The sequence below is a fragment of the Dasypus novemcinctus genome, chromosome 28 (genome assembly GCF_030445035.2).
Source record: "Dasypus novemcinctus isolate mDasNov1 chromosome 28, mDasNov1.1.hap2, whole genome shotgun sequence".
Lineage (NCBI taxonomy): Eukaryota > Metazoa > Chordata > Mammalia > Cingulata > Dasypodidae > Dasypus > Dasypus novemcinctus.
Genome location: NC_080700.1, coordinates 15584418 through 15728596, shown reverse-complemented (window position 1 = coordinate 15728596; position 144179 = coordinate 15584418). Strand labels below are relative to the sequence as shown.

Below are 144179 nucleotides of genomic sequence, written 5' to 3'. Positions count from 1 at the left end.
CTGAAGTGGACAAAAGAAGATGCAGCAAATAGACACAGAGAACAGACAACCAGGGTGGGGGAAAAAGGGGAGAGAAATAAATAAATAAATCTTAAAAAAAAGTGGTGAAAATAAAACATGATGGATAAAACTCAAATAGTCAGGAATAAACTTAACCAATGATGTAAAGCACTTGTATTCAGAAAACTGCAACTCAATGTTAAAACACATAAAAAAAAAAAAGCCCTAAATAACTGGAAGAACATTCTATGCTTATGAATTGGAAGACTAAATATCATTAAGATGTCAATTCTACTCAGACTGGTATACAGATTTAATGATTTAATGCACTCCTGATAAAAATTCCACCAGCATTAAAGAACAAATTGAAAACATGATCATTAAATTTATTTGGAAGGGTAAGGAGTTCTAAATAGCCAGAAACATCATAAAATGGAAAAGTGAATCCTCATGTCCAGACTTTAAATCATAATACCTGTCTATAGTGGTAAAAACAGCATGGTACTCCCTAAAGACAGACACAACAGACAAATGGAACCAAATTTATGGTTCAGAAACATACCCTTACAGGTACAGTCAAGTGATTTTTGACTAGCCTGTCAAACTCACACAGCTCGGGCAGAACAATCCATTCAACAAATGATGCTGAGAGAATTGGACATTCATAGCTGAAAGAAGGAAAGAGAAACCCTATCTCACACCTTATCCAAAAATTAACTCAAAATGGATCAAAAAACTAAAAATAAAAGCAAGAACCATAAAAGTTCTAGAAGAAATTATTGGAAAATATCTTCAAGACCTGGTGGTATGTGGTGGATTCTTAAAGGAGATAAGAGAAGGACTGAGTGGGCTACTGATGTTTCATGTATATAGAAGTTTTAATTAGCTTTACTGTAAAAGTGTGAAAATGGATAGAGTGGATGGTAAACACAGGGAGTAACAGCTAGTTTATAAATGCAGATGTGACTGAAAATGGTAGTCTAGTTATGTAAATGCCAGTTGACAGAATGGTTGAGAATAATCTAGAAACTGGATAGCACAGTAAACCAAGAGGTGGGTGAGAATTGTGACTGATGGTACCGATGCAAGTGTCCTTTGTGAGCTAGAACAAATGTATATCACTACTGTAGGGTATTGGGAGTGTGAAGAAGCATGGAAAAATACAGCTGTAGTGACCTATGGGCTGTGGTTAGTAGTAATAATATAATATTCTTGCATCTATGCAAAAAATGTACTGTGTTGATACTGAGGCAGTATGGAAAAAGTGAGCCAAATTATGCTATGGACATGGCAATAATCAGATGATATTATTTTATCTGTAGGAAATGACACACCACATTGTGGTGTGTTGATGGAGGGGTGCTGTTTGGGAATTCTGTACATGTGCATGGTTGTTTTATAAGTTTATAACTTCTGTCATAAAAAATATTTTTAAAATATTTAAAAAATAATAATAGGGTGCGTTGGGGGAAAAACACACCAAATGTAAGATAAGAACTATCATTAGTAGTAAGATTTTGACAGTGTTCTTTCATAGTTTGTGACAAACATCTCATAACAATGCAATATGTTGGTGGAGGGTTTATGTATGGGACCCCTCTATGATGTTATGCATGTTTGCTTTGTAAGTTCACAACCTTTACTATACACTTAATTGTTTATGTATGTTCATATATAAATGATATAACAATAATCAGATTGGTTAGGGGAAAAATACTTTGTTTAGTAGTAATATTTTGACAATGCTCTTTAACCATTAGTTAAAAAGGTTTCAAAACAATATAAATTGTTGGTGGTAGGATGAGATGTTATATATGTTTGATGTTATATGCTTGTTTTGTAAGTTCGCAACTATTATACATTTATTGTTTATGCATGTTTATGTATGAGTGATATGTTTCAATAAAAAAAGTAAAAAAAATGGCATTGTTGGGATGTATGAAAAAATACAATAAAGATTGTAAGCTTTAAAAAAAAAGCCCAGGACCAGATGGCTTCAAAAGTGAATATTACCAATTATTTTTTAAAGATCTAATACCAATCTTGCCCAAAATCTTCCAAAAAATAGAACAGGCAGAAATGCTACCAAACTCATTTTATCCAGCCAAAACCACCCTAATACCAAAGCCTGATAAAGATAACATAAAAAAAGAAAATTATAGACCAAGTTTTCTAAAGAATAGAGATGCAAAAAATCCTCAACAAAATACTTGCTAATCAAATTCAACAGCACATTGCAAGAATTTACATCATGATCAAGTGGCTTTTATCTGAGGTGTGTGAGGGTGGTTTGACATAAGGAAATAAATCATTGTAATACATCACATTACTAAATTGAGGAATAAAGATGACATGATCATCTTGATTGCTGTGGAAAAGGCATTTGACAAAATCCAACATGCTTTCTTGATAAAAAAAACTCCCTAAAAGATAGGAATGGATGGAAATTTTCTGAACATGATAGAGTGAATGTCTGAAAAATCCACAGCTAACAATGTACTCAATGAAGACAGACAGAAACTGTTCCTGCTGATGGGGAACAAAAGAAGGATGCCCAGTTTCACCAATGCTATTCAGAATGGTACCAGAAACTCTAGATAGAGCAATTAGGCAAGAAATGGAAATAAAAGGTATTCAAATAGGAAGTAAAGAAGTAAAACTTTCACTATTTGCTAATGACATGTTCCCATATTGGAAAATAATGAAAAATCCACAAGAAAGCCACTAGAAATAATAGATGAGTTCAGCAAATTGTCAGGATACAAGATTAATGTGCAAAAATAAATTTCATTTCTCTACACTTGCAATGAGAAATCTGAGGAAGGAGTCAGGAAAAAATCCTATTTAAATAGAGATTAAGTAGTCAAATATTTAAGAATAAACTTAACCAGGGACATAAAAGTCTTCTAGTCAGAAAACTACAAAACATTGCCTAAAGAAAACAAAGAAGACCAAAATAAATGGAAGGATATTCCATGTACATGGATTGAAAGACTAAATATCATAAAGATATCAATTCACACAATCCCATTAAAACTTCCAACAGTCCTTTTTTGTTTGTTTTACAGAATTGGAATAGCCAAAGGCTAACTATCAAAGTTATTTGGAATGGTAATATATTCCAATTACCAAAAATACCTTTTAAAAAAAAACTGGGAAGCGGACTTGGCCCAGTGGTTAGGGCATCCGTCTACCACATGGGAGGTCTGCAGTTCAAACCCAGGGCCTCCTTGACCCATGTGCAGCTGGCCCATGCACAGTGCTGATGCATGCAAGGAGTGCCATGCCACGCAGGGGTGTCCCCCATGTAGGCGAGACCCACGCATAAGGAGTGTGCCCCCGAAGGAGAGCCACCCAGTGCAAAAGAAAGTGCAGCCTGCCTAAGAATGGCACTGCCCACATGGAGAGCTGACACAAGATGATGCAACAAAAAGAAACACAGAATCCCGTGCCGCTGACAACAACAAAAGCAGACAAAGACGAAGACACAGCAAATAGACACAGAGAACAGACAACGAGTGTGGGGGGGAGAGAAATAAATAAAATAAATAAATCTTTAAAAAATAAAAAATAAAAAAAGAACAAAGCTGACAGATTCTCACTTACTGAATTTAAAGCATAAATTAAAGTCATATAAATTGCTGTGATAAAAAAAAACAGCATGGTACAGGCATAAAGATAGATATGTAGACCAATGGAATAGAATTAAGTGTTCAGAAACAGATCCTCAAATTTATGGAGAAGTGAATTTTGGCAAGGATGTCAATCCCACCCAGCTGGGCCAGAGCAGTCCATTCAACAAATTGTGCTGGAGAACTGGATATCCACATTCTAAAGAAAGAAGTAAGACCCATATTTCACACCTTATACAAAAATTAACTCAAAATAATTGAAGACTTAAATATAAAACCTACAACCATGAAACTCCTAGGAGAAAATAAAGGGAAATATCTTCAGGATCTTGGCTTAGGTGGTAGTTTCTTAAAACTTACACCCAAAGCATGAGCAAGGGAAGAAAAAATAAAGGCACAGGACCTCCTCATGCTTAAATACTTTTGTGCTTCAAAAGACTTTGCCAAGAAAGTGAAAAGAGAACCTACTCAATGGGAGAAAATATTTGGTAACTACATATCTGATAAGGGTTTGATATCCATGTTATATAAAGAGATCATACAAGCCAATTTAAAAATGGGCAAAAACTTTAGATATTTCTCCAAAGAGAAAATACAAATGACCAAAAATTACATGAAAAAATGTAAAACATGATTAGCTATTAGGGAAATGCAGATCAAAACTCACACCTATATAATGAGAATTATTACAAAAACAGAAAACTACAAGTGCTGGAGGGTATGTAGAGAAAGAGGAACACTCCTTTACAGTTGGTGGGAATGTAGAATGATGCTGCCTTTGTGGAAGACATTTAGCAGTTCCTCAACAAACTAAAAATAGAACTGCCTTATGATCTGGTAATCCTATTACTAGGAATATATTCAGAAAAACTGAAAGCAAGGAAGCAAACTGACATTTGCTTCATAGCAGTATTATTTGCAATTCCTAAAAGATGGAAACAACCCAAGTGTCCATTAAATCATAAATGGATAAGCAAAATGTGGTGTTCACATACAATGGAATACTTTTCAAGTGTAAGAAAAATGAAATAGGCATGCATATGACAGCATGGATGAACCTTGAGGACATTATGTTGATTGAAATAATTCAGACACAAAAGAATAAATATTGTTTGTTCTCACTAATATGAACTAAAATGATGAGTAAACTCATGGAGCGTAGGTTACTAGGAAATTGAATGTACATTAAGAATGAGAGCTGATGCTTAACATACATATAATTTTTAATATTTTATTCTAAGTGTGTGGAAATGAATAGAGTTGATGGTAATACATTATAGTGAGTATAACTAACATTGCTGATTTATAAATTGAATGTGGCTGAAAGAAGTAGTCAGTGGATGTAATATTTCAATTGAAAGGAAGCTAGAGAATAATGTAGGGACTGTATTACAGTGATTTCAATGGTAGATGAAGATTCTGGTTAACAGTATAAGAATGTTCTTTTTTACAAAGTATTAAAAATACATTGATACATGGAAAAATTATAACTAATGTAACTATTTGATGATATCTAAGAGCAATATTTCTGCAGCAATGGCAAAGGAGATATTATATCAATTCTAAGGGACAAAAATATGGGGGTATAGGTGAGTATGAGATTTTTCCTTTTTGAGTAATGAAAACATTCTAAAATTGTATGAGGTGATGGCAGCACGATTCTTTGATGAATATGAGAACCACTGAGAGTACACTTTGAATGGATTGTGTAAAGCATATGACAGTATAACACAATTAATCCTGTGAAAGAAAAATGCACTATGGTTAACTGAAAAAATATGAGAACATTCTCATTAACCATAATAAGTATGCAATACTATCACAGGGTGTAAGTAACCAGTTGGGTTAAGACTTTGGTTGTAGCTAGCAGTAATGTTTTGACTTGTTCTTTCATTGTTTGTTACAACTGTTTCATGACAATGCAAGGTGTTGTTGGTGGGGAAATATATGGGAGTGCTGTAGCATAATATGCATGTTTGTTTTGTAAGTTTACAAATTTTACTATACACTTATTGTTTATGGGTGTTCATGTATGAATGATAAACTTCAATTTTAAAAGCTAAAAAATGTGAATTTTAAGGACTAAAAAGGAATTCTGAAGCAGAGGAAGTACAAAATCATGTTTTACACATGACACTGTACTCTGAACCTTTGGTTTGTAAAGAAAATAAAAAGTATATCCACATGGTACTGCCACATATTCAGTAAGTTCTAAAAAATATATCTAGATTCACTACCTGTGGGTATGTGAAGGAAAGGATTTAAGGAAATAATGCTTGTGTGTGTTCATAAGTAGATAAAACTGCTTTAGAAAGCCATTTGATAAAATATTAGCAAGCTAAGACTATTTTAGTTTGTAGTAACCAAAAAAATCTTATACTCAGGTCTGAAAGCAACAAACATTTCCCACTTAAGTCACATGTCAATTTTGTGTTGGCTGTGGCTTTTATGCCCACTTTATGCACAAATTCTCTACCCACGTGTGATCCACATTCTATGCCTAAGATTTTGGAACAGACTGCATAAGGAATGTTACTGGTTCTTATGGAAGAATGAAAAGACATTATAAAGAATTTCTCATATGTTCTTATATGTAAATCCACACTCATTAACTCGTTTATTTGATCATATTCTATTGGTCAAAAAAGTCACCTGACCTTGTTTGATTTTAATGAACTAGGACTCTATTCTCCTCATGTAAAAAGATACAGCATGTAAGGCCATGACAGAAGGTACAGGAATATTTTGGATAATAATGAAAATGAGGCTTTATTTATTAAACTGCATAGAAATGTGCTATGACCCAGCATTTCCTGCCAGGATAGTGATTGTCTGTAAGATGGAAGGTGAGAGAAACTTTAAACCTCTAATATTGTGGGGTGCATATATTAAGACTATTTTAATAACACTTACTGAAATCTAAAAGTGATTTTGCAAATAGAAAATTTTCCTTACCCAAGTAACAATATTAGCTAGATTACCCTGAAGAGTATTGATTAAACTTATATAGAAGCTTCATTGAAAAAAGGGATCAAATACCCATTGATATTTATTCATTTCCTTGAGGTTACTGTAAAAAACTTCCAGTATGATTGAGTCTGATTTCTGAAATATATTGATTTGAATTTCATCATTATTGTTTTCCTAAAAAGTATAAATTTCCCTCAATTCATAAAGCAATCACACACACAAAAACTATCATTTACCTTCACCGCTTCAGTGGATAACTAGATTGTAAGGCAAAGATTTCACTGGATATTTATTCCTCCTGAAGTCATAACTCTATTAAATTAATAGTATTTAATTTTTAATTAATATATGGCATCCTGCAAAGAATTGTTTCCATTCAGCATTATCTCTTCTTTTATGAATAAAGAATATCCACCAAAAAAATCCATATCATAAGTTCAACTATTTTAATGTGCTTTCCTTGAAGTATATCAAGTCAAGAAAAAATATTTTTTCAATTTAAATAATGATTTCACCAATACTTAATTTTTATAAAATTCTTTTGAATTATGTGGTGTGAGCTAAGAAAAAAGAAATCAGTGCAACAGAATAAAGGGCACAGTTACAAATTCATTCATTTAGTAACACAAAATATGACAGAGGTAATATGTGGCAGTATCCTTTCAGCTAAAGGTGCTTGGACACTTGGGGATTCACAAGGGATAAAAATAAATTTCATTCTTACGTTCACTATGAACAAATGGTATAGAATAATGACTATATATAAAAATCAAAACTATAAGATTTTGAACTAAAATTACAGCACTGAAGAAATTCATATGCAAATTGTAATTAACTGAAAAATTAAAAACCAATATTTGACCAGCACCTACTAAACTAAAAATAAACTAATGAGTGCAGGCAACATTCAAGAATCGATTATAAAAGGTGAAGAAATTTAAAAAAAAAAGAGGTTTGGCACAGACTAGACTTACCAAAAGTGGATGGAATGGATCCTCCTACATGGGAAGTGACCAAAAATCTTGGGTTGCATTCAACATGCCAAATTTTATGCTTCGAAAGGAATTCTTAGAAAGGGAGACAATTTGTAGTTGTTCTGAAATTTTTCATTAATGACTACCAATGTGGAAAGAACCAAAATTTGGGAGGGGTTAAGAAGCACCAAAGAAATCTTGGAAATGAAGACTCAAACACAGAAGTCTACTTACATCTCCAGAATACCAACATAATTATAAAATTCAGCCAGCAAATTTGGAGAGTGGAGCTAAGAAGTCAAACATTTGAAAGCCGAAATCACCTTTTACATTTTGAAAGACTTCTTTAATGTCTGGATTAATAGAACAGGGTTGGATTCTAAATATTTTTTGTCTTTCAAATTTTGCAACATGATTTTCTGGTTGAAAGATATGAAAGGAAATGTGTATTCACAGGAAAGAATGTTTACAAAAATTTAGTTACAAAAGGAAAGGAGAAAAAAGAAAAAAAAAGAAAGGAGTATTTCAATAGCACTTTCAGATAAATATCTTTATTCTTTCATGATTCTACAACAAAATTCAGCAAATTTTTTAAAGACTTGCAATTTGTAATCTATAACCATATTAATGAATTTTTCATACTCTGTTAATTTAGGCATTTGAGTGACTCCTTCACATATCCCTGCTTTCATACACAAAGTTTCTCCTGGAAAATTTGGTTCACAAAGCTCTGCATATCATTCAAATTTGTTATAATTCAAATATATAAAATTCATATATATTATATAGTTATGTAATTACACAATACTAAAATAATTCAAATTTATTAATATCACCATGAATCCTATCAGAAAAGTCTTTAAGGTTTGGGAAAATTTTTTTTAATTGTCCTTTTCTTTTTTAAGATAAGTAGATCACACAAAATATTACATTATAACATTGCATTTGGTGAATACACCCTGAAGCACTATACCACCACATGGACCATATTTAACATTGGGGTTCACACTCTCCCCCAGTCCATCCAGTGGGTAATGGCAAGATATACAATGTCCTGCATCTGTTCTCGCAATGTCATTCAGGACAACTCCAAGTCCTGAAAATGCCCCATATCACACCTCTTCCTCCCTCTCCCTGCCCTCAGCCACTCCCGCGGCCACCATCTCCACATCAATGATACAATTTCTTCCATTGCTAGTCACAACAGTTCTATAGTAGAATAACAGCAAGTCCACTCCAATCCCTAATATATTCCTCCATCCTGTGGACCCTGGGATGGCGATGTCCATTCCATCTGTAAATTGAGAGGGTGGCTTAGAGCCCTCTTGACGGATGGTTGCTTGCAATTGTAGACACTCTAGGTTTCCTGGTGTGGTCATTGACCATTCTCACCTCCCTGTCAGGTGACCTGGGTAAGTCCAACAATCTGGAGAGTAGGTGTTGTAACTCTGCTAAGTCTCAGGGCCCAGTTGGCACATGGACAGTAGTTTTGGGAAACTTTCATCCTTATGTGGAGGTCACAAGGTCTCTAAAATCCTAATTCATGTGAATCTCAATTTCTTACATTATTAAATAATTTTGTTAGGATTTTTTAATGATTCTTTTTTCTTTAGAGAAATTGTGTGTTTATAGAACAAACGCATAAAATACAGGATTCCCATATACCACCCTAGTATTAATGCCTTGTATTAGTGTAGAACATTTGTTGCAATTGATGGTAGTACATTTTTGTAATCGTACTCTTAACTAAAGTCCATGGTTTATGGTAGGGTTCACTGTGTAGTGTAGTTCCTTGGATATATATTTTTAATTTTTATTCTGTTAACATACATAAAATCTACCATTTCCTTTTTTAATCAAAATCAAATATATATTTCAGTGCTGGTAATTGCTTCCACAAGGTTGTGATATTGTCACCACCATTCATTGCCAAAACATTTTCATCATTCCAAATAGGTCCCTTGTGCATTTTAAGCCTTAACTTCACATTCCCTATCCAAACCTCACCACCTAATAACCTATATTCTAGATTCTGTCTCTATAAGTTGCTTATTCTAATTATTTCAAAGCAACAAAATCATACAATATTTGTCCTTTTGTGCCTGGTTTATTTCACTGAACTTGTCTTCCAGGTTCATCCCTGTTGCCATGTGTATCAGGACTTCATTCTTTCTTGCAGCTGAATAATATTACTTTGTGATATTATACACACACACAAAGTAATATTATACACACACACACACCACATTTTGTTTAAGCATTCACCAGTTTATATACACTGAGGTTTCTTCAGTCTTTTGGAAATCATGAATAATCTGCTATGAACACCAATGAGCAAATATCCAAATATTTTCTCCCATTGTGTAGGTTGTCATTTTATTTTTATGGTAAAGTCCTTTGAGGCACAGAGTTTTAATTTTTATGAAATCCCATTTAATCTACTTTTTCCTTTTGTTGCTTGTGCTCTAGATATAAAGCCCAAGAAACCATTGTCTAACATAATGTTCTGAAGGTTCTTCCATACATTTTCTTCTTAGAGGAGTTTACTAGTTCTGGCTCTTTTTTAAAATTCTCCATCCATTTTGAGTCCTTAATCTTATGAAGTCTGAGACAGGGATCCTTCTTTATTCTGTAAATGAAAATGCAGTTTTCCTAGCAGCATCTGTTGAACATACATTTCTATACCGATTGAGTGGTTTTTGCCCCATTGTCAAAAATCAGTCAGCCATAAAATCGAGGTTAGATTTCTAATGTCTCAATTCCATTCCTTTGGTCTATATGTCTGTCCTCTGCCAGTATCATACTGGTTTGCTTACTGAGTTTTGTAATAACATTATTTTTACTATTATTATTATTTTAAATTAGAAAAGCTGCAGTCTTATAAAACAATCATGCATAATATACAAGACTCCCATACATCACCACACGACCAGAACCTTTCTTGTTGTGGAACATTTGTTACAAATCATGAAAGAACATTATCCAAATGATGGATAAATAGCAAATATTATTATCTATAGTGTATAGATTATATTTGAAGTATTTTTTCCATAAGTCACCCTACTTTTAGCACCATGTATTGGACATTTGTTATAATTCATGAGAGAACATTCTCACATTTGTCCTGTAAACCACAGTCCATCAACCATCAACCAGAGAACCAGGGTTCTCTGTGTTATACAGCCCCATACCATGAATAATCCATCGAAAGTGTACAGCCACTGGCTCTCAATTACATCATAGGCTTGTGCTGTCATTTCTAGAATGCTTTCATCACTCCAAAAATAAAAATGCCATATACCAATTTACTCCTTTATTGTTAACCCATAATACTGGTACAGTACATTCTTTACCCCTAAAGCAAGAATATTAAAATATTTCCATAACCTGTAGTCCATAAATTATATTAGTTGTATTTTCCCATGCATCACCATATTTTAACGTCTTGTAAGAATGACCTGTATTTGTTCCAGTTCACAAAAGAATATTATTGTATTTGTACTATTAACCACACTCATCATCCACCGCTGAGTACATTATAAGGTCCTAGGTTATACTATAGCTTTCTTTCTTTTATTTTTTTGCTTCCCTTTATTTTATTTTGCCTTTTTAAAAAAAGATACATAGATCACAAAAAATGTTACATTAAGAATACATTAAAAAAATATAAGAGGATCCCATATATCCCACTCCCCACCTCCCCTTCTACTCCCACATCAACAACCTCTTTCATCATTATGGCACATTCATTGCATTTGGGGACTATATTTTGAAGCACTGCTGCAGAGCATGGATAATAGTTTATATTGTACTTCACACTGTTCCCCAGTCCATTCAGAGGGTTATGGCAGAGTATATAATGTCCAGCATCTGTCCCTGTAATATCATTTAGGAAATTCCAAGTTCCAAAAATGCCCCCAAATCACACCTCTTCTTCCCTCTCTCTGCCCTAAGCAATCCCATGGCCTCTGTCTCCACATCAATGGTACAATTTATTCCATTGCTAGAGTCACAATATTTCTATAGTAGAATACCAGTAAGTCCACTCTAATCCATATTTTATTCCTCCATCCTGTGGAACCTGGGTTGGTGATGTCCACTCCACTTCTAAATTGAGAGGGGGCTTAGATCCCGACCGATGGACGTAATTCTCCTACTTGCAGTTGTAGGCACTCTCAGTTCCCTGGTGTGGTGATTGACCATCTTCACCTCCCTGTTAGCTGACCTGGAGAGCAGGTTTTGCAACTCTGCTGAGGCTCAGGGCCCAGCTGGAACACAGCCAGTTTAGAGATTCAAGTCTCCTAAATACACACTAACCCCAGCACCAACCACAGGTTCACTAAAAGTGAAGAGGCATGAGTAGAAAGGTCACATCTAAGTCCAACTCCATCACATGCAGGAGCACAAATTCCAAAGTAGGGTCCACGGATAAAGCACTGAACTCTAATGTCATCTGCCATGACTGTAGAACCTGTGCATCTCTATAGCCCTCAGGAGCACCAATACCTGGGGTTGTACCTACTTTGGCTGTCTCTGGGATCCTGCTGAGACTTGCAGAGGCATGAGCCCTTGATGACCTCTCTACTCATTCTGAAGCCTCTTAGCCATATAACTTCATTTGTCTTTACCACCTCTCCCTTTTATTCAAGGTTTTTTTCTAGTTGTATCACCGTTTGGTGATTAGTAATAATCCCTTGATGCCAGGGAGGCTCATACCTTGGAGTCATATCACATGCTGGGGGAAAGGTAATGCATTTACAGGCTGAGTTTGGCTTAGAGAGTGGTCGCATTTGAGCAACATGGAGGCTCTCAAGAGGTAACCCTGCAGCTCTAGGCCTAGTTGAAATTTCAAGCACACAGGCTCCTAAGCATAATCATCAGTATCAAGTGCTCACAATTGGATCATCCTCCTTCACTGATCTTTGCTATTGCACTTGGGGGATTGTTGCTGTTCCATTGGGGAATGTGACAGAGCTCTCCTGCCTAGGAACTCAGCACTCCCTCAGTTGTTGTTTGTAACTCTAACTACTATGAAAATACCCAATGGACATCCAAACATTTTTATATATTCTATATTCATGCTCTGGAAAACTTCCTCCCAACCATGTGTCCCCCATCAGTGTTCCTCCCATGCCATACTTGAACCCCTCTGTGATCCAAAACTTCTTCAAAAGTGAAGCCTAATATATTTATTATTGTAAATGGTATTTGTTTCTTGATTTTCTCCTCAGATTGCTCATTACAGGTGTTCAGAAATGCCAATGATTTTTGCACATTGATCTTATAACCTACAACTTTACTGAGCAAATTTATAAATTCTAGAAGCTTTGTTGTAGACTTCTCAGGGCTTTCTATGTATGGGATTGTGTCATCTGCAAATAGTGAAATTTTAACTTCTTCCTTTCAAATTTGAATGCCTTTTATATCTGGTTCCTGCCTCAGTACTCAAGCAAGTACTTCTAGCACAATGTTAAATAAGAGGGGTGATAGTGGGCATCCTTGTCTTGTTTCTGATCTTAGAAGAAGGATTTTAGGATTTCACTATGGTAAATGATGTTAGCTGTGGGTTTTTCATATATACCCTTTATCATGTTCAGAAAGTTTCCTTCTATTCTGATCTTTTGCAGTGTTTTTAATCAGGAAAGTGTCCTGTATTTTGTCAAATGCTTTTTCTGCATCTATAAACATGATCATGTGATTTTTTCCCTTTGATCTGTTAATGTGGTGTATTCCATTGATTGATTTTCTTATGTTAAACCATCCCTGCATACCAGGGATGAAATCCAATTGGCCTTGGTGTAGAATTCATTTGATGTGCTGTTGAATATGATTAGCAAGTATTTTGTTGAGGATTTTAGCATCTAGGTTCATTAGAGAGATTGGTCTGTAATTTTCCTTTCTTGTTTTGTCTTTATTTGGTTTTGGTATTAGGGTAATGTTAGTATCCCATTATTACTTACACAATGTTCCTTCTATTTCAATTTTTTGAAAGAGTTTAAGCAAGAATGGTGTTAGTTCTTTCCAGAACATTCAATAGAATTCACCTGTGAAGCCACTTGCCTAGGGGTCTTCTTGCTGGGAGGTTTTTAATGACTGATTCAATCCCTTTACTTGTGACTGGTTTGTTGAGATCATCAATTTCTACTTTAGTCAATGTCAGCTGCTTATATCTTTCTAGGAATTTGTCCATTTCCTCTAAATTGTCCTTCTCATTGCCATACACTTTTTCAAAGTATCTCTTACGATAGTCTTTATTTCTTTGGGTTAGTGGTGCTATCCCCTTTCTGATTTCTTATTTTGTGTATTTGCATCTTCTCTCTTTTTCTTTGTAAATCTAGCTAAAGGTTTGTCAATTTTATTGATCTTCTCATAGAACCAGCTCTTTATTATGTTTATTTTTTCTAGCACTTTCTTATTTTCTATTTCATTTAGTTCTGCTCTGATCTTTGTTATGTCTTTTTTACTTCTTACTTTAAGGTTAGTTTGTTGCTTTTTTACTAATTCCTCCAGGTATGCAGTTAGGTCTTCAATTTTAGCTCTTTCTTCTTTTTTGATGTATGAATGTATGGCTATGAATTTCTCTCTCAGTACAGCTTTTGCTGCACCCTGTAAGTTATGACAGGATGTGACATATATGACATATGTTGTGTTGTTATTTTCATTAGTTTTGAGGCAGTTACTGATTTCTTTTGAGAGTTCCTCCTTGACCCACTCTTTGTCTAAGAGTGTGTTGCTTAACTTCTACATCTTGGTGCCTAATCTGGGTCTCTAGTCCCTCAGATTTCCAGCTTCAAACAACTGCTATCAGAGAAGTTATTTCGTATGATTTCAATCTTTCTGAATTCATTGAGACTTTCTCTATGGCCTAGTATGTGGTCTATCTTGGAGAATGATCCATGTACTCTTGAGAAGAATGTATATCCTGCTCTATTTGAGTGTAATAGTCTGTCTACATCTATTAGGTCCAGCTCCTGTAATATATTGTTCAAAGTCTTTGTTTCCTTATTGATTCTCTGTTGAGATGTTCTGTCCAATGGCGATATTGCTGTATTAAAGTTCCCCCACTATGATTATAGAAGCATCTATTCCTTGACTTAGTTTTTCCAGTGTTTGCCTCATGTATTTGGAGGAACCCTGGGTGGGAGCAAAAATGTTTACAGTTGCTCTTTATTCTTGAACAATTACCCCCTTTTGCTAATATGTAGTTTCCATCTTTGTCTCTCACAACAGTTTTGCATTTAAAGTCTATTTTGTCTGAAATTAATAGAACTACTCCTGTCCTTTTTTGGTTATTGTTTGCTTGTAAGACGGTTTTCCAGCTGTTCACTTTCAACCTCCTTGAATCTCTGGGTCTAAGCTTATAGATGGATTATATTTCCTTATCCATTCTTCCAATCTGTGTCTCTTGGCAGGTGAGTTTAATCCATTGACATTCAGTGTTATTACTTTCAAGGAATTTCTTATATGAGCCATATTTTCTTTGGATTTGTGTTGTCATATGTTGTTTTTTTTCTTTTTGTCTTTTCAGTTGTACTTACACTCCCCTCCAACTCTGTCTCTCCTGTTTTTTGTTTTTTTTTTTCTCTCTTTCCTCCTGCAGAACTCCCTTTAATATTTCTTGAAGGGCAGGTTTCTTGTTGGTGTGCCCTCATAGTTTCTGTTTATATGTGGAGATTTTGAACTCTCCATCATTTTTGAATGCTAGCTTTGCTGGATAGAGTATTCTTGGTTTGAAATTATTTCCTTTTAGTACCTTGACTATGTCATACCACTGCTTTCTTGCCTCCATGGTTTCAGGTGAGAAATGAGCACTTCATCTTATGGAGCCTCCTTTGTATGTGATGGTTCTCTTTTCTCTTGTTGCTTTTAGTATTTTCTCTTTGTCTTGTGCATTGGATAATTCGACAAGTATATGTCTTGGGGTATGTCTTGGGGTAGGCCTGTTGGGATTTATGCTGTTTGGGGTGTGTTGTGCTTCCTGGACATGTACATGCATGTCCCTCAATTGGTTTGGGAAGTTTTCGGCCCTTATTTCCTCCAACACCCCTTTTGTCCCCTTTCCCTTTTCTTCTTCTGGGATGCCTATAATGTGTATGTTTGCATGTTTTGTGTTCTCATTCAGGTCCCTAAGTCCCTGCTGGATATTTTCTCTTTTTATCCATCAATTCTACAATCTGATTTCAGATGTACTGTCTTCCACATCATTAATTCTTTCCTCTGTCTCTTCAAATCATCCATCTCCCTCAGTAAGTATGGAAAGTTTTCAGCCATTATTTCAATGAACACCCTTTTCCCTACTCTTCTCCTTCTGGGATGCCTATAATGCATATGTTTGTGCACTTTGTGTTATCATTCAGGTCCCTAAGTCCCTGCTGGATTTTTTCTATATTTTTATCCATCAATTCTACTATCTGTTTGATTTCAGATATACTGTCTTCCACATCACTAATTCTTTCCTCTGTCTCTTCAAATCTGCTGTTATTTGCTAAGAGTGTATTTTTGATTTCTTGGATTGTGCTGTTCATCACAATCATATCCATTATCTTTTTGTGTTATGTTTACAATTTCTTCTATATGTCCTCCATGTGTTTTCTTAATAAACGCAATATCTTTCTTGACTTCATTAAATTGTTCCATGATATTTGTTTGGAGAGCTTTGATTAGTGGTTTGAGGTTCTGCTCCTCTTCCTCGTTTTTAATTTGTTCATTGTAGTGGGTCAATGGGTTTTCCTGATTATTGGTATGGTTTGTAATTTTTTGTTGCTGTTTGGCTATCATTTTATCTCAGTGGGTTTGTTCAGTTTATTAACTTCTCTGTCAAGTCTCAGGACTTTTTTAGGTGCTGTTTTTGTGTGTATGTTAAGTTTTGTCTTTGACTCTTTGTTCTTCTTATTCTATTTCCTTGTTGTCTAAGTTTCCTTTAAGGAAAATATTAGGGCCAGGGAAAGCTAAATAGTAAGAAAAGAAAAAGTATAATAGTAGTATTAATAGTAAATATTAGCAGAAGAACCATGTGAGAAATAAGAGAATGAATATTAAACACATGTAGGCTGTATAGACATATAACAATAAAAAAGTGAGATGTAAACTGAGTATGGAGAAGAATATAGTATGAATTAAAAGGCCAGTGTGTTCAGAAGAGAAGGAAGGAGAAAAGAAAGGAAAACAAAATAGTGAATAAAAGATAGAAAATAGAATAGAGGTGTTAGAAATAAAAAGTTAGAAAAATTGGGGGCTAAACAAAGATGGAATGTAAGAGCAACAACAGAAGATGGCAGATAGAAAGATGTAAAGGAAAGGGGATAGCATTGGTAGCCAAAATCAGTCCACAGAGAAAAGAGGAAATCGAAGATGAAGAAGCACAGCAAATAAGAAACACTGCCTACAGCACCTAATAGAAAAAAAGAAAAAAGGTGGTTGGGGGATAAAGAGGAAGGAAAGACAAGAAAACAAACAAACAAAAACCAGACAAGGCATCAAACAAGGATCCTCTTGCAACTGAATAAACTGCTTGGGAATCTATCCTCCCCCCTTTTTACCTTCCTCACTTCCCTCTCAGGGCAGCAGGAAGCCCATGTGAGACCTCTCCTCTGAGGTTCAAATGGGACCCTAGTGAACCAACTCACCACAGAAAATAATGACTCTTAGTCTCTTTGAGAGCGAGCACTCAGATCCTTGCCAGGATCCCTAAATATGCTATTGGAAGTCTACCAAGCACATCCTACTGTCCCCCTCCTTTAGGTGTTTTGCACAGGACTAGTTAAATGCCTGACTCCACCTTTTCCCAGACGAGTTTTCCCTATCCCAGGGCATTTACATAAATCAGGCTGTCTCAGGAGATTCACCTCTCCTCTCTTTCAAGCCTCTCTGCAAGCCAGCTGGCATGCTCATGCAAGCTCAAAAAAAAGGGGGAAGGACCAGATAATTAAACCTCAACTCCTCAGGGCCCTCTGCACCCCTCACAAGAACCCTCCCACTCGCAGAGTTTGTCTGTGACCAGTGGGCTAGGGGAATGCTGGGGTTCAGGGAGTTCTAGGTTCAGGGTATGTGGGCTTTGGGAATGTGGGCTCAGAGAATGTAGGTCTGGGGAGCACAGGGTATGGGGAGTGTGGAGTTCAGGGAATATGGGGTTCAGGTAATGTGGGTTTGGAGATTGCAGGTTTGGGGAACAACGAGCTCAGGAATGCCACTGTACAACCAGCAGTGTTCAGGGAATGCTGTGGCTAGCGGCCCTAGGGGAAGGATTTAGCCTTCTCACAGTTTTCAGCTCAAGCGCTGGAAACCCATAGTTTTACCTTGAGCAAGCACTCCTTTTGTCACACTCTCCAGATCGATGTCCAGAAACTTCCTACTTTGTGGCTCCCAAAACAGCTCACTCAGGCAGGATTCTGTCCCCACTAAGCCAGTTTTTTTTTTTTTTTTTGCAGGAGAGATGGTGAGGGTGCACTCACTCAGATGCCATCTTGCCCCACCTCCTATAGCTTTCTTTCAATTGGCATTTATGTCCCTACCCCACCCTTTCACTCACAATTATATTTATAAAACATGAGTATTAGTTATACTCACCATAATGTGTTAACGTCCACTCTATCCATTTGAAAACCTTAAAAATAACCTTATTAAATATTCTACATATATTAAACATCCGTTCCCCTTCTCTACCTTCATTCTATCTCTCAGAAACCTATATTCTAGATTTTAACTCCATGAGTTTACTCATTGTAATTGGTTCATAATTCTAATACTATACAATATTTGTCTTTCTGTTTCTGGCTTATTTTACTCACCATAGAGTCCTCTATTTTCATCAGCGTCATCATTTCCTTCATGATTTCATGTTATCTTACAGCTGAATAGTTTTCCATCTTATGTACATATCACATTTTGTTTATCCATTCATTGATTGATGAGCACTGGTTTTATATACCTTTTAGCAATTGTGAATAATGCTGCTTTGAACACTGGTGTGCAAATGTCAATTCACATCCTTGTTTTCAGTTCATCTGAATTAATTCCTAGTAGTCGGATTGCTCAATCAAATAGCAGTTCTTTGTCAGATCACACAACAGTTCTACATTTAGCTTCCTGAGGAACCACCAAACTGGATTCCATAAAGGCTTCATCATTTTACATCCCCACTAACAGTGAAGAAGTGTTCCTCTTTCTCCACATCTCCTACAGCTCTTGTATTTTTCTCTTGTTGTTTTTTTCAGACATGAGACCAATTTACTCGGAGAATTCACATTTCAGATTGGGAAAGTATATCCAGGGGCAAAGAGTTTAGGATAATCATTTCATGGAGGCAATCGCATTTGCTAGAGTTATATGGTCATAGGTTAGTATCTGAATAAAAGAAAGCAAAACTCCTTTAAATGATTTAACAGGGGTGGTGGGAGATAATCATAATTGAAATTTCATAGAATAAACAAAGGAAACAATCAGCTTACATAAGTAAGGCCTGAAATGTGTTAGTGCTAGTAGTAAACTTTTAGTCAATTTAACTCAATGTACATTTAGCATCTTATTTGTGTAAGACACTGGACTAGGTGCTGGGGTTGAGATGGAAATACAAAATTACAATAAAATACAAAATCTACAAGATGCAATCCCTGTCCTTATAAGTGAGGTACAAACTACTGCTCCAATAACAGGGAGGAGGGTTTACTTCCAGGTAAAGGTTAAAATTGGGAACTGCTTACATGTGCGCACCATGCTGTGGGCCAAAGTCCAACCACCCTGTGCACTGTCAGTTACCTATGGGGTGCAGAGACAGGTCAGACCTTGTGGGAGCCTTGGATCTGATGCTAAAAGGAATGGGAAATCTTTGGAGGGTTTTAAACCTGAAGGTGACAAAGTCTGCTTTTCACAGAATTTCAAGCCCTTCCTGGTATGGACTGGGAAATGAAGCCAAGGTGGTCATGATTTTCTCAAGATCATACTACCAGAACTCAGCCCTGTTTCAAGTTGTTTCCTGCTGCTTCCACCCCATCTTGTACTTCTTTCTTCTCTTCATTTGTGCATTGGCTAGATGTGAGACCATGCCTCAAGTTTACTAGTAATTTTCTCCCATCCACCTGATGCCATTGCTGGGAAGCGTAAGCTAGATTTCATCCCTGGTGTAGCAGGGGAAACTTGGGAGGCCCTGAGAGACATATAGACATGTCCAGAGTCACAGAACTGGTAGGAGGAGGAAGGTTGTGTATCCACTTGTCTCCTCAGGTAGTTCTTGATGCTCCTTGCCCTAGCAGGGCAGCCTGGAGGGCTGTGTTTGGGAAATTCTGTACAGATGGGAATTGTCATGGGAAAGGAGGGCAGGGGGTAGGCATTCAGCAGCCCAGAGGGGACACTGAGGAGTTGTTGTCCACGGAGGGGTCACAGGAAGTGGATGCAGGTTACCTCATTTCCTTGGAGATAGAACACAACAGAAGTTTGAACTCTGGTAACCAGGGACCCACATTCTAGAGTCTGCTCTTAACAGCTCACTCAGGCATAGATGCTCAAGGAAAGGTGTTTTCTTCTTGCTGTCTACCTGATTCCCATGGCATTGGCCAAAGGAAACCCCACAGCAAGAACTTTATCCAATGCTGCAGGCATTGGCTCAACCCTCACCTTCAAAGATTCTGGCCATTTACCAAAAGGAAACCAAAGGTGATGCAGGGGCCCCATGGAAAGGGGATGCAGGCCAGGCTAATCCTGTGATTCTTCCTGGGCAGCCTCAGCACCTCCCACTCCCAGTACGGATGTATGAAAGGGAGACCTGAGTGTGGACTGAGGCTGGGCAGAGAGAGGTGATTGGGGATGAACACCTGGTAGACTCATCACATTTACATCCAGTTCATGGCTGGCAGTATTAGAAGGGGAGGGCTGGAGTTGGTGCCATCTACCCAGACATTGATCCTGAGCTGCAGAACTGTCATTTCCCTCCTGGGAAGAGATGTATACAGATAGGGTCCCTGCATTATCAGGGAGTAGAACTTCATGTAGGGTTATTCCTCTGGATGACTACCAGCCTGGGCCCTGAAACCTTGCGGCACTGCTGATGACCCTGTCTTTGCAGCACTCCAACCATGAGACCAGCTCAGAGCAGGATGACAGTGTCATCACCACCACCTCCCTGACCAGGGCACCTGCACACATGGCCACCAACAGAGGCCAGAACAGCCCTGAGGTGAGATGGGAGGTGAGGGTTCTCCACACACAGGTCCAAGACAGCCAGGGGACTCCAGAACTGTCCCTATCCTGGGAGAATCTCTAGGCTCCCTACCAGGGATTCCCCTTGTTGGAACTCAGTCCCATTCCCTGAGGAATCTGGAACTCCACCCCAACCCCAACACCCAGCCCCACTCATGACCAGGTGCATTATGTGTTAGAATATCAGAAATGAGGCTTTTATAATGATTCATCTGCATGTTAAACCATGACAGTCTTTGTTTTTTATCCTGCCTTGGTGGTTTGATCTACCTGCCTCTAGGTGCTCCCATCCTCAGGTGTCCCATATGCATTCAGATAGACTGTCTCTCAACACCTTCTCTATCCTTATGCATCCTCATGTTTCCTAGGTTGTTTTCATCCAAAAAGGGTGAGAAGATTATACTGTACTTCATATTTCTCTGGAACTTGCAAACTCATATAGTTCAATACATGACTCTTGTAGGCCAGGTGACAGGGCTACAACATGATTTAAAGGTGAGTCAGGAACCTCAAATGTCCAGCTTCACTGTCCTTGGAACTAGATAGGACTTCTTCCTCTTGCCATTTCAACAGGGCTGCAGGGAAAGTCATGTGATCATGAATACTCTAATGTTTCCAGTTCTCCCAGTATGGACTCCCAGGAGTGGGATGACTTGTTTGAACATTAGACATATTTAATGATTGAATGGCTGGGGCCAGATTCCATGAAACAATTCAGACATCCAAGAGCAGGCAATGAAATGCTTGCTTCTCTTCAATCCAGTGACCTTGGTTGTAAAAGTCTGAAAATTTGCCCATCTGGTGTCAGCAAGGCACAATCATATATGCAATTGCCCCTTTAGAAGGTGATCTACACTTGAATATTTTCAAGACCATTTGGAATTTCTCTTCCATGTGGTATCAGCTCATTTCCTTGGACAATCCTGGGTCTTCCTCCCTCTTGGAATCTCCAGGAATTTAGCCTTTACAGAATTTGGTAGCACCTTAGCCTCAGGTCCTCAAAACTCCCTTTAATTTGAAAGTGAGGAGTGAAGGTTTTTGAGGTCTTTGGATCAAATGCATGAACACAGGATGGGTCTCCCTATGTCCTGTCACCAACTTAGAGGGACCTGGAGTACCTGGACACATGCAACATCCTGGGGAACAGTCAAGCTTTCTTCCCCACCCAACAAACAAGTATACAAAGGGTCAGCAGGTGAGCACAGCACCACTTCCACAACCTTGACTCTGCCAATCTTCCCCATGGAACTTTGGAGGTCAATTAATTTCTCAGCACCTCAGGTGGATCCTTAGAAGAGTACAGGGCTAGAGGACACACAGCAAAGTGTTACTGAGTGGACTGAATGGGATGAGACAGGGAAAGTGCTGACCAAGGCCAGGCCATGAATGATCAGCTATCATAGGGGCTGGGGATGGACAGAGTTATTTTCCATTCACCTATAGAAAAGCCACTGACTAAGCCCTCAGTTACCGCGGGGCAAGACACAGATGAATTTTCCTATTGTAAAGGAGATTGAAGATTCCATTCTGGAGGTCCTCAACCAAGGTCTAGTCAAAAGGCATTGAGGAGGCTGGAGAAGCAGATGGGGTGAAACCTGATACCTGGGAGTGTGATGATTGGGCTCAATCAACAAATAAAGAGTGGGTGACTGTGTAATTGCAAAATTTAGTAGTTGAAGCAATGAAGGAGCAAAAATGCCTGCCTCTTGGACTTCCATTCCACGGTAATTCAGATAAAAACAATTAACTCACAAGCATAGTGAGAACACAGCATATTAGATGTGATGCACTATGCCTCTCTCTAGGTATGGGCAAATCCGCTAGGACTATGAAGACCAAGAAAGATTCTTGGACATAAGAAAATTGTGAGTAGGCACTATGTCAAGAACAAGGGCACCAAATGACACAGTTGCCAAAGAAATCTGTGGCAGGGAAGTAGTTGGAAAGTTCTTGTCAGATCCCTGTGTCCCGTAAATTTTGTGCTTCCCATCTTAGATTAATTTCTCACCAACTGCTCCATCCTGCAACTGAAATCCATGGTCACAGGATAATACATGTGTTGAGCCTACTGCTACCCACTCCCCATGGATGCCCAAATAAGGGTGATGAGCAGTAGGCAAGATGGGGTCAGGCAGTGCCCATGCCAACAAAAAAACTGTATGAGGGGATGAGAAAATCACAGACCCTCAAAGAATATGGCAGTTCTTGGTATTTTGACCTCAGGCTGAACAAGAGTTAGGACCTGGAAGATGAGTTAGGAGGTCCCCAGTCTGCAGGTACATAAGAGCATCTAATTTTTAAAAAAGAGTGTAATGAGCTAGGCAGTCTCGGCCTTTCAACGCTTTTCTGCAACCCAGATTCTTATGGAGGGAGGAGGGAAGACAGACAGAGGTGTATCAAGGTTCCTGATATATGTAAGAATTGATCAAATGTTGGATAGGAGACTTCTTTGATTGACAGTCCTCAGTACTCAGCTAGGGGACAGTCAGCCACTGCCAGGTCTGAGAGCTTGGGGAGTATGTTCAGGGCCTGGGATGGGCACTGGCATGCACAGGAGCCCTTTGCAAATGCACACATGATTACCGTCAGAGGGAAAGTAGGTTGAAAGGGAAGGCCTCTCTGATCTACTGTCTACAATCCTCTCACAGTACTATTGGCTCTATTCACAGAAATTGGGTGTATCACCCCAGTGGGGACTTGATCCAGCCCCACGGCTGTCTTATACAAAAGGACTTGGTGGTGCCCATGGCAATGAATATTATGGGATTGTCATTTAAATGGAGGTCCACTCCTGCAATTGCCCAGCATGAGTTTCATCAACCAAAGGAATCCAGCCAGGGCATGAGGATTTTTGGGACTGAGTACCTGTGAGCCTGGGCAGACTGCATGGGTTGAAGAATCCAGGCAGGATCTCCAGGGCTGGGGCTGTCCATAAGTAAGAGGAAACTCAGAAGGGGCATCGCTTGGACCACTACACAGGAAAGCTTCCTGGTTTGGGTGTGGTGAGTTTGGTTTTTTTCATCTGAAAGGTTTGGGGATATTTTCTGCCTTTCCTAAGGCACCTAGAAAGGCTGTCATGGTGGTGATGTTTCCTCCTCTTCAAGTCCCAGTGTCAACTCCATGGCCAACTTCATTGCCAGCACTCTCTCATGCTCCAAACACAGCAATAGGCATAGCAATCCCTATAGAGCTGGAGTGCCCTCTGGCTTTTGCACCACCTTTAGCCTAAGAGCCCATTTCATGGGTATTTTTAGGGTTCATCCTCCATCTCATGTTCCATGTTCCATCTGGGGACAAGAAGGAAATGTGCTGGGAGCAGACTGTGTTCAGTGTCACCAGGCAAGAGGAGCTAGAACATCAGCTGCTGCCTGTCCACCTGGGCAAGGAGTTCCTTGTCTCCCATTCATTTGCAAACAAGGATCCTAACTTCATGCACATTCAAATGGTCCTGATCCAGCTCCTCACCAGATGAGCACCCTGCCCCATCCACATCCCTGACTCAGTCCACACACATTTTTTGTGAGATTGATTCTGTCATTTCCCTTCTCTGAACTCTCATGGCTCATCAAGCAGTAAGAGTGAGATCACACACATCACAGGTTCATTCTCAGGACCAAAGCAGACAACCTGTGGCAAATGTTGACCCAGGTGTGATGGGCTGATAGAGGTGCAGGAGCTGATCAGATTCTTTTCTTTCCCCTGGTTAGATGCCTGTGTCACAGCCTTGATGGACCTTCTTGCTAGGGACAGGCTTATTTCCCAGTTGCAAGGAATGCTGCAGAACCCATCCTGGAGCTTCCCATCTCAGTTCCTCTAATGACAGGGTTCTCTGGTCTTTCAGAGTATTGCTCCAACCACATTGTGATATGTGGAAAGGTCATGATGGAGCTCAATTCACAAACACATATTGGCTGCCTATTTGTGTAGGAATATTGCAAAGTTGGTCTTATTGGGAGGAATGAAACAGAAAGAAACACTGCCTCTTGAGCTTCCACTCCACTAGGGAGTCAGACATCTACACTTGATGTCATGTGCATGGGGGTCAACTGTAAGTTGGTCTGATGCATTCATGGCTTTCTCTAGGTATGGGCAAGTCCTTCTGGTGTGTCAAGGAGATGAAAGAATTCTGGACCAAACAAAACTGTGAGTAAACTGGGGGCTCCAATTTCCACAGCTGCATTGGAAATCTGTGGTGTGGGTAATGGTGAGAAGTGCAGGTCAGATCCCTGTGTCACCCAGATCTGATGTTTCCCATCTTGGTTTGATTTTTCCCCACCAACACCATCCTGCAAATGGGATCCATGGTCCTAGGCAAGTAGATATTTTGTGTAAACTGCTACCCTGTCTGCTTGAATGCTCAATTAAGTGTGCTGCGCTTTAGGCAATTGGTGTCATGTTGTGCCCATACCACCATAAAAGCAAAATGAAAGGCATGATGTATTCATAGGCATGGGTTCAGGGACTGGGGATGGGCAGGGGCATGCACAAGAGTCCTCTGCAAACACACAGATGGATACCTTCAGAAGGGAAAAAGAATTGAAATGGAAGGCCTTTCTGATCTGCTGTCTACTCTCCTCTCACAGTGCCACCAGTTCTATGTTCAGAACCTGGGGGCACCATCCCGGTGGGAACTTTTTCCAGAGCAGATGACCTGGTGTCATCAATACATAAGAAAATTATGGGATTTTCTTGTCAATGGAGGTCCCATCCTGCTCATGCCCATCTTGAGTTTCAGCAGTCAAAGGCATCCATGCCAGAAGGTGAGGAATTCTGGGAGTGGGTGCCTGTGAGACTGAGCAGAGGGCATGGGTGGAGAATCCAGGCAGGATCTCCAGGGCTGGAGTTGTCCAAGAGTAAGAGAAACCTCAGAAGGGACATTGGATGGTCCACCACCTAGGGAAGTTTCTTTGTTTCAGTGTGGTAGGTTTGGGTTTTGCATCTAAAAGTCTTGGGGATAATTCCTGTCTTTGAAATGACATCTAGAAACTATCAAACTGATGAACGCTCCTCCTCTTCCAGCTCTAGTGCCACCTCCATCACCTGCCTCCATCTTAACAACATCTACTGCTCCATCACCAGCACATGAAGATCTGGAGTCCCTTCCAACTACTGAATCAGGATGAGCTCTGGAATTGGAACAAAGTTCTTGGTGCATTATTGGGAGTCTAGACCTGAGTGTGCATTTGATATTCACTCCCGAGATGGTGGCAAAAATACCACCAGGGCCAGGTATGGAACTGGATACACCATTCCCAGCTCCAGAATTGCTGCTCCCTGGAGAGTTCTCTGAGGAGCTGGAGACAGACCAAGTGGAAGATGAAGCTTTAGACCTAATTCTTCAATTTGACCCAGCCCAAGAGCAGGAGCCTTCCTTGGCCCCTCCAGAGGCCATTTTTTTCTTTGTGTAATATTTTTCTTCATCTATATTTTTCATGTTTATACTTATTTTTTTTCACTTTAAGTATATTTAAAATTTATTTATTTGCTATTATCCTGTTTTGTGCATATCAGTATCTTAGGTATATTTATCATTGAGCAACCGTTGTCAGTGTCTGGTTGAGAACCTGTCCTCACCCCTAAATGGACCCTCACCCTGCTGCACATTCACTCTCCATTCTCACCTCATTTGCATGCTGAGAACCACTAATCTGCTTCTTCCTCTTTGTATCCCCATGCCCTGGGCCCTGTTTTCAGCATGTGGAGACTCTTAGGGCCTGGCCCAAATTTGAGCTCAGTCAGGTAGCATTTATAATTTTTTGAGTTCAGGACAGTGCAGCTCAAGGAGGTTAAGAGATCATCTGGAATGCCAGGGAACAGGGATTGGAATCCAAACCAGGCCTCACAGCAGAAGTGTTGTCTTGTTCACCTCTTTCTTGCTAGGACCCTCCCATCATCTTCTCCCTGTGAAGTGTGCAATCCCACACACCTTTTCCAGTTCTGCCTGTCTGTCCAGGAGGAGATTATAGCCTTGTTGACAATATGTTCATAATCAAGCTGGTGGCATAAGTCATCCCTGTAACATCCTGAAAATTATCCACATGATCTTTCCATGCCTAGTAGGGAAGGTGGGCATCAAGGAACATGTGGGAACAGGTAGATGGAAGTCTTGGTCCTGCTAAGGATATCTGGGGTGAGAGCCCAATTTGGTCAGGTGCTCACTGGGGTTTCCCATCCCAGAGAATGCCCCTGGAGGGAGGTTGTTGGGAGAGCATGGAATGCTCCAGGGAATACCGCAGGACTCCCAAAGAAACTTGGATTCTTATGTCTGAGCAAAAAAAGCCATCATCAGAAGGTAGAACACAGGCTGGCTATGGAAAGAGACACATAGAGCTGTAAGTGGGCAAGAGGGGATTGGTGGAGAGAGCTTCTGGTGATCTACAGAGTAGAGGAAGCACCTGAACTCATCAAATCAAGCATCAGGCCCATTGCCTGGAATATGCACTCAGTAGTCAGGTTAATAGGGAAGGAAGGTTCAGCTCCAGGAACAGGAGAAAGGACCAGGTCAAGGACAAAGTACATAGGCCAGGGAGGGTCCCATGGCCATATCAAGTGAGAGCTAAGCCCCATGAGTGCCCATGGAGAAGGACTCCTCAGAGAGAGGGTGGGGGCCAAAGGACAATAAACGTGTACCCTGAGATCTCTACAGGGTCCAAGCGAAGTCTTAGTGCATTTATGCACTGCTATCAGACATCAAAGTACGTTCAAACATCACAATGTTCTTGCTGACTGATGGAAGCCTCAGGGTAAGATGGCCTACTACACTTTCCTCAACATTGGCATCTCATCAGGAAGTGATAATAGCTGAGGAACATGGGGTAGGAGATAGTGGTCCTGATACAATACACACCATCGATATTTAATCCTATCCTGCCTTAAAGCTCAGCGTGTAAAGGAGTCCCAAGGGCTGGGTCCCTAGAGTGTGTTAATGAATAAGCAGACTGGACATGGGCCAGAAGCACAAAAATCTATTGTTGCTTCCACAGCAATGGTTTTGATTATAGAGGACTTCAAATGAGTAGCAATTTAAATAAATTTTTAACTTACAATAGTAATTCTGAGAAGTGCTCTTTCTCAGGTAGCAAGCAATCACCCCTACTGCCTCTTTACTATCCCCCAGTGTCTGTCTAAAGGACAGGAATTTAATGGTCTTGAGCCGCCATCTGACCAATGGTCACATGAGGTTTTGCTCCCCAAGGTTAGAGCCTCTTTCTTGGATGAGCTCTGAGCATCAATGCAGGATGTGACCCCAGGGCCTCCTAGGCAGCTTCCACACAGTTGGCAAGACCAGCCTTCCCCAGGGTAGGGCGATGAGGGGTTGGTCATCTCTCCATAAATAGGGGGTCTTTGGCAGATCCTGGCAGTGTCCCTGAGTTCAGGAGATGGAGCTGGGAGCCCAAGGACAAGGATATGACTAGAGTTTATAGGGCAGCATGCTCAAGGGAAGAAGCTGGAGGCAGTTCAGAGAGCTAGGCAGGGTTAGAGAAAGTCAGAAAAAGAGAGAAAGCAAGCTACAGAGCTGTGCAGGGGTCTCCAGTGGGTTTCAGCTGAGCATGGGGCATGCACAGAGCTACACAAGCCTCTCCAGACTAAGGACAAAGTCAACAGAAAAGAACAGGCAGAAAAATGCTCAATGCTCATTGCTCATAAAGGACAGGGAATAGTTCATGTTCCCACCAGTCAGGGTGGGAAAATATAATTCAGGTGGAATCAGGTAGAGCACTCAGAGGCTTGCTTCACTTGAGGATTCATTGGTGTAAAATAAATATTGTAAAACATATCAATAATTCTACAGCACTTTAAAACAAGTAGAATAAGCAAATTCAGCAAAATGTCAGATTATAATATTAGCATGCAAAAATCAGTGGACTTTCAAAAAACAAAAATGAACTACCTGAAATTGAAATTAAGAAAACATTCATTATATTAGCATCCAAAAGAAAAAAATACTTAGGAATAAATATTAAAAAGAAAGTGAAAGACATGTACTCTGATAAATACAAAACACTAATATAAGAAATTTAAAATGACTAAACTAAATGGAAAAAAACCCTGGGTTCATGGATAGAAAGATCAAATATTGTTAAGATGTCAATGATACCCCAAAAGAAGTATACATGGTGCAAAACCCTTTGAAATTCAGCAGCATTTTTCCAATAATGCAAAAACTTATTCTTAAAACATATGGAAATCAAATAGTCCAGAAAAGTCAAAACAATTTTGAACTAGAACAAAATGGAGAACGACACTTCTTCATTTCAAAATTGACTACAAGTCACAGTCAACAAAAGAATGTGGTTATGGCCTAGTGATAGACATATAAACCCAGGGAAAAGAATAGAGCATCCAGAAATTAATCCACACATTCAGTGTTGCTGATTATGGACAAGGGAACCAAGTGTACAAAATGGGAAAACAATTCTCCCTTTAACAAATGGTGTTAGGGAAAACCAGATGTCCACATGCCTCTACCTACACTGTAAACAAGTATGATCTCAAAATGTTTCAAGGACCTAAACTTCAGTGCTAATTTATGAATTCACTTGAAGAAAATATAGGGAAATCTTTCATGACCTTGGATTTGGCATGATTTCATAAAAATGACTCCCAAAGCATGATCACCAAAAAGAAAAAATAGATAAGATGGAGTTTGTCAGAATTAAAAACAATTTTTAAATTCAAAGGACATTATCAGGAAATTGAAAAGACATTGTATAGAATGGGAGAAATTAATCTGATAAGGGATTTTATCAAGAATATATAAATAGCACTTTCATCTATACAAGAAAAAATTCAAAAATACAATTTAAAATGGAAAAAAAGACTTAAATAGACATTTCTCCAATGAAGATTTTAATGAAGCAAGTAAATAGTGAAATCCCACTCAAAGCCACTGTGAGGCATCACTTCACTCTCACTAGTATGGCTTTTATATGTCCTCACAGAAACAATTTCACCAGTGCTTGCATGAACAAATGATTGGGCACCAATATCTGTTTATGTGACTCTTGTCCCTAATCCTGGCTTATTAAGAGTTACTGTTTATAATTGAAAGATCAAGTAATAATTAATTAGAAGAAGCTTGAAATAGCAACACAAGTGCCAAAAATCAGAAGCCTGCATATACTTATCATTAAGTATGTTGATGTTATACTAGGACACACTTGAAAACCGTGTAAGGCTAGAAAAAAGAAAGAAATTTGTAAACTAGACAATACCCAGAGCCCACACAGAACTGGAATGTGTCTGAGTTTTGACAAGTCAGATTTGCAAGTGTGCACTGAATAACCACACATTCAGGAGAGGCCTCCCAAGTGTCATGTCTGAATTTTAGGATTAAACTAACATACAGTAAAAGCTACTATACAGCTAAAAATTAGCAAAGCTTAAAACTAAGTCTCAAGAGCACCTAGGTCATCCTCAAGAAAGTTAATTGAAAGATAGTACTAAGTACAATACGGTTTAAAGGAAGACAATAAACTCTCAGCTTTTGACAGCATAACATTGTCAGTGTCCATATCCACTTAAACATTATTAGACATATGAAGAATGTAAAAATCTATTAACTATAACCAAGATAAAAAGTTGTGAATAGAAAAATCATAAAAAGATAAAGATGATGAATTTAGCAAAGACTTTTAAAGAGATATTGTAAATACACTCAATGGATTAAAAGAAAAGATGACAAAATGAGTGCAGAAATTGAAGAGATAAAAAATAGAAAGAAATTGAACTTTAACAACTTTGTATCTGAAATAAAAATGTACTGGCTTGGGGAAATGTCAGATTAGATACTAAACAAGAGGGATTAGTAATTGAAAATAGAGCAATAGAAACTATTCTAACTGAAGAAACTATGATTCTAGAGGTGACTCTCAGACTTTGAAACCTAATGGAGTATGCCCTGCAGGTTTTCAGAACTATTTGAGAACGGTGACCCTGTTTCCCTTCCAATTTCTCCCTATGGTAATGGGAACTTTTATTCGATGGCTGCCCCTCTTTATATAATGGAGACAGTTAACTTATTTTTTAAGTATCACAGTTCCACAATCAGAGGAGAGTTTTTGCTCCAGAAAGACTACAAGCCTATAACTGATTTTGATGAGATTTTTCTGTAAAACTGTTACTAAGGTGATTTAAGGCTTTTGAAATACTGTGGTGGAATGAATGCATTTTGCAAGTGGAAAGAACATGCATTTCTGAGGTCCAGAGAGTGGAGTATGACAATTTGAACTTTTGCAGACCTTAGAAAATCAGGTCCTAAGGCTAATCCATTCCTCTGCATGGAAACATATTGTAGGTGGGATCTTTTGAAGAAATGTATTCAGTTAAGGGCTGTATTAGTCAGCCAAAGGGGTGCTGGTGCAAAATACCAGAAATCTCTTGGTTTTTATAAAGGTTTTTTTTTTTTTGTTTTTTTTTTTTTTTTTTGAGGTAGGAGTTACAGTTCTTTTGGATATGGCTATCCAGTTCTCCCAGCACCAATAATTGAACAGACTGTTCTGGCTCAGCTGGGAGGGCTTGAGAGCCTTGTCAAAAATCACTTGACCTTATACATGAGAGTCTATTTCTGAGTACTCAATTCAGTTCCATTGGTCAATGTGTCTGTCTTTTTGTCAGTACATCTGTTTGTTTGTTTTATAACCACTGTAGCTAAGTAATATGCTTTAAATACTGGAAGAGAGAGTTCTCCAACTTCGTACTTTTTAAGTATGTTTTTGGTTAATTGGGACCCTTTAACTTCCTAAAAAAATTTTGATGAATGGCTTTTCAGTTTTTACCGAAATAGGCTGTTGTGATCTTTATTGGAATTGCACTGAATCTGTAAATCATTTGGATAGAATTGATATCTTAAAAATATTTAATCTTTCTGTCCATGAACATGGAATGTCCTTTCATTTATTCAAGTCTTCTTCAATTTCTGTTAGCAATGTTTTGTAGGTTTCTGAATACTGATACTTTATGTATTTGGATAAGTTTATTCCTAAATATTTGTTTCTTTTAGTCACTATTTTTGTTTTTGGCTTTTATAAGGGATATTTATTTGGGATAAAATCTTAAAATTACAAGGCTCTAAAGAGTCCAACTCAATGTTGCTTTCTCACCAAAGTCTGTTGCTACATGTTGAAGGAAGATGGTGCCTGATTTCTGTCTGGCCTCTTCTTCCTTCTTCTTCTTAAGGCTCCATGGTTCCAGCTTCTTCTGATCACACTTGTAAGCTGACATAGGGTTCATTTCCTTCCAGGCTTTATCAGTGGCTCTGTTCTGTTCTCTTCAGCAGCAACCTATCAGGGTATTGGCTTATCTCTCTTCCTGAGGCTATAGCTGTTTGAGCCTTCTTTCTTTCACATTGCAGGGCTAAAATGAACAAACTCCCCTCTGCCATGTATGTTCTTCTGTCTGTCTCCTTCAGTGAGTGTCATGTATATAGGTCAAAGGATGGAGACTCAAGCCAAGTTACACCTTACTGACATAGCCCAATCAGAAGCCCTAAATTGATTTTCTCAAGTAAATTTAATCAGAGAGGGAAGTGGACTTGGCCCAATGGATAAGGCATCCAACTACCACATGGGAGGTCTGTGGTTCAAACCTCGGGCCTCCTTGACCCAAGTGGAGCTGGTCCATATGCAGTGCTGATTTGCTCAAGGAGTGCTGTGTCATGCAGGGGTGTCCCCCATGTAGGGCAGCCCCACACGCAAGGAGTGTGTCCTGTAAGTAGAGCCGCCCAGCGCCAAAGAAAGAGCAGTTTGCCCAAGAATGGCACCGCACACATGGAGAGTCGACAGAACAAGATGATGCAACAAAAAGAAACAGATTCCCGGTGCCACTGATAGGGATAGAAGTGATCACAGAAGAACAAACAGTGAATGGACACAGCAGTTAACTGGGGCAAGGGGAAGGGGAGAGAAATTTAAAAAAATTTTAATCAGAGACCCCCTCACTGAATTAATACAATCAAAGGGCATTATTCAAAGGGCATTATTCCCAGAGGAACAGACCAGTTTACAAATATTATCTTTCCAATTTATGGGATTCATAAATAATATCAATCTACCAAACTGATGATTCTCAAATTTGTATGTACCATCCAGTCTCCTTTCTTGAGATACTGGCTCATCTAACAAACTTTGCACAGCTCACTTTGATAGACCTAATAGGTGTCTTGGTCTTCATAGGTCCAAAAACAGATTCTTGATTCTCATTTCCAACATCAGTACTCACAAAGCTCAATAGATGGCAACTATTCTTTTAGTTACTTAGACTAAACAACTCAACACCACATATCCAAGCCATCATCAAAGAATTTCTTTTAAAGATTTCTTCCAGAATCTAACAACTCAATGTCTTGTCCATCTCTAGACCATTAAGCCAGGTCTAACCCACTATTATATTTCACTTAGACTGTTGTAATAGCATCACAATGATCTCCTTGATGATAAAAGTTCTTCCATTGGCAGAATCATGATAGCTCTATAGTACAATAACAGTAAGTCTACTCTAGTCCATCGTTCATTCCCCATATCTGAGGATTCTGGGATGGTGATGCCCTCTCCACCTCTAATTGAGTGGGGGCTTAAATCCTGTATTTTTCAGCCAAAGATGAGTTGGTGCAAAACACCAGAAATTTGTTGTCTTTTATAAAGGATATTTATTTGGGGTAGAAGCTTACAATTACCAGGCCATAAAGCAAAAGTTACTTCCCTCACCAAAGTCTATTATGACCTGTTATAGCAAGATGGCTGTCAACATCTGCAAAGGATCAGGCCTCCTCTATTTTTTTAAAGCTATTTTTTACTATACTTCTTTATTTTTAAAAGAAACTTAGATTACATAAATTTTATGCAAAATATATAGGGGATTCCCATATGCCCTGCTCCCTAGCCCTCCTACATTTTCCCACATCAACAACATTATTCATTAGTGTGGTACATTTCCCTAATTGATGAACACATCTTGGAGCATTGCCACTTAGCATGGATTATAGCTTAAAGTGTCGTTCACACTCTCTCCCACACATTTTTAGAAGTTATTACAAGATACACAGTGGGCTGCATCTGTCAGTGTAAAGTCATTCAGGATAATTGCCAAGTCCTGAAAATGCCCTCAAGTTACACCTATTATTCCCTCCCATTCCCCTCAGAACCTCCAGGGGCCACGGCCTCCAAATCCATGATAAAAGTTCTTCCATTGCTAGGATCTTAAGTTTACAGCCAAAAAACTGTAAATGTATTCTAATATTCCCCTATCCTGAGTATTTTGGGATGGTGATGCCCACTCTACCTCGAAATGAGAGAAGACTTAGATCTCCATGAGGCAGATGGATGGGAGTTTCTAGCTTGCAGTTCAGACTCTCTCTGTTCCTTGAGATGTTCAGTATAAATCATTCTCCTTATTAGTTGTCCTGCTGAGTCCAATGAACAGGAGAATAGGTGTTGCAAATCTGTTGGGATTTAGGGACCAACTGGCACATGGACACCCCAATATTTAAGTCTCTTGGGCATACACCTATCAACTTTAGTACTAAGTATAGGTTCAAACAGAGGGGAGAAGAGCCATATGTAGGGAAAACACCTGAGTTCAACTTTATCACACTGGAGAGCATAAATTCCAAAGTAGGATGCCAAAATTGTGAGGTATCTGCCCTGCCTATTGTGTCTGGAGGTCTCCAGAGCTCTCAGGTGCCCTGCTATTTTGAGGTGATATTTACTTTGGCAGTGATGAGCTCCTGATCAGATTTGCATAAGCATAACCTCTGAAATGACACTCAACTTACTTTGAAGTCTCTTAGCCATATAAACTCATTCATGTTTACCATTTACCCCTTTTGGTCAAGGTCTTCTTCCAGTTGCATTGTTAGTTGGTGCTTGGTAATAATCCCTCAGTGCCAGGGTGGTTCATCCATAGGAGTCAAGTCCCATGCTGTGGGAAATATAATGCATATAAATGGTGATTTTGGCTTACAGAGAGGACACATTTGATCAACAAGGAGTCTCTCAGGTGGTAACATTGATGCACCCTATAATACTATGCTAAGTTTCAATTTCAAAATAAAGGTACATAAGTACAGTCATCACAATCAAGGTCACAACAATGGTCCATCTTCTTTCACTAGTCACTGCATGTGTACTCAGGGGATTCTTGCTGTCACATTAGAGAATGTGGCAGAGCACTCCAGGATGGGAATTTGATATTCTTTGGTTATTGTGTTAATCTCCACCCATTGGGTCAATGCCCCATGCATCCCTCATGTCTGACACCCCATGCCAATGATCCTCCCATGCCACAGTTGTAATGCTTCTGTGATCCAAAACTTTTTGTATGTACCATCGTACATTTATTACAATTGATGTACAAATATTGAAATATTACTACTACCATCAATGACTTATATTTGACCTTTCTGCAACTTATAACTTCTTTGAAGACAAAATGAAAAAGACACTGGGGAAATAAATGGAAGAAAATGTCACCATACATATGGGACAACAAATCTTACAATGATAAAAGGCAAAATGTCAAAAAAGTAACAATTTTTCTATAGTTTCTATTACCCCAAGGTGTTTCTTAAGTAAGAAAACCTTTTTTTTGTATTTTATTTCTTATTTTTAAAACTGTAATTATTATTTCATTTTCTTATCAATTGTATTTGGTTATTTTATTGGCTTCATTTTTGAAGAAGTTTTGGGTTACAGAAGGGTTACAACTGTGGCATGGGAGGATCATTGGTACAGGGTATTAGCAATAGGAGATACACGAGAGAAAGTTCACTTAGGCATAACTATAAGGCATATAAATATGTTCAAATGTTCATGGGGCATTGTCCCGGTGAGTAGATATTCAAACAATAAATGAAGGAATATTAAATTCCTATCCTGGGGAGCTCTGCCACATTCTCTAATGGACCAAAAATCCCCCAACTACAGGGGCAATGACTAGTGAAGGAAGGAAGGTCCATTGACAGGCTCTTGATATTGATGACTGTGCTTATGAACCTTTACTCTTGAAATAGAAACAGCCTACTATTATAGGATGCCTAAGAGTTATCTCCTGGGAGCCTCCTTGTTGCTCAAATGTGACCTCACTCTAAGCCAAACTCAGCATTTGAATATATTGACTTCCCCCTAGCATGGGACATGTCCCCCAAGGTTGAGCCTCCCTGGCACCAAGGGATTACTATCAAGCACCAACTAGCAATGCAATGCAACTGGAAAGAAAACTTGACCAAAAGGGGGGAAAGGTAAAGATAAATGTGTTTATATGGCTAAGAGACTTCAAAGCAAATCAGGAGGTCAATCCAGATGTTATGCTTATGCACATCTCAGCAGGATAACATTGACTGCCAAAGTAGGTAGTGACCCAAATAGCAGGACTCCTGAGGGTTCTGGAAACATCCAGACACTATAGTCATGACAGACAACTCAGGAGTTTGGTGCCTTACCAGTGAGCAATACTTGAGAATTTATTAAATTTAAATTTATTCCTAGGTATTTGATTCTTCTAGTTGCTATTGTAAATGGGGTTTTCTTCTTGATTTCTTCTCTAGAAGGCTTCAGAGAGAACATGGCCTTACCTACAACTTGATTATGAATGTCTAGCTTCCAGAACTGGGAGAAAATAAATTTCAATTGTTTTAAGTTACCCTCCTTTTTTCTTTTTCTTTTATTCTTTTTTTTTTCTTTTCTGCAGCCCTAGGAACTAGTAAATCCAGCCAAACTTTTAAGTGTAAGAATAGAGAAAAGATGACATATGCGGTCTCAAAAATATTTAGATTCCAAAAACTATTTCTCAGGTGTTAGAGAAAAATGGTGCTCACTGGGACACAGAGACAGATATGATGCTGGCAGGAAGTTTATTGAGAAGCTCTCCCAATGGAGGGGGTCTGAAGAATAGACATCAGCCCCCTGCTGGTATGGCAGGGGTCTGAAGAGAGACTTCAGCCCGTTTGTGGAAGGTGGTGGATATGACTTTATACAGTACATCAATAGCTGAGGAAACATTAGTCTGTGGGGAGGGTGTTAGTCCTCAAGTATAACCTGTGGTTAGTAAGGGGTTGTAAAAGTGAATTATTCTCATGTAGTGGGCTAGGAAGTAGAGTATTCTTGGAACGTGGGGGGTCTGTTGGTCTGGAAGGGATGAGGGTCTTTATCTGCTCCATTCCCACTGTGATATGGCTCATCCTTGGGGGAAATACACTGCCCTCCACACAGAGGCATCTTGCTCAGTCGATCAGAATAAGCCTTATGATCTGTTAATCATTGCAGACCTTGTAAGGGGAAGCCTCTAACATTCCTCTTTGACTATATATATATGATGAAGGATTTAAATAATGGGAATACTGAGCAGAATGGAAGGATGAGGGGATTCAGGACGTTGACTCAGTCTGGCTACTTCCTGCTGTCATGGGGTGGCAAATCCTGTCCAGTGGGTTCTGACTCTGGTTCTGAAGAGGTTATTGGTGTTGATGTAGCAAAAAGATGCCATTCACATATTCCTGAATTGTTGGTTGTACTGTTCACGTATGAATCAAAAAAGAAGCTATAAGAGACAAAAATCAAAAAGAAGTCGCATACTATCAGTAATGGTATTAAAACGAGTAAAAGGATTGGTTTTAAGGGTGAGGAAAGTAAGAGAGAAATGAGGATAGCCATGATGGATTTCTGTAACTGTTGTTTTGGGCCCTGGGAATGATTTCCATGTTTTCCTTTCAAGACTAAGATTTTTTCTACCTGCCCGGTTTGATTAATATAAAACAACAAGCTTCATTTATGATTGCACAGGTGCTTAGTACATCCTGTTGGATTAGGGACAGGGGTGGGGATTTGTGTTAATTGTCCTGTATGACATTGCAGTGATGGATATGGGCCATTACATATTTTGTCAAAACCTATAAAATTAAATGTAAACTATAATGTTAACTCTAGTCCGTGGTTAGTAGCAATGCTTCAATATGTGTTCATCAATTGTAACAAATGTACCACACTAGTGAAAGATGCTGTCAGGGGGGGAAAGTATGTGTGGAAGATGGGATATATGGAATCTCCTATATTTTTTATGTAAGATTTATGTAATATAAAGCTTCTTTAAAAATAAAAAAATAAAAAATAATTATGTATATTAAATCACATTGCTTTTATTATTAGTGCTATTTTCCGGTCAAAGTAAAATAAGTTTTTGCATAATTAAATAAAATGAATTCATTAAAAAAAGAATGATGGTAACAGTCCATTTTTTGTAAATGTCCTTTAAAGTTTTGGGGAAGTTTCTTCTATACCTTGCTCATTGAGAGTTCTTATCATAAAAGTATATTGGATTTAAAGGAGTTTTTTTTTCCTTTTCTATTGAAATGATCATGCAGTATTTCATTTACTCTATTGATATAATATTTGTTTAAGATATACAATTATTTTTATATGTTACTGGATTTATCTATCTAGTATTTTGTTGAGGTTATTGTCCCCATATTCCAAAAAGATATTTATATCACAATTTGGAGTGGGTCATGATTAGTTCATCTCTGAATGACAGGTGGAATATAAGTATGAATTTATATTCACCTTGAATTTTCTTTGTGGGTAATTGTCTAGAGATTTTTCTTTTCATCTCCAGAATTTCCATTTGATTCTTTTTAAAATGCCTATTTCTTTATTGATATTAACTATTTGGTACAATGTTACTAGTATATCTTCCTTTGCTTCTTTTATCAAGCTTTCTTCTTGTGAAAACATTTGTAATGACTACTTGAAATATTTTATTAAATGACATATGACCGTTCTCATAAGCAGTTTCTGTCATATGCATTTTTCCAGTGTATGAGTTATGTAGTTATGCATCTTCGCATGACACATTGATAATTTGTGTCATGCACAAGTTATTGTAGCTCATAATTTCTCATTGGAAACTGCACAGTCTGAGTAATATCATTTAGCAAGTCTAGGTACTGCTAGCCTGCCCTGCAGAGCTTGTTTCATGACTCCTTAGTTGTTCAGTGACTGGCTGAAAGAATTCAGTGAAGTATTCCTTCAACATGGTGTTAAGTCTCTGGTAGTTTCCTCAGGGAGGCGCACATTTGGTTATTCCTGCAGTCATCCTGGCCTGAGAGCTTACTGGTAGTCCACTCTTCAAATCTCCCATGGCCACACCTCACTGGTTTACATAATTACTAGTTGGTAAATTGCTCTAGTTGTTACAACTATACCGTGAAATCTGAATATTTCTATATACAATCTAATAAAACTTTGAGCCCTTCAGATAGTCAGGAGGTCAATGTTTGTTTTTTTCTAACCCAAGGGGTCTCCTCTCAGCTGTCTTATTCTCTATTTCTCATTTGTAAACTTCTTGGGTTTTGGTCTAGACTGTATCTTCATTAGTTCCATCATTCTTCTTCCAATTCCTTTCACTAAAATACCCACTGTTCATGAGAAAATTCTGAGGTTTAAATTCCTCCCAACTCTGTTCGAATGAATTCAGCCAAGATCTTTTATCAGAACTCTCAAGATGGGGCTGGGAAAATAAAACCTTACTTTGAGAGAAACCCCTGTTCTAGGTAGTATTTTGTGAATAAGAAAAGACAGATTAAGGTCCTCTGTTTGCCACTCTTTGCTTGGAAACAGCCTCATGAGCCAAAAAGGAATCTCCTCAGGGGGCCACACCCAAGATCATGCCTCAATTTCATGAGTGGAGGGTAAGCAAAAGAAGGAAGCACTACCTCTTGATCACACTAGCCCTGGACTCAAACTTGGAAACAGCATCTGGGTCAGGGTGAGAGCTGTGGATGTCCTGTTCTTCCCAGGAAGAAAAAACTCTAAGGGACTTTACTCATTTAGATTTCTTCATTCAGCATAGTTGTACTTCATTGTTTTGTTGTTGCATATCAAGCATTCATTGACTTGAATGGTAAGTTGTGTTTCAATATAGCCATATATCTCAATATGTTTCTCTTTTAACCAGCTGATTGGCATTTTCATTGCTTCCAATTTATGGGTATTACAATGCAACCTAGCAGTCATTATGGATAAGTAGATTGCTGTGAACAATCTTGCTCTTATTCTTACAAGAACAACAAATACAAGGAATCTGGAAAAACTGCAAATTATCAAAATGTACTCAACATGTCAAAATATTGACGTCATAGAGCTAAGAAAATTACTAAAATCTTGAAACAGAGAGGTGCTAAAAAGGAGACATAGGACCGAAACTAAAATCTAGTTGGGGCCTTTGTCATGACATCACTTACAAGTTAGTGAAAAGATTAAACTAGTAATTGTTAATAAATTTCTAAACTATGAGTGTGATAAAGTTCCTAGAGTGATTTTCACATTGGCCATATCCATACTTCTTTGCAGACTTTTTCTCCAAAAACAGGGATAATATACCAGAAACTATACAGAACTAATAATAGATTATTCCTCAGTGGTGTTTTGGGAGAGGAACAGCAACTATTGTAGAAATGCACTGCAAACATCCTTAGGTTTACTATTTTTAAAAAAACATAAAATTATTCTGCATGGTGAAAACAAATTAAACTAATATCCTATGGGCACAGGTGGGATCCAGTAGAAGGTGGAGGGAGGCAGAGTTCTTCAAGCAACTCATGTCCAGAGCCTATCCTCCTTCACTGAGGAATAAAAGTCTTCCCCCACAAACGAAGTTCTCTGAAATAAGCAGTTAAAAACAATGCAGCTTAGTAAGCAACATCTGGGAAACTACGCACTCTACCCCAGGGAGGGGCAGAAATACACGGCAAGCCAAGCATTGCCCCATAAGGAGGAACAGGGCCCTTGGATGATATTCCCATCACTGCCCATCTGCTCCTACCCCTCATATCCCAGCTTCTCCACAGGAATCTTGGATTCAGAGAGGAAAAGAACCAGGAGGCAGCTCTGCTTCAGGGGACTGTCCTGTTCTGAAAGGCTCACCCTGCCCTGCCCTGGCCGTGGGGCCTGCACACCTGGGACCTTGAACTCTCCTTCCTCGACACAAGCCCCACTGATGAGACAGCTCTTTCGCACATGCAGAAGCAGAGCAGGTAAAGGGGCTTGAGGGATGCTCAGCTCCACAGAATGCTAGACCATGACGGCGAGCCCACACCTGATCAGGTCAGCCTCCCTGTAAGGGCCCTTCAGTGACCTCTGCCTTTGGAAGCCTAGAGATGTGGATGGAGGATTAGAGTTTCACAAGTTCTTTCTCTCTCTGTTTTCTTTTTTTAGACTTATTTTATTTCTTTCTCTCCCTCCCCTCTCCACCCCCCCCCCCATTGTCTGCACTCTGTGTCCATTCTCTGTGTTTTCTTCTGCCTCCACTTGCATTACCTGGCAGAACTGGGAAACTGCGTCCCTTTTTTTGTTGTTGTTGCGTCATCTTGTAATATACGGTGCCACTCCTGGGTAGGCTGCGCTTTTTTCACCCAGGGTGACTCTCCTTACGGGACACACTCCTTGCACATGGGGCACCCCTATGCGGGGGTGCACCTGCATGGCAGGGCCCTCCTTGCCCACTGCAGCACTGCACATGGGCAGCTTTCCACACGGGTCAGGAGGCTCTGGGGATCGAACCCTGGATCCTCCATATGATAGGTGGATGCTCTATCAGTTGAGCCATGTCTGCTTCCCACAAGTTCTTTCTGATGACCTTACCTGATTCACAGAAAACTGTTAGAGGGAGCTTAAAGTTGTGGAAAACATTTGATGATATTAAAGAAAAAGAATATGACAAATGATTGATTGCCACAGGCATAAAAAAAATTAAAGACTTTAGTTAAATATAAATGGATCAAGAATGTTAATTAGAATAAAAAATTATGCACTATGAACTGTTCTTTTTATCTTTATATATCCACAGTATTATATATTGAAAAGCTATATGAATGTTACAATGATGGCATTTTATGTAATAAAACCATAATTATAAGGGTCTTAATATGCATGCAGGGAATTGGATTCAAATACCACATGGTATTGAGATGGAGGGAACAAAATAAGGCACTGGGAATCTTCCCTTTGAGAGGGCCAGGCTGTCCAATTCCTTCTTCAGTTGAGGACATAGAACTCTACATGGTGGAGGGTGGGGTTTAATTTGCCTGGGAATTCTCAAACATTTGAGTTAGGTTGAGGAAAATAACCTCATAAGGATGGTAAATGTAAGTTTTGTTAACATTTTCAAGCATATTTACAAGAGGATCAATTCCCACAATTTACATAAAATTATATATGAACTATATGTATGAATGTAATTAAATATACATTTAGTAACATTACAAGAAATCAGTCTGTGTTTGAATCTTGGGTACATCATTGCACTAGCACTACTTAGAAAAGATGCCATGGCTGTGCTCTGGGAGTCACCTGTTTAGAAACAAGAAGAGGGAAGATAAATCAAGGATAAGAAACTTCTCCCCAGCTTCTCAGAACCTGGCCCTGGGGATGGGCCCTGAGTACTCGCTGGTGGCCATGAGGTTACCCTGCCGCCCAGCCACCTCCTGTGCCCTGCGGGGAAGGATTTTGTCTGGGCTCACAATGATTTCCCCTAACTGTGTATCTCACACAATGATACCCAATAGTGTCCTCAGTTCTGAGGCTGATCAGTTTTAAATATACTTCATTCTTGGAAATGTCTCTGGTGATGCTGAGTCCAGGCTGAGAAGTTGGGTGATAGTTTGTACTTCTACCACTAATTATCCTGCCGACCCCCTCTAGCCTTTCTCCTGGAGCCTGGCGGGTCCGATTCGTCTTATAGTCAGTTAAAGAGAATCCAGAGGCTTTGCAGGTGAGCGACAGGGTCTGCGAGGGCTCCACCATCAGGTCCTGACTCCCTCAAGGGTACCTGGTGCAGGACACCTGAGGATGAGAAGAGCAGTGAGTCATGTACTTGGATGTATCACCCCATTACCTTCAGGTCTGAATCCTGAGACACTCACATCTGGAAGCTGCCACCAGAAAGAGGAAGAACCATGAGGCTTTCATGTTCTGGGGGATAAGGTCCATGGAACCCAGGAAATATTTTCCAGACTGAGGAGGAACGTGAATTTAAGTAAACGTTTGCTGTGGTCTCATCTGTTCACCTGCGAGGTTATTTGCATTTGGGAGGCAACTTTGTATGTAAAATAAAGGGGATAAAGGGAGGTCCTTGTCCTTGGGAGGAGGAGGCTGCTGAGCCTGTGACAGGCAGTCCTTTCCCTGGACTGCCCCTCCCTGAACTGTACAGGTCTCTTTACTGCCGGGCAGGTAATGTGTTGAATGGGGAGTCAGAGGGAGTATGTTCATTGTGCCTCTGCTCCCAGGGATTGTACAGATATATATACATATATACATATATGTATTTGCATGTGTCCATTTCATATATATGGAATATATAACATGTACATATTTATAATATGTATGTATACCCTAAAAATATTGAGTATAGTGGATTTGGGTTGGTTTTTGCAGTGTCAGTGGAAGAAAGGATGTTTGGTGCCACTTTTTCCAATTTGTTGATGTCATTCCTCGCTTATTACTTCATGTGTGAAATGTAAGTAAATTGGCAGAGCTGTTTTATATTTTCACTAGTAACTTTAGTGGTATAATCCCCTGGTGGAGTCGGAAAAGCCCAGGGTGTGCCCTCCCCGCTGACCACCGAGACCACCCAGCACCACTCGCCCTGGCCCCTCCTGTGCTGCTGGGCAGGCCAGCCCCACTCACCATCAGCCATCCCTGAACATTGACTGACTTAGGTCCACTCATCTCTGAGTATGCCTTTCTACCTCATATACTGATCAGAACAGGCACTCAACATATTGCAACCTGGCTTTTCAAAAATAATAGTTAAAGATTAAATAATAAATTTTGTTAGGCCTTCATCTGCTTCCAAGCTGGGGAGGCAGCAATGTGAGGTGAAAAGGAGCTGGCCTGGGCACTGAAGTCACAAATGCTTATGCCAGGATTTGGAGATTCAGAAGAACATCCTAAGTCATGTTCCAAGGTTAGGGTCACCATGAGGCATTCAGGAAGTCACGCATGAGGGTACTGTGAGGGGAGGTGCAGGCAGGAAAATGAAATCCACATGGGAGTGAATTTTGTCACTGAGGACATTGTGCTGAAGGTTAAAGTGCATTTTCCAGGGGTGACATATTTCCACATCTCCCAGTTTGGTGCATTGATTTTGAGTTTGACATTTGATTGTGTTTATTCATGCAGATGCCGTTTGGTATACATTGTTTGTTTCACATAACTTTATACCTTTTATTTATCAATGAAAATACCCATATTTAAGTGCATTAATAAAATTTCACTGACCCTCTATCTTTTGTTTTCTTTTGTTTCTTTTCCACTGATTTGGCTCCCTTGTCTGTTTTTGCTCAATGTTTTGCTCAATGTTTTGCTCATTGTTAGCTCATTGTTGACTTGTTTTCTGCTTGTTTTTCTCATTGTCTAGTCATTTTTTTCTTCTTTATTTTCTACACTAAAAAAATATGAGGGCCCCATATACTCCCCACCCTCCTCACCTCACTCCTCCCACATCAACAACCTCTTCCATCATCATGGCACATTCACTGCAGCTGGTGAACACATTCTGGAGCACTGCTGCCCCACATGGGCAGTGGTCCACACTGTAGTCTGTACTTTCCCCCAGCCCACCCAGTGGGCTGGACACACAATGTCCAGTGTCTGTCCCTGCAGCACCACCCAGGACAACCCCAAATCCTGAAAATGCCCCCACATTATATCTCTTCTTCCCTCTCCTACCCTCAGCAGCTACTGTGGCCACTTTCTCTACATCAGTGCTACAATTTCTTCCATTGCTAATCACAATAGTTCCACAGCAGAACACCAGTAAGTCCACTCTAATCCATACTCTATTCCTCCATCCTGTGGACCCTGGGATGGTTATGTCCAGTCCCCCTCTACATCAAGAGGGGGCTTAGATTCCACATGGATGATGGATGCAATTCTCCTGCTTGCAGTTGTAGGCACTCTTGGCTCCCTGGTGTGGTGGTTGACCTTCTTTACCTCCCTGTTCACTGGCCAGGGTAAGTCCAATAAATCAGAAAGTAGGAGTTGAAAGTCTGCTGAGGCTCAGGGCTGGCCTGTCAGCCTGGATGTCACATGGACAATCCAGAGATCCAGGTCTCCTGAGTATACACAAACCCCAATGCCAACCACAGGTCCGGTAAAAGAGAAGAGGCATGTGTAGAAAGGTCATATCTGAGTCCAACACCATCACACTCAGGAACACAAACTCCAAAGTAGGGCCAACTGACATGGCACTGAACTCCAGAGTCATCTGCCATGATCATACAACCTGTGGGTCTCTGCAGCCCTCAGAAGAACCAGTACCTGGAGTTCTATCTACTTTGGCTGTCTCTGGTACCCTGCCGAGGCATGCATAAACATTACCCCTCTGATGACCTTCCAACTCTTTTTTGGAGACTCATAGCCATATAAACTCATTTGTCCTTTCCATTTCCCCCTTTTATCCAAAGTCAAAAAGCATTTTTAACAGCTGATATTACATGTAGGCTGAGATATTCTGCTGGTCTGAGTTGACCCCTTTATTCAAGGTCTTTTTCTAGTTACATCATCAGCTGGTGTTTGGTAGTAATTCCTCGGTGCTTCCTCAAAATTAAAGCCTTTTTCACCTCAAAGGAGTTTGTCAACAAAGTGAAAAGAGAGCATATACAATGGGAGAAAATATTTGGTAACCATATATGTGATAGGAGACTTATATCCTGTATATATAAAGAACTCCTATGTCTTGAAAATAAAAAGACAAACAACACATTTAAAAAATGGGAAAAACATTTGAACAGACGCTTCTCCAAAGAAGATATACAAATGGTTAAAAAACACATGAAAAAATGCTCAAAATCACTAGCTATTAAGGAAATGCAAATCAAAACAACGTGATACCATCTTACTCCCATAAGACTGTCTAGTCATTGTTTTTGCTTGTTGTTTGCTTCTCATCTGTTTGTTTTCTTTAGGAAGCATCAAACTGAACCAGGAGGTCCCACGTGGGATGTAGGCGCTCGACTGCTTGAGACACATCTGCTCCCTGAACCTGTATTTTAGGCCATGTAAGCAGAGTCAAGACCAGGTTTATCTTATGCTTTCAATAGGATAAAGAGTGAAATCGTAAGAAGAAACTCCAGATGCTAAAAAGAAGTCCCCTTATACCTCCTGCACAAGCACTTGGTCCTGTCCCCTAGACTATTTGCTCCTCCTGCCCCCAGCACTTTGTCCTGGTTCTGACCTGGGACTTAAGGGCCCTGAGCCCCTCTGCCCCTACCCTGATCCTGGCTCCTGAGCCACTCCTATTTCCCCTGCTCCTGGCCACTCGGCTACAAAGCCTGGAGTGTCTCCTGGCCCTGGCCTTGGCCCTGGCCTCATGATTTTTGAGCTCCCTTGCCCCAAACCTGGTCCTGGCTCCTGGACTCCATGCTCCTGACGCCTTCTGCCCTGCCTGGGCCCTGGACACTAGGGTTCGTGGTCCCAAGCTCTCCCTCCAACTGCTCCAGGACCTGTGTTTTGGACTCAGTAGTGCTGAGCTTCCCCGCACCTGTCCATGTTCCTGGCCCCTGGGCTCAGTGGCCCATAACTCTCCCCCCACCTGACCCCAGTCCAGGTCCCTGGACTCCATGATCCAGAGCTCCCCTTGTACCTGCCCTGTACCTGCATTTTGGCTCAGTAGTCTGGTCTTGAGCTGCCCCTCACCTGCCCCTTGTTCTTGTCTCTGAGATACATGCTTCTGACTCCCCCTGTACCCCCTGCACCTACCCTGGTCCTGAGCCTGGCCTTGGGATTCCTGAAAGCCCCCTGCACTCAGTCCTGGTCCAAAGGCAGCTGTAGGCCTGGGCTCCTACCTTCTTCCCTGCCAAGTGGGTCCCATAGCAAATCTTCCATCTTGAGCATTCAGGTTGTTGGCTGTAGGTGGCACCTAGAACTGTCCTAGACAGGAGTCCTGCCCATTGGTGACTGAGCTACAGTGGGGTTCAGTAGTGCAATTGTAGCTGCCCAGCATCTGCAAGCTTCTCTGGGATCCAGAGACCCGTGGGCACTGAACTTGCTCACTCTCCTCTCAGTAGCTGGACTCTTGGGCATCCACAGGGACACTGATGAGTCAGAACAATTGATCACTGGGAGGGAAGGAGAAACACAGACCCTTAGAGAAAACTCCCAATGGCAAAATATGCCCTCTGATGCTTCTGTCTGCACAAGATCCCAGCTCAGTGTGGTCCTGGAGGGCACTCTGCAGGGGAGATTTGAGTCTAGGTTCACACTCAAGAAAGTGTGTACACCCAACACCATTACAAGTTCTCCCTTGCCTCTGTAATTCCCCCAACCTCCTCCTCCAACCCACTGCCATGTCCCAAGATAACTACTGATCTTCTTTATGTTACAGTGGATTAGTTTGCATCTTCCAGAATTTAAATAAATTGAATTATAAAGTACTTGCATTTATTTCTTTACCTTCTATCACTCAGTATACTTTTCAGTAATACATCCATGTGCTTGTGAGTACCATTCATTATTCTGAGTTATATTCCTATTATTCAAATATATGCAAAGAGCTCAATATGTTTATTCACCCGCTGATATATATTAAGACTATTTATAGTTTCCGGATATTAAAAAGAAGTCTAATACTCAGAGAAAACAATTTCTATTTTTTTTTTAAAGATTTATTTATTAATTTTTCTCCCCTTCTCCCCCACCCCCACCCCGGTTGTCTGTTCTGTCTATTTGCTGCATCATCTTCTTTATCCGTTTCTGCTGTTGTCAGAGGCACAGGAAACTGTGTTTCTTTTTGTTGCGTCATCTTGTTGTGTCAGCTCTCCGTGTGCATGGTGCCATTCCTGGGCAGGCTGCACTTTCTTTCACACTGGGCAGCTCCCCTTATGGGGCGCACTCCTTGTGCGTGGGGCTCCCTTACACGGGGGACATCCCTGCGTGGCACAGCACTCCATGTGCGCATCAGCACTGTGCATGGCCCAGCTCCACACGGGCCAAGGAGGCCCGGGGTTTGAACTGCGGACCCCCCATGTGGTAGACAGACGCCCTAACCACTGGGCCAAGTCTGAATCCAACAATTACTATTATTTCTACAAAAACAGCAAATCAACAACTACAAAAACTGAACAAACTGCAAATTAACTAGTTGAGTTCAGTACATCAGGTAATTGAAATCACAGGGCTTTAAGCTTGAGAGGCAGATACCTGCAAGCAGAAAGAGTACCTAAACATTAGTTTACCTGTGGGAGATATCAGCAGTTTACCTAGGGGAGATGTCAGCAGATGGGATTTACACTAATAGAAGATCACACTGGCATTTGTAATCAATTTCTTAAGACAGTGTGATCAAGGCATAAGACCAACAGCCACATGTCTAGAAGGATTCACCCAGCATTAGGGAGAATTGGCACCATGTTCCCCCCTTCCTGGTGGTGCTGCCTGGGGGAGAGGAAGGGCAGCCTCTGCTGAAAAGTGCACAGACCCACCTCCCCAGCTCCACTGCAGATGAAATAATCTGATGGGGGCAATCACCATGGCCTTTATCCTACAGGGGAAATCCCATAGAAACTGGGAGGGATTAGATTCTACTACCCAAACTCTCTCACCGCCTCCTCTACCTTCCCTCAGGAAAAAAACGTTTTCCCCAGGACAGGCACTGAGTCACAGAAGACACTGAGGGAAGGAAAACCACTCCAGTTGTTTGAGGGAAGAGATGGGAAAAGCAACACTCTCCCCTCAGGAACAGGAACCTGTGCTAATTCCTCAACTGCCCGGTGAGGAGGAGGGCCAGGGACACAGGGACTTTCAGCTGGGAGAGCTGAAAGGGGGAACGCTCTCTGCAGAGGGCACAAAGAAAAACCCCAAGTCAAAAAGGCAGAAAAAAACAAGTTAACAGTAGTAGAAACTAACATTTTGGTGGCCAGAGCAGAAAAAAATCAACTCAGGTAGACATGGCAACAACAACCTCCATGTCAGGTCTGGCTCGACTCAGACAACCCCACAGTAAAGCTTAGCAGAAGGTGGGGGTGATCACATTGAAGCAGCAATAAAGGAATGAACACTACAATTAATAATAACATAAAAACGATATAACAATATCTACTCTCTAACACAACATATCTAGCTTTCTACAAAATTTTTAGAGTAAATCAAAAAGCAAGAAAGAATTCTTCACAACTACTCAAATGAGACTAATATGTGATCCAGATACAGGAATTAAAATAAAAAATATATATATATATTTTTTAAGATTTTTTATTTATTTCTCTCCCCTTCCCCCCCCAGCCCCAGTTGTCTGTTCTCTGTGTCTATTTGCTGCGTGTTCTTTGTCCGCTTCTGTTGTTGTTAGCGGCACGGGAATTTGTTTCTTTTTGTTGCGTCATCTTGTTGCATCTGTTCTCCGTGTGCACAGTGCCATTCTAGGGCAGGCTGCACTTCCTTTTGCACTGGATGGCTCTCCTCGATGGGGCGCACTCCTTGTGCGTGCAGCTCCTCTACCCAGGGGACACCCCTGCATGGCACGGCACTCCTTGTGCGCATCAGCAAAGCACATGGGCCAGCTCCCCACGGGTCAAGGAGGCCTGGGGTTTGAACCACGGACCTCCCATGTGGTAGACGGACGCCCTAACCACTGGGCCAATTCCGCTTCCCAAAATAAAAATATATAAACAAGGAATTTAATGCACTATGATTAATATGCTGATGTTCTTTTTGTTTTTTATTTTTTTTAACAGATAACACAAAACATGTGAATCCAGTGGCAATGTCACTGCCATTTTTCAGGTGAACAAACTCCGAGCAGAATAGAGGAGCTGTGTGCTCTGCTGAAGAGCTCATCCCTGGTGAGAAGTCCCAGCGTCTGGGCCTGGGCTCCCCACTGAGACTGCTCCCATGAACCAGCAAAAGCACATCTTGTGACATTCTGAGTTAGGCTTCAGAAGCCCTTTCTCAATACTGGTGTGATTTGCTGCATTCCAATCTTTACTTAAAGAGCATATAGATTTTCAGGGTTCGTGTTGACTAATTTGTCGGAGTCTCTGATATTTCACATGTCATTATCTCTCTCTTGCTACTTCTGCAAGATGCCTTCATTTGTTTATTTGCAACAGCTTTATTGAGATATAAATTACATGCAATAAATTGCATATATTTATTATTTCCAGTTTGGTAAGTAATCACGTATGTGCATACCCATTAAACATACATACTTAATTCCTACCTCCAATTCATTCTCACTTCCTACTCTGTCCAAAGACATCAACTGATATTGATTTTTGTTTGTTCTTATTTAGTCTCCATCTTTGAGAATTTATAAAAATTGAATTGTACAGTATATACTTTTGTTAAGTTTTAATCTCTGTACTTATTTGGGATTGCACCCTTTTTAGTGGCTATGAGGCATTCATTGATGTTGTTGCTGAGTGCTTTTCTAATGGTTTCTTAGAACACCAGGTATTTATGTATTTACCTGTACATGATTACTTGGAAAGTTTCCAGTTTTGAGCTTTTACAGAAAAAGCTACTGCAAAGGTTTATTATATAAAAATCTGAAAAAAACGTTTGATGCATTAGATGATTGTTGTAACTGTATGCTGTTTACAAGAAAACCAATTTAAATTTAAGAGCTGCAAAGGGGAAAAAGCAAAATTTGAATAGAAAAGAAGAAAGAAGGAAAAAAGAGAAAGAGGGAAAAGAGAAAGAGAAGAAGAAAGAAAGAAAGAAAGAAAGAAAGAAAGAAAGAAAGAAAGAAAGAAAGAAAGAAAGAAAGAAAGAAAGAGAAAAAAAAGAGAGACAGACCTTGAAACCATGGACAAAAGGAAAGTATCAGTATATTTGATACTTTTATCTTGCACTGCTATAGCAATTTCATTACAGGCCAAGGAGAAAATAAAACTACCATATTGAATAAATTACTAAAACTTTTCTACTTTTAATAGTATTTTCCATTTGATAGATTTATGGTCATGTCCTGTTCAAAAAGACAAGATTCTTACCATATTTTAAATATTATTATAGGTTGCCACTGAAAGAAAAAATTTACATTGTCACTGAACATCAAGGTTGAAAATCTGTCCTGCATGAAAAATAAACCTAAAAATCATGTGAATAAAAGAAAAAACATTATTATATTATAGGACTTCAAAGATAAAGTCCTCACAATGTGCCATCTAAATGTGAATACTCGTTCTGCTTGGAGTTGCTTAGATGTAGGGTTTCCTTGCTTCTGCCCCTTGTCACTCTTATTCTGCATTTTTAACCAACAGTATTCATTAAGGCAAACATATTCTTTTCTGAAGAGGTCTTAAGCAAATTGTGGACAAATTGCAAACTTTTAGCATTAAAAGAGGTTAAACACATACATAGCCTTGAGTAATATAGATTAAGTATCTTTTTTCTTGGACTAGTGACAAGAAAAGGTGAACAATGTCAAAAAGTTTAAAATTCAGCACACAAGCCATTCCTAACAGTGCTTCTGTACCTTTAAGCTCTTAACAGTATAGAATTTATGTAAATGCAATAAGGAATTCAAGCTTGGCATTCCACCCAAGCAGGATTTTAAACTATATATACAGAAAGGAGATGATAAATACAAAATTAGAAGGATCCTTCTGTTTTTCCTTATAGATTTGAAAATTGACAAACATTTTAAAAATTTATTTTTATTGTCTTTTTTTTAAAGATACATTGAGCACACAAAATGTTACATTAAAAAACATACGAGATTCCCATATACCCCACTCTCCCACACACACACACTCCTCCCACAGCAACAACCTCTTTCATCTATGTGGCACATTCATTGCATTTGATGAATACATTTTGGAGCGTGGCTACACAGCATGGATTATAGTTTACATTGTAGTTTACATTCTTCACCAGCCCATTCAGAAGAGTTATGGCAGGATATATCATGTCCTGCATCTGTCCTTGCAATATCACTCAGGACAACTCCAAGTCCCAAAAATGCTCCCATATCACACTTCTTCCTCTCCCTGCCCTTGGCAAGTCCCATGGCCACTGTCTCCACATCAATAATACAATTTCTTCCATTGCTAGAATCACAATAGTTCTATAGTTGAATACCAGTAATTCTAGTCTAATCCATATTTTATTCCTCCATCCTATGGACCCTGAGATGGTGATGTCCACTTCACCTCTAAATCAAGAGGAGGCTTAGATCCCACATGGCTGAAGGGTGGGATTCTCCTGCTTGCAGCTATAGATTTTCTCAGTTCCCTGGTGTGGTGATTGACCATCCTCAGCTCCTGAGCTGACCTAAGTCCAATGAACCAGAGAGTATGTATTGCAACTCTGCCGAGGTTCAGGGCCCAGATGGCACATGATCAGTCCAGAGATTCAAGTCTCCTGAGCATACACCAAACCCAGCACCAACCACAGGTTCGGTAAAAGTGACAGAAGAGGCATGTGTAGAAAGGTTACATCTGAGTCCAATTCCATCATACTCAGGAGCACAAATTCCAAAGTAAGGCCCACTGGCAAGGCACTGAACTCCAGAGCCATCTGCCATGACCATAGGACCAGGGTGTCTCTGTAGCCTTCAGAAGCACCTAGGTTTTATCTACTTTGGCTGTCCTGGGATCCTGCTGATCTGTGCCTAAGTGCGACCCCTATGATGACACTCTGACTCATTTTGAAGTCTCTTAGCCACATAAACTCATTTGTCTTTACCATTTCCCCCTTTTATTCAAGGTCTTTTTCTAGATGCATCACCATCTGGTGCTTGGTAGTATTCCCTCAGCACCAGGGAGGTTAATCCACGGGAGTCATGTCCCATGCTGGGGGAAAGGTAATGCATTTACATGCTGAGTTTGGCTTAGAAAGTGGTCATATTTGAGCATTATGGAGACTCCCAGGAGGTAACTCTTTTTTTTTTAAAGATTTATTTATTTGTTTCTCTCCCCTTCTCCCCACCCTGGTTGTCTGCTCTCTGTGTCTATCTGCTGCATCATCTTTGTCCGCTTCTGTTGTCAGTGGCACAGGAATCTGTGTTTCTTTTTGTTGCATCATCTTGTGTCAGCTCTCTGTGTGTGTGGCACCATTCCTGGGCAGGCTGCACTTTCTTTCACACTGGGCGGCTCTCCTTATGGGGCACACTCCTTTCGTGTGGGGCTCCCCTATGCAGGGGACACCCCTGCGTGGCACGGCACTCCTTGCATGCATCAGCACTGTGCATGGGCCAGCTCCACGTGTGTCAAGGAGGCCCGGGGTCTGAACCTTGGACCTTCCATGTGGTAGACAGACGCTCTAACAACTGGGCCAAGTCCACCACCAGGAGGTAACTCTTAGGCACCCTGCAGCTCTAGGCCTAGTTGAAATTTCCAGCACACAGGCTCATAAGCATAGTCATCAGTATCAAGGACGCATCATTGGACCATCCTTCTTCTTGCCCTTGCACTTGGACGATTGTTGCTGTTCCATTGGAGAATGTGACAGAACTCCCCAGGGTGGGAACTCAGCACTTCCTCAGTTGTCATGTGTAATTCTACCCACTATGACAATACCCAACAAACATCTTAACATATCTATATACCCTATATGCATGCCCTGGAGAACTCCCTCCCACCCATCCATCCCCCTTCAGTGACACCCCACACCAATGCTCCTCCCCTGCCATAGTTCAACCCCTCTTGTGTTCCAAAACTTCTTAAAAAATGAAGCCTAATATATTGCCAAATTCAATTAGTAGGAAAATGAAATAGTAACAATAGGTTTAAAGATTAGAAGTGGAATACATAGTAATTTAGGAAAACTAAAATAAAGTAAAAAGTAAATTGGGATATTAAAAAATGAAAAATATCATAAAACTTTATTTAACATTTTGTCTTTCATCACTGTAATAGGTGTTGCCCTGTATGTATAGTGACAAGGCAATCTCTTCCATTTCTTCCTCAGTGTCTATATCCTTAAAAAATTTTTTTTAAAATTATGTCTTCAAGAAGGTTTTGGTCACAGTAAAGTCACATATGAAATATAGGGGACTCCCGTATGCCCAGCATCGACGAAAAACCCACATAATATAAAAGCTATCCCTCCCCAGAAGTGATTAGGAGTTAAGGTAGATAAATGCAATGTGGTGTCCTAGAATGGGTCTTTGTACAACAAAAAAAGCATATTGGTGATGTGACCTGGCAAACCCACTTCTAGGTACATTATATACATACTAGGATTAAAAACAGGGTCTCAAACAGGTATTTGCACAAAAATGTTCACAGCGGCATTTTTAACAATTGCCAAAATGTGCAAATAACTGTGTCCATCAACATGTGAGTGGATAATCATTACTTGATAAACACGTATACTAGAGTATTTTTAAACTTTTAAAAGGATTGAAGTTCTGACTCATGATACAATATGATAAAACTCCAAGAGATCATGCTGAGTGAAGTAGGCCAGAAACAAAATAACAAATATTGTATGATCTCTGTTATATGGAATAGAGTATGAGACTTGACCAAGTCAGAAACTAGAATACAGGTTACCAGGGGCTGGTGGGGTTGGGGAAATGGGAGGTAATGATTAATTGCAATGGAGTTTCTGTTTGACATGATTTTAAAACTTCAGTAATTGATGGTGTTGATGGTTGATAGTGATAACATTGCAAATGTAATTTATACCACTGAATTGAATTGAAATTAGAAAAATGGGAATATTCAGTATATATATATATAATATAAACTATATACTATTTTCCATTTTTTTCTATAAACCTACAGCAGGTTTAATATACTTTTTAAAAGATATTAGTGGAAAGTGATTCACCTATAATAATAGCTGCAGTTTAATAGTTTAATCAGATGACATGATCCAATACATAGACCGCCCTGAAAAATCTACACAAAGATTCTAGAGATGATAAATAAGTTCAGGAAAATGTCAGGATATAAGGTCAACACTCAAAAATCAGTAGCATTTCTGTATACCAATAACGAACAAACTGAAGAGCAAATCAAGGGGAAAATTCCATTTACAATAACAACAAAAAAGAATCAAGTATCTAGGAATAAACTAAAGATGTAAAGGACTTGTACATAGAAAACTATACAACATTGTTAAAGGAACTTAAAGAAGACCTAAATAAATGGAAGAATATTCAGTGTTCATGGATTGGACATTAAGATGTCTATCCTATCAAAATTGATTTAAAGGTTTAACACAATCCCAATAAAAATTACAACAGAAATTTTTTACTGAATTGTAAAAGCTAATTATGAAATTTATTTGGAAGGACAAGGGGCCCTAAATAGCCAAAAACTTACTGAAAAAGAAAAGCACAATTGGCGGTATCCTGCTACCTGATTTTAAAGCATCATGCAAAGCTACAGTGGTAAAAATTACATGGTATTGGCACAAGGATAGACGTACACACCAGTTGAGCCAAACTGAGACCTCTGATATCAGTCCTCTTATATACAGTCAACTGCTACTCAATAAGGCCACCAAGCCCACTCAACTGGGACAGAATGGCGTCTTCAACAAACGGTGCTTGGAGAACTGGATATCCATATCCAAGTGAATGAGGGAAGATCACCATCATCACACCCTATACAAAAATTGACTCAGGATGGATCAAAAACCAAAATATAAGAGCCAAGACCATAAAGTTCTTAGAAGATAATGTAGGGAAGCACCTATGAGATCTTGTAGTAGGAAATGGTTTCATAAACTTTACACCCAAAGCACAAGCAATGAAAGAAAAACCAAATAAGTGGGATGTTCTCAAAATTAATAAGTTTTGCACTTCAAAGGAGTTTGCGAAGAAAGTGAAAAGGCAGCTTATTCAACGGGAGAAAATATTTGGTAACCATTCACCCCAAAAGGCCTAATATCCATCATATATAAAGAAATCCTACATCTCAAAAATAAAAAGACAAACAACCCACTTAAAAGTAGGCAAGAGATTTGAATAGACATTTTTCCAAAAAGAAAACACAAATGGCTAAACAGTACATCAAAAGCTGCTCAACATCACTAGTATTAGTTATTAGGAAAATGCAAATCAAAACTACAATACTATATCATCTTGTATCTATTAGACTGGTGGCTATTAAAAAAAACCAGAACTACGAGAGTTGGAGAGGATATGGAGGAAAGGGAACACTCATCCACTGCTGGTGGACATGTAGAATGGTACAGCCATTTTGGAGGACATTTTGGTAGTTCCTAACTATAGAAACTGCTATATGATCCAGCAATTCCACTGCTGGGCATATGCCCAAAAGAATTGAAAGCAGGGACATGAACAGATATGTAGCGAGCAAAGGAGGTCATGATGAAGTCAAGAGTTTATGTTCCCTGTTATGTACCTGCATGCGGGTCAAAACAGGGGAAATGCAAGCAATTCTATGAACTACACTCTTGGCTGAAGTGCCTGTTGTTCCTTGTAAGGATGTACATCTGGTTAATTAAAAGAGGGCGTGTTTTTGGAGGCAGAACTAAAGACACCTGCTGTTTTTGTAAAAGTCTAAAAATAGCTTCGTATATAAGCATCATTGTACTCGTATGTAATAAAAGCATGGAGCTGACTGTCTGCTTTGCTGAATGCTTGAGCGAGCTTCAGTCCTCCTTACTACCAATTATATGGTTGCTGATTCTTATCTCTGTCTCTGTTCCATACAATTTTACACAACACAGATATATGCACATCAACGTTCAGAGCAGCATGATTCATTATTGCCAAAAGTTGGAAGCACCTCAAGTGTCCATTAACAGGGAATGGAAAGGCAAATTGTGCTATATACTTACAACTGAATATTACTCCAGTGTAAGAAGGAATCAAATATTGACATATGGGACAACATGGGTGATTCTTGAACACCTTATGTTGACTGAGGCAGGCAGTAACTAAAGGACAAATATTAATGCATGACCACACTGATATGACCTAAGCAAATTGAACAGATTCAAAGTGCTAGAGCCTGGAAGATAGGTTATCAGGAGACAGAAAGGAAGTAGAGTATTGTGAGCCCATGCTCAACATGGGCAAACCTATGATAAGGTGGAAAAGGGTGCTTTGGTAGTGAATGAGCATGATGTGAGTATGGTCAATGATGTTAGAATGTGAGGGTGAGCAGGGTAGAGGTTTGGGTTGGATATCGATGGAACTGGAGAGAGGGCTGGAGGAAGGAACAGGTGAACTCTGGGGACTTGTATGCTTATGGTTAAAGCTACAATGCTGGAAACACTCTTAGCAAATACAGCAGGGAAGGGTTATTGTGCAGGGTATTGGGGTGGGTGGATATGTGGGAAAGGGTGCACCTGGGGCATGCGTATATGGATTATGAAAGTGTTCATCTTATCATGTGGTGTTATCTCAGTGGGTGGAGACTGACACAATAAGCAAGAAAATATTAAACTCCCATCCTGCTAGGTTCTCAATTAGAAGGGCAAGAATCTCTGGAGAACATAGACAATTAGTAACAAAAGAAGATCCACAAATATGTCAAGCCCTCAATATTAATGCAAGTAAGTATCAATCTGATTCTTCAAATATTGCAACCTAGTTGTAACCAAAGGTTTGGAGGGGGAGGAATAAGGAAGAATGAATAGAGCAAGGGACATTTTTGGGCACTGGATATATTCTGCATGATCTTGCAATGACAAATACAGGCCCTTATGCAATTAATAAGAATAAATATGAAGGGGAGGGGTTGAGTTACATGGAATCCCATATATTTTCTTTGTGACTTTTCTGTTACCGAAAGGTTCTTTGAAAATAAAGTGAAAAAAAAATAAGACACTGGGGGCACATACAGAAGAAATTGTCACTGAACATAAAATATAACACATCTTATGGGACTGAAAAACATAATAAAAAATATACTTTTCTATATTTATTTTTTTAATTTTTTATATTAAAGAAGCTTTAGATTACATAAATGATATATCAAAAATATAGGGGATTCTCAGATGCCCCACTCCCTCTTCCTCCCACACTTTTCCCCACCATTAGCAACATCTTTGTTTAGTGTGGTGCATTTGCTACAATTGATGGACATATATTGAAGCATTGCTACTAACCATGATCAATAGTGTATGTAGTAGTTTATATTTTGCATGACACATTTTTATAGGTTTTGACAAAATGTATAATGGCCTATTTCCCTCATTGCAGTGCTATTCAGAAAATTTCCAGTGTCCCCAAAATACCCCTTGTTATACCTATTCCCTCTCACTACCCTCAGAACCTCTGATGACCATTGCCTCTACATCAATGTTAAACTTTCTTCCATTCCTACAATAATAATATCTACTTTAGTCCACAGGTGCATTCCCTCCTTAGGTTTGTTCATTCTTCAATCTTGAGGATTTAAAAATGGTAATGTCCACTGTGCTGACTGAGAGGGGACATAGATACTATGGGACAGATGGATGAAAGTGACTTGCTTGAAGTTGTAGATACTCTCTGTTTTAGGGATGGGTGTCTTCATTATTTTTATTTATTCATTTTTTGGCTTCATTTTTGAGGAGGTTTTCGATGGCAGAAGAATTGCATCTGTGGCAGGAGAGGATTGCTGGTGCAGTGGTGGGGGGATGTGTGGGGAAGGTGCACCTGGAATATGCCTCTGGAATATGAATGTATTTAAGTGGTCATGGGGTGTTGTCTTGGTGGGCGGAGACCCACACAATAACCAAAAGTATATTGAATACCCATCCTGGGGAGTCCTGCTACCTTCTTTTGTAGAAAGGCAAGAATCTCTAGGGTACATGGGCAGTGCCTAGTGATGGAGGACAGACCAATATACAAGGCCCTTCATATTGATGCTTGTTCTTATGAACCTTGTTCTTGTGAAATTGAAACTTAGCCTAGTTTTATATATTGCCAAATAATTACCTCCTGAAAGCATACTTGTTGCTCAAATGTGGCCTCTCTCTAAGCCAAACTTGGCATATAAATTCCCTACCTTTCCCCCATCACTGGAAAGGGACATGACTCCCAGTGATGAGACTTCCTGGCACTGAGGGATTATCACCAAGTGACAACTAGTGATGCATTTGGAAAAAGACCTTGACCAAAAAGAGGAAATATTAAATACAAATGAATTTTTATGGCTAAGAGATTTCGAAGTGTCATTCCAGAGGTTACACTAACACATGACTGCCACAGTAAACAGTGGTTCAAGCAGGGGTCTCCTGAGGCTCTATAGACATCTAGACATTATAGACAGGGCAGAGAATCTCAGGAATTCAGCACCCGATCAGAGGGCCTTTCCTTGGAATATATGATAACCTAGACCCCAATGGACTGGAGTTGAACTCATAATTTTCCTACACATGGTTCTTATGCCCTGTTTATTTGACCTCTAATTAGTACTATACCCATTAAATGTGTCCCAGAGACTTAAATCTTCCAACTATTCAGATGCCAGTTGAGCCCTGAATCTCAGCAGAGCTGCAGGCAACACCTATCATCCAGTTCATCAGAATCAACCAGGAAAACTAACAAAAGTATGATGACAAGACAGAGAGTATCTACAACCACAAGCAAGACAGTTCCATCCATCTGCTCTATGGGATATAAGCCCCCTCTAAACCATAAGTAGAACAGTCTTCACCATCCCCAAATCCTCAAGATTGAGGAACAAACACATGTAAGACTAAAGAATGAAAAAATAAACCTACCTCACTACATAGAATCTAAATTTTTGACCTGATAGTAGATTGATTGCATAATGCAAAGTAATTGAACAATCATGGGAATAGTTTGAATGGTAATTTTGCAATTATAAGGAAGTGAGATGTATGAGGTTAATAATCTGCATAATATTTAAGTTTGTCAGGAAAGAAGTTTTGTACAGTAGAAAATGTCACTCTGCAATTTACAGAATTTCAGTAAAAACTCCTAAATAGAAAAGCACTCATGCTCATGGTTGGTCAAGGAAATGCTAAGAATAGTAATATTTTTCACCCATTGTATAAGAGGAAATAAAAATAAATGAGTAATAGCACTTTCACCTGTGGAGTTCAGAATTATGTATTTTGCATATATTGCTGATGAAAACATCATTTATTAACTTTCTGATAGTAATTGGACATTGTAAACTATATTGTTTCAACAGAATATAATTGTCAAGCTTACCATACACAATATAAATGTAAAATATTTTTGTATATTTTATATTGTTTCATTTTCCCATTTATGCTAATAGCACTCTTATTACCTTATGGATTTATTAATAAATATAATAACTAATGAAACAGATCATCTTTACTTTTATCATTTTCATTACTATATTGATTGAATTAACATACCGAGTCTTCATAAGAATGAAAAGAGCAGTTATCCAATGTTACAGAAGTTTATTTACTAGATGGAATTGTGATGCATGAGTTTTAAATACACTGTAGAAATTATTCACTTGTCCACATTACAGAATTCTGTATAATATTTCAAACAAGGTCTGGAATTAGTCTAGGGCTTCCAGGTTGCATACACCATGGCAATGTGCCAGGTGGTGTTCTGAGAGTTTACAACATTGGAGTTTGGTCTCTCCAAACTCCCAGAGCATTAGGGTCCTCCTTAGTGTGTGTGCAGCAGCACAGTGAGCAGCGGGAGACGTTCTGTTGTGACCCAGAAGGAGGTGGTTAGGGGGGGACTCTTTCCTGAAATGCTCTGATAAAGGGCAGAGGCAGGTAGTTTGCAGGTGGGTGCATGTGTTCTATGGCGTGAAGGTGCCCACCCAAACTGAGCTGGATGAGGAGAATGCAGAGAAGAAACTGATTCATGAGACACGGAGGAGATAAAGTGAAGGCACAAGGTTCATTGCACAGAGAATGAGGAAATTTAAAGATTTGTGGATGATTCTTCCTGTTCTGGCTACCACAAAAAAATGAATGGTGGAGAAAGAGAACTAGAACCCCAGGAGCAAAAGATAGGTGGAGGATACATGCCTTTAAAATCTTACTTCAAATCCATGAAAGACATATAAAAAGAGGAAAATGAAACATACTATCCTAATGTACACTAAGCTGTTAAGATAATCACATTACTAGGCATGACTGAGAGAGTGTAGAGAAATAAAAAGAATTTTTGCACAGCACTGGAATTTGGACTGAATTTTACTTGAGTCCCCAGTCAACAGCCTACTAAAAGATACTGATAGTTCCAATCTAAAAGGATGAATGGTTCCTTCAACATTGACCATTAGAAGATGAGAGAAAGCAGGGAGTTAACTAGGGAGAAGCCACAAGGGATCTCGAGGAGATGCTGGTCAGGAACAGGAAATCCCAGGGTCTCAGAGGCCCCTCGGTGCCTCCTGGCCTGCCTTCGAGCAGGGCACCACCGCCCTCTGGTGGTCATGGCCGGGCCCTGCAGCCCAGCGCCCTCGTGCCTGCGGGGAGGTTTTTGTCCCGGCTAACCCGGACTTCCCCTCATTGCGTCTCTCACACAGTAATACACAGCCGTGTTTTCTGTCGCTGCTCTCAGTTCTTCTGGGTATATATCTAGCAATGGTGTTGCCACATCCCATGGCACGTCCATGTTCTACTTCCTTAAGAACTGCCAGTCCTCCGTGGCGTGCATTCTGCATCCCCACGGGCAGCCAGGAAGCCGTTCCTGTCTCTCCACGTCCTCGCCACGTCTGCCCGCAGCCCACCCCGCAGCCACGGGCTCCTCTGCGCCCACCGCTGGGCCGAGGTCATGCGCCTGCCCACTGGTCCCAGGCTCAGTGAGCTGGAGGGGCTAGGGCCACAGGGCCTGGGGCATGAGGAGTGGGGGCTCTGCCCCCTCAGGCCCACCCAAGGTGCGGGCCTCACGTGTGTCGCCGGCAGTTACAGCTCTTCTGCCTCAGGTGGTCCCTGCGAAGAGCTGTGGGGAGTCGTGGGGCCCAGAAGAAAGGGGGCTGAAGTGGGGGGAGCTCGAGGTGGACCAAGGGACACGGAGTGGTGCTCAGGATGCTACCTCGATTTCGTCTCTGGGCTCCTTCACTGGGCACCTTGCCACAAACTAGTTCTGAGGTTGAGCCAGGACAGGGGTGGGGCAGGGAGGAGGTGCAGGGGTGAGAGTGGGTGGCTGAGTGCAGGGTTGGCATGACACTGTAAATAGTTGTGAATAATGGCCAGAGCGCAGGAGCCACCTGCCTGACCCAGGAGGGGCGCTGGCACACGGTGACCCTGGATGATTAAGGCTATTTTCCTCTTTTAGCTAAAAAAGCTGTGCTACCTCTACACGCCCAGTCAGATTAAATACAGATTTTGTACTGAAAGGCATTAATTAGGGACCAATTTGAAATTGGTGTGAAAGATAATGACCCCTAACTCATCAAGTCCTTGATGTTGGCACTAACCACTGCCACCACTCTGGGAATGCAGTACTGCTTTTAACTTACTATCTCCTTAGTCAGAGACAGTTCTTGTGGATTTTACTTGACCTGTATACCCCTTGTTCCACAAGAGGACTGGCTCTATCACTTATTCTGAAAAGTCTAATGAGGTCTCCTCCCAGATAACATTAGTAGACTCTCCTGTCTTTTATAGTTTAATATTAATGTCTCAATGTCCCAAACATCATTCTGGAAGGACTTGTAATACTCCTTGTATAATTGTCTATCTGATGAATATCCTGGGATTCCAAGAGCTTACTCATCGGAAAGATCTTTAGATCTATTTAGTCCAGAAACGGAGGGCCTGGACCTTGATCCCATCCCCTCCAGTCCTGTTAATTTCTGCCTTGCCCATCTCCCTTGCTGGTGGTATCCTGCAGAGCAGGTCTGGGCCCAGGTCAGCACCACAGGGTCCATCAGGTTACTGTGCAGGTGCAATTCAGTCAAAGAAAACTCCTGGGAACAAGTGAGGCAGGTGAGCATGAACCTCTCTTAAGGGAGAGGCCAGTCTGTCTTTGCAGAAACATGTTCTCAGACCCACCATATTTCTTCTTCTGAAATCAGAGTCCCTTCCCCAGAGGTCATACCTCAGGAAGAACTCTCAGGTTTCCTGACATCAGATTAGATTTTGACCACACCATGAGGCTCCCAGTGAGAACTGTCCCCATCAGGAAAAGCCTGCTGTGTTTGGATGACCATGTATAGTCTTAAGTGAAGGAGCCCATCCATGAAGGGATAACAAGATGAGGCATTTGGACTGCTCCTAAGGTCATGATAAACTGCTCCTTCTGCTCTGTGTCCTGAGTCATGGGCCTCTGTACGGTGGGGGGACCTAAGCCTGGGGACCAAGAATCCTGAAGAGCCTAGTAGAAGAAAGATACATATGTTCACAATGATGGAACATAAAGTAGGGGCTTTAATTTCCAATCCAGATAAAATTAAACTGCCATGGAATAATCTGTCTTTATGGTGACTAAACAATCATGCTGTTTTTATTTGTGATGATGATGATGAAGAATATATTTTGCCTGGTTGCAGTCTGAGTAGAGATTAATTCCAGAGAATTAAGTGCACTCTGGTAAAGTATCAGTTGAAATCAAGTTTGTTCATACTTTCAGTCTAATCCAGAAAAACAATATGAAGAAACCTAATATATATGTGTGTGTGTGTTTATAATGTAAAAGAATACATGTACTAGCAATACATATATATTTTCTGAGTTTGAAACTTGGATATATTATGGCACTACTTAGATCAGATACAGTGGAGAATCCCATGGGAGTAAATGCTTTTTAGCAAGAACAGGAAACCCTGTATTATGAAGGAATCTCCTACTTCTGTGAAGATGAACCTGGGCTTGGTCCCTGCTCTGGGTGGATCCCAAACAAGCCCTGCCACCCAGCACGTGACTGTGTGGGGAGATTTGTACCTGACTACTTCTTGCTGCGTATCTCACACAGTAAAAATGGCCACATCTTCAGCACTCATGGAGCTCAGATTCACTAAGAACTTGTTCTTAGACCTGCATCTGGAGGTGGAGAGTAAGCCCTTGAGGGACAGATTGTATTGTGTCACCATTATAACTTTATATACAACCACTGTGGCCCCATCCCTGGATCCAAATAGCCAAAACCACTGGTTGTGATGGAGAATCAGAGACAGAGCAAGTGAGTGGCAGGGTCTTGGTGGACATCACTCTTCCTGGGCCTGACTCCTGCAGCTTCACCTGGAGGGGAACCTGGGGAAAAGGAGAACCACAGGGATTGCGGCTGATCTCTGAGGCACTCACATCTGGGAGCTGCCATCAGAAAGAGGAAGACCACAAGGGTTTCATGTTCCGTGGATGAGGCCCATGACTTGTAGACAACATCTTCCTGGTTGAGGAGGATCCTGCATTTAAGCCAATGTGTGCTGAGGCTTCATCTGTTGAGCTACGTGGTGATTTCCATTTGGATATATGTTGCTGCCTCCCTCCACCCCTCCTCCCAGCCGTTGTTATCTTCCCCCTCCAGCCGTTGCTGTCCTTCCAGCCAGTACCGCCCACGTTGCCAACATATAATCTGCCTTCTTCCCTAGCTACTGTCTACCTCATAGCTGCCTGCACAACTCCGCCTATCCACTACCGCCCCGTAGTTAATCCGCCCCAGCTCCTACCCCTCCCCTACCCGACCCTATATAATCCAGTGTACTTCCGCAATAAAGCAGACTTGTTCCTGCGCTCAGGCTGTCTCCGTGGTTTCTACCGCGCGTCCCCCACACCTGGAGAACCTAGGCTAAAACCTTGGCCTAGGGGCTCCCTGCCGAGCCGTGGAAGGCCACCCGGACCTCGTGAGCTGCTGACCCTCAGCAGCGCACCCACACAAGGGGGCTCGTCCGGGATTCTTTCCTTCCACCGCCCTACGGCCCCTGTTGTCTGCTGTTGCTGCTGTCTACTGGCGACCATTTCAGCTCTCCAGGTAGGGACCCCATCGCCGTTTTTTCTTCTCCCACTATGGGCGCCTCTCTCTCCTCACACCATACCCCTCAGGTTCGGCTCTTAGCCGCCCTGCTTGATACCAATGGGGTCCATGTTTCCCTAAAACAGCTCCAGAAATATTGGGACCTCCTACTCCCTTTCAATCCATGGCTCACCACCTGCCAACTCTGGAGCCCGGACACGTACTCCCGGCTCATAGATCGAGTTACCTCCGCCATAGAGCATGAAAAGCGGTCTTTTCCGCCCGGCCTGCTGCCACTCTTGTGGCCGTTCGTGCCTGCCTTCTTGGTGCACCATCCGAAGTCATCCGGGACAAATCGATTAAACAACCCAATGACTATGAGCCCGATGATCCTAGAGACACAAATTCTCTGTCTGACCAGCTCGCCGCCGCTCTCGAGCGCGAGCCTCCCCGCCCGCGCTCCCCGCAGCCCACAGAAACCGTTTCTGTGGCTCCTCAAAATGGCGGACCTCCTCCTCCTTCCTCCACCCCTGCCCAAGATGGCGTGCTTCCGGCTTCTTCCTCACCCGGATCAGAGCCCGCCGGCGGGAACAAAGGCGCTTCCTCTCGCCTTTACCCGCCCCTTCCTGTCTCGTCATCCCCCGGGCCGGCCCCCGGAAATGACGCGACTTCACCGCCATCTTGGCCGGCCCCCGGAAATGACGCGACTTCGCCGCCATCTTGGCCGGCCCCCGGAAATGACGCGACTTCGCCGCCATCTTGGCCGGCCCCCGGAAATGACGTGACTTCTCCGCCATCTTGGCCGGCTTCCGGAAATGACGTGGCTTCTCCGCCATCTTGTCCGGCGACCAAAAAGGTCCCGCCGCCAGCTTGTTGCCGCTTTGACGTTGCCAAGCCGCCACTCTCTCACCTGTTTCCTGCTACCGTTCATCCCTCGCCACCGCCATATAGCGGCGGCTCCGGAGGAGCGCACCCTTCTGCCCCCCAGCTTTACCCGCTCAACCCGCTGCCTACGGCACAACGCCCTCAAACCTGGCTTCCCTTCACAGCCGAAGAGGTTAAGAATCTACGCAAGGCTGTGAGGGAGGATGGCATAGGTAGCCCATAAGTCCAGCAATTAATAGAAGGACTAGGAGTTCAACTTGCCCTTCCTTATGACTGGATTTCTCTAGCCCGTTCCATCCTTCCGCCAGGCCAGTTCCTTGAATGGCGTGCTTACTATCAAGTAGCTGTTGATAAGCAAATGGTAGAAAATGTCCAGGCGGGTATCCAAGATCCAGCAGACGCCTACACAGGAATTAACAACTATGCTGACCCTCGTTCTTATGTCGACATAGATCCAGGGTTTTGGCACCGGGTAAAAGCTCTTGTTCAGCGATCGTTCTCCTTAATTTCTACCAAGCAGTCCACCAAATTTACACAAATGCTTCAAGACTCACAAGAAACCTTTCCAGCATTTGTTGCACGCGTTTTAGAGGCATGCCAGTGGAAAATTACTAACGAAGATGCTCAGTTTGCGTTAGCAAAAGAACTCATTCTCGATGGGTGCCTTGCACCCTTCCGGGCCGTTATTCTTCCTATCGTGATAAGCAAATACATGAATGGGTATTGGCTTGTCGAGATATTGACCCACAAACTAAAGCACTTACTGCGGCCTTTACCTCCGCCATGGCTGTGTCATCTGCCTCAGCTTCTGCCTGCTTTCAGTGCGGTCAGCCTGGTCACTTCATCCGCGAGTGCCCTCAGCAGGCAGCTCCCCGCCCTGCTGGGGCACTACGCAGACCCAGGGGCCCCCCCACGCCATGCCCGCGCTGTGGAAAAGGGTACCATTGGGCCCGCGACTGCCGCTCATCGCAACAGCCTTTAAACTCCCAGCGGGGCAGGCCTCAGCCCCTCTCCCAAGAGGCCCTCCAGAGAGCCCCAAAACCTTAATGTGGACAATGCCTATCACACGTCACCAGAGACCTTCCCTCGAGCTCAAAATCGACGGGCAATGGCTTGAAGGGCTCTTAGACTCTGGTGCTGAAATCTCTTGTATTCCCTTTGAAATCGCCGCCTTCAACCACTGGCCCCTCGAGACCGGCCCTCAAGTCATCGGCGCCACAGGAGCTGCTACCTCCTGGAAGACCTCACAACCTTTGCATTGGAGCGATCGAGAAGGTCACGAAGGCCAAATTCGTCCACTCGTCCTTTCTTCAGTCCAAACCATCCTGTGGGGACGAGATGTCCTCAGCCAGCTAAAAGTTTGAATCACCACAGAAGCCTTCTCAGCTTGCTGCCCCCCCCTTCTAGGGGCCACTGCTCCTGTCTCAAGACCTGACCCTATCCCTCTGGAATGGGACACAGAGGAGCCCATCTGGGTCGAGCAGTGGCCCTTGCCTGCACACAAGCTACAAGCTCTCTCTGCCCTCGTCGAAGAACAACTACAAGCGGGGCACATTGAGCCGTCCACCAGTCCCTACAACTCACCAATCTTTGTTATTAACAAGAAAAACACTGGCAAGTTCCGCCTTCTCCACGACCTTCGAGAAATCAACAAGCATATCAAGCCAATGGGATCACCTCAGCCAGGCTGCCCCCATCCTACTGCAGTCCCCCAGCATTTTCATGCGGCAACCATCAACATCAAGGACTGTTTTTTCTCTATTCCTCTTCACCCGCGAGACTGCCCACGATTTGCATTTACAGTCCCACGCACCAACAATCAAGGCGCCGCACTTCGATTCCAATGGAGGGTGCTACCCCAGGGCATGCGGAACAGCCCGACCATATGTCAACTTTATGTCAATAACGCTATTGAACCGCTACGTTCTAAATTCCAGCCTGAGCAAACTTACATCCTCCATTATATGGAGGATCTTCTCTTAGCAGCGAGCTCTAGCGCCCTTCTCAATGACCTGCTCTCAGCAGTGATGACAAATCTCTCCAGTCTTGGACTCACCGTACAATCAGACAAGATAAACCTCCAACCTCCATTCCAATTTTTAGGCTTCCATTTTCATCACTTCATTCAACCCTCCAGCCCACGCCTTCACACCTCTCCCACCATGACGCTTACTGAACTTCAACAGCTCTGTGGACAAATCAATTGGCTCCGATCAGCACTTCCCATTACAACAGCGCAGATGCAGCCCCTCTTCGAGCTCCTACAAACCAAGAACAGCCCACCGGCTGCTGTCAACCAAAAGATTACCCTCACTCACGCCGCTCAAGAAGCTGTTCAGCAAGTCAGTGATGCTCTGCAGCAGTGTCGCCTAGAGCGATTTTCTCCCGATCTCCCAATCCTCGCCCTAGTTCTGCCAACACCGGTCACCCCGACAGGTCTCCTGTGGCAAGATGGTCCTCTCCTTTTTCTGCACACGTCGAAAAGCAAGCTCCCAAAAATCTGCCCTTTTCTAAGGGCTTGGATTGCGTTAGCCACTGACTTGGTACTTCTTTCCATACAAACATATGGCATCCCACCACATACTATTGTTTGGCCCCTTGATGCAAAAGAAGTTACCTCCCTCATTATGAATAATGCCCAGATGCAGGGCCTAGTAGAACTCTTTCATGGCTCCTTTGACAATCATTATCCCCATCACTGTTTGCTGCAAGGAATGTCTCAGTTAGCATTCTCCAATCCGTTTCGTCCATTGCCTGCGCGGAACCCAATTCCCTCAGCCATCACGGCCTTCACAGACGCCTCAAAAGCGGCGTTTACAGCCATCATATACACTCCTGGAAACCCTAAACCCCGGCAGCTGTTGTTCACAAATGACTTCTCTGTTCAAGTGGGCGAGCTTCTAGCAGTCGCTGCAGTCTTCAATCTCCACCCAAGCCAGCCTCTCAACATTTTTACTGACAGCCTGTACACGCTGCAAGTTTGCCGCAGCCTACCACTTGCCACCTTTTTACCAGGCGATTCAAACATTGATCGAGCACTCGCCTTTGTGCAACGCCTGCTCGAAGAGAGACAACAGCCATGGTTCATAGCTCACTTAAGAAGTCACTCCAACCTCCCAGGGCCTTTAGCCCACGGCAACGACCTTGCCGACGCAACTGTGTCAAGCCATAAAGTTTTCCCATTAGCCTCCAAAGACTACAACACAGACGAAGATCAACTGGGAAACTCCATCAACAGGGCAAAATTACTGCACTCTCGGTTTCATTACTCTGCACGGACTATTCACAAAATTTACCCAGATCTACCTATCGAAACCTGTAAACATCTAGTGCGCTCGTGTCGCGTTTGCGCGCCTCTTCTCCCCCTAGGGCCCCTGCAACCTCAAGGCGTCAACCCTCGCGGCCTCCGACCTAACTCGCGATGGCAACTAGACGTCACTCACGTCGGCGCCTTCGGCCGCCTCAAATATCTTCACGTAACCATTGACACCTTCTCACACCTGTGCTATGCGGTGCCCCTCACAGGAGAAAGCACCAAACATTGCATCAAAGCTCTTCGCCAAGCCATCCTGTTCATGGGAGTCCCGTGGGACCTCAAAACAGATAACGGGCCAGCATACCGCAGTGCTTCCTTTGCCAATTTTGTGCAGATGTATCACATCACACATCACTTCGGCATTCCGTACAACCCACAAGGACAAGGAATCGTCGAACGCACTCACCAACAACTCAAGCTGCTCATTCAAAAAGAGAGAACCTCTTTTCCCCACAAAGCTCCAGCAGATGTTGTGACTGCTTGTCTCATCCATCACAATCTCTTAACCTTTGATAATCAAGGACTCTCTCCCACACATAAGCATTGGGGGCCTCTATGGCCGCCCTCTCAAGTTCCTGTAGTTTACTGGAAAGATCCAGCCACTAACCGTTGGCAAGATCCGGCTCCCCTGCTAGCACAAGGAAGAGGCTTCGCCTGTATCTTCCCAGAGACAGAACGACAGCCCATTTGGGTCCCAGGACGAAACATCCGGCCTGCAACGCAGCCGTTTGACCCAGAAGACATCCCCCGCCCTTTGTCACCAAGACAACAATGCTTTCAACAAAACTGAAACTCCCAAATGCTTTTTGTTTTACTAAGTATTCCTGCTAATTGTCCCTCCTCCATGAGGGCTTTCTTCTCTCTTTTGTCATTTCAGATCTCTCAAAAGACCTGACTCCGCACACTCCACAAGAGAAGCCTTCGCCGCCTCCGCCACCCGCCGTTGACGAGTACCTGACCTTCACCAAAACGTGCCTTACTGTCCATCAAAGAGCTCACAGTGCAAATGCTCCTCAAACTCCCCTCTCACCCACTCCTACTTTGCTTCTTTCTTGTAATTTTCATTTTCCTAACAATCTTTTCAGCTGTCTGTCTCGCAGCCACAGCCCCAACAGATTGGAACCTTCGTCAACGCCTTCTCCTCGCTGTCGCCTGGCTGCTTCTAATTGGCATTTTCACCTCCCTTGTTGTCCTCCTCCCATGACTACTATGCGCCCTCAAACACATTCATCTGAGCCTACTACTCCAACACCATCACCTATGGGGGCCACAACAGCTCTCTCTCGCCGCGAACGACGTCGACAACACTTCTTTGCCCGCCGCCTAAGCCGTCTCTCCTTAGAAGATGATGACCCCATCGAACAACAAATTCTTCAACTCCTCCGCAGGGCCCGCGCTGCCCGCACACCCTGTCCCCCTACCCTCCCCTATCTCATCCATCTCCTTATCCTCATGCTGTCTCTAGCCCCCTCCACCTCCGCCAACCCAAGTCACCAGCCCTTTAATTGGACCCTCACCTCAGTCACGAGCACAGTACTCGCCTTTAACATCACCGCTGGAGCCCCCTCCTTCACAGTTCACATCTGTCACCTTTCTGGACAAAGCCCCAATTGCTTCTCTGACTGTCCAAAAGGAAGCTGTGCTAGTGGCGGTGGGTACGGCGCTGCTCCAGCCCCTGATGGAATTGCCTTTGGAATTGCTGGCTACTATATCTGCCCCTCTTCAATAGGCTCCTCTTCCACTTCTTGCCACAATCCCTCCCATTTCTTTTGTCCTTCCTGGGGGTGCGAAACCATGGCTATTGGTTGGGCAAACCCTCCTAATAAAGACCCTAACCTCTTCCTACTCAGTAGAGAGCTGTCCGATACAAGCCCATACATCTCCCTTCTTGTCAAAAACCCTTCTGAAGACACTTGGTTCACAGGCCGCACATGGGGAATTCGTCTTTACAAAACTGGCTATGATTCAGGAACCTTCTTCACTATTGCTAAAAGACAGCCCTCTCCTTCGCTCCCCTCTGCTGTCGGTCCTAATAAAATTCTTAATCCTCCACTACTACTCCCGCCCACCCCTCCCAATAACTCTTCCTATACTAATGACCCTTCTCCTACAACTTCTGTCCCCCCCTCTGCAAACTTCAATTCCCCCCCCACTCTCCACTTACGACAACACCCTCTCCTCTATTCCAGCCCCTACTTCAAACTTCTAAATGCCTCTTACTCCTCTCTCAACACCTCCCACCCCAACCTCACTCGCTCTTGCTGGTTGTGTCTTTCCCCCAGCCTCCCCCTTTATGATCCACTTGCTATCCCTTCGCCACTCTTTAATTCCTCCACTGACGACTCCCCCCCCTCCTGCAATTGGAACCAGTCCACTCATATCCCGCTCACTTTCACGCATATCTCTTCCAAAGGCCTATGTATCCACCCTCGCTCCGTCCACACTCCTGAGCTTACCGTTTGCTCCAACTATACCTCCCCAAACATCTCTGCCAAATACTTAATTCCCCTAAATACTACCCAATGGCTCTGTTCTTCCACCAGACTTACTCCATGCTTATCTGTTGCCACACTTAACAGGACCAAAGAAACGTGTGTTCTCATCCTCCTCACACCTCGAGTTATTTATCGCACTCCTCTACATTTCTTTGAAGCCTTTGATCACATGCAAGAAGCTATTTACCTCCACAAACGCGAACCTATCACTGCTGTACTCACTGTCACTACCCTCTTAGCTGCAGCCGGAGCCGCCACCGGAGTCGCAGCCCTATCCACACAAGACTCCGCCCTCCAAAATCTCAGACAAGCAATTGACACGGACATCATCTATCTCCGAGATGCAGTCAAGTATCTTAAAGACTCCCTCAATTCCCTCTCAGAAGTTGTCCTGCAAAACCGCCGAGGCCTTGACCTCCTCCTCCTTAAAGAAGGTGGCCTATGTGCAGCTCTAGGAGAAGAATGCTGCATCTATGCCAACTATACCGGTTTAGTAGACTCCAGCTTAAAAGAACTTGAAAAAGGTCTCAACCAACGCCGACTTGAACGAGCCCAAACTGCTGGTTCCTGGGGCTTCCTGCAGCCCCTCCTCCCCTATCTCCTTCCGTTACTAACCCCAGTCCTGCTCATCTTCCTAGGTCTCACCGTTGGTCCTTGGGCCATTCGACGAATCATCCGCCTTGCCAAAGATCATGCAGACAGTGTATTCTCCTCATTTGTTCAAATCCATTACCAACGTCTTGTTGCCTCTGATTCTATTCCTCAATCTCGACCACGTCCTCACCCCTCCTCCCACCGTACATCCCGCCTGTGAAGCTGCTTGCTGTGAAGCTATCTGACTTTAGCCGTTGGTACGGGTTCGCTTCCCTCGACGCAAAGGGCTTGGGTGCACCCCCCGCCCCCCTTTTATTGCTATATGTCTGTATTCTTCGCAGCTAAGCTAGCCACAGCGCTTTCCACCCCAAAAAGGCGTGCGCAACATCATGTTAGATATTTCGTCTAGCGCTGGCACGCACCGACCCTAAGGGCTATGCATGCATCCTGATCAAATGCTATGTCATTTGCCCGTGGCCGGTCAGTTCTGCCCTCATACCCCTGACCCTCCCCCGCCAATTCCTCCATTCCCTCAAGCTTCCCCTTTTAAAAAACAGAAGGAGCAATTGTTGCTGCCTCCCTCCACCCCTCCTCCCAGCCGTTGTTATCTTCCCCCTCCAGCCGTTGCTGTCCTTCCCGCCAGTACCGCCCACGTTGCCAACATATAATCTGCCTTCTTCCCTAGCTACTGTCTACCTCATAGCTGCCTGCACAACTCCGCCTATCCACTACCGCCCCGTAGTTAATCCGCCCCAGCTCCTACCCCTCCCCTACCCGACCCTATATAATCCAGTGTACTTCCGCAATAAAGCAGACTTGTTCCTGCGCTCAGGCTGTCTCCGTGGTTTCTACCGCGCGTCCCCCACACCTGGAGAACATAGGCTAAAACCTTGGCCTAGGGGCTCCCCGCCGAGCCGTGGAAGGCCACCCGGACCTCGTGAGCCGCTGACCCTCAGCAGCGCGCCCACAGATATATCTTTATAAGGGAAGGTCCAAGGGCCCATGGGAGTTCTCTATCTCAGGCTCCTCAGGGAGGACAGTGCTGGCTGAGTCAAGGGCAATAGGACTCTTCCTGGAATCTCACTTCTCCATGTACAGGGGTTTCTATTTCTAGCCCATAGCACTTGCAGAAGGAGCTGGTAAGGGAGCCAAATGTAGCCAAGGAAGAAGGATGTCTTCAGCAATATAGGAAATGTGCCTATCTCTCTCTCTCTCTCTGTATATATATATAATATATAATACATGACACAAATACAAAGCCCTCCAATCTTCCCAACAAAAGTTATGATCCTAAGCAGATGTGGCTCAAGCAGTTGAGCACCCATCTCCCACAAAGGAGTTCCCAGGTTCTGTTCCTGGTGCCTCCTAGAGAGAAAGAAACAACAACAAAAAAGCAAATAAATAGAAAAACCAATTCAAGGGAGCCAATGTGGCTCAGTGGTTGAGTGTCAGCTTCCCACATATGAGGACCTGGGTTCAAACGCTTGTCCTGATACCTCAAAAAAAAGTAATGATCCATTCATCTCCTCTTTTACCTGATTTTTGTTGGATATTTTAGAGTTCTAAGGCAGAAGCTAATTATATAAATAAATTGAATTCAGAGAAACAAGGTCTAATCCAGTACGTGTCATAATTCAGAATGACATTGTTTGACTCAATTAACTTTTCTGAACATTTTGAATATACATTCTCTAATGTATATTCAAAAATTACTGTAGCCTGAACTTATTCAAGACAAATATTTCATGCAGTTTATTTTTAGCAGAGAATAGACACTTCTACTAGATATAATTACAAAGAAACAGGTTCCTAAACCTGTAATCAGTTGAGTCTGCAGGAGGGACACCCTCCACTTCAAGACACTCTCCTTTAAGAGGGACGTCTTAAGGAATATAAACCCTCCTCTGAGCTGCAAATGGACAGTGCCAGTAAGCTAGTGGAAGGTCAACAACTCATCTTAATGTTAGATCAATGTTATTCATTGAATTCTGTCTCCCCAAATCCCATATTCAAGTCATAAACCTTGTACTGTGGATGACCTTATTTGGAAATGGGGGTCTTTGAAGATGTTTGTTAAGATATATGGGCACATTGGATTAGATCTGGCCCCAATCCAACATTACTGGTTTACTTGACACAGGCAGACTGATTCAAGAAGAACACCATGTGATGAATGAGTTAGGAATTAAAGTCTAAGGATTCCAGGGAAGATAACAGTGGGTAAGAAGAGGAAGGGAAGGATTCTTCCCTACAGACTTCAGATATGCAGCCTCCAGAACTGGAAGTCAGCATATTTCTATTGTGTTAAGCCATCGGATTTGTGATATCTTTTTTCAGATAATTATTTAATTCGTAAATATTGTATAAATTTTAATAGCTTAAATTGTGTATATGGTCAAATCAAACCTAGGATTGACAATCAGTGGGGTATGTCATCAGGTTAATGTGTCAGGATCCTTTACCTGGCTGATGCTATAGAGGAGAGAATGGCCTGGAGCACCCAGGAGTGAATGTCAAACATACAGGCCAGACCCATCCTTGGGCAGTGCTGACTTATTGGACTCTTAGGAAGACAGTGAGCTCCAGAGAGGTCGAGGACCTTGTTTAGGTCAGAGACGTAGCAGTGCCTTAGCCACGGATGGTGGGGTCAGGTGGGGTGAAGAAGGACAGAGGACTTAGGTTTCAGGCCCTGAGAGTCCAAGGAAAGGGCAAGTGTCAAAGTTACTTGGCACAGGATGGGATGGGATGGGGTGGCAGGGTTGAAAATCCATGTCTTCCTGCCTGCAAACTCCCTGCCCAGCCTTGACACCAGGCCACAGGGCTGAGGGTGGGGGCTCTGTGCTGGGTGCTCCCCAAATCTCCCTTGTGGTCAGGCTAACCAAAGTAAGCACTTGATTTCTTGAGCTTCCATTTTCAGACCTTTGGAAAGCTTTTCAGGCCCAATTTGGTCTGGCAAGGAACAGGGACCACAGATAGGCCTCTTACCTCTCCACCACGTAGAAAAAGCCCAGAGGTTGAGAGAGGTACTTAAGTGTCCCCATGCCCTGCTACGCTAAGACCTGCAGGATATAGGCCCAAGTCTTCTTCGGCATTGTGCAACCAAATCAGCTGTGATCTAGAGTGGGTGCTCAGAAACGTAGGCAGAAGTGAGCTCAGGAGGGCCAGAGGGCAGAGGAAAGATGTGCCCAAAGAGTCTGCCTTGTGCTGCCCTCCCCAAATCCTTGTTTGGGATATTGCTTCTACCAGAGGGGCAGCTGCCAACCCCAGAATATGAATAGCTGAGGCCAAGGAGCACCAGTGAATGGAAAGAGCGGCAGCTCAGGCCTCCCACTAGCTCAGTTGTTTCCTCTGCATCTGCAATGTAGATATCTACCCTCCAGCGCTGACCTGAGCAGAGACCCATATCTTAATTTATGTAAGCCAGACCTGCCTCTGAAGCATTTATACCTCACCCTGCCCTGTTAAAACCCCTAGCCCTAGTTTCTTGTTACACCCTGTCCCTTGACTCCAAAAACCCCATCCTTCTCACAAGGTCACTAGTCTGTTGGAGATGCTCTCATACCAGCTGATCAGCAGGACTTCAGAAGTCCTTGATCCAACAGGGCACGTGTCACCCCACTGACCTGGCTAAAAGGTGCCTTCCCCAGATGTGGGCTCAGAAAATCCTCCACATCCTTCTGCAGGGCTTCAATGTGCCCTTCTAACTTCTCAATCACTGTTATCTGACAGTTGCCATATCTGATGTCCCTGTAGACAGGAGTGTTGTTCATCTGAGAGCGCCCCACAAAACAGGGCAGGTTGGGTGGAGACTGGGAGGGAGTGCTGCCAGTCACTGGCAATGGGATGTGTTTGTGCCTTGGGGCTTTGGAATGCTGGTGGGATGCATAAAGTGCTCCACAAACTGGTGTTCATGCCACACACAGACTCCACAAAGTGAGGGTAATTGGGGGCCCCTGGTTCTGGTTCAGGTGCCACAGCCTGTGGCCAGGCTGGAAGTTATTTCTCCAGCCCTGCACCTGGGAACTTGGTCACTGCCATGTTGACCTGCCCCTGTGCTAGCCTTCTGCATACATGCCTTGCCTGGTCCTGCCCCATAATTTGTGATAGGGATCCATTCATATATCCATTCATGAATCCTAGAAAACCCAATTCCTACTTTCTCCATCAATTCTAGAGACTTTTTAATTCAATGAAAATAGTTAACTCTACATTAAGGAACATAAAACAGATTCTTGTCAGTATAGCCACACAGTGAATGGTTTGCAGAAGGGAGGAGCTCAAAATAACTAGATGGTATCTCCCTGCCCAGGAACCCAGTCCCTTGAAAATGAACTGAGAGCTGCCCTCCTGAGGCCAATGGCACTGAATCCTGTGATTGTGGCTGAGATCCTAGTAGTGACAGGGAGCCCAGCCCATCCCCATCCCCTCCTGCTGTGTGACCCTAAGGATGTGACATCACCCCATGAGCTTCAGTCTGACAAGCCACTAATTGGGGATTAAAGCAGAACATTTGTGTATTTTATAGAAGGAACCCAGATCTATTTACTTTTATTCACACTTATTTGTGTTATCATGTGAGCCTTCACCTCTGATCTCCAGTTTCACAAGGGACTGCTCCTCTGGTTCTGTTCCTGACTTATCACACCTACTTGACTTTAGTAGGTCATTCCTATCACCCTCAGTGCCCCCACCTGAATACTGACTAATTTAGATCCCGTTGTTTCTGAAAATTCCTTATACCTTATCTTTTCAGGAACACAGCATTGAATTTAGTAAATGGCAACCAAGATATTCAATAGTAGTCAAATGATTATATAATAAATAACCTCCATTCCTGAAAGAAGTTAATAGGAAAATAAACAGAAGTAAGATGAGCCAATTAACAGGACAAATCAGAAATTTCTTTAAAAGAGCAGGACAAGTGGACTGACCCACTGTGTGAAAGAGGAGAGAGGAAGAGCACCCAACATCCAGAAGCAGGTACACCTGGTTTCATCAGGTGGTCACATAGGATTGCACATTGGCAGAATTGAGTGTCCTCATCTTTGGGGACTAATGGGCTTGAAGGGAGACTGGAACAAATTCTTGCTAACAGAGAAGAAAATCCAATATGTGGGTGAGGATGAGTGCTAGATTGTGCTCACCCAAAGAAAGAGACAAAAAAGATGTCAGCACTTGTGGATATTAGTAAAGAAAGCTGTGGCTGGACACCAAAGCCAGACTTTTCACATCTTTGTGGGAAGAACCAATGGAAATGACTAATTTTCAATACAAAGAGCAGGCAGTACATATTTAAGTTAGATCGAAGATTACCAGTGATAAAGATACTGGAAAAGGTAGGTACCATGATCAGAGTGAGGGTAAGATGTGGGTGGGGTTAATTTGTAGAAGGGGAAAGTACAACTGATGTTTGTTATTTCCACCAGAGAATGTAAATAGTGGGAGCTACGAATGGAATGTGAACTTACAGAAATTGAGTCCAGATATTGGATGATAATGGAGGTTCATTACTAAAGTCATTTGTGACAAATGAAGCATGAATTGTAAAGAAAAATTGCAGCAACTATGAGACACTCTGTGAGTCTCCCACAGTTCTGGACCCACTGAATTAATAAAGCAACCCTGTCCCCCAGATACTACTAAGGCAAATAGAAGACCTCGATACCCTCCTTTCACATGTGCTTCTTGTTGTCTTATTGAGTTAGGTAAATGCTCCCAATGGAGTAGAATATTATTAGATGCCAACATTCTTAGTTAAATAATCATTTTAGTTTATTTTGTGAAAAAGGAAAACTTTCCCCCTGAGAGGAAACCCCTACCCTTTGCCCATCGCTCCTGCCCTGAGCCCTGTACTAAGTGGGTCCTGAGTACCCCCTGGGACCAGCTGTGACTTCCAGAGAGGCTCCTGTTGGCCTACAGGGCATTTCCCTCACAGTGTTACCAGGCTCTGCCCATGGTTTTGGACTGCTTTTTAGAGGTACTTCACACTGTTGATACCTTGTCTTCACAATGAATTGTCTTTAGTAAACTGGCATACTCTTCATGGAGACCAAATGCAGGATTCTATTAAATCAGCAGCATCACCCTGAAGGATCCTGTCAGATGCTCTCGAACAGTCCCATGAACAGCGAATCCAGAGCTATTTGGGGACTTTTAGAAGGTCTCTTAATTCATTTGTACTCCTCTAGTTAGAGAACACATCAGAGAACACTGGCTACCTACAGAACCACAGAGCTGAAAGGCAATTCACACAATTACTATACTCACAACACATGCATATGCACACACATATGCACACACAGACACATATGCACTCATTATACATACATTCACACATTTGCTATACACATTATACACATACAGAACTATAAAGACAAACATACACACATTAAATATATATACACATGCACATATCTGCTATTCCAATAATACACCCAAACTAACAAGTAAACATACAGGTGTGTGCATATACACATACATGTACATATCTGCACACATGCACACCCAAACAAGCACACACACATACATATGCTGTATCTATTTGCAACAATGGACTCCAAATGTGTCCTTCCCTATGCCCAGCTCATTGGTACTGCCCCTATGCTGATATTCAGCTTGCATATGTGTCTTCCTTCTGCAAACAGAACAAAAGCTAACATGAGCAACCTGAGACTTGGGTAGTGAATGCCTTAGGTTTGCCTTTCCCTGCATTGTCTCAGGGTCCTGAAGGTGGCCCCATGACAGGAAGCCAGGACTTCTCTCCAGTGGTCAGGAACATATGGCTGATCCATGTCAGTCACTCAAGCCAACACGGACCCACCCTAGATGGTTGGGAGGACACCCTGGACAAACAGCCCAGGAAACAGTGGTTATTGGTGGTTCTCAGTGGACTCAGAGCCCTAGTGGTGAAGCCAGGGAGACTCCTGGACAAGGCAACCCTCCCAGGACCAGAAACAGGCACTGGTCAAGGAAAAGGCCCCAAGAACATGAGGTTGGCTGGAGGTCAGATTCCCTGTTGCCCAGTGTCTGATGGCCTCCTGGTCCTCCCCTCTTGAAAGGGGATATTGTATGGCAAAGTGTCCCTGTTCTGTCACTTCAGTGTTGTCCATGGGTCAGAGAATCTCAATTTTGTAGATCACAGGCTTCCACAACAGAAGGATTTCATTCAAATTAAAAGCCATTATAAATTAAAAATTACTAAAATAACTAGTTAAATGGAAAGTCATGCCACAAATCAAGAGAAAGTATTTACAAGTAACATTTATGATGAAGTTCTATAGTTCTATATAAAGTTCACTTTCTCTTCAATAAAAAGAAAGAATAAAGATATATTTAAAAATTATATAAATTTTTAATGTTCATCTCACCCAAGAATATTTTTGAATGCCTAATTATCTCAAGAATAGAAAGTGAACATCTGCAATCCTTAAAGAAATGCAAATTATAACCACTTCACACTCACTAGAATGGCTATAATAAAATATTTTTTAAAAACTAGAAGAATTGCTGATAAAAACATGGCAAATACATGATATTGATAATATTCTAAAATATTTTGTTGGGGATGTAACCAAACAGGCTATAGGATGAATAGTATATGTTTTATATTATTATTATATTTAATAAATATGGAATCCAATCAATCACAATAAAAAATAATAAAGATTGGAACAGAAAAGAAAAAAATGGATCAGATAGTGTAAATTTTAAAAAGAATGAAAGAGATCATTTAATGATGTAAAGCAAATTGGCAAACAACTTTATCAAATGATGAAGGGACTAGAACATGAATTATCATTGTGATTGAAACCAGATTGTCACAGTAGACAGTATAGACAATGGAAAAAGATGATGCCTTTTTATAACAGGCAAGAAAAAAGAAAAAAGGTAACATTATATAAAGCTTAAGCTAAAAGAATGGACAGTTAAATGGAATGCATACATTCTTAGAAATAACTCAGTACCAAAACTCACTCACAATTTGCCAATGGCAATATTTCCATTATTAATAAATAATTGAACTATGTATTTAGAAAATTCTCACCAAACAATAAGCAATAGGTTTTATCTGTTTACTTGTTAAATACGTTCATGTCCTTTAAAAATAATATAAAATTTACATGAAATCTATCTGAAAATACAAATGAGGGAGAACAGCCTAACAATTTTATAAGGATTGAATATTCCTAATAATTCAAAGTGACACCACTATAAAAAAATGACTAAATATTAATAAATTTATAAGAAAAGGATACTTGATGTAATATTATCAATTCAATTGAATTATCAATTCAAATTCAGGAACATATAGAAACAGATCGATTTCGGAAGCGGCTGTGGTTCAATCAGTTGGGCTCCCAGCTATCATATGGGAGGTCCTGGGTTTGCATCCCGGGACCTCCTTGTGAAGGCAGGCTCACCTGCACATTGTGGAGAGGCACTGGCCCAGGTGTGGCAGAGTGCTGCCCGGCCCACAAGCGCAGGTGCCAGCCTGCAAGTGATATGGAAAGCCAACTCAGCAGGTGATGCAACAAAAAGGGAGACAAGCAAAAAAATGCAGAAGAGCATGCAGCAAATGGACACAGAGCAGACAGCAAGCAAGCCACAAGGGGGGGAGGGAAAATTTAAAAAAAAATACAGACACAGAAGAATAATGGACACTGAGAGCAGAGAGCATGCAAAAAGCCACAGGGTGTGGGGGATACTAAAAAAAACAGATTGATTCATATTAAATAAGGTTAATTTCTGTGAATTCATAGCTCAGAAAGCATTTTAAAATACATTTTTAAAAGCTTTCAAAGTTCATAGAATAATGTGGAATTAGTTCCTATTCTCAAAAGATGCAGAAAGAGGCTTTGTCAAATTCAACATCCATTCATCAGACAGACCCGTCAAACAAGAAATTGATGGGAGCATTCAAAAAATGACAAATGGCACCTGCAAAGATCCCACAGCAAACAGTATAGTTAATATCAAAATGTCATATTCCTTTACTGCAATCAAGGAAAATAAAAGTTAAAGAAATATCTGATTTCACAAATTCTGCACTGTGACTGAAATTCAGATAAATATGGGAATATAGATACATAATAGAAGGTTTTTAGAAGCTCTTAATAAAATGTCTGTTCTTCAGAAATAGAAAACCTCAAAATTGTCCCCACCCTTCCCCAGAACTTGATCCCTGATGTTTGGAGATGCTTTCCTGGGCTTGGAGTGTCCTGGCCATCCCGCTGACATCCAGCCTTCTGCCTGCCTGAAGGGAAGGTTTTCATGAGCTCACCTTGTACTCCCCTCACTCTGTCCCCCACAGTAATGCCCAGGCATATTCTCCACAGTCTCAGAGCTGCAGAACTGGCTCCTTGAGATGTTTCTGAGATGGAGAGTCAGCTACAGAGAGAAAGTATATAATGTGCCACCAGCAGCATTGAAGCATCCCACCTTCTGCAGCACCATTTTGGGGACTTGGGGGATCCAGTTCCAGCAGTAATCATGGACTGTGGTGAAGAACTCAAAGATCAAGCAGGTGGGAGAAAGGGTTTGAGAGGACTTCAGCAGTCCTGGAACTGATTGCTGCAGCTAAACCTATGACAGGACACCTGGAAACAAGAAACACTCTGAGTCACCCACTTCATAGGCCTGATCTCAATAATACTATTCCTAAAACCGAGAAGTTCACTGCTGAGATCTGCCACCAAGAGGAGGAAGCAATAAAGGATCCCATGTTCTGGACCAATACTATGTGTTCCAAAGAAATCTGTCCCAAAATATGAGAAAACTGAATCTCAATAGGGGAGAGCCTATGCTCTTAATAGCATCTAGAATGGTGAGGTGTTAGCAAGCATGATAACATTCATCTGATTGCACATCTCTATCAAAGATCTTGGGTACAAAGGTGCATTGCCACTGAACAATATTTTGAAAGGAATCTTTTTTGAGCAGTTGTTTTCAACAGCAGGTGAAAATATTTAGTAAACCATGTTGTAAAGAAATGTGCTATCATCAGGATTTGTTGTTGCCTTTATAGAGCACAGACAGAATAGATTTAGTATAATTCTTAAAGATCCTAAGATTTTTCAGAATGGTGAATGAGTATCAGCTGCAACTTAAATGCACCAGTGAGGGAAGTGGATTTGGCTCAACTGACAGGGCGTCCGCCTACCATATGGGAGGTCCAGGGTTCAAACCCAGGGCCTCCTGACCCATGTGGTAAGCAGGTCCATGCACAGTGCTGATGCATGCAAGGAGAGCCGTGCCACATAGGGGTGTCCCCTGCGTAGGGGAGCCCCACGCACAAGGAGTGCACCCCTTAAGGAGAGCCGTCCCATGCCAGAAAAGCTCAGCCTGCCCAGGAGTGGCGCCACACACACAGAGAGCTGACACAGCAAGATGACACAACAAAAAGAGACAAAGATTCCTGGTGCCACTGACAAGAATCCCAGCGGACACAGAGAGCAGACAGTGGGGTTGGGGTGGGGGAAGGGGAGAGAAATAGAAAATAAACCTTAAAAAATAAAATAAAATAAAATAAATTCACCAGCTGCATTAGCCCTTAACAAGAGACTTAACCACTCCTTTAAATCTTTGAATCTAGGTGGTGGTGTGTCTCTTGCTATGAAAATCCCAGATGGCATCTTTTTCCAATGTAAGGCTGTATTGTCTAACATTGAAATTATGTTGTTTTGTGTCACGGCCTTCATCCATTATCTTAGCTATGGCTTCTAAATAACTTGCTGCAGCTTTTACATAAACATTTGCTGCTGCTTCATCTTGCACTTAATGTTATAGAGATTGCCTCTTTACCTAAACCTCGTGAATCAAACTCTGCTAGTGTCCAGTAACCTCCTACTGTCCAGTAACCGTCTACGCAAGCAACAGCACCCGCCGGCACCAATCAAGTCCCTTTACGTATCCCTAGACCCTATAAAACCATGTCCCCTTCAACAATAAAGCAGACTTGTGCCTAGACCTTTTCTCTGTGGTGTTTTTGCTTGCACCGCGCGTCCCCCGTGCCTGAGCGGAGAGAGCGAGGGCCCAATGGCTTCGTGCCAAACCCCCTCCTCTCCTTCGACCGCGAGGCAGCCCCCATCTGGAGAGCCCGCCCAGCCAACCGCTGACCCTCCCGGAGGCCCGCCGCTGCCCGCATTTGGTGCCCAACATGGGTGGGGCCCACTCTGACGCCTAGCCCCACGCTTCGCTTAAGGTAGGGACTTTTCGGCGTCTTCCATTCAAACCAGAATGGGTGCTTCACTCTCCTCCCATCAGGTCCCGCAGGTTCGGGCCCTGGCTGCCCTCCTGGAAACTAACCAGGTTAGAGTTTCCGTCCGCCAGCTTCAGCGCTACTGGGACTTACTTCTCCCGTTCAATCCCTGGCTCATCACCTGCCCGCTCTGGAGTCCTCAGACTTATGCCCGGCTGATCGAACGAGTAGCCTCAGCCATGGAACATGAGGGCCGGGTCTTTCCCCCCGGCCTCCTCCCCGCTCTTGTGGCCATTCGTGCTTGTTTGCAAGGCGTGCCCACTCCCGAGGCCAAGGCCTTCCCGTGCGATACCGTGGATGAGTCAGGGGAAGGGCGCGGCCGCCAAGACGGCGCTCCCGGTAACGACTCCGATGCCCAATCGCTCTCGGCTCAGTTGGAGGCCGCGCTTGAGCTTGACTCCCCTTGCGCCGCTGATTCTGACTCCAACCAGGATGGTGCACTTCCGCCTTCTTCCTCACGAAACAAAGGAAAGCCCACCCAAGAGGGCGCGCTCCCTCCTTCTTCCTCCCAAAAGAGGAAGAAGCCGCACTCCCCGCCCCTTCCTGCTTCTTCACGGAAGGACTATCCGCCGTTGTACCCTCCCCTTGCTGCCTCGGCGCCATCTTGCCCCTACCCGGAACTGGCGTCATCTTGCCCTTACCCGGAACCGGAAGCGCTTCATCCGCCATCTTCTGATGATGACCTAGATGATGCGTACAAGCACCCGCCATCTTATGTGCCACCGAATAGACACCCCCTCCCGCGCTCTAATAATCTTCTCTTTGAGCCCCCCACTGCTCCAATCACTGATATGTATCCGCTAAATCCCAATCATTCTCGTGCGAACCCCCAAATATGGGTTCCCTTCTCCCCGAAAGACGTGCAAACCCTCCGCAGCGCTATCCGAGAGGATGGTCTCGCCAGCCCCCATGCTCAAGACCTCCTTGAACGTATGACCTTTGCCCGCTGTCTCCCCTACGACTGGATATCCCTCGCGAGAGGCATACTTCCCTCGTGGCAGTTTATTGACTGGCACGCACATTTCGCTGCCGAGAACGGAAAAGAAATCGCCGAGAACACTCGCGACGGCACCCGATATCCTGCCAACGCGTTCCTCGGACTGGGGTGCTATGCCATGCCACAGAGCTACGTCGCCCTCCCTCAAGGCTTCTTCCTCCAGCTAAAGCAGTGTGCCCTCCGTGCCTTCTGCAACTGCGCCACCTCCACACCCGAGCCACTCACCAGACTTTTCCAGAAACCAGAGGAACTGTTCTCCAACTTCATGGCACATGTCCAGGCCATGGCCGAGCGCAAGGTCGTTGGCACGCAGGTCCAGACCTCCTTCATCAAGGACATTGTTCAGGAGGGTGCAAACCCAACTTGCAAGGCAATCATCAGGCCGCTGAGAGACAAGCCCCTCCACGACTGGGTCCTCGCCTGCTCCGGAGTCAACGCCCAGACCTCCGCCATGGCCCAGGCTGTCCTCGCTGCCGTCTCGGCCTCCAACGAATGCTTCTGCTGTGGCGAACTCGGCCACTTCGCTCGAGACTGCCCCAACAAGCCACGGCCGCCACCGGACGTGCCTAACATAGGCCATCCACCACGGCCTCCTTCCACTCCGTGCCCGCAATGCGGAAAAGGATACCACTGGGCCTGCGACTGCCGCGTCCCTAACACCAGCTGCAAGCCTTTAAACAGCCATGGGGGCAGGCCTCAGCCCTGCAACAAAGAGGCCGCAACGACTCAGCGCCCCCGCCCATGAAAGTACTCTGGTCTGTTCCCATCGCACCCTCCACCAGGCCTCTTCTCTCTATCCAAGTCTCCGGCCACTGGCTCACAGGGCTACTCGACACAGGAGCAGAAATTTCCTGCATCCCACTCGACCAGGCCGGGCACCTCCCTCTGACCGATGGCCCCCTAGTGGTGGGAGCCACCGGCCAAGCGCCCTCCCAACAAGTTGCCCAGGACATCGTCTGGAGAGACGCAGAAGGTCGACAGGGAACCTTCCGCCCCCTCGTTCTGAAGGAAATCTCGCAAGTTCTTTGGGGCCGTGATATCCTGCATCAGTCGGGAGCCGTTCTCACTGCCACGCCACCGCAGCTGCCCCCCCAATAGTTTCGGCCATTGCTCGCGTTCGACCTCCAGCACCCGTTCCTCTGCAATGGGATACAGAGGAGCCCATTTGGGTGGAGCAATGGCCTTTCCCAATCCCTAAACTGGACATTCTTAAGGGGCTTGTTGATGAGCAGCTTCACGCGAGCCACATCGAGCCCTCCACCAGCTCATACAACTCGCCAATTTTCTTCATTCAAAAGAAGAATGGGAAGTCCCGTCTACTTCAAGACTTAAGAGAAATCAACAAACACATCAAGCCTATGGGATCGCCGCAGCCCGGCCTCCCCCACCCTACCGTGGTGCCCCGGCATTGGTTTGTTGCTGTGATAGATATTAAAGACTGCTTTTTCTCCATCCCGTTGCACCCGGACGACCGACCGAAATTCGCCTTCACGGTTCCTCAGACCAACCATCGGGAACCGGCACTGCGATACCACTGGCGCGTTCTACCTCAGGGCATGCGAAACAGCCCTGCCATTTGCCAGATGTATGTACGCGAAGCCATCCAGCCACTCATGAAGTACGCTAACATCATCCACTATATGGATGACTTGCTCGTGGCCCATCCCTCAGAGTCAGGTCTGCACGCAGTCCTGGAGCAACTGCTGCGCCACCTTCGAGACCTAGATCTCAAAGTCAATACACAGAAGCTAATGGTTCATCCACCCTACCAGTTCCTAGGGTTCTCCATCACTTCCACCGTTGCGCCCCAAACGCCACACATCAGAATTCCTGACCTGCTTACGCTCCTCGAATTGCAACAACTCTGCGGACAGAGCAATTGGTTGCGCCCAGCGCTGCCGCTTACCACAGAGCAACTCCAGCCCCTGTACTGGCTACTCTGCTCCAACGCTCCGCCATCATCCGCACCCAGAAAGAGGATTCGCCTCACCAACGAGGCCAAAAATGCCCTGGCCTGGGTAAATAGAGCTATCGAACAGTGCCAACTCCAGCGACATGAGCCTGGGAAACCGTTGTTAGGCCTAGTCTTACCCACTCGGGGAACACCTACTGGCCTTCTTTGGCAAGACAGACCGCTCTTCTGGGTCCATATGGCAAAGAGCAAGATCCGAAAGATTGGACCTCAAACCACCCTACTCGTTCAGCTCGCCACCGCCCTAGTCACACAAGCCACCCATCATTATGGGTGCCCAACTGACACCATTGTGTGGCCCTTCACCGCCGGGCAAGTCACCACCCTGCTACGCAGCTCCATTGATATGCAGACTCTTATGGAGCTTTATCATGGCAACTTCGATAACCACTTTCCACAGCATCGGTTACTGCAGGGCCTTCCCCTGCTAGAAATCGCCGCCCCCGGCCATTTCCCTTTTCCGTCCAGCAAGCCTCTTCCAGACACCACCATCATTTTCACAGACAGCCTCCAAGACTAAGTTTGCCGCCGTTGTCTTCGCACCCGGCGAGCACCAGCCACGTTCACATGTGCGCCTCCATCAATCCTCTATGCAAGTGGCCGAACTGCGTGCTGTCATCTTAGCACTCCAAACCCATCCCCACTGTCCACTGAACATCTTTACAGACAGCCTCTACTGCCTACAAGTCTGCCAAGTCATCACCTTTTCTGCGTTTTTTCCGCCCAACAACTCAGCGAGTGAAAGCATCAACGTCGCTCTCCTGGACCTTCAAGAGCTCATAGAGAACCGCCGACAGCCTTGGTTCATCGCTCACATCCGCAGCCATTCCGGCCTTCCCGGGCCCCTGGCCCACGGCAACCACCTTGCTGATCAGGCCGTTCACCTGCTTCCAGCCGAGACCACCGTCGCAGTCGGAGACCTCATCAATCAGGCCAAGCTGCTGCATGCCAGATTTCACTTCTCAGCAGCTGGCCTCCACAAACTCTTTCCAGACCTCCCAATCCATACCTGCAAACACCTTGTGCGGTCATGCCGAACGTGCGCTCCATTGCTGCCCTTGGGGCCGCTCCAACCGCAGGGCGTTAACCCTCATGGGCTCCGCCCCAATTCCAGATGGCAACTGGACGTCACTCACGTCCCCCAGTTTGGCCGATGGAAATACCTCCACGTAGCCATCGACATCTTCTCTCATCTCTGCTACGCAACCACGCTCACCGGAGAAACGGCCAAGCACGCCATCCAAGCGCTCAGAGAATCTATTCTTTTCATGGGCATTCCATGGGACATCAAGACAGACAACGGACCTGCCTACCGGAGCGCCTCCTTTGCCGAATTCCTCAAGCTCTACGACATCACCCATCACTTCGGCATTCCCTACAATCCGCAGGGACAAGGCCTAGTAGAGCGTGCTCACCAGTCTCTCAAAACCCTCATTCTCAAGATATCTGCCGACCAGCCGCGTCGCACCCCTCGCGACGTCATCACAGAGGCCCTGATCCGACACAACCTGATGACCTTCAATGCCCAAGGCTTTTCACCAGTCCACATGCACTGGGGGCCTACCTTCCGGCCCACCCCTGCACCGCTTGTCTTCTGGCATGACCCGCAAACCACCCAATGGCATGGACCTGCCCCTCTCTTAGCCCAAGGACGGGGATTCGCCTGCGTTTTCCCTGAATCAGAGCTGCAGCCCATCTGGGTCCCAGGATGTCTCATCAAGCCCCACACCACCGAGGCTTCCGCTAACGCTGACACCAATGATCCTCCTAACGAGTTGCCTACCTAACTTGCCTCCTTCCCATCGCTGTTTCCTTTGTAGTTTTCTCTCTCGCTTTTGTCTCCACAGATGATTCGCCGCCATGTGGGTAGTTCCGTTCTTCCCATTGCTCTCATCGTCATGCTTCCCTTCATCTCCCCGGCCATTGTCAACTCGGCCCATCAACGCTCCAATTGGACCCTCCAGCACTGGCAAGAGGAAGCCTTCCTCATCATCAGAAAACTACTGCCCACGCCTGAATCCCAACCCCTCGCCGTTGGCCCCAATAAAGTCCTCAATCCCCCCGCCTCCCCCCCCTTCCAGTGGCAACCCCCCCTCGTCCATGGCTCCCCAGCCATGGCCCCCCCTACCAAGTATTCCAGTCCCCTTCTCGCGTTAATCTATGCATCCTACTTATCTCTAAATACTTCTCACCCCAACCTCACAAAGAACTGTTGGCTCTGCCTCTCCCCCTCCCTTCCTATCTATGAGCCTGTCGCCGTTAACTTCACGTTCAACGAATCCACTTCAGTATACCCAGCCGAGTGCAACTGGAACACTTCCTCCGTCCCCCTAACCTTTCAATCTGTTTCCTCCACAGGACGCTATGTTCATTCTCGTCAAGGTTCCCACCCCTCCCTTAGTGCTTGCTCTAACTACTCCTCTCCCAGCACTTCCGCCAAGTTCTTAATCCCCCTTAACACCTCCCAATGGCTTTGCACCCCCACCGGGCTAACCCCCTGCCTCAATGTCGCCACCCTCAATGCTACCCATGAGACTTGCCTGCTCATCCTTCTCGCTCCTTGAGTCGTTTACCATTCTGACCACGAATTTTTCCACCGCGTACTGAGCAGACAAACCTCCCTCCACTTACAAAGGAGAGAGCCTGTCACCGCAGTCCTAACAGTCGCTACCCTTCTAGGTCTTGCAGGGGCAGGCATAGGGATCGCCGCCCTCGCCACACAGTCCTCTGCCCTCTCTTCTCTCAGACAGGCCATCGACGAAGATATCACCTACCTTCAAAATGCTGTAAAACATCTAAAAAATTCTCTCAATTCTCTCTCTGAGGTAGTCCTCCAGAACCGCTGCAGCCTCCTCGACCTCCTCCTCCTTAAGGAAGGGGGTCTCTGTGCCACCCTTGGAGAGGAGTGCTGCGTATACGCCAACTCCACCGGCTTAGTTGAGGACAACCTGAGAAAGGTCCAGGAGGTATTGGATAAGCGCCGCAAAGAGCGAGAAAATGCGAACTATTTTTCCAGTGTTCTCCATACCCTCCTCCCATACCTCCTTCCATTTTTAGGCCCACTCATCATCATCATCTTAGCCCTCACTGTAGGACCCTGGGCCATCAAAAAAATAGTCTGCCTCACCAAAGACCAAGCCAACGCGGTATTCAGCTCCTTCGTGCAGGTTCATTATCAATGCCTTGCCACTAAAGAGCCACCACCAAGCCATCCGCCGCGCTCCTCCCGCCCCCGCCGCAAACACCGAACCGCACGCCTGTAACCTCCTGTCTCCCTTTCCTCACTCATCTCCCTCCTCCTCCCCCAATCGGGCGAGGGGTTCAGGAACATCACGACTCCGTTTTGCTGGCAGAGCTCGGCGCGCGCCAGGCGCCGGCGTGCGCCGACCCCAGCAGCAGGCACATGCGTCCTGGCCAGACGCTGTGTCCTCTGCAGCTGAGAGCAGCTGGGAGGGCCCTCTGCTTCTCGCTGCCAGCCAGTCCTCGTGGTCTCCCTCCTCCCCTCATCTTACCCCAGTACCCCGTCCCATACTGCCCCTGCTGCCACCAGTTCACCTCCCCTGAAGCACATACTTTTAAACAAAAGGGAGCAATTGTCCCTGTCTCCTTCCCACCCAGTATTGGCAGCCGGCACTGCCCCTCCTTCTCCCCTTCTCCGTCTTCCGCCTAGCCGTTATCTAGACAGCCCACACTTTCTCCTTCCCCTCCCTTGCTCCTAACCTCTTAGCCAGCTTACTGTCCAGTAACCGCCTACTGTCCAGTAACCGCCTACTGTCCAGTAACCGTCTACGCAAGTAACAGCACCCGCCGGCACCAATCAAGTCCCTTTACGTATCCCTAGACCCTATAAAACCATGTCCCCTTCAACAATAAAGCAGACTTGTGCCTAGACCTTGTCTCCATGGTGTTTTTGCTTGCACGGCGTGTCCCCCGTGCCTGAGCGGAGAGAGCGAGGGCCCAACGGCTTTGTGCCGAACCCCCTCCTCTCCTTCGACCACGAGGCAGCCCCCGTCCGGAGAGCCCGCCCGGCCAACCACCGACCCTCCCGGAGGTCCGCCGCTGCCCGCATGCTAGCATCAAACTTTGTTCTGCACCTTCATCACCTCTCTCAGTGCTCTTAGAATTGAAGAGAGTTAGGGACATTCTATGGATTAGGGTTTGACTTAAGGGAATGTAGCAGTTGATATACCCAGAAATCTAAAACTTTTCCCACATCAGCAATAAAGCTGCTTCCCTCTCTCATCTTTCATGTGATCACTGGAGTAGAACTTTGAATTTCCTTTAAGAACTTTTCTTTGCATTCACAATTTGGCTGTTGGTACAAGAGACCTAGCTTTTGGCCTTTCTTGGCTTTTGTCCTGCCTTCTTAAGCAAGCTTAATCATTCATAATTATGAAAGACTTTCAAGGTGGTAGGGTGGCACCATGTGGGAGCGTGGCGACAGCAAGGGTCGGCTCGTCTCCAGGCGCCGGTGCGAGTCGGACCCGGGTGGCGGGAACGGGCGTTAAGGCCCTCCGCTTGGGGTTCAGGCGTACTGCCCGCCCCTCTGCCCAGCTGCACCTGCTTCCCTCTCGGTGGCCTAACCCCGCCTCTCCCCCGAGGGCCACCACTGCACCATGATAGCCCCGCCTCGCTGCCGCTGAGAACCCTGGCTACCCCGTCTTCTGCCCGCAACCAGTGATGCACCCCTGCATGAACCTATCAGCCGCCTGCCACACTCCGGCCACGCCCCCTGCCCCTCCCCCATCTTCGCCCTATATTAACCGCTGTACTTCCTGAATAAATCAGACTTGTGCACAGATCCTGGTCTCCTCGGTAGTCTTCTTCCTACCGCGCGTCCTCCGCACCTTGCCGGCCCCGGAGCCCCTTCTCGGAAGGCCCCTCCATGTGTTGCAGCCCTCCGCCCAAGCCCACACCGCCCCTGCAGCGGCCCTCCGGGCGAGCCCACACTGTGACATTTGGCGTCCAATGTGGGGGCAACAACTTCCCGGCCGGACCCCCACCCGACTCGCCCGCAAGGTAAGGACCCCCGTCTTCGCTAGGCCCCACCGTCGGTGCCATGGGCGGCCGTCTTTCCTCCCGCCAGGCGCCTCAGGTTAGGGCCCTTGCCGGCCTTTTAGACACCAATCATATGAATGTCTCAGTAAAGCAGCTCCAAACGTACTGGGACCTTTTGCTGCCTTTCGACCCCTGGCTCTCCACTTGCCAGCTGTGGGACCTGGACACGTACACTAACCTCATTGACCACGTCACGGCGGCTATGGAGTATGAGAACAAGCGTTTTCCCCCCAGCCTTCTCCCCACGCTCATCGCCATTCGCTCGTGCCTCCAGGGCACCCCCGTCAATCGGGACGCTTTCCACTGCACCTGCGGTAAGAGCAAGGGAGAGGGGTCTCAGTCAGACAGTGATTCGGACACCGAGTCCTTTTCCAGCTGCCTCAACAACGCCCTGGACTCTTGCCCGCCCAAACCGGACGTGCCTACCTCGCCCTAAGATGGCGAACTTCCGCCTTCTTCTTGGGAGGATAAAGGGAAGTCCCTCCCCCTATACCCGCCCCCTCTGGCGATGGCGCCATCTTGGCCCCCGCCGGAAGAGGAGCGGCCGCCATCTTACAAGCCGCCTACCCCCTGGGGCAGTCTGCCATCTTGTGAGGCGCCGCCATCTTGGGACGAGCCACGTTCTCGCCCCACCCCCTGGGCACCCCCCGCCGCGGATCCCTCATCCGCCAGAGGGCCCATGGGTACTTGGCTCCCACGGGCAGAGGCCCCCGCGCATCAGACGCCATTCTTATACCCGCTGAATGCTGCCCCCTCGCGGCACCGTCCGCAGGATTGGTACCCCTTTACAGCCGATGAAATAAAAAACCTCCGCAAGGCTGTTAGAGAGGATGGCCTCGGTAGCCCATACGTCCAACATTTGCTTGAGGAGCTTAACACTCAGCTCGCGGTTCTGTATGACTGGGTTTCCCTCGCTCGGGCCATTCTAACCCCCGGCCAATTCATCGACTGGCGTGCTCACTTTACATCAGAGGCAGAAAAGCAAGTGGCACACATTGCCTGTGTCGGGACTCGCCATCCCCTGGACGCTTACACAGGCACGGGCCAATTTGCCAATCCGGCCCAATATCACAACACCCCCCCCCGAGTTCTGGCTCCAACTTTGCGAGCTGGCTTTCCGCGCTTTCCGCAGCTGCTCCGCCACCAGACCTGAGCCACTTGCCAAGCTAGTCCAATGAAAAGAGGAAGACTTCGCTGACTTCGTATCCCAGGTTCAGGAGGCCTGCAAGCGCAAGGTCCCTGGCGAGCATGTGCAACAAGCCCTCGCCCGGGAACTCATTCTGGAAGGGGCCACCAATGCCTGCCGACAAGCCATCCTACCAATGAAGGAAAGGGGAGTACACGACTGGATCCTGGCCTGCTCCCACATAGACCCGCAGGCCACCGCGCTGGCTCAGGGCATAGCCAAGGCCATGTCCCTCTCCTCCGACTGCTTCAAATGCGGAGAAACCGGACATTTTGCCCGCGAATGCCCTCATGCCGCCCGACCACGACCATCCACGAACACGCCTCGAGACACCGGAGGAGCCAGACCACGCGCGCCTCCCACCCCATATCCCTGCTGCAGCAAAGGATACCATTGGACCCTTGACTGCCGCACCGCCAACAGCCAACAGCAGCCTTTAAACGCGAGAGGGGGCAGGCCTCAGCCCCACCAGCAAGAGGCCGCTCACCCACGCCGCCACCCCCTGCCATAATGTGGACCGTTCCACTGGGACCCAAGAAACCAATAATGGAGTTAGAGGTTGAAGGCCAATGGTTCGAGGGAATCCTTGACACCGGGGCAGAAATATCCTGCTTCCCAGAAACAGCCACACACAACTGGGGTGTGCTCCCCGGCCCCCGCGTCATTGGAGCCACCGGAACAGCTCCCTCATTCCAAACCAGCCGAGATCTTATTTGGAAGGACAAGGAAGGCCGCCAAGGCACCTTCCGCCCCCTTGTCCTGCCCACCATCGACAATATCCTCTGGGGCCGGGATGTCCTCTCGAACTGTGGAGCCATTCTATCCACGGCTCCCCCCCAATGATATACGCCACTGCTCGCATTACACCTCCAGCACCCACTCCTCTTGAATGGGATACCGAGGAGCCCATTTGGGTGGAGCAGTGGCCCATCTCATCCCACAAACTGTTAGTTCTCCGAGCTCTTGTCTATGACCAGCTCGACGCAGGACACATTGAGCCATCCACCAGTCCGTACAACTCACCCGTCTTCGTCATTCAGAAGAAGTCAGGCAAGTACCGGCTCCTCCATGACCTGCGTGAGATCAACAAGCACATCCGCCCAATGGGCTCCCCCCAAACGGGGTGCCCCCACCCCACGGCTATACCTAGACACTGGTGCGCCGCCACCATCGACATCAAGGACTGTTTCTTCTCCATTCCACTGCACCCAAAAGACCATCCAAAATTCGCCTTCACACTCCCGTGCACCAATCACCAAGAAGTAGCTGAGCGTTACCAATGGCGAGTCCTCCCGCAAAAAATGTGGAACAGCCCGGCCATCTGCCAGCTTTATGTCAAGAAGGCAATTCAGCCATTAAATAACATTGCATACATTGTTCATTACATGGACGACCTTCTTGTGGCGCATGAAACCCCCGGAGGCCTCCAAGCCATCGTCACGGCATTACTGCGCCATCTCAACCACCTTGGCCTACAAGTCCAATAAGATAAGGTATGCATGGAGCTCCCCTTCACCTTTCTAGGCTTCAACATCCACAATACCATCATGCCTGCGGCCCCCCAACTGGCCATTTCGCAGAAGCTATCTCTGACAGAGCTACAGCAAATCTGTGGGCACATCAATTGGCTCCGTTCGGCTCTCCCGATCACCACCGCTCAACTACAACCCCTCTTCGCCCTCCTGCAAACCAACCAAGACCCTCCGCAGGCCATAACAAAGAAAATCGCTATTACCTCGGCTGCGCAGGAGGCCATCCGAGCTGTCAATGATGCCCTGCGAGAATGCCAACTGCAGCGTCACGACCCCAACCGAGCCATCTTGGCGCTGATCCTGCCTACCACGGGTATGCCCACCGGGCTCCTCTGGCAGAAGGGGCCCCTTCTCTGGCTCCATACCGCCAAAAGCAAGCTCAGAAAAATCGGCCCGCAAGTCACCCTCTGGATCTCCTTGGCCATTGACCTCGTCCGGCAATGCACCCACACATATGGTACTCCCCCTGACACCATTGTGTGGCCACTTGATGCCAAGAAAACCACCACGCTGCTTCTGTCCAGTCCAGACATGCAAGTCCTTGTGGAACTCTTCCATGGCGAATTTGACAACCACTACCCCAGCCATCGGCTGCTTCAGGGCATCTCCCAGTTATCCTTCATCCCTCCACCGCACCACCCCTTCCCGTCTCGCCGCCCCTACCCACATGCCACCACCACCTTCACTGACGCCTCCAAGCACAAGTTCGCAGCTGTCATCTACTCGCCTGGTACGTCAGAGCCTCAAATACTCATCCACATCAACGTGAACTCTGTCCAGGTAAGAGAGCTCCGAGCCGTCGTCCTAGCTCTCTGCGCCTGTCCTGACAGACCCCTCAACATCTTCACCGACAGCCTGTACACCTTGCAAGTCTGCCAAGTCTTGGCTTTTGCCACGTTATTTCCTGCCAAAAGGCCTATCGACCAAGCACTCCTAACTCTCCAGAGTCTCTTGGAAAACCGCACGGCGCCCTGGTACATCGCCCATGTGAGGAGCCATTCTGGCCTTCCTGGACCTATCGCCGCTGGCATTAACCTCGCCGATCAAGCCGTCCAAGCCCTCCCAGCCTCAGTAGAGTGCTCGGGAGGCTGACCACCCGCCCCTCCACCTGGCAACCTCCTCAACCAAGCGAAGTTACTCCACTCTCGATTTCACTTCTCTGCCAGGAGCCTTCACAAGTTGTTCCCGGAACTTTCCATCCAGGCCTGCAAGCACATGGTCAGATGCTGCCGAACCTGTGCACCCCTTCTGCCCCTTGGGCCACTACAGCCGCAAGGAGTTAATCCGTGAGGGCTACGCCCCAATGCCCGATGGCAAATGGACGTCACCCACGTGCCCCAGTTCGGCAGGCTCAAGTATCTCCATGTGGCCATCGACACCAACTCCCACCTGTGCTATGCCGTTCCCCTCCCAGGAGAAACAGCCAAGCACTGCATTCAGGCCCTCAGACAAGCCATCCTCTTCATGGGAGTCCCATGGGACCTGAAAACTGACAATGGACCAGCATATCGCAGCGCTTCCTTCGCAGCGATCCTGAGGCTATACAACATCACTCATCACTTTGGAATTCCGTTCAACCCCCAAGGTCAAGGCATGGTTGAACGCACTCATCTCTTCCTCAAGCATCTTATTCAAAAGGAAAGGAGCAACCATCCCTGCCAAACACCTGGAGAAATTGTCACCTCTGCCTTAATCCACCACAACCTCCTCTGCTTTGATGAGGATGGCCTTTCCCCAGTACATGCTCATTGGGGCCCGTCCTACCGGCCCACACAGGCCCCCCTTTTTCAGTGAAAAGACCCCAAGACTAACATCTGGTCAGGGCCTGCCCCCCTCCTTGCCCAGGGAAGGGGTTTTGCTTGTGTCTTTCCAGATGATGCCGCCCAGCCCATCTGGATCCCAGGACGCCTCATCCGGCCCGCCACAGCTGAACCGCCTGACCCGGAGAGAGAAACGTCGCCAGCGACACCTCGCCCCTCGGATGGCCATGATGACCCTGAATGCCAAGCCCAACCCTCTCCGCCAACAAGTTCTGCGGCTACTCCACCTAGCCCAAGCTGAAAGGGCCCGGCGGCCGCCGCCACCCACCTTCATCCCCCCCAAGACAGGCTTCTCGAACCCGCTGCCTGGCGAGGGCCCCCCCCAACAAAATGAGCGCTGGCCCTTCCTCTTCCACCTTCTTCGGCGCTTAATAAAAGAAAAGGGGGAAATGTAGGGTGGCACCGTGTGGGAGTGCGGCGACAGCAAGGGTCGGCTCGTCTCCAGGCGCCGGTGTGAGTCGGACCCGGGTGGCGGGAATGGGCATTAAGGCCCTCCGCTTGGGGTTTGGGCGTACTGCCCGCCCCTCTGCCCAGCTGCACCCGCTTCCCCCTCGGTGGCCTAACCCCGCCTCTCCCCCGAGGGCCACCACCGCGCCATGATAGCCCCGCCTCGCTGCCGCCGAGAACCTTGGCTACCCCGTCTTCTGCCCGCAACCAGTGATACACCCCTGCACGAACCTATCAGCCATCTGCTGCACCCCGGCCACGCCCCCTGCCCCTCCCCCATCTTCGCCCTATATTAACCGCTGTACTTCCTGAATAAATCAGACTTGCGCACAGATCCTGGTCTCCTCAGTAGTCTTCTTCCTACCGCGCGTCCTCCGCACCTTGCCGGCCCCGGAGTGCCTTCTCAGAAGGCCCCTCCGTGTGTTGCAGCCCTCCGCCCGAGCCCACACCGCCCCTGCAGCGGCCCTCTGGGCGAGCCCACACTGCGACACAAGGTTATTACAAAAATATTTCAAAGTTAAAGCAGCAGAAATCCAATGTGTTATTTGTGGTTTCATCAAAAATGATATTTTGTAGGTCAATATATTTTCTATAGTAAAATTTACTTCATTTCCAGGAAAATCATTAGCTTACTTGGAAACTCCTCTTGTATACATGAATATATTTAAATAAAATTATTTTCATTAAAAGAAAACAAATAAAACTAACCCACAATTGCCACATATTCATCAGGTACAGTCCCAATTGACAATACCACATGTGATATTAGATATTATTTTTTATTTTTTAATTGTGTTTTTTTAAGATACATAGATCACAAAAAATGTTACATTAAAAAACATAAGAGTTTCCCATATACCCCACCCCACTCCTCCCACATCAACAACCTCTTACATCATTGTGGTACTTTCATTGCATTTGGCGAATACATTTTGGAGCACTGCTGCACCACATGGATAATAGTTTACATTGTAGTTTACACTCTGCCCCAGTGGGTTATGGCAGGATATATAATGCCCAGCATCTGTCCCTGCAATATCATTTAGGACAACTCCAAGTCACAAAAATGCCCCCACATCACATCTCTTCTTCCTTCCCCTGCCCTCAGCAACTAACATGACCACTTTCTCCACATCAATGCTACCATTTCTCCCATTACTAGTCACAATAGTTCTACAGTAGAATACCAGTAAGTCCATTCTAATTCATATTTTATTCCTTCACCCTGTGGACCCTGGGATGGTGATGTCCACTCCACCTCTATATCGAGAGGGGGCTTAGATCCCACATGGTTGATGGAGGTGGTTCTCCTGCTTGCAGTTGTAGGCACTCTTAGTTCCCTGTTGTGGTTGACCATCTTCACCTCCTTGTTAGCTGACCTGGATAAGTCCAATGAACCAAAGAGTAGGAGCCACAACTCTGCTCAGGCTCAGGGCCCAGCTGGCACATGGACAGTCCAGAGATTCAAGTCTCCTGACATATACCAACCCCAGGACCAACCACAGGTTCAGTAAAAGTGACAGAAGAGGGAAACGGACTTTGGCCCAGTGGTTAGGGCGTCCGTCTACCATATGGGAGGTCCGCGGTTCAAACCCCGGGCCTCCTTGACCCGTGTGGAGCTGGCCCATGCGCAGTGCTGATGCGCGCAAGGAGTGCCGTGCTACACAGGGGTGTCCCCCGCGTGGGGGAGCCCCACGCGCAAGGAGAGCGCCCGTGAGGAAAGCCGCCCAGCGTGAAAAGAAAGAGCAGCCTGCCCAGGAATGGCGCCGCCCACACTTCCCGTGCCGCTGACGACAACAGAAGCGGACAAAGAAACAAGACGCAGCAAATAGACACCAAGAACAGACAACCAGGGGAGGGGGGAAATTAAATAAATAAAATAAAAAAAAAAAAAGAAAAAAAAAAAGTGACAGAAGAGGCATTGTAGAAAGGTCACATCTGAGTCCAACTCTATCACACTCAGGAGCACAAAATCCAAAGTAGGGCCCACTGACAATGCACTGAATTCCAGAGTGATCTGTCATCCCCACAGAACCGGTGTGTCTCCGTAGCCCTCAAGAGCACCACTACCCGGGGTTGTAATTAGATATTATTAAAAGGCATTTTGCTGCACATCAAATGGTCCCTGACCTACTGAACGGGTTTTAAACAACAACAAAATTTATTTTCTTCCACATTCTATGGAGGACATTGGAGTGGCTTACCTATGTGATTTTGAATGAGTCTTTCATGAATTTACAGACAAGATGTTGACCAGAGCTGTTATTGTATTAAAGGTGGACTGTGGCTGGAGAATTCCCTCCAAATAACTGCTCTAAAACTATCCATGGGCACTGACACTCCGCCCCACACTCTTCCTATCCATCAATGTTAAGGCAGAGACATTGGGGATCTTGTTTGCTGACACTTCGGCCCAGTATTCCTGATAGCTTTGCTTGACTTCCCCAGTAGTCTAGGACACTTTCTCCCTCTAGGAACATTTCCTCCCTTTCTCCTTCACTTGGAGTCAGCCTTGCATTGTGCTTGCCAGCTTTTCCAGCCTTCTAGGCTCTATCCTATTTTTGTTCACAAGCATGTTTTTGTTTAGCCTTCTTGGCATCTGCTGCCCAGAAGACTCCTATTCAGTCTGGAGTAATATAATCTGTGCTCTTCGTGTGCTGATAAAATTGTAGAGAGAAAGACCATGGGACCTTTCAGAAACACACATTTAAAAATTCCTGTTGTGTTTCCTCTTCATCTCTTGAAATTTGAAATTCCCAACAGGGCAACTGACATAGACTTCCAATCAAGGCCCTATTTCATTACATTTGACCCTATAAAAATAAAAGTCACCTATCCTAAACCTGTCCTTAAAAGATGGAGATCCCCTCACCTAAAGAGATAAACTGACTTTTTTATTCTTAAAATGCACCATTATTATCTATGGTTTAATTTAGGGTTCACTGTTTATATCATGTAATTCTATGGATGTTTTAAAAAATCTTATACTGTTACCATACATAGCATATAACATTTCAGCTTTAGCCAAATTCAGAAATATATGTCAGTGCTCTTATTATGTTCATAATACTGGGCTATCAGCAAAACCATCCATTTCCATCATTCCAAATAGTAACCTTAAATTCTTATTCCATATCCTCATCCTATGCCCTGGGAACATTTCCTAAATTTTGACTCTGAGTTTGTTTATTTTAATTATTATAAGTCAGTGAGATCATACAATAGTTCTCCTTTTGCATTTGGCTTATTTCATTGCAAATGCTGTCCTCAAGTTTTATCCACTTTGGATAAAACTTTTTATGGCTGAATAATATTATATTTTAAATATACATGAAATTTTCTTTATCCATTCATCAGCTGAGGGACACTTGATTTCATTCCGTCTTTTGGCAATTTCAATACTGTTGCTATATACATCAGTGCGAAAATATCTGTTTGAATCCCTGTATTCAATTTTTTTTGTGGTATATGCATAGTGGTGGGATTGGTAAGTCCTATGGTTGTTTTGTATTTAGCTTTCTGAGGAACCACCAAATTTCTTCAATGGTGGCTGCATCATTTCACATTGTCACCAGCAGTGAATGACTGTTCCAACTTCTCCACATCCTCTCCAACACTTATTTTCATTGTTAAATGGCAATCATTATAACAGGTGTGAAGAGGAATGTGCTTGTGATTTGCATTATTCTGATGGCTAATGAAGTTGAGGATCTTTTCATGGGATTTTTAGCTATTTGTATATCTTCTTTGGATATTAAATATTTATTGGATATGAATTCCAAATACTTTATCTAATTGTGTAGGCTGACATTTTACTTTCATGATGAATGTTTATTGGTTATTTGATTTCCAAACATTTTCTGCAATTTGTTATATTGGATGGATGATTTCCAAATGTTTTCTCCAATTGTGTTAGTTGACATTTTACTTTCATGATAAAATCCTGTTCTGTTCTCCATGGCCCAGGACACTGGGGAGAGGGCTGTGTTGGGTCCTGGACTCTGTTGCGTGGAGCAACTAGCCTGAGGGATGCCTCCTCTGGTCCTCTGCTCTGTACCTGGCCTGACAAGACACAGGGAGACACATCCCCTATGATCTGTTGTCATCTCAGGGACTCAGTAAAATCTCCTTAAACTCATGGGCAACAGTCAATCCACACCCTTAAAAACAAGGAGTGCCTCTTCTGAAGTCTTTTTTTTTTTAACTTTCAGTGAGAAAGCATTTTATTTATTTATTTCTCTCCCCGCCCCCCCCCAATTGTCTGCTCTCTGTGTCCATCTGCTGTGTGTTCTTCTGTGACCGCTTCTATCCTTATCAGCGGCACCGGGAATCTGCGTTTCTTTTGTTGTGTCATCTTGTGTCAGCTCTCCATGTGTGCGGCGCCATTCTTGGGCAGGCTGCACCTTCTTTCACACTGGGTGGCTCTCCTTACGGGGCACACTCCTTGTGCATGGGGCTCCCCTACGTGGGGGACACCCTGCATGGCAGGGCACTCCTTGCACACATCAGCACTGCACGTGGGCCAGCCCCACACGGGTCAAGGAGGCCCTGGGTTTGAGCCGCGGACCTCCCATGTGGTAGGCGGACACCCTACCCATTGGGCCAAGTCCGCTTCCCGTCTTCTGAAGTCTTAAAAGACCTCAGTCTGGAATTTGATCTCTGTCCAAAAAGGCCCTTTTACTGTAACACTGCTTGGCCTCATTATCCACTCAACAGTAAATCTGTCTGGCCAAAAAATGGGACCTTAGAACCCAAATTCTCACACACCTCAATGAGTATTGTCAGTGCTTAAACAAGTGGAGCAAAATCCCATATGTCCAGGCCATTTTTGAACTGTGCAGGCCACTCCTCCGTCAGTTCTGTCCCACTTTTCAAATTCTTCACTCTCCTCTCCCAAAAAACCCTTGCTATCCTCCTGATGCCTCATCAAAAACATCCTTAGATCTGGTAAACAACTCAGTTCCCCCTCCCTATGTGCCATTCTGCCTGCTGCTCTAAGCCCCCCTGCCCAATCCTACTTTTCTCCCTTGTCCAGAAACTCCCCTGGCTCCTAACTCCACTTCCAGGTCAGATTCACCAAACCCTGTGTGTGGCCATGCACCCTTCCCCCTCCCTGATCTCTCTCAAATCAAGCGCAGTCTCAGACCCTATTTTTCTGATCCTCTCATTTTATCAAAGAATTTCAATACCTAACTGTCTCTTATAATCTTACATGTTGAAACCTCTATATCATTCTTTCTACCTGTCTGTCCCCAGAAGAAAAGGGATGTGTTGGCTTGCAGCCCAGACCAATGCAAATACCCTAAACCAACAAAATGCTGCCAATAGCCCTGTCAGAGCCAAGGCAGCCCACCCAAAAAACCTACCCATAAATCCATTGCTCTTCCAAATTCCCAGCAGCCACCCCACTCCAGGCAAGTAGGAAAGCACCCTCCAGGGCCGTGCTTCAAATGTAAAAAGCCTGGCCACTGGTCCAAGCAGTGCCCAAATCCACAATTCCCTCTGGGGCCATGCCTGCTGTGCAAGCAGGGAATCCACTGGAGGTCTGATTGTCCCCAGGCCTCTCAAGGCAAGAGGGCATCAGTTACCCAGTCAGACCCCACCCCTGGCTTCATCCTCTCAGAACTTCTGGGACTGGCAACAGATGATTAAAGGTGCCCAGGACCATACAGGCCCCCATGCCCATCTCCAAAACAAAACCTCTGGCAACTCTGACAGTGGCAGGTAAGCCAATTTCATTTCTTATTGATATTAAAACCACTTACTCTGCCCTTCCCAAATTCCCTGAACCCTTAGCTCTCTCCTTGGGATCAACACTGATGGTAAATGAAACAGTTTCACAACCCCTCACAACCCCTCTTTGCCATACTCACTAAAAAAACACCTGTTCACCCACTCATCTTAACACATCCCCGCTGTCTAACTCCAATCCTTAAAAGAAACATTTTAACCAGGCTCAACGCACAAATACTCATTCCTTCTCTTCAGAGCCCACATGGCATCTTCTTTCTCTGGCTAATAGGCCTATCCTCAAACCCCCTTCCTCTGCTCTCCTTTTTTCTGTCAAGCTCAGTCAATCTGGACATCTGGGACACTGAAATTCCTTTCATTGCTGTCCATCACAACTAGCCAAGGTTCAACTCACAAGTCCTACCCACATCCCATTCAAACCTCAACATCCTGTCCCTCCTGATGCCCAGCAAAGTATCAAACCTACAATTACCTCTTACAAGTAAGCCTTTAGCTAACTCCTGAACTTTAAGTCTAAGTGTACTCCTAAAGAACAGTAATCCGAAATACATGTATTGAATGTCTATCTGAACTGCTGAATTAGTGCTCAACTGCATTTATACTGCTCAAGTACCTGGTTGCTGATTACTAATAAAAGTGTTCCCAATAACAAGCTTGCATATTACAAGCAACAAGAATTCCAGAAGAAATCTTAGAAGCAGTAAAATCAGAGATGTGAAATAATGAAAAGCTTAGAAACAGCCATACTAATGGAGTAAGAATTATAAATAAAATTAGTAAGCTTTATGTTTCTGTTAGTTTCTCTTAATTCTTTTGTGCTAGTCTGTTTGCTCCTAAATTGAAATGAATAGCTTATTTTTCTTCACAATATGGGATGAAAAATGTGAAACTTAATGGATATAGAAAGAAGTAAAAAGTTTGTGGGAGTGTTATGTAAGACAAAATGTATAGAAAGTATTATGGAAGGTAGCATTAAGTAAGTGAATGTGTTTTATGAAGGTGAAATGCCTTAAAGTAACTATAGTCCATATGATTATGGATAATAATAAATTTGTAAAAGCATTGTTTAAACTGAAATGTTTAAATAAACTAATTCCAGGAAATCATTATTAAACAAAAACTGAATTGATAATAATAAAAAGTAACTTCATAACAGGAAAACCTATCAGACGCCACCTCAATCTGCATATTAAAGTGGTGGTAGGGAGAAGATTATCTTGATGGCATCGGAAATCTTAGGTTTTCATAAAATGGAAAAAGTAAACTTTCCTGTACTGCTCAAATAAAATACCTGTTAATTAATGCAACCATGGTAATTGTATGTTGTAAAAGGTTTGCTCCGAAACAGTTTCCAAAATCATTTTAGTAAATTATGTATGTAGGATGTAAAAAAAGTGTGCTTATTATTAAGAAAAAAAAGACAGTACTTTTGTCCTGAGAAAAAATGACTGGTTATTAAGAAAGAGTAAAATGTGGAACAAAACCTGAAAGACTACAGAAAGTGCAGAGGTTCATGGAAAAGGAATTTTTATGGGTAAAGTTGAGTAAGATTTGGTGAATCTATCTGTAAAGATTTAAAGCTTTAATATCACATCGTATATTTTTTCTTTTTCAATATGTCTTTGGCTATTTGGGGCCTCTTTCCTTTCTGAATAACTTTCATAGGTTATTTATTCCAGTTCAGTAAAAAATGCTATGTTGATTTTTATTGGGATTGCATTAAATCTGTAGATCAGTTTGGGTAAGATAGACATCTTAATGATATTTAGTCTTCCTATGCACAAACAGGGAATATTCTTCCATTTATTTAAGTCTTCTTTGATTTCCTTTAACAGTGTTGTGTAGTTTTCTGTATATAAGTCTTTTACATCTTTAGTTAAATTTATTCCTAAGTATTTGATTTTTTTAAATTTACTATTGTAACTGGTATTTGTTTCTGGAGTTCCTCCTCAGATTGTTCATTATTGGTGTACAGAAATGCTACTGACTTTTGCACACTGATCTAATAATCTGCAAATTTACTGAACTCATTTATAAGTTCTAGAAGCTTTGTTGTAGATTTCTCAGGGCTTTCTATGTATAGGATCATGTTGTCTGCAAATAGTGAAATGTTTACTTCATCCTTTCCAATTCCAATGCCTTTTACATCTGGTTCTTGCCTCAGTGCTCAAGCAAGTACTTCTAATGCAATGTTAAATAGGAGAGGTGATAGTGAGTATCCTTGTCTTGTTCCTTATCTTAGAGGGAAAGATTTTAGGATTTCACCATTGTAAATGATGTTAGCTTTGGGTTTTTCATATATACCCTTTCTCATGTTCAGAATGTTTCCTTCTATTCCTATCTTTTGCAGTGTTTTTATCAGGAAAGGGTACTTTATTTTGTCAAATGCCTTTTCTGCATCTCTAAATATGATCATGTGATTTTTTTTCTTTAGATCTGTTTATGTGGTGTATGACATTGGTTGATTTTCTTATGTTGAACCATCCTTGTACACCAGGGATGAAACCCAATTGGTCATGGTGCATAATTCATCTGATGTGTTGTTGAATACAATTAGCAGGAGCTTTGTTGAGGATTTTAGCATCTAGGTTCATTAGAGAGATTGGTCTGTAATTGTCCTTTCATACTGTGTCTTTGTTTGGCTTTGACATTAGGGTAATGTTGGCATCATAGAATTAGTTAGGCAATGTTCTTTCTATTTCAGTTTTTTGAAAGAGTTTAAGCAAGATTGGTGTTAGTTCTTTCCAGAACATTTGGTAGAACTCATCTTGAAGCGGTCTGGCCTGGGGCTCTTCTTAGTTGGAAGGTTTTTAATGACTGATTCTATCTCTTTTTTTGTGATTGGTTTGTTGAGATCATCAATTTCTTCTTTCATCAATGTAGGCTGCTTATGTGTTTCTAGGAATTAGCCCATTTTCTGTAAATTGTCCTTCTTGTCGGCATATAGCTTTTCAAAGTATCCTCTTATGATAGATTTTATTTCTATGGGGTGAGTGGTGATATTCCCTTTCTCATTTTCTATTTTGTGTATTTGCATCTTCTCTTTTTTTCTTTGTTAGACTAGATAAGGGTTTGCCAATTTCTTTATCTTCTCAAAGAATCAGCTCTTTGTTTTATTTTTTCTAGTGCCTTCTTATTTTCTATTTTATTTAGTTCTGCTCTGATCTTTGTTATTTCTTTCTTCTTCCTTTGGAGTTACTTTATCCTTTTTTTTTTTTTTTTTTTTTTTTTACTAATTCCTCCAAGTGTGCAGTCAGTTCTTCAATTTTAGCTTTCTTCTTTTTGGATTTATGAATTTATGGCTATGAATTTCCCCCTCAGTAATGCTTTTGCTGCATCCCATAAGTTTTGATATGTTGTGTTGTCACTTTCATTGGTTTCAAGGTAGTTACTGATTTCTTTTGAGATTTCCTCCTTGACCCACTGTTTGTCTAAGAGTATGTTGCTTAACTTCCATATCTTTGTGCCTAATCTTGTTCTCTGGCCCTTGCAGATTTCCAGCTTCATTCCGTTGTGGTCAGAGAAATTATTTTGTATGACTTCAATCTTTCTGAATTCAATGAGACTTTCTCTGTGGCCTAGGATGTGGTTGATCTTGGAGAATGATCCATGTGCACTGATAAGAATGTATATCCTGCTGTATCTGGGTGTAATGTTCTGTATATGTCTATTAAGTCCAGATTCTCTAATATATTATTCAAAGTCTTTGTTGAGATGTTCCATCTAATGGTGATATGGTGTATTAAACTCCACCAGTATAACTGTAGAGGCATCTATTCCTTCATTTAGTTTTTCCAGTGTTTGCCTCACATATTTGGAGATGCCTTGGTTAGGAGTACAAATGATTGTTCTTTATTCTTGAAAGATTATCCCTTTCACTAATACATAGTGTCCATCTTTGTCTCTCACAATAGTTTTGCATTTAAAGTCTCTTTTGTCTGATATTAGTATAAGTACTCCTGCCCCTTTTTGGTTATTGTTTGTTTGTAAGAGTGTTTTCCAGCCATTCATTTTCAACCTCCTTGAATCCCTGGGTCTAAGATGGGTTTCTTGTAGACAGTATATAGATGGGTCATATTTCCTTATCCACTCTGCCAATCTGTATCTCTTGACAGGTGAGCTTAATCCATTAACATTCAGTGTTCTTATTCTCAAGGAATTACTTACACGGACCATATTTTCTTTGGATTTATGTATGTCATGTTGTTTTTATTTCTCTGTCTTTTTAGTTGTTCTTACACTCTCCTCCAGCTCTGTCTCTCCTGTTTTTTTTTCTGCAGAACTCCCTTTAGTATCTCTTGAGGGGCAGGTGTCTTGTTGGCACACTCTCTTAGTTTCTGTTTATCTGTGAATATTTTGAATCCGCCATCATTTTTGAATGCCAGCTTTGCTGGATAGGGTATTCTTGGCTGGAAATTTTTTTTAGTACCTTGACTATGTCGTATCACTGCCTTCTCGCCTCCCATGGTTTCAGATGAGAAATCAGCACTTAATCTTATTGAGCTTCCCTTGTATGTGATGGTTCTCTTTTCTCATGCTGCCTTCAGTATTTTATCTTTGTCTTGAACATTGGATAACTTGACAAGTATATGTCTTGGCATAGGCCTGTTAGGATTAATGCTGTTTGGGCATGTTGCACTTCCTGGACATGTACATGCATCTCCCTCAAGAGATTTGGGAAGTTTTCAGCCATTATTTCCTCAAACACCCCTTCTGTCCCCTTTCCCTTCTCTTCTCCTTCTGGGATGCCTATAATGTGTATGTTTGTGCATTTTGTGTTGTCATTTACATCCCTAAGTCCCTGCTGGATTTCTTCTGTCTTTTTATCTAGCTGTAATACTATCTATTTGATTTCATATGTACTGTTTCCACACAGCAAATTCTTTCCTCTGCCTGTTCAAATCTGCTATTATGTACTTCCAGTGTATTCTTGTCTTCTTGGATTATGTCTTTCATCACCATCATATTCATTATCTTTTTATGTATGTTTACAATTTCTTCAGTATGTTCTCCCAGTGTCTTCTTAATACCTTTAATCTCTTCCTCCACTTCATTAAGTTGGTCTATTATATTTTTTTGGACAGCTTTGATTAGTTGTTCATTGGTCTGCATCTCTTCCTGGTTTTTAGTTTGTTCATTGGACTAGGCTATGTCTTCCTGTTTTTTGGTAAGGTTTGTAATATTTTGTTGCTGTCTGGTCATCTTTTTAACTTGAAGGGTTTATTCTGTTGATTAGCTTCTCTCTCTGCTCTAGTATTTTATTTAGCTGCTGTTTTTGTGTGTGTGTGTGTTTTCTCTTTGACACTTTGTTCTTCTTGTTCTGTTTCTTTGCTGATTTCTATGTTCCCTAGAAAGAAAAAGATTGAGGCTAGAGGAAGCGAAAGATGTAAGAAAAGAAAAAGGATAATAGTAATAATAATAGTAAAAGTTAAAAGAGGAACTATATTAGACCTAGGAAAATGAATATTTAACTCATATAAACAGTGTAGAGTAACAGGAATAATAAAGTGGAGTACCTACAATGAAATGGAAACCTTAATAGAGGAAAATATATAGGATGAATTAAAAGGCCAGAATGATGAGAAAGGGAAAGAAAAAAGAAAGGACAAAAAGAAATGAAGTTAATGAAAGTGAACAGAATAGATGAATTAGAAATATAAACCAGAAAAACTGAGGACTAAACAGAGAGTTGGGATGTTAGAATCATGACGAAAGTCGAAGACAAGAAGCTAAAGGAAGGAGAAATAAACACTGGTAGACAAAATCGGTATATACAGAAAAGGGGAAATCAAGGCAGAGGAAACACAGCAAACAAGAAACAAGCCAGCAACACCTTGAGCAATTTACCTCTTTGTCCATCTCTCTAGATCAGTACTCTGAAGCCTCCTGCTCCGTGGGTTCCCAAAACAGCTCACTAGGGCAGGATCTTGCTCCCACTCAGCCGTTTTTTGTGAGAGAGGTGGTGAGTGCACACTTAAATCGATGCCATCTTGCTCTCCCCTCCTCAGTACTTGTTTTTTATAAAGTTTTGGTAATGGATGGTGGTGACTGTAGTACAACATTGTGAGTTTAATTAAAAGCACTGATTTATATATTTTTATAAACTTTTTATAATAGATGGTTCTGATGGTAGTACAACATTATAAGTGTAATTAAAAGCACTGAATTACATATTTGGTTAAAAGGAGAAACTAGGTCATATATTAGAATAAAAATTAAAAGAAAAAACATAGGCTTATACAATACAGTGTACTATATTGCAAATGATGGACTATATATAGTTAATAGTACATTTATAAAAATATTCTTTCATGAATTATAACACATGTACCACACTAATGCAAGGTGTTAATAATAGGGTGGTATAGCAGTTTGATATGGTTATGAATTCCAAAAATAGATATTGGATTATGTTTGTAATCTGATCTGTACCTGGGCATGACTGAGTTATCATTAGGGCACTGAGTCTTCACCCCTCAGTGGGTGGGGACTCACAGATAAAAGGCATGGCAAAGAACAGAGTTGAGGGTTTCTGATGTTGGAGTTCTGATGTTGGAGTCTGATGCTGAAGACTTAAGCTGGAGCCCAAGGCAGTAAGCTCACAGAGAAAAGAGAAGCCAGCCCCAGGAAGGAAGGAACCTTGAAGCCAGAGAGAAGCAAGCCCCAGGAACACAGGAACCTGGGAAGCCTGAACCCTCACAGAGGTCAGCAGCCATCTTGCTCCAAATAGACTTTGGTGAGGGAAGTAACTTATGCTTTACGGCCTGGTATCTGTAAGCTCCTACGCCAAATAAATACCCTTTATGAAACCAACAGATTTCTGGTATTTTGCATCAGCACCCCTTTGGCTGACTAATACAGGTGGTAAATGGGAGTAAACTATATTCTAGAGTTAATAGTTAAATGATAATATTCTTTCATCAATTGTAACAAAGGCAAACACACTAATGCAAAGTAACAACAGTGGGGGGTATATGGAAATGTATTTCTTACATGTTATTTCTTTAAACATATAAATTCTCTAATTAAAAAATAATAATTTTTAAAAAATTATGTATCACTGCACCTGTATTTGAATACCTTACCTTGTATGCTTTAGGAAGAAGCAAACCCGGTGGTTTTTCCCTGAGTACATGTGCTTGAAAAACCTTCTGCAGATCAAAGGTTGGATTGGACTGTCCTGATTTGGATGAGAGTAGAGAGAAACCCAAATACAAAGATGTACTTTCCTTCTTCCCCAAATCCTACTGCAATGTCAGGAGAAACATGAAATGAAAATTAAATCCATTCCAATGCTGGAAAGTCAAGAGGGGTGCTACTAGCAGCTCCTTACAGCAGTGTCTAGGTGATATCAAGTCAGATAACTACATTCTGGCAGCTGGAGACTCTATGATCCATACAGATAGAAGAGGACCCTATTACCTACAAAACATGAGTTTTAGCAGAAGGTATTGTCCCTATGACAATACCTGGATCCAAGGAAATAGAGGCTGGGAGAAGGGATAGTAGGTGATCAGCCAGAAAATTAATTAAAGGATGCTGGAACCGCTGGGTTAGTGCCTCCTCCTCTGCTCTCGGAACAGATAACTCCCAAATGTGTTGCCAAGACCAGCATGCTGACACAGTTCTCTACAATGGGAGTTCTGATAAGTGAGGCCCCGGCATGGGTATCTGGCCCAGGGGAGTACAGCAGTGCCCCAGGTTACTCACAGACCCCAGGGCACCAGCTTACTCTACCAGGTGAACAGAAATTCCCATATGGACTAAGGAAATACACTCCAGCTACAAAAACTTGTCAGAATCACTCAACTTTCAAAGAATCAACAGCATGAAAGAGAGGCCCTAAACTAAATAAAGAGAAGAATCAATCCCCTGGGTAACAAGGAATAGGGAAAAGTGAAAAAAAATCTGTGACATGAGCAAAATTAATATTCTTTGAGGGATTTAAGGAGGACCTGCACCATAAAAATAAACAGAAGAACCATAAGCCATAAAAAATTTTTTTGAGCTGTGGGGAGAAAAAAGAAACTTGGTAAAACAATTTACTCTCACCATCAAATCAAGAGAAGAGCTAAAGAGCAGAATAAAAGCAACTTAAGATCAAATTAGTGAGGTAAAATACCAGGTGTGGAAGTCCAAGCACAAAGCAGAAGGACAAAACATGAAGTATGAGAGGAAATATCGAGAGATCCAGGGAAGTGGATTTGGTTCAACAGATAGGACGTCCGCCTACCATGAGAGGTTCAGGGTTCAAACCCAGGGCCTCCTGATCCGTGTGGTGAGCTGGTTCATGTACAGTGCTGATGTGTGCAAGGAGTGCCCTGCCACGCAAGGAGTACGCCGTGTAAGGAGAGCTGCCCCACATGGAAAAAAGTGCAGTCTGCCCAGGATTGGCGTCACACACACGGAGAGCTGACATAACAAAAAAGAGACACAGATTCCTGGTACTACTGACAAGAATGCAAGCAGACAAAGAAGAACACACAGTGAATGGACACAGAGAGCAGACAAAGGGGGTGGGAAGGGGAGAGAAATAAATAAATAATAAATCTTAAAAAAAAAGAGAGAGATCCAAAATTTCCAACATCCATCCATTATAAGTTCTAGGAAAGGGGAACACAGAACTTTAGGTAGGAAAATACCTTTTTAATATACAAAGCTGAAGAAAAGTTCAAATCTTCAGAAGGAAGGGACTACAGCATAATGAATAAGAGAAGATTTAGACACACCCTGGTGAAGTGTATAAACTCCAAGCTTGCGAAGATGGGAAAAGGTTGCCCATAAAATATCAGCTCTGGTATCGGACTTCTCATCTGTAATGAAAGAGTAATTCATTCACTCAATATTTACTGTGTGCCTACCATGTGCAAAGCACTCCCCTGGGTTCTATATATCTTTCTCTTCATGGAGCTTACATTCTACTTGTAGGAACCAGACAATAATTTAAAACATAAGTAAAATATGTAGTAGGTTAGAGGATGATAATGCGATGGAGGGAAAATGAGGCAGGAAGGTGGGATTTTAGTTTTAAGATCATGATCATGAAAGGCCTCAGTGGGGGCAGTGACGTTGAAGTGAAGTCCTGAAGAAGCCAAGGGAGAGTCCACGGACGTCTGGATCAAGAACAACGCAGGCAGAAGTAACAGCAAGAGCACAGGCCCTAGGCAGGCCTGGCATCTTCAAGGGGGAATAAAGAAGCCAGAGTGCCTGGAGCAAAATGAGTGGAGAGGAAGACAGAGAGGTGACAGGGTTGGGGTGTCTAGGCAGAACACAAAGAACTTGGCAGGCCCCTTAAAGATTTTGGCTTGTAGTCTCCGTGAGATAAGAAACTTACATTGAATCATGCCCCTGCAAATTACATGTTCAAGTCCTACTCCCCAGTGCTGCGGGTGTGAACCCATTCGTAAATAGAACCTTTGAATGTTATTTGTTAAGGTGTTGCCAAACTGAATGAGGGCCTAAATCCCATATGGCTAAAGTCTCTAGCTATAAGCAAAATAATTACACAAGGAGACAAAAGCCCTAAGAGAGAGATCAGGATGTAATGGAGACAGAGATGCATCTACAGCCAAGGAACCCCAATGATAACTGGAAAGCCAGTTTCTCAGGGAGAAAGCATGGTTTACAAACATTGTGATTTGGACTTGTAGCTTCCAAAACTAAGACAATAAATTCCTGTTGTTTAAGCTAATTAGCATGGGTTATTTTCATAGCAGCTCTGGGAAACTAAGACAGAAGGTTTGGGAGGATTTTGAGCACAGAAATAACATGACCTGACACATTTATTCAATGTCCTTCTCACTGCTCGGTTGAGAAGAGATTGAAGGGGGACAAAGGCAAAAGCAGGAAAGTCAACTAGGAGGATATGCCTAAGAGAATGGTGGGTTTGCCCAGAGCCATAGTAGTGAAGGTTCTATGTTGGGTGCACTGTTAAAATAAAACCAGCAAAGTGTGCTGATAGATTGGTTGTGGGATGTAAGAGAGAAAGATATCCACTAAAATAGCTAAAATTAAAAACACCGACACCACCAGGGGCTGGCAAAGATGGAAGCAATTGGATCTCTCATATATAGCTGGTGGAAGTTTAAAATGGTAGAACCATTTTGGAAAACTACTTGGCAGCTTCATCTATACTAAATATACACCTACTTTATAATAGCAATTTCAATCCTAGATATATAAAAGATAACTGAAAACAGATATCCACCAAAACACTTGTACATGAATGTTTATAGTAGCTGTATTCATAATACCTCAAAGGTTGATACAATCCTATTTCTCCCCAGCCTAAAACACCATCTCCAAAGAACAAGAGTGAGGCCAGACAGAATGCAGCAGCAGCTCTGGTGTCTACAACTTTCTCATACAAGCCAGACCCATCCTCCCCACCAATCATATCAAAGGGCACTGAACTTGGCATCACTTAATCCTGTGTATGTGTGTGGGGGGTGACATGGGACAATTTTATTGGAGAAGTTGCAAAGAGTCAAATTGTAATGAACCTTAAAGCACTTTTTTTTTTTTTATGCCAAATGTCTGACTGGATGCATTTTTGATGATGTACTTCTTGACTTACATATGAAGTATGGAACTTTCATGATAAGAAATGAACCAGGTGCAATATAAAGTGAAAACTAAAAATAGTTACCATATGACCCATCAGTTCCACTCTTCCGCATATATCCAAGAGAAATGAAAAGATATGGTCACACAAAACATTATGCACAGATGTTCATAGCAGCATTATTCATAATATCCCAAAGGTGGAAACAACCCAAGTGTCTGTCAATTGATAAATGCGTAAGCAAGATGTGGTATGTTCATACAATGGAATATTATTAAACCATTAAAAGGGAATGAAATACTGATATATGCTATAGCATGGATAAACCTTGAAAACATTAAGTGGAAGAAGCCAGAGAAAAAGATCACAGATTACCACAGCTACTGTATACCAACGTCTACATCCATTCTCTGTCTTCCCACCAGAGTTGACAAAATGTTCATATTCCTATCTAAGGATATCCCCTTCTTTTGTGAACTAGATCTCAGCCTACTCTGGTCTACTCAAGGACTTCATTCTGGCCCTCTCTCCTCCACAAATTATTCTCTCTTCTGATTACTGCCATCAGCAGACAAGCATGCTATTATTTCAAGCATAAAAAAGCCTTCTCTTGACCCAACACCCCTCTCTCATGACAATATTTCTATTTCCCTTTGGCAGAAAAACTAAAACCCTTTGGCAGAGTTGTTTACACCTGTTCTAATTCCTTTCTTCCAATTCTCTCTGAAACTGCTTAAATCAACCTTTTCTGCCTATCTTTCCACTGAAGCTGTTTTTTTCAGGGTCACTAATGACTGTTACCAAACCACGGTTTTCTTCAACCTAAGCCACTCCTTTTCAGACTCCCTTGCAGGTTCCTCCTCAATTTTCCAATTTCAGTTAGAGAATGCCTGAGACTCAGTCTTTAGACCTCCTCTTTCCCTTTGCAGACTCATTTTCTAGGTACGTTCTCTACACTTGTAGTGTTAAATACCTTCTCTGTGTTGATGACTCCCAAATGTACGTCTAGTCTAGACCTCTGCCCTGAATGCTAAACTAATACATATTCCTTTGTATGTCTAAAGAGCACCTCTAAACTTACCATTCCAAAACTGCATCTCTTATATTGCCCCTCAAATCTGCTTCTCTGGTCATGCCCATTTCAGTTTATGATAACCCTGTACTTCCAATTATTAAGGCAAAAAAGGAATAGTTGTTTGTTTGTTTTAATATACCCCACATCTGATCTGCCAGTCCTTTAAAATATATCCCGAATATGACCACTTCTCACCTATGCTACACTATTGTCCAAGCCACTAATATCTCTTTGCAGGATTGATGCAAATAGACATAATAACTGATCCGCCTTCTTTTGCTTTTGATCCCTTTCAGTCAACTCTCAACACAATAGGCAAAAAGATTTCTTTCATAAAAGGAAAATCACGTGCCTTTCCTTTTCAAAAATCTCTGCCACCCCATCTCAGCTCAAAGTAAAGGCCAAAGTCCTCACAATGGTGGAAAGGGTCACCGCTGCCCATCTTTACACTACTCCAAGCCTGTATTCCCTCCCTCCACATACCAGGTATGCACCCCCTCAGGGCCTGTGTTCTTGCAGTTCCCCTCCCCAGACAGCCACATGGCTCACATCCTCACCTCCTTCAAGTCTTTTTATTGTCTGTCTTTCCCAAATGGAAGTTCCAATAAGACACGGATTTTTTGTTTGTTTGTTATAGCCTCAGTGGTTGGAACAGTGCCAGACAAATATTAGGCACACGGCTGCAAATCACAAGTTTTGCTCTATCAAAGAATGAAATGCTTTAATTTAACATAGTTTGTATTTCCAATAAGATCTGTTCTATACTTTTGCAAATTTTTTGGTAAATTTTAATTAGGTAAAAAAGAATATTTACAAAATTTGTAAGGCATAAGGAATAATAATATAACAAACAGCAGTGTTTTCACTACCCACTTTAAGAAAGAGAAAATTACATCTCTCAGATTCTCAGAAGTAACTCAATTTTGTATTTATCATTATTTTGCTTTTCTTCATACTTTTACTGTAACATTTATCTCCTTAACCAAAATTTACTTATTTGTCCCTGTTTTTAAACGTTACTAAAAGGAAATCATATTGATTTGCCTATTTTCCTCACGCATGTTCCTAAGAGTCTATGTTCTTCTGTATAGACATAGCTGAATCATTTTCACAGCTATATTGATGTGGGCTATGGGTGGCAGGCTCTTTGCCTCTTCAGAGATAATCTAAACTATCTGTGACTTGTGGGTGTGGGATGATGAAAGGCTGCAGTCCTACCCTTGGGGAGCAGGAAACAGTTTAACAATGCAAGATCTATAAACTTTAAGTATTCAGGGGAAATGCAAATCGAATATGCTAAAGGCTTATCTAGAATGTCTGGAGTCCATGCTAAAAGCTTACCTAAGCTGTGGAAGATATATATGCTAATTGAAGCCTATTGAGAACTGAAACAAAGCGACCATTTGGCCTTTCCTCTCCGTATAAAAGACATTTGAAAATCTTTTTCGGGGCTCGGGATTCATACTGAAAGCTCCCGAGTCTGGCCGGCCGTCAATAAACCATTTTTCCTTCTCAAAATCATTCCTGAGTCCTGGCCTCTCTATACACAAATAATTGAGCCTCTCTCAAATTCTACAACATTTTTGGTGACTCTGGCGGGACAACAAACGAAGGCCAGAGACGGTAGCATTTTGCTACCCCTTCCAAATCCCCGAGGAAGCCGGGAGGACTCGGGTGAACCCCAAATCTGGGCACCCCAGGATTAAATTTAATCCAGAAAAGATGTGGGCTCCACCAGAATCTTCCCGACAAAAATCGAGGGCAATGGAAGGTCTGAAGAGAAAGATTCTGGGAACGAAAAAGAACTCCGAACATGGAAGGAGGTAAGACTCCCCGGGTGAGCACAGTCTGGAAGGCCCTAGCTTTAATTGCTAGGAAGGGGAGGCTGATCACCTCCCGAGAGAACCCTAGTAGCCCCAGAAAGTTGGGGGGAAGGCGTTCTCTCTAGGCTTGGGAAAAGGAGAAAAACCGGGGAAAAGCCCTGGTGTTTTGGGTTTGTCTAACTGCATGTTAGAATCTGGTACTAGTCTTGTATCCACTAAAGGAGTGGAGGCTTGATTTTAATAAAAAGGATTGTTTATAGGTTCAAGTCCTAATGTCCTGGAAATTGGTCTAGATTAAGAAAAACAAAACTTGGTTACAGGAAAATGGATCGGCTTTTCTGGTGGAGCTTGGTCTGGGTGTAAAGTTTAAACAGTGGAAAAAGTCTAGCTGAAATCTTTTGTTATGGTGCTAAATTGTGAATGAATTCACTTTATACCAAATGTTAAGTGTTCTGAGGTTTGTGATGGCTGTGGGGGCAGCCATGGTGAAAATATATATAAACTTGTGGGTCAGATTAGTGACCTTTGTGCTTCTGTCTGTGTCAGCTCAATGCTAGTGTTGGAGTTGTGTCCTTATGTAAAGTAGAATTACAGTAGAGCTGGAGCCCTCCCTTGCCATTGGCAAGGGGGTGAAATGATTATGGGGCAAAACTGAAGAGTCTGGATGTTTGCGGAGTCTAGATGTTTGTGCATGCTCTGCTGTCTTGTCTCTGGTCTGGCCCTTTGCCGGGGCTTGGAGGCCATCTGTGTCCGCGCCATGCACCCAAGTTTGTTGGGGCTGCCCCAGTCAGGGTGGCTGGGTCCCCTGGAGAGTTGATGAATTTGAGTAGGTTCTGTCTGCCCATTTTGGCCTGAAAGCTGGGAAGGGGGGAGCGGCTTGCCCCTTTCCAGTGAGTCCACACCTTCTATTCATAAGCTGCATTCCTGTTTGATTGCTGTGCACCCGACTGCTGAAGGGGGTAAAAAGCAGAATCAGAATAAAATGCAGTAAAGTTCCCTCCCTAGGGTGTCAAAGCCAAAAATACCTTTGCATTCTGCCCAGGTTCTTAGAAGTATTGTAGTAACTTTAAGTAAGAGAATGTGTTCTGTGAAGGTAAAATTTGTCTTAAGGGTATAAATAATTATAAAAGTTTTACGAAGCATTGTTTAAATTAAGGTATTTAAATGGCTAATTACAGAAGGTCATTATTTAACAAAAACTGAATTAATAATAATAATAAAAGGCAATTTTATAACAAACTTATTCGGCAGTCAGTCTCCCCTGCCAACTTGCTTCCAAAAAAAACTGTTTCTGGTATTACATGCTACTAAGTATTTAAGGTGAAGAAAAGTTCATTATTTTAACAAACTTGTTTAGTATTAATGGCAGTTATATGTTGTAAGAAGTTTGCCTGGTAACTTAGTATGTGGGATATATGGAGTGTGTTTTTATTGTTAAGGAAACAGAAGATGATTTTGTCCTAAGATAAAATGATTGATTATTGGAAAGAGTAGAGTGTGGGACAGAACCTGAATGAATACTGAAAGTGTAGAAGGTTTGTGGAAGGAAAATTTTTATGATTAAAATTGAGTAAGATCAATATACAAAGAAAATCTTTACAAAATAGCTTCTTGTGCTTTAACCTCATCATTTCTCAGTGTTTGAAGAAGAGTCTTACCTCTTTTAAAAGAACATTTATGTTCTAGAAATCAAATCCTGAAAAATAGCTTTATATTTCAAACTAACCGCAAGAGATTTATTCTTTTACTTTAAAGGAAAAATTAAAGTAATGGTTAAGTTCATTTAATATGTTATAAGTCGAATGAAAGGTATTTAAAGGTGTTATAGTTTTTTAAAAAAAATTAATAAAAACTGTAACTAAGAGTTAAAATCATTTATAAATGCATTTATGTTATAAAACAGTAGAAAGGTAATAACTGAAATTATAGCTGGGTGAATTTAGCTTGAAATTATTAAGTGTAAACTCTACACTTCACCTTTCCTTAGTTTATGGTTACTTCAAGGCTAACCTCACCCCTTGCCTTTGCCTATGGTTATTTCATAATAGCTTCTGCCCCTCTGCCCCTCTAGGCCAGAGAAGAGCTGGGACATCACTGTCTCCTCTCCTGGTATTAGTAACCCTTTCTCTCATGAATTCAAGTGTAAACTAAATAAATTGCTGCCTGATAGAATAAGGTTCAATGACCACTGGAGTTTTATTATCTCCAAAATCAAAAAGGGGGGTGAAGGGGGAGAAGTCTCCTGCCCCAACGGTCAGTGTTCCTAAGAGTGGCAATTCATGAGAGAAAGCAGTCTGTCTTCCTGAGGCTTCAAATAGCCTCAGTAAATATATATAAAATTAATCTTGTTGCTTATCCAAAATTCTGCTAAATTCAAAGTAAAATATAAAGTTCTGAAACAAAAAACTAGTGCTAAAGCATTGAGAACATTTTGGTTACAATCCATTAAGAAAGAAAATTCTTGTGTAAAACTGCATAGTCATAGTATAAAACTGCACAGTCATAGTGCAAATTAAGAGTTTCAAGAGTCTTTGAAAGGTTTTGCAGTCACACTTGTTTTGTAAGAATTAGAAGTTTAAAGTATCTAAAGTTATGTTGTGTCAAACTATTCATGTCTGCCTATTTGCTCAAATTGTTGAGGTTAAATATGCAGTTATAAGTAATATATATTTCAGGACTCCAAATTAAGCTAAACAATATATAAAATAATGCAAATTATAAATAATATCAGTGAGTTTTGTTTCTGTGTCTAACTCTTTGTGTCTGCCCATTTGCTCAGTGTATGTCTTCATACATCAGGATAATAATATCAAATTAACAAATGAAAATTCTTAAAAGAGCTCTATTCAAATTGTTAATTAAGTATGCAGTTATATATGTAAATAAATATTCTTAAAGCCCAAATTAAACTAAGCAGGATGAAAAAGTCATAGAAATCTGATTATAGAAACAATTGGGAAAGGGCCTCCTCTTTGCAAGAGCTTTAAAGGCAAGATTAGGTGTAGCAGATTAAACCTATCTACTAGGCTAGGGAATTAAGAATCAGTTTGCTTGGTAATTTCCCAGTTTAAACCTTTTGTCAGCCATAAAATGCAAAAAAATAAAGATTAGGTTAATTTTCACATAAGAAAAATGTTGATGTAACCTGGCGGTCTGCTGCCTCAGTCTCCCACTCCCAGGTTGGACAGCAGTGGAGGAGACCAGTTTAGGCCAGTCCTATGGGCACTGGAAGGATGCCCAAGAAGGAGCTAAGTCGGTGCCATTTCAGCACTAAATTCTATTCCTTATTTGACAAAGGGGGGAGCAGGTAAAAACTAAAATGGTTGGAATGTGATAGAGGAAGCAGTTAAATCAAACTTTTGCGTGGGAAAGTTAAATCTCAGATAAGCTGTAACTTCTGAAGTAGCCAATCTATGGAAAAACAGAGGAAGAGCTTGCATGCCAGGCTTAAGGGTATAAATTGTGTCATTTTTCTTTGTTCAGGGCACCAGCCATATCTGGCTCTGCGCCTCTTCTTGCGAGATTGAGAATAAATTATTTTCTCCACAATCTGGTGAGCCTTATTTTCTTCCAGAAGATTTCTTTCCAACAAAATAAAGGTAATTAGTGGCTCTATTAACAAATTTCAGTAAGTAAAGGAAAGCCCATAAAAACTATGGAGAGATCTTTCCTGGGTTATGATTTTAAAAAATTAAGTAATTGTGTAATGTGTTTTAAAACCTGGTAGTCAGTATGCTTTTAAATTAATAATTTTCATAACTTAAAGAAAAAGAAGTTTTCAGCTTCCTGTAAGAGAAAAAGAGAACATTCCTTGCATAAACTATTATGGTTTCAATTTTATTTAACTTGAGTGTAATCTCCCATAGTCAATTTATAAACTAAATTAACATTATGTACGAAATCTTTAGAGTAATGAAAATTGTAAGTTCACATTGGTGAAATTAGGCTAAAAGAAAAAGATTGTAGATATGCTCTCTTAAATAAATAGAGTAAATTTCTTTGGTAATTGTAATTTAATAAGTTTATTTAAACATGAGGTGTCTAGTCAATGCGGTTATAGTCAATTATAAGGAGTTTGTAAAACATCTGCCAAACTGAAAATGTTTAAATAGTTCTAGTTCTAGAGAAGTCATTGTTAACTAAAACTTAGATTGGTATTGGTAGCAGAAATAACTTAATGATAATAAAACCTGTCTGAAGGCCACCGCAAAGTACATATTTAAGTAAATGGTAATAAAAAGTTATCTTGATTATATTGGAAGTCTTCTGTTTTCATTTTAATAATGAAAAATAATATTTTTCCTCTATTACTAAAGTACCTACTGTTATCTTCATAATAAAATTGTGTAAGTAAACAGTCATTTAATATATGATGTGTTTCATTAAATTGTTTAAAATATATATATATATATATATATAAACAAGGAATAAACGTTAACATTATCAAACTCTTGTGCATTCGAACCAGGCCTTGTATACATTACAGGTGGCCTCTCCATGTGAGTTATTGGCTAGGCTGGTCACTGACCCCTCAATTAAAAATATTTGCTATATCAGCCTCTGGTTCTGCTCCTGAAGTCGATGGAAACTACTTTGCAGTTTCAAGCTCCTGCAGCAGCCATGATGACTCGGTACAGCCAAGTGTACAATGGATATTACCTCCAGACCGGCACTGTTCCATAGTGCCAGAGAGCACTATGCACCAGGCTAGTAGAATACTGGAAAATCTCTCTAAGATCAAGGATGCTGCGACTTGCTCACTGTGTTGAAGAACATGCTAAGTGGAGCCATGATACCAGGATACTGTAAGTGAAACCTAAACACAATTGGCATTATGGCCTGCTCTCATGGAGAGATAACATGTAAAGTATTACAAACCTGAAACTCAAAACTAATAATTGCAACTCTGAATCCTTATGCATTAAGTAATACATTAGTTAATATTAAATGCTGTACTTTTATCCTGTACTAAATATATGCCTAATAATTATAACGTTATCTTTTCTATTTTGGATCAAGTGCAGAACTATATTAGACATGTTAAATTCCTGGTAAAATCATTTTCTAAACAGTTAATAACATGTCTATAGAATAAGGTGGCAGTCTCAGCCAGTCTCAGTCAACTTCTATATTCCGCTGTACTCTGCTGTGTAGCAAAAGTGCGGCTTGCTTGCTGATGGTGAGTCACCTATTGAACAAGTCAAATTGCTAGAAATTGTACAATGAAAACCAAGGTGTAAAAATCTTTATTCTATAGTTCTAATCACTCCCACAGGTGAAAACTAAGAGTATTTCCAAATTAGTGTTCTAATCCTGAGTGAAGCCAGTTGCCCAAGGAGTGCCAGTTCACCAGGAGCATCTGACAGAGCGAATGAGTGTCAATCATTGAACAGCTTGGAATGTGTCTTCAGACAAAGCTAAGTGTCTGTTGCAGTTTCTCTCTAAAGATGGATAACTTAAAAAAGAATATATATGCTGTTCCCACCAGCTTTGAAGGAGTGCCATCTTTATAGGCACCTAACCTTGTCTACCTCTGTAATCGAATGTGTCCTCTTTTAAAAATAGGTATTCCAAATTTTTAATTAAGTTTGTTTCTTTCAGAGTGAACATCTTATTAACCATATGAAAACTTCATCCAACTTCATACAGAATGCCAGATCCATCTTCCTCCAGTTAGAATAAATTAAGAGTTTTACACTGTATTAGGCAATGACTATAGCCCATGGCCAGCAGGAAGCAGTTACAGAAAAGAGATCCATCTCCCTTCAGCACCCCTTTTAAATTAAAGGTGTAAACTCTTCAAGGGTAAAATAAAATTAATAGATGGATCTGGAACCTGACTGGAAATCCATGTGAGCGCCGGTGGCCTCAGGATGACTGCAGGAGGCTCCCACCCCAGGATTCTGCTGTCCAGAATGAAATCTTCTAAACTCTTAAAAGCAGTCCTGGGTGCTACACTAAAGATTGATAAACAATCAATCAAAACAACAAACAGTCATCTACCTCATAGCTCCAACAATAATTATGCCAAAGCCTAGCAAGTTAAACTTTGGCAAAGGGGGGAAATGATGTGGGCTCTGGGTGGCAGGCTCTTTGTCTCTTCAGAGATAATCTAAACTATCTGTGACTTGTGGGTGTGGGATGATGAAAGGCTGCAGTCCTGCCCTTGGGGAGCAGGAAACAGTTTAACAATGCAAGATCTATAAACTTTAAGTATTCAGGGGAAATGCAAATCGAATATGCTAAAGGCTTATCTAGAATGTCTGGAGTCCATGCTAAAAGCTTACCTAAGCTGTGGAAGATATATATGCTAATTGAAGCCTATTGAGAACTGAAACAAAGCGACCATTTGGCCTTTCCTCTCGGTATAAAAGACATTTGAAAATCTTTTTCCGGGCTCGGGATTCAAACTGAAAGCTCCGGAGTCCGGCCGGCCGTCAATAAACCATTTTTCCTTCTCAAAATCATTCCTGAGTCCTGGCATCTCTATACACAAATAATTGAGCCTCTCTCAAATTCTACAACAATATGATATTCCATCCTATACCTATACTGTTTATTCATGCACTCTATTACAAAGAGAAACTTTACAATATTGAATTTTCCTATCCATGAACATGGCCTCTCAATTTATTTAAGTCTTGTTTAAGGTCTAATACAGTTTTATAATTTTTGCTACAAAGGTCTTACACATCTTTTTTAGATTTATATTTAGGTACTTTACATTTTGATGCACTTATTAATCATATCGTCTTCAAAATTAAATTTCAATTGTTGAGGTACAGAAATTTAATTGATTTTAATATACTAAACCTTGATCAACTCTATTCTCAAGTTAGATTATTGGTTCTTTTATTTATGAATTTGTTTCTTTGGTTTGTTTGAGGGACCAGGGCCTGGGGATTGAACCTCATATGTAAGGTCTGCACTCAACTGCTTGAGCATTATCCGCTCCCCGTGAATTATTAATAGTTCCTAAACATGTGTATTTTAGCTTTCCTCTATTGGTTTCTAAACTTTGGGCACTTATATTCTGAAAATATGGTCTTTATAAGATTGAGACTTTAGAATTAGAGAACTTCTTTGTGACCTAACATGTCTTCAATTTTTATGAACTTTTTCCTGGGTCCAAAGAATGAGCACATATTCTCTGTGGATGCATATTTCTATACATATATTAAATTAAGATTATATAACATTTCTGGGAGCAATGTTTATGCCACAGCTAAGTTCATTTATCTAGCATGATTCTGGTTATTTAGCACCCAAGCTAATTCAGAATTAAGTGTCCTTCAGTTAGGTAGCTCTTCAACAAAGGTAGGGCAGATATAACCATCACAGTTTACCAAAGTGAGATTTCATGCTCAAAGGGTTAAATAACTAGTCCGGATTACCACAGCAAGTGGCACACCTGTAGTCTGAACTTTGATTTGTTTCACTTTGTTTACAATTTAAGGCAAGAAACCCTGTATTATAATTCCAGGCAAGAAATCTCAACTACCCCTTTATTCCACCTTCTCGTTGGCATTTCAATAACCACTGGGGTACGGTGCTTTATAATTCTACACCCCAAAGCTCTCTCCCAGCCATCTCCTTTACTGCTACTTTTTATTTTCACTGAAATAAGTAAAGAAACATAAATGCATACACCTGTATTGGGCAACGGTCACGGCGGCCTCAGGCTCGGCCCTGAAGCCCGGCAGGTGCCGGCTCAGGCGGTCCTCCAGGGATCGGCGATCCAACCTGTGTTGCGGCAGCACTTCGGCCGCTTCGGGTTCGCCACTATTCCCGGGCTCCACGGCTGTCGCCGCTGCAGGCCGCAGGCCGCCACGAGGCTCCAGGGTCAGCTTTCCTCCAGCCCCAGGAGCGAATGGACCGCCCGGCCGCCGGGGCGGGGGCTGCTCTGCGGGCGGTGGTTCCAGCCAGTCACGTTCCGGGCACCGCTGCCCACCGTGCGGTGACTACGGCTCCGCTGGGAAAAGCCAGAAGTTCCGGCTGTGTGTTCGGACATCAGAGAGTTTTCCAGTCAGCCTCAGAGCTGGAGGCCTCAATTTGTACGAAAACAACGTGGCGGTCAAAGCTAAGGGGGAACAAGAAGGGAGAGACCTCCACCACCCCAAATGTAAGACGCCGGCGGCGCAAGATCCTGGAGGGCGCGGGTCAGAGAAAAGCTCCTCAGAACCTCCGGCCCAGGAGAAAAGAGCCTGGCGTTTCTCCTGCCCGAGCAGCGGGCCACGCGCACCGGCCCTGCCCATCGGTCTCCACGACCCCGGGAAGCGGAAGCCAAAGAGGGGAGGGGTCACCTTGAGGGGCGCGGCGGCGGCGGCGCACCGGAAGCAGCCGCGGGGAGGGGTCTCGTTGAGCGGTATAAAGGCAGCCACGCACCGCAAGTGGAACCGCGGGGAGGTGGAGACGGGTCTGTGGGCGCTGGGCCCTCCGCTGACTGAGCCGAGAGGCCGGTGGGGGCCTCCTCACTTACCCTGGTGGGCAGCGCGGGGCGGCGGGGAGGCCGGGATGAAGGCCTCGGCGGCAGCGGGCCCGGCCGTGGTGGCCGAGTGTGTGGAGCGGCTGCAGCAGCGGTTGCAGGCCCTGGGGCGGCTGAAGCAGGAGCTGCAGGACCTGGAGCGGCACCTGGTCGAGGAGAACAGCCGGCAGGCCGTGGGGGGCGCCCGCGGAGGGGTCGTCCGGCCCGGCGTGGCGCACACGAGCTCGGAGGTGGTGGACTCCAACCCCTACAGGTGAACGGCGCGCCCCCAGTTGATGCCCCTCTGCTTCCCTGTTCCTCATCGGAATTACGTTCCCCAAAGGGCAAGGCTACGTGCTATACTGGTCAGATGCCCTTTCTCTTTAAAAAACCGAAGCGAGTCAGCCACATGGTGCTGCTGCTGTGCCGGCAGAGGACACGAACCCAGAGTTCTCTCGCCTCTGCCTCACGAGGCCACCTCCCTCCACATGAGGCCTTAATCATGCCAGTCTCGAGGAAACCCTGCAGCTGGTGAACTTCCAGAAGGTGACGTTCACTGTAAAATCCCTTAAGCATAAACGTCAAGTTTTCTAAAAGGTTCATAAACCAGGGGCCGGGGAGAGGAGCCCAGGATTGGCACCATTCATAAGGTGCTCGGGAACGTCTCTGACCATTCTACTTCACCAGTCCTGCCTGTCCCTTTCCTTTCCTAAGGCTTCTTAATTCAGCAGAAATAATGTCTAAAATGTTTTTTTCCTTTTTTTCAGCCGCCTGATGGCATTGAAGCGTATGGGAATTGTAAATGATTATGAGGTATGATAAACCTTCCCAAATTTTTGAAGATGATTTGAATAAATGAAAATTTCTGGTGACATATTGATGAAGTTACTAAGCAACACATACATAATTTTTCATTTTACAGAAAATCTGTACTTGTGCTGTAGCAATAGTAGGTGTTGGTGGAGTTGGTAGTGTGAGTGCTGAAATGCTGACGAGATGTGGCATTGGTAAGGTAAAAACATTTCTCTTCACCAATCATATAGAGAAATACTAACTCCTGGAGTAAATGAGGTACAGGTTAGGTTTCTTTCCTCATTACTAATGGTTTATTGATTTGTGGCATATTTATTCAGACGCTCGTTCTTCCGAGGGTTTAAGACAGATCCCCACTCAAATGGAAGCTGATGTTATTGCTAATTAAAGAAAGAACTAAGTTGTGTTCAGAAACTTTTTAGTTTGGGTGATATGACCATTTGGACTTACATGGTTTTAGATAAAGAAACTTAGGAAAGAAGCTTTTAAATTGACAGCCTGTGAGTAAAACACTAAAACATCCAATATTCTAAACACATGCTTTATGCTAGGTAGATTACAGCATGTGCCTTTATTACTTTATATTTGAACTGGAGAATGATCCAGATTTTTTTTAACCCATTCATATTTTACTTTTTAATAAAATTTATTTGGATTGTGGGTGGTAAGTTTACCTATCTTTCATTTATAAAGCTAAATGTTAGATACATGGTAATTGGATAAGCTTTCCACAATCATATACCTTTTAGTTTATCGTTTCGATAAAGCAAGAATTCTCCTACAAAGTACCAATGCTTTAAACATGTGGATTCACGTATGTCCCAAATTCTTTAAAGAAGATGGTTTTAAAATTGGCACTCTTTTATCAAGATAGAAAAGCCAAACAGCACAATAATAAAAATGTTTATTAAAATGTTTAATACCTCTCAAGAAGTTTTAAAAAGCCAGTCAAAAATTGCTTAATTTTTAGCAATTTTAGCTTGAGTACTCTAGATGATTAAATAGGTCAGGGGTTCTTAACCAGGGATTTCAGGGGGTCTGTGGTCTTGAATTGAATAAAATCAACTTACTATATTTTTTCTGATCTCTAACTGAAATCTAGCATTTCTTTCACTTTTGAATGTATGCAATAAATTATAGTAGTCTTCATATATTATAGTCGTTGAATATCTCAAAAAATCACTTACGCTCATCCATTATTCAAAATTACGGTTGTTGTCAGACCTGACACTAGTTGTTTGTCATAAAACTATCAGTTGCTACATTCTGAGAAGGGGTCTGTGGTTTTCACCTAACTGGCAGAGGGTTCCATGGAACAAAAAAGGTTAAGAAAACCCCTGGACTAGGAATACTAAAGACCATCGAGATCAGTGGTTCTTAAATTTGCATCAGAATCACAAGGCTGGTTAAGACACAGATTGCCAGACTTTACCCCAGTGGTTTTAATTCTGTAGGTTTGGGGTGGCCTAAGAATTTGCATTTCCAAGTTCCCAGGTGATCTGGATGTTATTGATTCAGGTATTACAATTTCAGAACCACCATATTCTTGTTATTCAAAGTCAAATTCATGGAGCAGCAGGGGCACCAGCACCAACATTTAGGAACTTGAAATGAAGACTGGAAGCCTAACCCAGACCTACTAAACCAGAGACTATATTATAAGATCCGCAAGTGATTCACATGCACATTAAAGTTTGGGGCGCTTGCCTGTATTTCTAACAAGTTCCCATGCTGATGCTATTGGTCTAAGGCCACATTTTGAGCAGTAAGGATCTAGATCAGTGGTTTTCAAATATTGCTGTAATTAGAATTACCTGGGGAATTTTTAAAAAATTCTGATGTCAGACTGTAATCAGAATCTCTAGGGATGGGACTCAGCTACCTGTCTTTTTTTAAAATTCTCCAAGTGATTCCAATGTGAACTTGAGTTTGGAAGCTAAGGCTCTAACTAGATAAGTTTCAGGAAGTCTTTCTTTAATATATAAAACAGATAAGAAGCTGATTCATGAGTTTTAAGTAAGGAAGTGGAAGATGAAGACCCAGAGTCTTTTCCATCTTAATAGTATCTGGAAACCCTTGAGTGCCCTAGATTACCAGATCCAGATCAGCTGCTTTACTATAGATGCTACAAGCCTAACATGTGAATTTATTTTTACCCACAATTAGCAAATTAGCATCAGAAATTGAGTTACAATTCACACCTTCTATTCCCAAGTTAGTTTTTCCTACAACCTACTCATAAGAACCTATGAGACAAACTCAAATTTAATAGCTTTCCAGACCTAATAAGTATTTGTTAAATGAACTTAAATCATGTTTTGAAGAAATTTTCTATGATTAGAAAATTACCACAGAGGGATAAATGGTATCTTTTCTAGCAGTTAAGAGTTATCTAGATTTTGATATGGGTTGGATTAATTTTTTTCTTTATAGTTTCTGTATTTAGAAGAAGAAAATCCCATATTTGTTTTCATTATTAAATTTAAGATACTGAAAGTTGTATTACAGACTCCCATAATTGTAAATCAGGAAGGGACCTTGGAGATCATTGGGGCCAACCTCTTTTCACTGATAAGGTATGGGATCTGTGACCCTTGCAAACACCGTGTGTGTTGATGTAACAGAGAGACAGATGCTGTTTGAAACAAGCCTAAGTATATGGCTGGAAACAATTGGTTTCTATAGTAATGTGAACAATCCTATTTGAAACGGTGTTTGCTGGCATGAGTATATGTAGTGTCATATTCACAAAAGGATTCAGGTATACTATAGTTGTAAGTTATAACATTTTTATCTTATTTAAAGGGTTCATTTATGTAATAGGTTCTTGGTTTTTAGCATAATATTAAAATTTTAGAATAAAATAGGATTTTGGCAGTTTTTAAAAATCCAAATGAATAAGATGAAAATTAATTTTCAGTGACTCATTTACTATAGGGATTCTTAACCTTTTTTGTTCCAGGGACCCTTTTGCCAGTCAAGTGAAAACCACAGACCCCCTTCTCAGAATGTAATGGGAGATAGTTTTATGACACTCAACATCAGATATCAGAGAAATAAAGATATTAAGAAATAAAGATAATAAGAGAAATAAAGATAAAAGATAAGTTGATTTTTTTTTTTTTTTTTTCCATTCAAGTTCACAGATCCCCTGAAATCTTTTCATAGACTCTTGGGCATCTGTTGACCCCTGGTTAAGAACTCCTGATTTAGAGGGGCAAGAGAGCATTCTGTTTAGGGTGCAGACACTGGATTGAGAAAGTGTGAATTTGAATCCCACTTCTACTGAATATTAGCTGAGAAGTGGTTGGGCAAGTGCCCTAGTTGCCTCACTTCTGAAATGGAGATGATAATACCTGTGTACTTACCTTGTTTGTTGTTAGAAGCATTAAGTGAATTAATATGTGGCCATCTAGTGTTTTAGTTAAACTGTTTTAAACACATCAAATGTGAAGTCCACTAGTTAATTTTTTTAGTCAGTTTTTCGATAAGATTTTCACTAGAGTACCACTATTTTTATTTTAGTTGCTGCTCTTTGACTATGACAAGGTGGAACTGGCCAATATGAATAGACTTTTCTTCCAACCTCATCAAGCAGGATTAAGTAAAGTTCAAGCAGCTGAGCATACTTTGAGGTAAATGGAATAGCTGTTAAGGACCATATGAAGTGAAATCCTTGTATATTTGGGTATGAGTTAACCTGATATGTAAAATGGACCCCAATTTTTCACTATACAAATGCAGGTTTCCATTAACAAAGAATTCTCTTCCTGTTAGAGGGGTGGATTGGTAAGCTTTTATGGACCCTGAAATTTGAATTTCATAATGCTCATGTCATGAAATGTTATTTTGCTTTTGATTTTTTTCTAAACCTTAAAAAAAGTAAAAACCATTCTTAGCTTTCAGGCTGTAACAAAAACAGATGGTGGGCCAGATTTGGGCCATGGGCTTGGAGTTGTCATTTGCCAAGCCCTGCTCTAGAAGTTCCTCTGTGGTACTTGCACTGAATTGAACGAGGAACGAAAAACTTTTTGTTAGGCTGAACTTTAACTACCAGAGATGGTAATGATTTAATTTCCAGCATATAGATTGACCAAGATTGGGGTAGGAACATTTTTATAATTCTTATCAGTCTACTTGCTTTTGAACCTAGTCCTCGAAAATGCAACATGAAATAGAACAGGACTTTGGATTTTCCTTAAATAGCTTGAATTTTTCTTTATTCTATTAAATGCTCTTTAGCTTTTTTCACTTTTTTCCTTCTTGATTTCTCTTATTATTCCTACTAGTAATCTTTATCTTTGTTCCCCTTTTCTCTCATAGACACATTAATCCTGATGTTCTTTTTGAAGTGCACAACTACAATATCACCACAGTGGAAAACTTTCAGCATTTCATGGAGAGAACAAGGTGAAAATGTTTACTTATGATTTTTTGTATAACTTCCAGTTCAGTTAAATATTTATTAGAAAATATACTGAGTTGTAGATATACATCGATATATATTTTAATATATTTTAATCTTGTAATTTTTGTGCCATTTCTGTGTATTAGGAGCTCAATTAAAAGTATATATTGTCTAAAAACAACAAAAAACCAAACCCTGTAAATTGTAATGCTATAACAAAAGATCCAAAATATAAGTTCTGTGTTCCATATGTTATTTCTACATAAAATCAGCTCTACAGAGACTGGCATAACATCACTGAAATAGTAAACTGTATTAAATTAATTTTTATTACATTCACATTTATAGTGACTGTATAAAATGAACAAAAGTCTATGAAAAAGCTGATAGGGAAATGCTAACTCTTGTGAAGAGACTACTCCCTTCAATTTTTGTAGAGGAATTATTACTACAGTAACATGTTTTACTCATAATAGTTATTCAGTACTTGCTATAAACTAATGCTTCTAAGATACATAAACATTTACTCAAAGACTGTGCGGCTGAACAAAGTCTAATTAGAATGCATTATGTCTTGAGATTTTCAAATAAAATTTTTCTGTGACTAGTAATGGTGGGTTAGAAGAAGGAAAACCTGTTGACCTAGTTCTTAGCTGTGTGGACACTTTTGAAGCTCGAATGACAATAAATACAGTGAGTATTCCTATTGTATAAGATATTATATTTATAGATTTATGTATTTTCTTATATAGTCAATATATATTATCCATCCTAAAAATCCTGAATTTAAACCTTTTAATAATGTATATATATTTTTTAAGGAGTATCAGGAATTGAACCCAGGACCCCATACATGGGAAGCAGGAACTTAACCACTGAGCTGTATCTGCTCCCCCTGTATATTAGTTATTTTTGGTGTGCTTTTAGGCTACTTTTGAAATTTATTTCAACAGCTATAGGACTTGTCTTGCCTTGCAGATGTTGCATATTTTGTATTATTAGCCTAATCTCTCATACTGATAGACGAAAGTATAAAATAGCAATAACTTCTGATACACAAATTTTAAAAATAGATTAATATTTTGTACTACTCTTTTTTTGGTCAGCTTTAGTTTTAACTTTTGTTAGGTATTTTAAAGTAAATTTGTAACTGTACAAATTGCCAATAAAAACTTTGGTTTCTAAAAAATAAAATTTTAGTTTCTCAAAAGTAAAACAATTCTTTTGTATTATTTTAACTTATCAAATGAAATTTTGGATTTTTTTGTCGCTGAAATTATTTTAGAAAAGTGAATTTTTACATAAATTTTTACTTAAGAAATCCAGTAATCTATGGTTCAATTTAAACATATTTATTGATTGCTTGCTTGAATACTGTCAGTTTATTCTTCAAATGAACAATGGCAATTGTTAAGAATTCCATTTATATAACTTCCCCCTTTTTTATTAAGAAAATTAATTTTTAAAATCCTTGGTAATTCATTTAGTTGACCTGAATTTTTCATGAGAAGAATTGGTGACGGACTACTTGCTCTCTTACGTTCTTCCTGTTTTCACCTATTTCTACTAAGGCTTGTAATGAACTTGGACAAACATGGATGGCGTCTGGGGTCAGTGAAAATGCAGTTTCAGGACATATACAGCTCATAATTCCTGGAGAATCTGCTTGTTTTGCGGTATACATTATTCATTTTGGGCTATTTTTCACTGTTAGGTACTGAATTTCTTAGGGGTATTAAAAATATAGTACACTTTACAGGAAAAAGAACACTTTGAATATGATAGAATGCTATTCAGAATATCTCATACTTCCTTCCTTTGAAACGTGTTTTCTTTTGTTCCTTTTCATGTAGTGTGCTCCACCACTTGTCGTTGCTGCAAATATTGATGAAAAGACTCTGAAACGGGAAGGTGTTTGTGCAGCCAGCCTTCCTACTACGATGGGAGTGGTGGCTGGAATCTTAGTACAAAATGTGTTAAAGTAAATGGGGGCTAATTTTTCAGAATAGTCTTATCTGCTTTTGATAGAAATATTTCCTGAAGAATTTAAAAATTTTAAATAACCAGCTAAGTATTTAATTGTTTTAAATATTTTGTTTTATACATGTGTGTCTATTATATATAATCATATTGTGTGTGTATATGAATATATAAGAATATTATTTCCTCCCTGCATTTGTAAGAGCTCATGTTATGTGGTATACGTTGGTATTGATATATTTATGAAGCATTTAACCGAAAGATGCGGTCACCCCTCGGGCTGAAGTGTGGTTTGCTGACCTGGCGGGGGGCGGCGGCCGCAGTAGGCCTACTCCAAACTGCTGCCCCTGTAATAGGGTGGTTGGTCGGGCCCACTGCCACCCCTGAAGGAAGCTCGGCATGGGCGCAGAGTGCCCTCGGGTCTCCCCTTCTCGGCAGCCATGCTTCCGTGGCCGCCCCTCCTCCCAGATAGTGCCACACGATGCCTTCTTTCTCCCTGCGCAGGCGCAGGGCGGAAAAATCCAGTCTGCCCTTTTCCCTCCCCCCAACAGCAGCAACAGCCAGGCGTGGGCGGAAAAATCCAGTCTGCCCTTTTCCCTCCCCCCGACAGCAGCAACAGCCAGGCGTGGGCAGAAAAATCCAGTCTGCCCTTTTCCCTCCCCCCGACAGCAGCAACAGCCAGGCTTGGGCGGAAAAATCTAGTCTGCCCTTTTCCCTCTCCCCGACAGCAGCAACAGCAGCAACAGCCAGGCGTGGGCAGGAAACTCCAGTCTGCCCTCCACCCCAGCAACAGCAGCCACCAATCCCTAAACCCTGCCCGTTCCCCCAGCAACAGCAACAGCCAATCCCTAATCACCACCCCTCCCCCATCCAGTACCACCCACTGACCTTTCTCCGGCAACCAATCAGAACAGGGTGTGGCTTCGACCAATCAGCCTTCCCCAGCCCCTATAAAACTGTTGCCTCTCCCTCAATAAAGTGGACTTGCGTGTTTACCTTGTCTCCGCGGTAGTTCTTCTGCCGTGCGCCCTTCTGCCGTGCGCCCTCCAGTCCTGAGAGCCCCCGACAAGGGCCTGGCCTCCCTTGTCCCCAGTTTGTCGCCTGCTTCTCCGGGCGACCCCGTCAGCCGAACCGCGCAACCCCTGTGAGACCGACCCCTCGTCCCAAGCGGGACCGACCCCTCGTCCCAAGCGGGACCGACCCCTCGTCCCAAGCGGGACCGACCCCTCGTCCCAAGCGGGACCGACCCCTCGTCCCAAGCGGGACCGACCCCTCGTCCCAAGCGGGACCGACCCCTCGTCCCAAGCGGGACCGACCCCTCGTCCCAAGCGGGACCGACCCCTCGTCCCAAGCGGGACCCCACCTCTACCGACCGAGCAAACCGTCGCAAAAAGATTTAAATCTCTGCAGGCTTGACCAAAGGGTAGTGACATAGACATGAAAACCCTGGGCTTCTACTATCTTTATTTAATTATTACTAAAAATAATCTGAATGTGATTAAAAACTAACCAGGGTATCATTTCTGCTATCCAAAAACCGTATCTAGCAACCACACCTATCTAAACTGTAACTAAAAAGAAAGAAAAAGGTACCATATTAGCTAAAATTAATGTCCAAGAGTTTATGAACCAACTCACAATCATTTTATTAAAGGCAGAATACCTTTAGGTTTTTTTCAGTCCATAATTTTTATTTCACTTTACAACTTTAATTAGCTTCTTATGTGCTTCTTAAGCCTCCTATATATTAAGATCAAACTGGAACATGAAACAAGGAGGCATCCTGATCTTAGTATCCGCTGCCAGAAAAGAAATGGTAGAAAGCATATATAAGAATTTTCAAGGTAACAGTCTAGGGCTCTTGCACATAAGAGAAAATAGCCTGTACAAGCTTCGGTAAGCCCTAACTGAAACATTTTGTAGCATGGTACAAAAGAGAGAGAGAGAGAGAGAGAGAGAAAATGCATGGTTACAAAGTATTCTTTTAAGGATGTATCATATTTAACCAGCCCTCTGTTGGACATTTGGGCTACTTAAAGATTTTTACTATTATCAACAATGCTGCATATATCTTGCGTATATCTTTATGTACTAGACTTTAGTACTGTGAACTTTTAGATGAGGAATTTGAGTAAATGCAGTTTGTTTGGTTTTTTTAGGAGGTACCAGGGATTGAACCCAGGACCTCGTGCATGGGAAACAAGCACTCAGCCCCCTTGAGCTACTTTGCCCCAGTACAGTATTTATCTTCACAGATATTATAGAAGTTTCCCTTCCAAAGGATGTACATTTCACTACAGTATAAGAGTACGTTTCCCCAACACTTTGATAATAGTGGCAATCTAATAGATGAAAAATGGATCTCATTGTAATTTTCATTTTAATTGTGGCAAGGGCTGAGCACGTAACTTTTTCTGTAAATTTTCTGCCCATCTTCTTTGCTCAGTTTTTTGTCTTTCCTTAGTGACATACTGTAAGACCTTGTATATTAAGAATATGCACTTGAAAATGTTTGTCCTTTTATCCTTTCTTTTGTACGTGATTTTTTTTCTCTATACAGAAGCTTTTCAGAGGAGTCAGATTTGACTTCTGGGATACTGTAAACATTCTATATCTTGATCTGGTAATGCTTACTTGGATGAAGATTTGTGTAACAATTCTTTGAGCTGTACATTTAAGATTATATATTTTAGTGTGTGTACATTATATATGAAAATGTTTAAAAATTAAGGATTTGGTATCATATTTCAGGAATTTTTAAGACACACTTTTCCCACGTTTTAACCTCTGAAATCAGGATGCTTCTTAAATGTTGTTGACATGTCATTGGTTTTTTTAAATTTTTTAGTGATTCATAAAATAAGAGTGTGTTCCACAGTTAGTGAAATAACCTTTTATTTCATTCATTCAGTAACTCTTTAAGCATCTCCTATGAGCCAGGCCCTGTGTGCAAGATAGAGTTTTTTGGGTATCATGCTACAAAATCATTACCTATTCCAAATCATTTTTTTAAATATTCAGATACTTTCTTCTAGAACTTTTATGGTTTTATTTATTTAAATCTACTTTGCTTCATTTTTCCAGATTTCTGTTAGGTTTTGGTACTGTTAGTTTCTACCTTGGATACAATGCCATGCAGGATTTCTTTCCTACCATGTCCATGAAACCAAATCCTCAGTGTGAAGACAAAAATTGCAGGAAGCAACAGAACGAATATAAGGTATATGTCAGTCTATGAGAATATATGAAGGATCATAGTGCTCAGGACAATAACTCAAGAAATAGAAACAAGTATTTAGATTTGGAATACAAGATAAACAGATTCCTCCTCAATTTTTAAATTTTTATTTGTTTACTGTACTTCTAAAATGGAAGTAAATTTATGTACAAAATCTTTACTTGCTTTTGCTAGTATAAAAAGCCTATCTGAATTCTTGATTAATGCCTCAGAGAACTGAGAATGGATAAAAACATCTAGCTATTGTTTGATTTCTACAGAAAAAGGTAGCAGCACTACCCAAACAGGTTGTTCAAGAAGAGAAAGAGATAATACATGAAGATAATGAGTGGGGTAGGTATTCCTTTATGAATTAAAATTGCAGCATAAAACAAAATCTTCCATGGGAGTGAATATAATTATTAAAATATCTTACAAATTTTTAATGGTTATTGCTTGTTAAATTAAGATCCTTAAAATTATTATATGATCAAATTTAACTCTAGGTATTGAGCTGGTATCTGAGGATTCAGAAGAGGAACTGAAAAACTCTTTGGGTCCAATTCCTGACTTACCTGAAGGGATTACAGTGGCATATACAATTCCAAAAACTGTAATTTTAAAATCTGATTTATCCATAATAAATATCATATAAGAAAAACTTTGTATTTATCATCACCATGCGGTATTTGTTTCTGATATTTTACACTATATAGCATTAAGATGTGAGAAGTATTCAGTGCTAATATGGTGATATACAAAGCATATTTTAAACTGACAACATAGACATAAAATAGTTTCATTTACTCATTAACAGATCGAGTATTCTAGATTTTGATGAAAATATCAAAATCAATTTGTACATTGATAGTTTTAGCCATACCACCATTTAAAAATACTACTTCAGTACAGATCTCAAAACTATTCAAATTGCTGCCTTAGTTTGAGTGGCAGGTAGGGATAATAAAGGACTTTTTCTTTCCTAAAAATTAGAAGACATATTTATTAAAGAAAATTTGCTTTATAAACTTGTTGAAAATGGTTAGGTTTACTGAGTACATACTCCTAAATCAAGAATTTTACATGCTTCTTTCCTTCATTAGTGGACAGCAAGAAGATTCTGTACCTGGGATAACAGTGGAAGATTCTAGTGAAAGCTTGGAAGACCTCATGGCCAAGATGAAGAATATATAAATAACGGACTGGCAAATATTTGATTTCCTATGTTGAAGCTTATTCCCTTGCAGTTAAAAACATTTGTTTTAAGATCAGTAAAACTTAAGGCAACATCAACTGATGTATAAATTTTCACTGAATTGTTATACTTTTTGAAAATATTTTGTTGCTTCATGCTCCCTTCCCCAACCAAATCACTTTCCCGAAACTCATGTGCCACTCTAATAAGTAAACATCAAAGGATTATTATAGGTGTTTATGAATTTTACCGAAAACTTCATCAGTTAAATGTTTTGACTGATTTGGGGGGTGGGGTGGTTTGTGAGAGGGTGAGGCAGGATTGATCTGATGCTGTAGTCTTCCTTTTCCAAAAACCCCTTGTCTTGTGTTGCCTGAGGATCATGGATAATAAAGTAGTATGTGATCCTCAAATGCAGCTCTATTCAATAGAGCTAGCAAGTGCAATTGTCTTTCGAATTGCTCTGTACAAGAAAATTGCCCACTGCTACTAACTTGACCTACAATGAGTTAAAATTAACCTATAATATAAAGACATCTTATCTTCTTAAAGGTTTCCTGATGAAATACAAGTTAAAATGTAGTCATTGTAATAGTTTGTAAAGCTATCATTATGGATAGACAGATAAAGGTTCTGTTATGAAATACAAATTATATTTTATACTGTCCCAAGGAAAAGAAATTATTGCATCTGTGGTATATCTGGAATCACTCTATTAATTGTGGAGCAAGAGACAGAAAATTTAGGCTCTTAAGATATACGTATCACATAGGCTACCTTCTGAATATTTTACTTCATTTAATTTAGATTTCCTAGATGTTGTCAAGAGTTAAGCCTCCACAATGACTGACGTGTATTTTTTCCCAGGAGAGGTATCTATCTTCCCTTGATCCTGACCAGAAAACTGGTTTTCTCTGGAGGGATAACGTAACAAAAGCATAAAGAACCTTGGTTGAAAAAAATCCCTAATGTTTTGGGATCCTTGGTTGAAAAAAACTCCTAATGTTTTGGAAACCAATAAATAACCATTACCAGCAGGCTGTTTCTATTCTGAATCTTTTGTTTTGGTGAGTTTTAGTTTTGAAGATTTGAATGTCTAAATTATATATCTAGGGGGAGAAATGTTAAAAAAAATAGGACACCCCATGTGTAAAATAAAGTTCTAAAAACTAATCAGAATGCCCCAAATATCAAATGTTTTTAATATACACTTGAGGTTATCAGATCATATTGTTGTGATTCTTGTGTTTACCATTAAGAAAATAAGGGCATAGTTTGTCTTACCCTTGAAATTTATCTTTTACCATTTCTTTAAAATTCAGCTGTCATCACCTGTGAAATACTTTTTCTAGTTTTAGAGATTTTTTTTTTAATTACAGAAGTTGTAAGCTTACAGAAAATTCATGGAAGTAATTTCCTTATACCTGCCCCCATTTTGCATTAGTGTGGCACTATTTTATTACAGATGAGACACTATTGTAATTGTGACATTAACTAGAGCCCACAGCCTACACTAGGTTCTCTGAGCAGTACAAGCCTATGTTTTTTTTTAACATTAATATGTAATTTTTATACTGGTAACAGACACCACCCAAAATTTCCCCTTTTAACCACATTCAGAATATATAATTCAATGGTGTTCATTATATTTATGCTTTGCTACTGTCACCACCATCAATTACTAAAACTTTTCTATCACCCCAAACAGAAACTATGTCAATTAAGCTTTAATTCCCCACCCCCTAACCCTACACATCAGCCCCTGGTATTCAGGTTTCTGATACCATGTATTTGCTTATTGTAATTATTTCACACCTGTAAGATCATAAAATATTTGTCCTATGTCTGGTTTATTTCACTCAACATGATGTCTTCAAGGTTAATCCATTTCACATATATCAAAATTCTGTTCCTTTTCACAGCTTAATTATACTGCATTGTGTGTATATACTACCTTGTCTCTATCCATTCGTCTGCTGATGGACACTTAGGTTGGTTCCATCTTTTGTCAATTGTGAAAAATGCTGCTATAAACATTGGTGTGCAAACATCTTTTCGAATCCCTGCTTTCTTTTGGGTACATACCTAGAAGTGGGATTGCCAGGTCATACAGCAAATCTATACTTGACTTTCTGAATATAGATTGCCAGAGGACAGGGAAGAATAGGGAATAAGGAGTTAAGGCTTAAAATATACAGAGTTTTATCTGGGATGCAAGAAATGTTTTTGGTAATGGTAGCACAATATTGTGAATATAATTAACAGCAGTTGATTATATATTTGAATGTGGTTAAATGGGGAAATTTCAGGTTGTATATATGGTACTGAAATAAAAATTTTAAAAAGAAAAATCAAAACCCTGTAGAGTCACCCAAGCGCCTCAACTTGAAGATGCTACTCAGCAAGTATTGGACACATAAAAGTATTCTGTAATGTTCAATATACTTTTAAGTAATAATGCAAACTTTAGCCCTCTTTTATAAACTGGAAGGGAAAAGTGGACTTAACATTGCACTTTTGTTTTAAAACAGTAAAGTGTGGCTGCTATATCTTTCACCTTTATAATTAACACAGAAAGTCACATGTATTAAAATTATTGATTATAAAAATTATTGTATATAAATACAGCAATTGGTACAAAACAATATCTAAAATGTAACATTTATAAAATCTGTAAAAAATACTTAATTTTCAGTATAAAATTGGCCAAGTAATTTGCATTTGAAGTAAATGAAGACACAGACTTGAGACTATTTAAGAAAGAAGATAACGAATATCACATCCAATTTTGGGGAAAGGTCAATAAATGCCAAAGAACTTGACCTTTACTGCACCAATGTGACTGTAGACCTTATGCAGATATGTACTACACGGTAATAACACAGAATATGTAAAGCAAAGGAAAAGCAGAGGGTCTGGCCCAGTCTGCTCAAGGAAAAGGTGTAGAATACAAAACATAGAATTTTTTATTTTTAATGCACCAATCAGTGATTCCTGTGACTAGTTTTTAAGACAATCCAAATCTTAAATAAATATTGTCCATTCAATCCTCAAAATTTTTCTTTAAGGTAGAGAGGTGAAAGACTACTGCTAAAAAGCATGCCCAAGAAAACAAGGTGTAAAGCTTTTGAGAGATGGAAAAAATCATGGAATTCTTGAACTTGACTCTAACTGTTCTGACAGCTCATGGAGAAGACTAATCCTTTCTTCATGTCATTAGAATTGTGTCTATATGCTTGCATTCCATACACTAGGAAAATTTTAAATAGAACAGGCACAATCATGATTCAAACATCAGTGTAGTCCAATACAATTTCATACAAATGTCAAATCACATAAAGTTAGTAAAAGTTAAATTTTCTTAAAAACCTAACATTTTTCTTACAGTTTTTAAATTCTAGTGTTCTAAATGTTTCTTAATTTTTACCCTAAGGTGCATTTGCACTGAATTGGGATTGCTGCTGTTACCTTTGTCCTTGAAGGAAAACATTAGGAGAATGAGTTGTTTTTAAGCTAAATGCGTCTCCACTTGATGAGTGTCATAAAGGAGCTTTTTCACCCAAAAGTGATGCTTCTGCTTCTTTTATTTCCATTGCCCTTTTATATAGTGCAGCAGCCTTTTCAAAATCTCCTCCTTCATAGCTTTGATTTTTTAAAAAATTCTTAAAATGAAAATTAACATAACCTCTTAACAATTCTAAAGGACCTTGTAGGATACAGAAAAACAAGTTACCATTTTTTTCAGCAGACAAAATATCCAAACTCTTCTCCTTTCCATCTATACTGCTGTGGAACACTGCAGTATTTTATATAGATAGTATTAAGACAGTGTAGTAATGGATGTAGGGAATTTGCAAGGGGAGGTAAGGTATTCCCTCTGTCCTCATGTAAACACAAATGAGGAAGCAAAAATCAAACACGATTCATGGTAAATAAGCTCTGAGGACGTCAAATTGACCATTTTGCTCCCACAACCAATTAGTTACAAATGTAAACCATCCTTCACCATTTGCCATTATATACTCCTCTACAGAGCATCGTGCAGCCTTTATTTCACCTCTGGATATGCAGCAATAAATATTCTGTGTTGTCCTAAGAGGAGTCAAAGCTGCTCTAAAAGAGAGTTGGATTGTAGAAGGAAAGTGAAAAAATTCTTACCTAAGCACAGCTAAATTTTTTAATGTTTCTCCAACTCGAGGATGCATCCGACCCAGGCTGTCTTCATAAATCTTGAATGCCCTTTCATACAATGGCAAAGCTTCAATGTGTTTTTTCTTATTAAAAAAAAAAGCAGTAATGCTTACTTGAACACAGTGGATTTCTGAAATTACTTGAGATTAAGCTGGCCTATTGTGGTAAGCACTTAAATTAATATCCATAGATTAATTTATAAACAATCATAATATGAGATGCAGTATAGTAGCCAAAAATCTGAGCCTTAGACCTGACTTGGTAACCATTTGACTTTAATTGGTAAACATAAGCACAAACCTCTCTTGACTGCCCAGTGAGTACACATCTGTTCTTTACTTATCAGAGGAAAATGCCACAAGCCTAAAGACATTCTTATATAGGACTTAGGAGTCTCCAGTATTTAAATATTAAGCTCCTATCCTAAACTAAACACTCAGTTGGTGTTTTACATGAAGAGGAAGGAACCATCTTCAGTAGTCTCAAGTATTAAAGGAAGCATTAGAGGATAAATAATCTAAATTTTCTTTAATCATTGGTAATGTGCCATACCTAACTCATGTTTCTCTCTAGTTTATAACAAAACATCATTCATTTGTAAAGAATTAAAATGGGGGAACTTACCATTTGGCTATAAAGAACAGCTAAATTCACCAAGGCAGTTGCCACACTAGGATGCTTTGGGCCAAAGGATTTCTGTCGAATTTCAACAGCCAACTCATACAAAGGTATAGCCTTGTCAAGTTTCCCCTAAAAAATGACAGTGAAATCTGAGGGAAAAAATGTTAAGGCAATAAAAACTATCTGATCAGAAAGCTGTTCCCATTAAGATAAAATATGGTATTAAATTATTTGAGGGAAACTGATGTGGCTCAAGTGATTGGGCTCCTGTCTACCATATAGGAGGCCCAGGGTTCGATTCCCAGGGCCTCCTGGTCAAAGGCAAGCTGGCCTGTGCAGTGAGCTGGCTTGAGTGGAGAGCTGGACCTTGCATAGAGCCGGCCCATGTGGCATGCTGACCCTCACAGGAGGGCTGGCCTGCACAGGAGTGTTAGCCCACGCGGAAAGCTGGTGCAGCAAGATGATGCAACAAAATGACACAGGAGAGAAAATAAGAGACACAGCAGACCAGGGAACTGAGGTGGCGCCAGAGATTGAACAACTCTCTCCCACTCTGGAAGGTTCCAGGTTCGGTTCCTGGTGCCCTCTCTAACAAGCAGACACAAAAGAACACACAGTGAATTGACACAGCAGATGGTGTGTGTGTGTGTGTGTGTGTGTGTGTGTGTAGAAATAAATAAATCTTTTAAATTATTTGAGGGAAAAAAAATCTCAGTAAAAGCATTCTTCTCAGTTCAACTGCTAAAGTTACAGAATAGAATAAAATATATGAAGAGATTATATGGTAAAAAATATAAAGGTAAAGTTATATGAATAAGAAAACACTCTGATGATTCAGAAAGCCCTTTAGGATCACCAATTTACTTCTCACTGTTCCTGGTGGTGGAGAAATGTCAGTCATTTGCTACTGTACATAGTTCAGAGATAGCATCATAAAAACTCATTTCCACTTATCTCTTTCCCTTTAAACCCCTTCCAGACTCTTTTAAGTATTTCCTGTTATTGAAAGTTGGGCAGAATTGGTAACAATGATAGCAGTGTCCACTTCAGTGCCAACAGATTATTCAAAGACTGGGCACAGTCAGGGTGGTCTGGTCCTAGCACTCTCTCCCTCATTTCTAAGGAACGCTTTAGAAACTGTTCAGCTGTTCTATGAACAAAACCCAAAATGGTTTAATTAATTTATACTCTAGAGGTCAGAATCACTCGTCGTTATGTAGAGAAATGATACAACATTTTTTATTCTTAAATCCAAGATAGTTAAAGGATTAAGCTCAAGATTCTCTCTCTCCCTCTTTCCCACCCCATCCCTTCCTGCCCTTTTCCGAAAACTAAAAATGCTTTCCCTCAAAATTTGAGGGCCTAAAATATAGATTCTAAAATATGTATTATCCACTTCTCCTAAAGACAAACCCCATAAATATTTTCCTAAACAAACTTCTTAAAACTTTAATATTAGACCTAACTCAAACAAAAGACTTTTACTTACTCCCTCTCCCTTTGATGTTAATACTAAATAGTTTTTTAAAAAAAGAACCTCTGTGAAGTTGGGATAAATATTTACATTTTTTTCTAACATCCAAAATGTCAAATCTGTTCTTTTTTTCTGACATTCAAAGAAGTCCAAAAATACTTTTTCAGAAAGTGTACACATAAATGCCATTTTTGGTATTTTATATCCAAAGAACCTGAAGGAATAAAACCAGCAATCATCCTTACTCTTGTCTTTACTCTCCAGTAATCTCAAGTTTCACTTTTCATAAACACATAAAACAAACTACAGAAGCTACAGAATAACTTTCTAAGTACTAAGGAAACACTGTGAAAGCAGAGAAAATACATGAAATTTGGCATGGTTTTTATCAGTTTTTTCTAGCGTTTAGCAATTTTTTTCTATGATAAATTTGAGAGAAATGGAAAATAGCCTTGCTTCTAAGAGACAAACGGATACATGTTTTCATTACCGGACACCGTGGTACTCACTCCAGGTTATTTTGGAGATAGTAGAGAACGCCCAGCTCATTGAGCGTCCGGGCATTATCAGCCGTGGCTTTACCTAAAGTGAGCTCTTCTAACTGTGGAACCCTTCTACGTAAAAGGGCAAATTCATACTGGAGCAAACACAGAAAGAAAAGCAATCACCAAGTAAGCATAATCTGTGATTCTGGAACAATATATTGAGTGTAAAAAAAGGAAAAATAAAAAGATTTTTCTTTTTTCTTTTTAAAAGTAAATCACATTATTTTAAGTGTCACACTGAATCTAATGGTTACTAAGACTACACATTTCCACATGGCATCATATTCTAAAAATAAAAGCTTTTTGTGTTAAAGGATTATGAGATATTTTAGCAAAGTGTACATATACCTCAAAGCGTTTCAAAAGATTAGGAAACAGAATTAACTTGCAGATATTTACCAGCCCCAATGCTTAAACATTTAAACAAGTATTTAAAATTGCACCTAGCACTTTAAGTTATAACAAAGAAACATGCGATGTTTGGATTTTACCAGCAAGTTAAAGAATAATGTTTCTTGCTTTCAAGAGAAAGAATTTCTCTACATTTGCATCTAAGATAAAATGTTAACTAAATTTCTTTTATTCCTTTTTCCAACTCTATAAAAAAAGAATCAAACCAGCTTTAAAATCCATCTCCCAGTTTAACGTTGAAATGAACTTCAAAATTTTACTAATTTGTTCTCAATAATACTATCCTTTAAATACATATAAGCAAATAAGAAAATTTTTATCCTTTTTCAGAAGTCATTTTAAAATAAAGCTCCTAAATGTGAGAGTTATGCACCTATATTATGTTATGCCAAAATGCTCTTTACCTCTTTAGTTCAAACTCAATACAAAAAATCTTTCATTACCAAGTTGCCTTTTCTTCTCATGGCTCTCTGATGAATTTTAAAGGATTTTTTCCTAAAATGTTCACCTTGTTCGTATCTTTAAAAAAAAAAAAGGTAAAATAAGTCAAAAGAAACATGTTCTAAATATCATACTTCAGTGAAATGAAAATATTCCTCTCCTAGTGTAAAAATTGCTTTTGACTATTAAATATATTACTATTTCTAGAAGTGATATTCATATGGAAATATAAAACTCCAACAAAAACCTTCAGGAAACGAAATCTTATGGAATAGGAATGAACGTAGTTCTCCAAGCAGCTGGCATTTGTTTTTAACTGGGTTTAACTCAGTAGGGCAAGCTAACTAAATGAAAATCCAAAATTTGAGTTTTATGTCACCTTCCATACAAGGTAATTTTTGGTCAAATATAAATCCAAAATTCTTACAAAATCTGTGTTAAACAGTACTTCTATAAATTAGAAGAAAAAATTCTAGTATATCACTTATGATGGAACAAAAGAAATGATTTCTGATAGAGGAAGAGATTCCAATCAGCGGCTGGCTGAATTTGGCACACAGGCTATAGTTTGCTGACCTCCATATTATGCTAATTAATATTCTCAATATTACAAAGCTAATCAGCGAATGAGACAGGACTCGAACTCAGGCCTCTATGATTCCAAAGTCTATACTACACCCTCCACGCATCTTCAAATACAGATGAATCTTGTAGTTTTAATTTTGTTAACCCCATGAATAAAGATGAATATTATTTGAACATGGTGCATTCGAAAGAATAGAGAACAAGGAAAAGTACACAGCCACCAAACAAAGCCTATCACAAAAGTACATTAAAAACTGAAACTCTCCCTCATAAAACCAGAGTGTGACTGATCTAAATCTAACTTATTCTGCTTCTGGTACAAAGTTGCAAGTGCTTCAAGTTCCCGAGCAATATGTGGACGGTCCACCCCATAAGCATTTTCTGAGATTTCCAATGCCTGTTTATGTAACTGTTCTGCATTGCCAAACTTCTTCCACTGCACATGCACACTTGCTAGCTGGTGGAGGGACTGAGCAACTCTTGGGTGATCTGATCTAAAGCTGTTTCTCGAATTTCTAAAGACCTCTGCAACCG

General features: G+C 42.0%; 1 protein-coding gene and 2 long non-coding RNA genes across 3 annotated transcripts; 1 reads left to right on the top strand and 2 right to left on the bottom strand.

Moving 5' to 3' along the window:
• Positions 1–41496: 41496 nt before the first annotated feature.
• LOC139437800 (uncharacterized) lies at positions 41497–123117 on the bottom strand. Its single transcript, XR_011647701.1, has 3 exons — positions 122951–123117; positions 91281–91411; positions 41497–42597 (listed from the first exon to the last, which is right to left on the bottom strand). It is a non-coding gene; the product is annotated as an uncharacterized lncRNA (long non-coding RNA).
• Positions 123118–123722: 605 nt separating this feature from the next.
• On the top strand, positions 123723–136414 carry LOC131276406 (ubiquitin-like modifier-activating enzyme 5). Its single transcript, XM_058289583.2, has 10 exons — positions 123723–124038; positions 124532–124577; positions 128103–128212; positions 128901–128987; positions 129594–129678; positions 130557–130661; positions 130839–130966; positions 134050–134185; positions 134464–134536; positions 135286–136414. Exons 1-10 carry the CDS (start codon positions 123815–123817, stop codon positions 135315–135317), a joined length of 1026 nt encoding a protein of 341 aa, XP_058145566.2. The 5' UTR covers positions 123723–123814; the 3' UTR covers positions 135318–136414.
• A 2534-nt stretch (positions 136415–138948) lies between these two features.
• On the bottom strand, positions 138949–140331 carry LOC101437297 (uncharacterized). Its single transcript, XR_009183920.1, has 3 exons — positions 140193–140331; positions 139536–139651; positions 138949–139019 (listed from the first exon to the last, which is right to left on the bottom strand). It is a non-coding gene; the product is annotated as an uncharacterized lncRNA (long non-coding RNA).
• Between the last annotated feature and the right edge of the window lie 3848 nt (positions 140332–144179).

Coding starts and splice junctions, on each gene's coding strand:
- LOC131276406 (XM_058289583.2), top strand. CDS start 123,815: ATGAAGGCCTCGGCGGCAGCGGGCCCGGCCGTGGTGGCCGAGTGTGTG. Junction 128,988..129,593: donor CATTTCATGGAGAGAACAAG/GTGAAAATGTTT, acceptor TTCTGTGACTAG/TAATGGTGGGTTAGAAGAAG. Junction 134,186..134,463: donor AGCAACAGAACGAATATAAG/GTATATGTCAGT, acceptor TGATTTCTACAG/AAAAAGGTAGCAGCACTACC.